The 121,896-nt window shown below is 47.1% G+C and overlaps 2 protein-coding genes across 2 annotated transcripts; one reads left to right on the top strand and one right to left on the bottom strand.

The window, feature by feature from the left end:
• Positions 1 to 23,043: 23,043 nt before the first annotated feature.
• CAPN14 (calpain 14) lies at positions 23,044 to 60,792 on the bottom strand. Its single transcript, XM_070798929.1, has 22 exons — positions 60,692 to 60,792; positions 51,134 to 51,404; positions 49,845 to 49,914; positions 48,864 to 48,982; positions 48,613 to 48,749; positions 48,022 to 48,196; positions 47,327 to 47,392; positions 45,324 to 45,409; positions 41,803 to 41,877; positions 40,463 to 40,626; positions 38,977 to 39,140; positions 38,448 to 38,456; positions 36,385 to 36,590; positions 34,966 to 35,002; positions 34,193 to 34,249; positions 32,803 to 32,860; positions 30,190 to 30,254; positions 28,941 to 29,009; positions 27,702 to 27,780; positions 26,776 to 26,892; positions 26,348 to 26,403; positions 23,044 to 24,476 (listed from the first exon to the last, which is right to left on the bottom strand). The coding sequence occupies exons 2-22, from the start codon at positions 51,356 to 51,358 to the stop codon at positions 24,450 to 24,452; spliced, it is 2,061 nt and encodes a 686-aa protein (XP_070655030.1). The 5' UTR covers positions 51,359 to 51,404; positions 60,692 to 60,792; the 3' UTR covers positions 23,044 to 24,449.
• A 17,190-nt stretch (positions 60,793 to 77,982) lies between these two features.
• Positions 77,983 to 107,430, top strand: EHD3 (EH domain containing 3). The gene is made up of 6 exons (XM_019970474.2): positions 77,983 to 78,854; positions 89,209 to 89,385; positions 93,180 to 93,277; positions 101,065 to 101,477; positions 102,180 to 102,344; positions 105,249 to 107,430. Exons 1-6 carry the CDS (start codon positions 78,628 to 78,630, stop codon positions 105,774 to 105,776), a joined length of 1,608 nt encoding a protein of 535 aa, XP_019826033.1. The 5' UTR covers positions 77,983 to 78,627; the 3' UTR covers positions 105,777 to 107,430.
• Positions 107,431 to 121,896: the final 14,466 nt, after the last annotated feature.

Raw genomic sequence — 121,896 nt, 5'->3', positions numbered from 1 at the left:
AAACACAATGAAAACAATGGGACTGACATTCAGCTTGTTGGAGACATAGTGGGAAGTGGTGGGGTCCATTTAGGACTCACAAGAAAGTAATCCTAATTGATCATTGAGCGTGAAGATGAAGCAGTACCAAAATTTTCCAACATCTCAACAGAAACACAAGTCCAACTTCAGGATATATCTTGGATTTTAACTGTTGTAAACTAATTCAATTCCCATCCTTCCTCCAAAATAAATATTAGGTAGGCTAAACTAAACAGATCTGCAGACTGGATCCAGACTGCTGCTTGCCAGTTTACAATCCGTACTCAGGCAGAAATGTTTCAATAAGCACTGAGATTTCCTGTGTACCATCAGTCCACTAACTTAGAACAGACACACCCAGTGAAGACAAAGGAGAAATAGTGGATCAAACTATGTTAGAACCAGAAGGGATCTTGGAGACCATCTACTTCAATGCTTCTTATTTTGTAATTGAGGAAAGTGGAGCTTAGAGAAGCTACCTGATCTATCTCCAGCAAGACAAGTTCTTCAGTAGAGCCTGCATTATAAAGCCTCTACCCCAAACCCCTAATTCTCCCAAGTGACACCCCTCATTAGGTTCAACAGACCAAGTGAAACAGGGAGCTGAGATGTTTTGGGGACTAATAAACCCAGAAGTTTCAGGTAATCAGCCAAGCAATCAACAAAGATATTGTGGGCCCAGATTCTGGGCAATTTGCTGTAAGGAATACCAATAAATACCAGCCTGTTCTCATCTTCTCAAGAAAGTGTAAGCTGATGATTAGGATGCAGGCTTGAGTGCTGAAAGATCTAGTCCATCCTCTCAGTTTCCACTCAGTTTCCACTGAGTTCCCACTGAGTAATGATAGGAACTCCAGGTAGAGGTGCTTCAGTCTGCCTGAGAATGAGCTAACATTGCAACAGGAAAATCGTTTTTGTAGCCATACTCTGCACCTGTCTTCAGATACCCTTGCTAAGTGCTGTACAAATATTAATTAAACATAGATTATTTGAAAAGTGCTTTTAACATTTGAACTCAACAGGGCTGCCTCAGAGGATGATATTAAAACTAACTCCCTGTTGGCAGGATGCTGTTTATAAAAAAAAATAAAAACTCTTTCCTTTTTGCAGTTTTCCCCAACACAGACAATTTATTTTGCCCATCCTCTGGCTAGTTCACCTTTTGTGTCATCATTTTCATGAGACGAGTGAAAATAATATTTCCCTTGTGCTCCTTAGAGCCAAATCCCTTTTTTTTTTGTTGTTCTGGCTTGATCCAAAGAAGGTGGGTTTGAGCAGTAATAGATGACTGATGTAAAATCCAAGCACAAATCCTCAGGGAGAAATAATGCATCTCTTGGGGAAAAAAAATAGCTTATACTTATGAGGTAGGAGAATTTCAATTTATAATGGCTTTCTATTTCCTTCAATTGCCAGGATAACTGCATAACAGAAAGGTTAGGCTTTCCATATATAAGGCAGATCCGCCTCTTGGATCTGGAAGGTAGATTCAAAAGTGATGAGCGATAAGCATCCCTCTGCCTCCCCCTGGACCACTGTCCCAGGGATTTTGATGCAATGCAGATCAAAGGGTTAAAATCCATTACCCAGAGAGATGGCAAAGTTCCTTTCAGCGACTTCTTCCCCCATCACTGCTCTCAGGCCTGAATTCCAAATTGATTTCCGTAATAACTATTAAAGATCTTTTTAATTAAACCAGGCATCCTCTTCCTTGGCAAACTTTTCTCGATGACATCTCTGGTTAATTAAAGGTTTAAGCTGCAAAGACGTATTACATAAGAACACAGGAAGCTGCTTTGTGGCATGCCTGTGAAAGACCTTGCTGGTTCCTGCTGCAGAAACCAGGGCTGTGGGGAGGTTCCTGGCTTCTTTGAGGGTGGTGTAAGGCGTCCAGGAAGTGTTCATAAGAAAGGTAGCTGGGTGAAGGGGGAGTGTTCTTTCTTTTTTTGGTTTTCCAAAGTTCAATTTCTCCTTCTAGGCTTGCCATGTAAGTGTCCATCAAATGTTTTTCATTAAAAGCATGGTTCATTTGGATCATAGTTCACTGATTCTAACAAGAGATTTTTTTACCTTTTCATCCAAAATTCTTGAGGTAGGAATATACTTGGTAATCAGAGAACAACAAATAAAGCCTCTTTTCTCCCACCAACAAAATGCAGCCACCTCTATGATAGACTGCATCAGGTCCTCATAAGAAGGGGAATAAATTGTGCATGTGTTTACAATAGTACATTGCTCTGATCCATTCCCCTTCTTTGCCCTGTTTCTTTTTTATTTTTCACTTTTTCCCACCAGGACCCCTATTTAAAAAATGATAGAATAGAGTGAGATGTGCAGGATATCATTAAGGAACACAACTTTGCTTCCTGCAAAATTAAATAGCCCTTCAGTTTGGAATCAAACCCATGAACTTGGCTTTAAGATCACTGTAGTCTAAAATATGGCTCTCAAATATAGATGTATCAGAATTACCTCTGATGGCTGTTAAATCAGATGCCTGTGTCTCATCCTAAGCCTGCTGAAATTCTCTGGATAGTGTTCCTCGGCACCTTGGTTTGGGAACCACTGTTCTAATCAGTACCTTCAAGTTGAGTGAGTGTCACCTCTAGGTCTGCCTGGAAATGTTAAAGATGGTTTGTCATTCCAATGCTTTGGTCTTATAGATGACTCAGACAGGAGAAACAAAGCCATGGGAAATAGAACCTCACCAGTATTGCTGAGGAAAAGTGATCCCAATTCTGACAAGACACCAAGCAGGGAATTAAAAAGATTTTTCCACTCACACATTGTCGTTGGTCAGTGGCTCACAGCTCCACATCAGTGGGCTCAAACCATTAGAGAAAATCAGGATCACCTGGAAAACTTGTTTTACTAGTCATTTTATTAAAAATACTCTCAAACATATAGGAAGTTAGACTAAGAATCTACTCAACAGCCAGGCACAGAACACACGTACCACCAAGACTCAAATATTAAGATTTGACCATATGTGTGTATACACACACACGCCTGCATCTATAATTGCTGAACCATTAAAAAGTAAATTACAGACATGATATGTAACACTTAAATAATAACTCAGAAACACTTTGTCACACAGTCCTCCAAATTAATGACATCCTGGCCGTAACTACAACATTGTGATCACACCTAACTGAATTAAAATTGTGGCACTGGAGAAGACTCTTGAGAGTCCCTTGGATGTCAAGGACATCAAACTAGTCAGTCCTAAAGGAAATCAACCCTGAATATTCATTGGAAGGACTGATGCTGAAGCTCCAATACTTTGGCCACCTGATGTGAAGGGCAAACTCTTTGGAAAAGATCCTGATGCTGGAAAAGATTGAGGGCAGGAGGAGCAGGGGGCGACAGAGAATGAGATGGTTGGATGGTATCACCAACTCAATGGACATGAGTTTGAGCAAACTCTGGGAGATAGTGCAAGACAGGGAAGCCTGGTGTGCTGCAGTCCATGGGTTCACAAAGAGTCGGACATGACTTAGGGACTGAACAACAACAACTGAATTAAAAATAATTTCCTAAGGTCATACAACACTCAGTTCATAACCATGTTCCTAGGAAACCTAAAAACACAAAGTAAAACTGAAAAGCAAACCTTTCTGATCAGATTCCCAAAAAAGTTTATTCAGGTAGGTGATGATTTTGGATTGAATGATGAAGAGGCTTGTCTTGCCAATAACCAAAATGCAATTTACTTTTTGTACTTGAAAACTGCTTGGTGATTTGCAAGGCACCTACTCATTATTTCACGATGTTCTTAGCAGTGGTTCTTATCTAAGGTAGATAGGAGTGACGAGGCAACTGGGACCAAGAATTGTCATGACGTGCCCAGGTCCTGCAGGTGGATCTCAGTGACAGCTTGGACTCTGACTCTGGGGCAGTAGACACAGCACTGACCTGAGAGCCTGGAATTGGGAATCCTGGTTCTCCTACTGCTTCTAACCCTGCCTATGGAACTTGGAGTGTTAGGCCAAACTTCCCCGGCCTTCAGTGTCTTCACCTGTAAAGTGAGGCACTAAGTTAATGGTCTCTAAGATTCTTTCCACTTCAACCTCTCTTTGATTCAGTGCCCTTCTGGCCCCTCCTCCTAAACCTTTGGCTTATCTCCATTTGGTTCTGCAGCAAATGTGAAAAGGGGTAAATTGAGTCACAGGGAAATACTCATTAATAAAACGTTGATGAGAAGAGATGTACTTGACGAAAGTCTTCCTGCTTGCCACGGCCAAGTAGGTCCAGATCCTTTAAACTAAAGGAGGGTATGAACCAATACCACAAAACTCCTTCGGTAAGTCAGACGGGACAGAGGATGTGTGAGGAAGATTCTTCTTTTTCTGTCTGAGCCGGGAAGGCAGCCCCCTGGAGAGAAGCCATCAGGCCGAGATGCTGAGCAGTGGCCTCTGATGCCAACTGCCTTAAAGCACCATGTGTTAAAGAAGAGAGTGAATCTCTATACAGGAGCAGGGGCCCACACATCTTCTTCCTCACTCCTTGAAAAGAAAACTGCAAAAACCTAAGAGAATATTCCTGGCAGAGTCCACAGCTTCTAAACAGAAAGGGTAGGTTCAGCTAGAGACCCCCCATTTCATTAACAAGTGACCCCAGCTTCCCCACCCTTCCCTGTATAACAAGGGCTCCATGCTGCTTTAACCCCCTTCCTGGTCCTCCCACATCCCCTGGAACCGGTCCATGGCAGACCTGTGGTCTGACAGGTGAGGACCAGAGCTATTTAAAATTCTTCACTTGAAGGAGATGTTAATTTTATATGTATCATGTGAATTTTTTACAACCAGAACATATTCATGCATTGCTTATGTAATTAAAAATAAATAATTAAAATCTTTGACGGCTGATGGGTTTTTCTCTTGGCCTCTCAAAGACAAAGCAATCCCCAGGGTGCAGCAAATAGCTCTGAGGTTTTCACGGGTGGTGTGTATGTGCGTGTGTGTGAGAGAGAGAGAGAGATGAAAGGGGAGAAGGTGGTATAGACTCACATTTACAGGAACCGAATAGAAATGATCCAGTAATGCTCACACAACAACTACAAACATATTTAAGCACTTGCATACAGACCATGGGTACATTAAGCAGCAAGATGAAAACTAAGGCTACATCACTACGGTGGAAGCTGGACCAGAGATGGGAGGTGGGAGAGAAAGGTGTAAAGAACCCACTCCTCTAATTCGGTCTGTTTTTCCCCCAACCTCTCTCAGACTATCCTCTCCTTTTTGCCCTCAATGCTCTCAGACCTGTCCAGTTGGGAGGCATGTCCTCATAATGTCACTCACAAAACATCTCCCACCAAGGCTCTGAGCATGCTCCTTCTGCAGGAGTCCTTTTTCCTCATTAGGAAATTAATCACCACCAGCAGCCTGTCCTGGCCACCTCAACCTCTGAAGATGCCCTCTCCACCGTGGGAGGCTGATCCGGTCCCATCCCGCTCGAGCATTCTGGCCACTAGCCCCAGATGTTGAATTGCCATCGGTTTGCGATGACTTCTATACTTAAGCTTTACAGTTTGTGTGTATATGTTAATAGTTGGTATGAATACAGCAACTTTTTGTTTTTTAAAGAAAGCAGTCTGTCCCTGTCCTTTATGGAAGGAGCTCACCAGCGGTCAGGGTGACTGCCCTCAGATGACAGCATCCTGCCATCTCACAGAGGGGAGGTAATATCGAGAGCTTCTCTCCTGAAGGAGTCACACAGGCTAGAGTGAGCCCTCCTGATGGAAAGTCAAACGGGAAATGACCTCCATGCTCAGCTGCTCGATGTCCTGCTTGTCACTTAGCCTGTCCTCAGAGGGTCTCTGGTGATCTGGTTTTAATGACACACCGCATCTCCTGAAATCACCTGAGGTGGACAGCATCCCTCAAAAACATGGGACTGGAAAGGACAAGTCCTAAACCTCAAGGCTGAATAAAAGGCCTTCAGAACAACAAATGCAAAGAGGGGGCAGGCAGGCCAGCCTACACCTGGCATGACATGATGTCAAGCCAGTCTGACTTAGCGGCTAAGCACACAGGGACCAGAGTCAGAGCCCTGGGTTCTAATCCCACCTCTGCCATTGGCTGCAGACTTTTGTCAAGCTGCTGAATCCTTCTGGCCCCCACTATCCCCAGGTCAGAGTTGGCCAGACAGACCTCTGCTTGTAGTCTAGGATTTGCTGCTTCTTAATTGTGTAATGTGGGCGTGTTATGGAGCCTTTCTGAGCACCCGTGTCATCATCTGAAAAAAATGGCATTACAAATAGCTCCTTGCAGGGTTGTTGTCAGGATTTAGAGACAACAGATCCAAAGCACCTGGTGCAGAAGGCAATCAATACACTAGTCATCCATCATCACCACTCACCACCATGTGATGACGGCTCGACAAGCTATCACCCTGAGGGCAAGGACCGTGTCTTCTGACCTTGGCACCCCTCCCCCACCACTTAGCGACATGATGAAAATACTCAATACTCCATTTGTTTGATGAATTTTTAAAAGCCAGCATCTCCTTCCATTGTATTGACAGAAAGAAGGACTCTGGAAAGAGATGCCAATTCCCCAGTGGCACCAGACATGATATATTGGCAGCTCTGGAGGGTACGTGACTCTGTTTGGCTGCCTACATTTGAACCCCATTCTATTTAGGGGGAATTCCCTCCCTGATAAGGAACTGAAACAGCCTCTCTCAAAAGAGTTGAAGAATACCAGCACATCCTTTCCTAGCCTCCCTTGCAGCTCTCCTGATCAGATCAGTTGGCCAAATTTTTACATGGGAGCTGATGAGACAAAAGAGAAAGAACAAAGGGGTGTGGGAGTCATGACAGCTGAAGTGCTGAATCTCTGGCACAGAAGAGGCCTGGTACTCACAGCAGCAGCAGAAGCTGAGTACCTGCACAAAAATGTCAGTGGTGCAAATCTGGTATCTACTTGTCTGCTCATCACACCAGAGCAACTGGAGGCAAACCTCTCAAAGCTTAGCCCTGGTTCTCTGTGAGCTTCCCAACTTCCTTTTAGTATTCTGCTTCTATCTGCCAGAGTAATCTTCTGGAGCTTGCAACCCAGAATTTGACTGATGCAGCAACATGCTTAATCTCAGGAGTTGCTTCCCCATCTTTACAATAAGGTTAATTCCTTAGAGATAGGAAAAGATGGCGTATGTTCAGTGCCTGGCATCAGAGAACTCAAGAAATACTGTTTCCCTTAAACACAAGTCCAACAGCAGTCAGAGCCTCAAGCTACAGTGTTTTTTATGTTCCTTTTTGACACTGGGGTATCTGTGGGATCTTGGGGATCCACAAAGTCTAGAGAGATCCCACCTTGTTGGTTGATTCTCTAGCTAGACTGAGATCAAAAGGCCAGGAATGAACTGTACCCCAGGTTTACATGTAGAATCACTCAGAACCATCCAGAGCGATGGGACCAGACTCCAAGACAGGACCAGCTATTGCCCTCAGTTCAAAGAAATCACAACTAATCTCTTTAAGTTCCCTGGAATCCTCCAGATGAAACGGGTGGATCCCAGCATGAATAAATAGCCTTTTAATGCTTTCAAGATTTTAATTCCTTCCATTTTCAAAATTTGCTAAAACTGGGATAAGAAACAGTTGCGTTTATTATCTCTTTTGCTCACAGACTGGTTTCTGTCCCTTTGTTAAGGCTCCTGCACCTCAAGGGAACCGGCACCAGGTGGAGATAGAGAGCCATGTGTTCCGATTAAGACGCCTTGACAGAAATTCTAGGGTGGCTTGTAACTGCTTTAGACTCACCTTGTGGATTTGTAGATGACTTTGAAATCCGATAACTGCCAGAAAATGAAAGCCACTCAAACTGGCTTAAGCAAAAAGGGGTAATTCACTAGATGTACAGCAGAGGATCTCACAGAACCCAAGGACAGTAAGGACAGCCAGATCTCAAAAGAATCCCTCTCTCCTTTTCTGTGGCCAGAGGAAACCTTGTCCCTAATCCTCCCAGCCACCCCCTTCACTCTTTCCTCCTAGGTCGCTACCTTTATTGTTCCCTTGTTTCGCCTTTCCTGTCCTCTTTATCTAAAATAGCAGCTTCTCAATTCCATCTATCTCTCTGGTCCTAGTGACTTTTCTCTTCTTCATAGTGTTTACTACTGCCAGAGCATATAGTGTACGTTTATTTGTTTTATGTTTCCCTTTAGCCCCACTAGAATGTAGACTCTACAAGGAAGTGGACTGTGTTTTAATTATCGTTGCGTTACCTGTGTCCTGAGGAGGGTATAGTGCATAGAAGTAACTCAGTGAATAGCTCTGAATGAGTGAAGAATGAATGGATGGGTGAATGAATGAGTGAATAACCCTTGCCTCCCCTGCTGCCTGAGAGCTGTTCTCTGTGTCTGGGTGTTCGTGCAGACATGGCTGCCTAGCACAGGTGTCCGTGTCCTGCCCTCCCCATTCAGGCTTCTGACTAGCAACTAATTCAGTTTTTTAGTGCAATTCTTGAAGATAGAATCTGATTGGCTGTGCCCAACCTATAAATGAGTTCCTTAGGAGTCCACCCTAATTCCAAAGACCTTTGGTTGCATAATGGGGTTCAGAGCACCAAAAGGCAGCCAGGACTATGGGCAGAAATGTCAAAAACCATTATGGGCATGTGCTAAGTCGTGTCCGACTCTTTGTGACCCCATGGACTGTAGCCTGCCAGGCTCCTCTGTCTAAGGATTCCCCAGGCAAGAATACTGGAGTGGGCTACCATGCCGTCCTCCCCGGGGATCTTCCTGACCCAGGGATCAAACCCCCATCTCTTATGTCTCCTGCATTGCAGGCAGGTTCTTTACCACTAGCGCCCCCTGGGAAGCCCATTATGGGCACAGTCTTTGTTTAATTGTGTGTGTGTGTGTGTGTGTGTGTGTGTGTGTGTGTGATCACAAAAACCAAAGAGTGATTGCCCCAAATAATCCATGAGGAACTTGAACAGTCACTCCTTGCTTTCTGTGATGACATACATACACACAAAATTAAACAAAATCCACATGGGCGTGTCTTTCTTCATGAATTCCCAACTGTTTCTACAAAAGCCCTTCTAAGTGATCTTCTCGGGAGCCCTGATTGGAAGGCTAACCTTTGCATGAAACCTGGACCCCAATTCAACCCCGAAGCAATTAAGCTTTGCCCTTGACAGACCCTTAGTGCTGTGGTTTCCTTCTGTCCTAAGAAACCCTCAACCGTTTCTCTGCTGAACATCCACTTGATTATGAGCTGAACTCCTTTCGTCTGTAACTCTCTGCAACATCAGTTCTCTCCGTGTCTGGTCCCAGCTGGCCTTAAACTGAGACAAAGCCTCTACTGTGAAACTCTTTGTTTCTCTCTCTCCCACCCCTCACAGAGAACGAAAACATCCCAGCCAGTTTCCTCTTCTCTAGAAGCTAGAATAGGGTGCGATCACTGCAATGTTAATTAACTAACAGACTCTTGGTCTGGTTGCCCTGGCAATGCTCGCCGAAGTATCAGAACCCTTCCAGAACAGCACGTCCAGCAGGCAATTAACAGTTTTCTTCACACATATAAGCTAAATGCAAGAGCGCCTGGTACAGAGATGGGCACCCGGGGATTCTCCATAAGCACCTGCTGACCAGGTGACAGTGCCTTGGCCAACGAGGACAGTGCAGGGTCTGCTGGCTCGAACATCTGAAGGTGTTTAGAGCTGGTGGCTGAGACACCATCCAAGGGGACTAGCAGCCAGTGTGATTTTACAAGAGCATCGGCGTGGTGCTAACACCTTAGAAATAACCTAAAGAACAGGGGAAATTCTGTATAAGCCCTTTGCCAGGCCAGGCTGCCCTTGTACTGGAAGAGGGAAGAGCTAGGTCGATTCTTTCTGTGCCTGTCAATTCCACAACCATCTCCCGAGGCAGCAGAAAAGACTTTCCACACTGAACCTCAGTCTCAGCAGTTCCCCCATAGCAGGCTATGAGCCCAAGTCATGCTGGGTCAGATATCCAGTCAGGAAAGTCTCCCTCACCCAGCTGTGAGTAGCAGAGAATGTTGACTTTATACATAAACACAGGAACTGGCTTTCAGCTTAGCTGCAGACAAGCATGATATTTCCAGCCTGCTTCTTCTGAAGCTGTGTTTGGGGCTCTCGTCTTTAAGAAAGGTGAGTACACCCAGGTCCATCTCAAATTCAAATGTAAACTGTTTGCTCCATGACATGCCCAATTGCTTCTCACATTTCTTTTTGAAGATAAAGAATGAATGAGACCCACTCAAGCTAGCCTACTTAAAGGAGAGTTTATTGAAAAGATATAGAACTCACAGTCACCCGACTCAGTCAAAGAAGAAGCTAATGTCATAAACACAAGCAAGATGATGGAGCTGGGACTGAGCCAACTGTGGTCCAGATGGGAAAAGGGGGTGGGTTTGGAAACCACTGAGAGCGTGAGGTTTGCTGAGAGAGACAATGAATATACATAACCTGTGTGAGTTAAATTATCTTACATGATATGCAGAAGCTGGTTGGAGAGAAGGGCAATGTTAATTCTAACCAGAGAGGGAGTCATAGAGAACATGGCTTGGAACTGGGGCTTATGGAAAGGTGGATAGATGTAGACCTGCAGGAATGGAGGGGAATGGGGACTCAAATGTTGCCTAGGATACGTTTCAGGCTTGAGGATGAGTTGTCACACTAGTGTACTTTATGCATAGCCTTCTGATTGCCCAGTGAGGAGTAAAACTTGACAAAATAAATCAGGTAACATGGAAAGTGCATGGAGGTACTCATTTAACTTTGACCAGTGTGCATCGGGTGTCTCTTCTGTGACAGACACTGTGATTCACCACAAACCGACAGCATACAGCACTGCCCCGAGGATGCTCAAGGTGCAGGTCGCCGTCTTTACAGCCCACGGAACAGCCTCTAAAAGTACAGTCTGAAGAACACCTGAGTCGGTGTCACCTGGGCAGCTTTGGGAATCCAGACACAGATTCCTAGGCTTCTCCTGGGACAAACCAAATCGACTCTCTGAACTAGAACCCCAGAATCCTTCTGTAGAGCAAATCCACCAGAGCGCGTGTATGCATCTCAAGCACGAGAATGGAGTGAGGGGGCAGAGGAGACAATAAGTACTTTACAAATGACTGTACGCCAGGAGTGACAAGCATGTCACATAGTAATTCATGTAATCCTCCCAGTGACACTACAGTGTTTATATTACCACCTCCATTGATGAAGGAACCAAGATGGAGAGAGCTTAAATGTTCTACCTACTGATAAAACGTGTATGTTATAAAGTAGAGGTTCCACAGGTAAAATCTCGCCTTTCACAAAAGAAAATTTTTTTAAGTTCAGTATAACAGCTAAAAATCAAGGCAGACCACCATGCTTTAGCTCGCCCACAGAATGCCATCGGTCCTTTTGGTGAAAATGCAAGATGAAGATTTACAGATGATTTTCCCAACAGAGACAAGGAGGCATAGTTCCTACAGGCAGCTCCAGGACAGGGGAAATAGTTGGGAAGAAAAGGAGTAGCAGGAAAAGGGAGAATCAGGAAAGAAGAAAATCGACTTGCAAATTGGAAAACTGAGTCAGGTAAATCCGAAGATCACCACGAAAGGGCCACTGGAGGACTTCACGCGCTATCACTTGGTAAAGTCATTCACCAGCAGATAACACTGCCTCCCTAGCACTGAGACTCTGTGAGAATTCACTGGCCCAGAAGTACAGACCCTGCAGAGTCACTTCTAATAGGGAGAAACAGTGAGCAAAACTATCAACACCCTTTCTTTCCCCTGCACTGCCATTTCAATATAACTTCCTGGGTCAGGCAATCCCTGATCCTTCCTGGATTGCAGACCATACCCACCAAAGCAGACACAAACCCAGAGAACCAAATCTGCAATGAAGCCACTGAGAGTTATAAGGAGAGAATTGCCAGGTAGAATGAGCAGGCTGGAGACTGCAGTAGACAACAGCGGAGGTTTAATTTCATCGTGCAGGGGAAGATTGGCAAGCATGTCCCAACCGGCACGGATTATTGCAGTGGAGGTGAAATATTTCATAGGATATTTTCAGACGGAGATGCATGCAGAGGAAACTGTTCCAAATATATATATTTTAAAATATCTTTGCAGTAACAAGCTAGGTAGGAGCATGTGGGTAATTGATACATATGCATGAGAGCATAATTAAGAACTATAAGACCTGGAAGATTTTCAAGCTCTATGGCAATTATAAACTATGAAAAAAAATACCCTTCCTTGGGGTGTAAGGCTATTATTCAAGCATCTTGCCTCATTATCGTTGCTGAAACTTACATAGCACTGCACAGAAATGGAATAAACAAGAGGTGAGTTGTCATAAACTAATAATGACTCCTGGCTTTGTGTTTTTCTGAGAGTCTTCCCACACAAGATCTTATTGGATCCCTACATGTATTAGTTTTCTATTGCTGCTGTAACAAATTACTACACATAGAGAGGCTTAAAATAACCTTTTTTTCTCTTAAAGCTCTGAAAGTCAGAAATTCAAAATGAGTCTTGCAGGGCTGCATCAAAGTGTCAGAGGGGTTAGGGAGGGTTTTCCTTATGAAGGCTCTGGGATAATGTTTCTTCCCTCTTCCAACTTGTAGTCCTTGGTCTGTGGCCCTTTCTTGCACCTTCAAGGCCAGTCACACAACATCTCCTGGTCTCTCTCTGCTTCTGTGACCACATCACCTTCTGTCCCTCTGATTCTCTGCCTCTTCCTTACAAAGACCCCTGCAATTACACCAGACCCATCTGCATAATCCAAGGTAATCTCCCCATCTCAAGGTTTAATTACATTCAAATTACAAAATTTAATTACATCTGCAAAGTTCCTTTTGCCATATATGGTCACACAGGTACAGGTTCCAAGGGTGTGAAAATCTTGGGGGAGAGGGGGGCATTGCTCAGGTAACCACACTCTAAAAATCCTATGAAGCAGGCACACCTGAATCCCATTTTTCAGAGGAGCAAACTGAGATCCAGAAGGCTTCTTGACTCGCCTTTGTTGGGTAAGTTCATTCATGTGTCCCAACATTTACTGAGTGTCTTCTGTGTGGCAGACAGTTATATACACAGCAGAGGAAAATCTACCTTGAGGAGCTTACAGCTGGTAGGAACAATAAACAGTTATTTAAAGACTCACATAGATACAAATGGGCTTCCTAGGTGGCACCAGTGGTAAAGAAGCTGCCAGTGCAGGAGGTGCCGAAGACATGGGTTTGATCCCTGGGTCAGGAAGATTCCCTGGAAGAGGGCATAGCAACCCACCCCAGTATTCTTGCCTGGAGACTCCCATGGACAGAGGAGCCTGGTGGGCTATAGTCCATAGGGTTGCAAAGAGTCAGACACAACTGAAGCAACTTAGCACACACACAGGCTCATAGATACAGATATATTGTGTTGTAAAGGAATGGGAAGGTAGGAAAGAAAAGCAGCAGAGGAATCATCATTTAGATTTGTGGGGAGTAAGGCCAGGCGAAGCCTCCCTGAGAAAACAGTGTTTATGCGAAGACCTGAAGATGTACGGGAGGAGATAGCCAAAAAGAGGGGGGAACAGCATTTAATTTTGAGGGAACAGAGAATGAAAATTCCCTGGTGTTGGGAGGAATCTGTAACAGCAGGACAGACCTGCATAGTGAGAAAACGTCACCTCTGCCTGGAATCATTTCCTGATCCTGGACTATGGATCCTCCCTGGATTTACATGACCCCTTGCACTGTCCCCTTACCAGAACACCATGCTGACTTCTCTTTAACCAGACTGTGAATGATGGAGAACAAGACTGGGTCTGTTCATCTCTGAATACCTAGCCTGGCAAAGCTCTTGACATGAAGTAAGTGCTCAATAAACACTCCTAGGATAAATGTACAAGTAAGTAATGTATGGCATTTGGATCTGTCTCAGGACCTGCAAACTCAGACCACAGGCCCACAAAGGCAGAGCCCCCCCAGCCCTTCCAGACACACAGGCTCCTGCAGCAGCTGGAGGCCTCCCCCAAATGGAGAAGGTGGTAGGAAAGCTGATTTGCCCATAAGTAAATAACTGTTGTAATTATGGAACATTATTCTCAACAGACCAGCAGACGGAAACCAATTTGCATAACAGACACAGTTATTCATGGAAATGTTTGTGATTTATCTACCAAAGCAGACGAAGACCCTAAAATGAACGTGTATATGCCAGCACCAGGAAGCTAAATGCTCACTTCGTCCTCTTCTCAGAAAGGTACCCACACACTGCCAACAGGTCACATTAGGCATCTTCAGATCTCTTTACACTGGGGAGCTCTGGAGAAAGTGCAGATCTAAGAGGGATAAGAGGAAAGATACAGAAATGTGCACCGCCCAGCATTCTCCTTTATGCCAAGAGGTAAGTGCTACCAGTGCCCAATTTATGGGTACCTTATATGACTCTGGTGTGTTCTGGAAACCTATCTCTGGAGCGCATCTTGGAAAAAAACAGGGAACAAATAAAATCTGGCAAAGCAAAGTCAGTTCTGAATAACATCAGAACTTTGCATACATCAGAATCATTTTAGTGATTTTTTTGTGTGTGTGAAAACTTGGACTTTCATATCTTGACCCCAGAATTTCAGATTTAAGTGGTGAATGAAGGTGCTTCCCTGCATTCCCTGAGAATCAGCATTTCTGAAGTTCAACCAAGAGAAAATCATCTATAAGCTGGGAGAACATGCCATGCCCTAAAAGTGCCACATGTTAAAATGAAGAGGGGGACCTATGGGCCCCTGAAAGCTGTACGATTAAAAGCCCCAGGCAATCTGATACAAGGTCACACTGGTCAGACACACTGAAGAGGTAATCAGGTCCTCTGAAAACAAAAGGGAAACTTGCCCAGTAACATCCAACTCTTTGGGACCCCATGGACTAGAGCCTGCCAGGCTCCTCTGTCCATTGAATTTTCCAGGCAAGAATACTGGAGTGGGTTGCCATTTCCTTCTCCACAGCATGTCAGTTACCCAAAACCCAGAGTCCACTTGTCTAAACCAAGCAAAAAATCAAGAACCTCAGTTCTGAAGCAAAACTGAGCTCCTTTAAAGACCACTTCCCTTATGAATGGGAGTGAATAGTGAGAGCTCTTACAAACCATTAGGAAACCAAGCTGCAGGCGACAAGTAGGTACTCCCCAAATGGAACTTCAAAAATATGGGCGTCTGAGGGAGAAATTCACACATGAAGATAAAGACCTGGGGTTGAACTTTAAGGTCTTTGTTTCTTCTAAAAAATTAATTTCTAAATGCCTATTCACAACATTTAATTGCTTGCCTTATTAAAAAAAAAAAAAAAAAAGAATTATTTTTGAGGAGTGGAAAAGCTTTCTGTTTCAAAATCCCAAACTCTTAACTCAAAGACTGGCCTTCCTTAAGGCCCCTGCACACTTTCTATTGTTTTTGGCTTAAAGGATATTTATGTAAGCTCCCACGGGTTGCCAGCAACATTAAAGGCAGCAGTTATTAGTGAAATAAACCAACACACATGGTGCTTTAAGGGTAGGACAGATCACAGAGAATTTCTTTGATCAAAACTAATGGGAATCTACACTCCTGATGGGGATTAACTGTCCAAAAGGAAATCTTTCCTGGAGTAAGTCGGGCTGGGGCAGTGACTGAGTTTGCCCTGGTGAATTACAGGCCCTCCCCACAGGCTCAGGGAAGCAGCCACTCAAAAACGCAATCAATGTATAATGATCTGTAAACTTAGCGCGGCCTGCGACAGACGCTCCATGTGTTCAGAGGGAGATGATGTCATACAAGCGCCAGCAGATGGATGGAAGTAACTGACAGCTGATGCGGGCGCAGCGGGAAGGCAGAGCCCGCCGCAGTTGTGGAGCGCTGTCCAGGGAGACGATGGGAGTGCGCATCTGGCACCACAAATATTTAATCACTCGGAAGGCCTGTGCAACAGTGGCACAGGCTTGTCTCACTCCCTGGGCTTCAAGTCTGTTTAGCCATTTAATGATCTGTTTGCTTTTCCAGGTTCCCAGAGGTGGTGCTTCTTGGAGGGTGGACATGAGCATTTGGTCACCCTAAAGGAGCCTCCTCTGGGTGGATGCGTTTCCAGAATGCATTACAAGGACATGAGCAGGCACTGGGGACCCAGTTGTCCAGAGACTGGTCACTTCCGGGTGACCTGGGGTTTCTGATCTGCTGCATCTTGAGCTGTGAAAGCCACACTACCGTACAGCCCCTCAGAGGCCCAGACAGGAGCTGATCTCTTCTCTTCCTCAACCTCCCACTGCTTCTTAATAAAGGGACTTCCAATCATGGCTCACACAGTAAAGAAACTTCCTGCCATGAAGGAGACACAGGTTTGATCTCTGGGTTAGGAAGATTCCCTTGGAGAAGGAAATGGCAACCCACTCCAGTATTTTTGCCTGGAGAGTCCCATGGACAGAGGAGGCTAGCAGGCTACAGTCCATGGGGTCGCACAGAGATGGACACAACTGAAGCAACTCAGCAACAGCAGCAGCACAGTAAGTAAAATAAAATAAAGAACTACCTGCCTTGTTTGTACTTGGGGTTATTGAAAAAACATCAGCTGTTATAAGTGCAAGGTCAGGCATCGTTTTACTAATGAGGAAACTGAGGCCCAGAGTTAAGGTGACTCATGTACATCTCACAGCGAGTACGTGACCGAGGCAGGACACTGACCCAGTTTTCTTTGCTCTCTGACACGTAGCCTCTTCAGGATGACGTTCAGAAGAGTCTGCAGGAAGGCGATGGTAAGAAAGTTGGGACACTGGTCAGGCCAATGAGGAGAGCAGGAAATTCTTTCAGGTGGTTGCTGAAGTCACCTGACTTTCTGTCCTTTTAGGACAAGGGGAGAAGGGTGGCAGGATCCCTGGGGTGCTGTCCACAGTGTATTCTTGGGCATCATTCAGCACTCTGCGTGCAAGCTGACCCACCTGACCGGGGGTGCGGGGGAGTCCTGAGGGACCCCTCCACCCACCACACATGCAGACACAGCACCCGCATCTCAGCAGCTGGGCTAGAGAGTTGGAAGCACGCAGTCCTCCCACCCCCAGCGCCCAGTCCCTGCTTCTGGCCCCAGGTGTCGGGGGGGGGACTACCTTGCTGCAAGGATAGCGGCCAACTCCACTGCCAACAGATCACCAAGCCGAAGGGCTCGCAGACCAAAGCAAGAGCCGCAGCTCAAGTGGGTGACTGGATCAGTTTAAAACAGCGGACGCAAGCTGGGGAGAGACACTCAGGATATTGTGAAAAGACCACACCACCGAATCCTGGGTGTCCCGTCCTGGCTGCCACATCAGCCCTTCCTGCTGTTGGTGTGGTCACAAGCAACAGAGCTGAGGCTTTGAGTAAAAGACAGAAGGTTCTGGGCCCAGCCACACAGGTGCTCTATCAGTGAGCCTCAGGCAGGGACAGCGGGGCACAGCTGCAGATCATCAATTTAGTCAGCTGAAAGCCGAGGTGCTTATCTGCGTTTCTAGGGGTTAGAATGGGACCAGATGGGCGTCACCAATGGGCAGCTGATTGAAGATCGAGTGTCTCATGGGTCTCGTGTACGTTTGGTGTAGCCTGAATATTTGATGCTTCACATGTCTCATGTATATTTAGTGTGAATCATGAATATTCAGAGCCCACTCTTCTCCATCCCTTCCTATCTGCATTCACGCTGTGGTTCACTCTATCTACTTCTGATTGGTCTTTCAAGCCATTTGCTTCTATACTAATTTTTATCTATCCTCCTTATTTGTTTGGTTCCCTTATTTTCTAGAGTAGAATCAAATATTCTCAAATAATCCAGCAAACACACATGACTCCAGGTCTATGCACTAGAATAGTAGCCCCCACTTTACAATTTGCAATTCTCTCTTACACTCACAATCTTACGTAATCTTTGCCACCGTCCAGGGAGGCAGGAGTCACCATCCCAAATCAGAAGATGAATATACCGATTCTCAGAGAGGTCAAATACTTTCCTAAGGCTACCAACCTCACCTCCAGTAGCTGGCCGAAGGGACGTAAGCTCACATCATCTGGCTTCTGGTCAGGTGTGTTGCGCTTTTACTAGCCCACTCCTGAGTCATTCTTACTCCCTTAAGGACCCAACTTTCATAGCAGAACTTGAAGGATTCAGAATTCCTTTCACTTCCTGAGCCTCCAGCCCCACATAGCCTGATCTGAAGAAACCATCGATTCTGGGAGCCTGGGCTTTAGACACACACGCACCCGGGCAGCAATGAGCAGCCCTCAGTGACAGTCTTTCAGGCCCCTTTCCGGGTATCACCTACAAACCAAACTGCAAACACACAACCTCCAGAGTCCCCAGGAGGGCTCCCTGTAACTCCCTCCTCCAGGCGCCCTGCCCGCACCCAGAGGCAGGGTCCTTCCAGCATGAAAGTCCTGGCCAAGGCCCTCTAACAATCTCTGACTCCTCTGATTCCTGGCCAAACACCAGGAAAAGAATGTTCTATGTCCGTCAACCATCCAAGCTGTATCCAGAGAACCTGGACCATGCAAAATGGGAGTCAGCCCTGCTGTGGGACCTGAACAAGTCCACTTCCCTGGGTGTGTGTGAAACCGAGGCTGAGAAAGCAGAGGGGCTGGCCCAGGGCTGCAGGCTGGTCTGCTCTCTCTGCCTGAGCAAGGCTGCTGCGGCCACTGTGTGGCCTTGGCTGGGCTGCCTCTCCTGTTACTGCTCAAGAGCAATTTGGCTATTAACTGAGTGAGTGGACAGTCAAGCTCGATGACACTCCCTCTTGGGGGTGATTTGATGTGAAGTCAATAGGAAGTCAAAACAAAGACAAAGATCATTTTGATCCTTTCATTTGGCCAAAAGGAAAATGAATCTGGGGAACATTCTTTGTATCAAAGCTCTGAAAGCCATGTTTTCCAAGCAGAACTGAAGCTTGGGTTTCAGGCATCAGAGCCCTGAGGCCTCTGGTTTGCCCTGGTTCAGAAACCACTTGGCTTCATGCCTGGGGGAATTCTGGGGCCACTGCAGAGTGGAGCGGCCCCTCCTGTGTGTCCACGGTAAACCATAGCAGAGGCCTGGCTTGGTGCTAAGCAGCTCACCATCATAACCCCACATGACACGTGATCCACACCATCCGGCAGACCACAGAAACATTGGCGACTCGCCAAAGGTAACTTACGCTAGTAAATGGTGGAGCCAGACGCAGGCAGGCTTTTTTTGTTGTTGTTCAAGCCCAGCCTGTGCTCTTGGCAAATTTATCTCCAGCCAGAGGCAGATTTAGAAGTTACACAGTCCAACCTCCCCCAACTGCACACATAACTCTTGTAAATAGTTGAATTGAGAAGTTAGGAAATGCGTCTAAGGCCCCATGGAGAGCTTTCCAGGAGAACAAAAAACACGCAGACTCCCCACCTAGGTGAGCCTTGTTCCTTCCACCTCCCCTCCCTGCCTGTATTGGGCTGCGCGACTGCTGGCCTCATATACTTCTGCCAGCAGGGGGAGCTGTTGAGGCTTAGGATGGAGATGTCTCAACAACCAGGACCCGCCCCCTCCCACTGCCCACAGAGCTGCCACTGCCACCCTGAAAGCAAAAGTCTCTGGAACTTTCCCCAATTGGTTAATACCACTGAATTCTGAATGTATAAGAGTAATGACGCCTGAGCCCCCGGAATGTCAAGATGTGGAAAATGTTTTCAGATAGAGCTTGATAACGCTTTTCACAGGTGGTCCGAATTGTCCCCTTGGACGGGAAACTGCGCTCAGCATCAGCATGCAACCAAACCTTATACAACATCTGAGGGGCCTTTCAGAGGAAAGTCGTTTGTCCCTAGGCAACCATTATGTACTAATATTTTCAGCTAGAAACTTGAATAGATGCTGGCTTTTTTTTTTTTTTTTTTTTGATGCTGGCTTTTTAAATGACAGGATTCACCTGAATTGTTTCAAAAGTCATCCATTCATTCAATGAAAACCAAACGTGAGTTAGGCACTAAGGCAGGCCCTGAGGTCCAAGGGTGAGAGAACTAGGTGCATCATCAGAGATGCATTTGAAACAAGGGCTTAGAAGCACAGCCTACTTTTTCCCCCAGAAACGAATAAGCTGTATAAAATGAAGTGCAGTGCAACAATTAGAACCTAAGCAGAAAAAGGAGACAAGAAAAAGGGAGTGAACCCACGTGGGGCTGAAAGTGGTTTTTTGAGCTGAGTCAGGTATCAGGACTCTAAATTAGCCAGGGTTTCCCAGGCTAGGGGCTGAAGATGTTAGTGGCAGTCCAGCTCCCAGGAAGGCGCCCTAGCATGGGAACAGGGCGCCATCTAGTGTCTATACAGCCTCAGTACATGCCACAGATGGCTGAGCCCCACCCCCACCCCCGCCCCCGCCCCCATCTGAGAAATCAGCTTGAGCTCACATCTTTTTTAAAAAACTTTTTATTTTATATTCAGTCAGTTAACAATGTTATGGTTTCAGGTGAACAGCGAAGGGGCCCAGCCATGCATGTGTGTGTGTGTGTGTGTGTGTGTGTGTGTGTGTGTGCAGTTGCTGTCATGCCTGACTCTTTGTGACCCCAAGGACTGTAGCCCCTGCCAGTCTCCTCGGTCCATAGGATTTTTCCAAGGCAAAAATACTGGAGTGAGTTGCCATTTCCTCCTCCAGGGGATTTTCCTGACCCAGGGATCAAACCTGCATCTCCTGCATGGGCAGGTGAATTCTTTAACCCTGAGCCACCTGGGAAGCCAGCCATACATATACATGTATCCATTCTCCCCCAAACTCCCCTCTCATCTAGGCTGCCACATAGCATTGAGCAGAGTTCCATGTGCTGTACAGTAGGTCCTTGTTGGTTATCCGTTTTAAATATAGCAGTGTGTACATTTCCATTCCAAACTGCCTACCTTCCCCCTCATCCTTCCCCTCGGCAACCATAAGTCCGTTCCCTAAGTCTGTGAGCTTGTATTTTTCAAGTGCTGAAACAACTGCTGGTCAGCATGGTCTCCAGAAATTGCTTGGTCTGTGGTCCAGAAAACCCCTCGCTGACAACCTGGGGTTCTGATGAGTAAACCTTCTCTTGCTTCTGAAGTTCAAGGGGAGCAGAAGGCAGCACCTGCGTCTGTTTGACTTGAGAGGAGCTTTCATTACAAGAGGGCCCCTTTCTCAGAGGTGCCTGGAGTTGGACCCCTGGCATTGGAGACTGGGCTGGACCTCCTGGGACCACACTTCAAGGAAGGAGTAACACATTCAGGAGACCCGGGTTTGATCTCTGGGTTGAGAAGCTCCCCTGGAGAAGGGAATGGCAACCCACTCCAGTATTCTTGCCTGGAGAATTCCATGAACAGAGGAGCCTGGCAGCCTACAAGCAGTCCATGGGATGGCAAAGAGTCGGACACTACTGGGCGACTAACAGTCAAAATCCTAATCACAATCAACACATTCAGAGAGGAGATGTAGAGGAAGAGGAAAGTAAAGGTGGAGGGTGAGACCTTGGGCGTTTCAGCGGAGTGGTTGTTATAAGTGACCATGTCTTAAAAACATAAGACATGTTTTTTTTGTTTTATATATTTTTTATATTTAATAAATACATTAGTTGTAAGAAAAAATCTGCACTGCCTAAGAAAAAAAGAGGAGCTTCATTTACTGAGTGCGTATAGCATACCGGCATTATTTAGTCTTCATAATCACCCAGTAATGTAGACATTTTGGGCTCCATTTTACAAATGGTAACCTGAGGTCCAAGGTCGTAGAGCTAGACTCTTCCTGCCCAACCCCTCCCCGTTTTCATTGCTGTTGGACTTTGTAGCCCTCAATCTTCAGAACCCTGGGAGACAGGGTAACTCACGCACTATGGCCAGCAACATGACCCCAAAGGGCCGTCTTACCAGAACTCCCCAAGAGCTGGACACACAGCCTGCTCACCCACAAGCCAGGCAGAGCTGGCCTCCTCTTACCTACCTAGGGCCCACGGAACTCATTTTTGCCTTTTTTTCCTAAATATAAAAACATATATTCCATTGGGAAAACATCAGCTTGGAAATCCTAGAGGCTAAAATCATTTCTCTAATCCAGAGTACCAACAGTAGGAAAGCAGTGCTCTGTACAGTTGGCAACTGACTGCCCTGCCCTGGGCCTTAACTGGAATCTGGAAGGTTCTCTGTGGTGACTGAATTTCTTTTTAATTTGTCATTAGAGGATAATTGCTTTATAATATTATGCTGATTTCTGCCATGCATCAACATGAATCAGCCACAAGTATATATATATCTCCTCCCTCCCGTCTCCCACCCCATCCCATCCCTCTAGGCTGTCACAGAGCATTGGGTTGAGCTCCCAGTCAGCAACTGAACCTTTATACAAACCATGAGAGAAAGGAGAAAAGAAAAGCCAGAATAAAGAAATAAACAGGGCAGATACTTTAGTCCCTTTTCTTTTATCAATAAGAATCCTTTTTTCCCCCTGAGATATGAAAGCTTAGGACAGGCTCCCTTGGCATGCTCTGCCTACTTGGGCTGGTCTTCTAGACAATCCAACCCTTTGGACTCCTGCCCTCACCTAACACCTCAGGACTGGCTCCTTGCTCCTTCGTCGCTGGACTTCTGGATTGCACACTTTCCACCTCATGACTAGCTTGGGCTTTTGACTTCTGGAAATCACTGACGTCCAGCACTCAGATCTTCAGCGTGACTTCATCCTGACCTTCAATAGTCTATCCTGCCCTGGAGCTTTACTTGCTCTCACGCCCTGGGTAACAGCAGATGGGAGGGGGTTATGTGGGAAGGAACATGGCTTTGCCCCTCATTTCCAGTACTCAGCTTTGGGGGGCACAGAGGGAATCATCGGGGGTGGAGGTCAGCAGGGCCCAGGGCATCTGTGAGTCACCACAGCACACAGTGATATATAAATTCAGGGGAGTGGAGGTTATACATGAGTGACAGGAGGCCATCTCTGACCACCACCAAGGAGCAGAAAGAAGGACTCTATCAGAATTCATTTCAGCATTGATTCCATCCACACCAGCAAAACCATCACTCTGCAATCCACATGTCATGAAACCTTCCCCCAAAATCTGCAAAATTGCCTTCATGGTGCAAAGCAATAACAATTTAATTAAACCAAATATTTACAATGGCAGAATCCAAAGATAGAGATATTGATAAACAGACATAAAACTCTTTAAAAGAATATAAATACAGGATCAGTATTTATAAAATCAGTAATACCTCAAGTAGTAGTATACATGGCACTTTCTGACAAACCGTTGTATTTTTCATCATTTGGAATAAATAAAGGTTTTTCTAAATAAAATGCTTTTCTACTCCCTGAGCCATGCTTTGAAAGTGCTCCCTCCTTCTCCCATACTGCCCATCTACCAGGCTGTCAAATTTCCTTTAGTTCTGCCAAAAGACACCCTTTGATCCCCCGCTTTCAGCCTCCTCCTCTAGTCTGCTATGGGCCCAGAAACCAGGCAGTCACATTAGTTAGAACAGTTTGTAAATGAATAATAAATAGAATTTTAACAAATGGCTGTAGGTTTCTAACTTATAAATAGAATGTATGGCCTTGGAAAATGGCCAGTGCTCTGGTTTTCCATCTGGGTTCTGGGTTGGTAGGGATCCCAGGAAAATGAGGTATGAACATAGTTTAAAAAAAAAAAAAAAGATATACTGACCATTTACTGATTAACTGTATGATGTAGCATGGATTTGTTATTTTTCTTTGAAGTAGACCTGATAGCCCATAGTTCAGGTAAACAGACTGACACCCATCATATGCAGGAAGCCCTTTAAGAAGCAGGGTGTTTCAAATCTACTGCTGCTGCTGCTGCTAAGTCGCTTCAGTCGTGTCCGACTCTGTGCGACCCGAGACGGCAGCCCATCAAATCTACTGGTACACACCAAATCCAACTATCTGGAGATATTGTTAGCAGAAGATCACTCAGTGACCTCAGAGGCCAGAGCCAGCCCATCCCCCCCAAACCCTGCCAATTCTATTATTTCTGCACTCTTGAAAGTGCAATATGGGTCTACTCCACCCCCAGATAGTTAAAACTTAGCCTATGCTGCTACCAGTTTATAGATGCCAATTTACATATGTCTATAAACATATCATTCCCTCTTCAGATCTTGAAACCTAGACTCTTACCCCAAATATGATGACATAGCATGTCTAAGGTCATTTAAGTTGGACACCCATGGAGGCAGTATCATACAAAGATAAGCACACCAACCCAGAGTCAACTCAGGCCACGTCTCTGCTTGTGGTTGTGGTCACTGTGGAGAAGAGCTGGTCTTGACAACCCCAAGGCAATCTTTACTCCCTCACTTCTCTTTTTGTATGCTGCCCATCCTCCCAGATGAGAAGGTGATGGCTGGAGACACAGTCCTGAAGAATTGTAGGTGGGTTGAACGTGGGTTGGTCTCACCTAAAGGCCACCCTTGGTCCATATGCAGAGTCCTCAGTGAGGATCAGTGAGCTTCCAGCCTTCTCAGCAGTACAGAGCCATCATTAGCCACTGGAATAATGAGGAAGCAGGTTACAGTCCATTCAGACCCATCTCTGACATTCAGTTAAGGATGTTTCATCTCTCAGTCACCTGGTGACTGGACTTGGGGCCTCCTCCCCCTCACTCCTGGGAAGCCATGGAGACAGGACATTAATAGATGGCTTAGCCAGAGGGACCACACCATCCAGTGGTAAGTATAAATCAACCTGAAATATAATCAACCTTGACTTCTCCTGGTGCCTGTGAATGATGATAGCCAGAGATGCTGGTTGATTCTACATTCAATTCGCAATGCAATTTTCCCCCACGAATTCAATTTGGCACGTTCTTGATAGCAGTGCGCAGGTGTGTGGACCGACTGGGCAGCAGAGATCCATTAGAGCATATTCTACATGTTTACATTTATGAACCCATTGGTCTGACAGCTTTATGTGTGTGTGATGAATGGTCCCTCTAACTCACACAGTGGGGATCTCTGGAGAGGCCACACCCCAGGCCAATTACATAAAAAGGGTCATGCTGATGCTGGTGATGATGAAGGTGATAATGGTGACATTACCAAAGGGATCAGAGAAAACCCCAGAGTGAAATCCCGACAAGTTTGCTGCTCCCTTCAAACCTCCTTGAATGACCTTGAGGATCTCCTTAAGGAACCAGAGATGATGAGGGCTGCAGAGACTCTTAGAGACCACCTCACTCACCCAGCTCATCTCACATATTAGGACGTTGAGGCCCAGAAGTGTAGCATGATTTGCCCACAGATGGTTACAAGGGGTGCTGTGGCTTGTAACAGTCCATTCTCTTGTTGTGATAGCACATTGCTTTTTAGAAGCCTCCTCAAGCTGTGGGCTATCCTGTGTCGATTGCCACACTGACACTGTCCTGCTCTCTCAGTGCTGAGTCTGCGGCTATGGAGGGACTGCTTGAGATCAGGAGGTGGTCTTGGGGACCTTTGCTTGGGGATGGGCTCAGGAGTTCTAAAACCATTGCCTCTCTAGCTGAATCCCACCTTCACACTCAAACATGGGAGTGATTGAGGGTAGACACACTGTGGGTCCCTATATCTTAGAAAGTGAAAGTCACTCATTCGTATTCAACTCTTTGCAACCCCATGGAATTCTCCAGGCCAGAACATTGGAGTGGGGAGTAGCCTTTCCCTTCTCCAGGGGATCTTCCCAACCCAGGGATCAAACCCAGGTCTCCCACCTTGCAGGCAGATTCTTTACCATCTGAGCCACCAGGGAAGCCCACCAGGGAACCTTCTATATCTTAGAAGGTTATTCCATAAAATGGACATCTGGGGTCAAGAGAGAAACCCCAGCTTTTATCAGTCCCTTCCTAAGCAGCTCAAACAGAGAATGTGTTTTATTTTTTTGGCCACCCTGCATGTGGTATCATAGTTCTCTGACCAGGGATTGAACCTGTGCCCCCTGTAGTGGAAGCACAGAGTCTTACCCACTGGCCTGCCAGGGAAGTCCCAGAGAATGTTTGAGAGAGAAAGGGCAGATGATTCAACTCCAGACTCCAATGTCTATGCAGCAAACACCATCTACCACCACATCTGGCCCATAGAAGGTGCTCAGTAAATCCATGCAACCTGAGTCGTTGGGGAAGATAATCAGTGATCAGTGTCAGACACAGTGTTGTTTTCCCCTCAGCATATCACTTCAATCATTCAACAAACACTTGTACCTTCCCCCGTGCCTGGCACACAGCAGGTGCCCCATCAAAACAATGCCTGAATGCATGAATGAAGTGCTGTCCCCTGAACTCAGCAGAATGCAGGGTCCCCAGCACCCTTCTCCTTCACAAGACCCTGGACCCGCACTGGCCACCACTCCCTAAGATGATGAGACTCAATCCCGTGGAGAAGGTCTTACCTCTGGCTTCTGGAGGTATATCCCTTTGCCATCTTGGGTCAAGTTTTGGAAGACATCTGTGAAAATGCAGGAGAAAGGAACATAGTTAATGTGTGTGTGAGTGTGTGTGTGTGTGTGTGTGTGTGTGTGTTGGAAACATAAGGGACTAGCTCCTCCCATACATCCCCTCACCCGGGAACCCAATTTTGGCCTTGGTGCAACCACACGTGCCACACTTGTTCTAAGCAGGCCGCCCCACATCTCTGCCCTGGAACAGGCAAGGCATCCGTGAGTTTGGGGAGATGCAGCCAGGTTTCGCAGAAACAGAGCCAGCGTTCCCCAGAGTTCCCTGCACTGGCAGCGTCCTCTTTGTGCTTGAACTGGGGACAGGTGGGCAATCCACGAGGAGAGCAGAGGAAGCCCTGGTCCACTCTCATTCCCCAGCTTACCCTCCATGTTCTCCACACGCAGCATCAAGCGGACAAACCTGACGAAGTTCATCTGGAGGTCGGGGCCGCCGTAGCGGATAAGCATCAGCTGGCAGACGTCATCACTGAGCATGATTCCTGCGTGGAACACAGGCTCCTGCCGTGGGCACTGGGACCTCACACCTAGCTCCCCTCCCACCTGACGCCCCTAAATTGTCCCTCTATCTCCAGGACCTGAATTCTAATAGCCCAGGGTCTTCTTTGACAGGGTTCATTGTGAATTAATTACTTATCTTACTAATCTTATTTTCTCTCCATTCTCTGTCCCTGTCCCCTAGGCAACCAGGAGGATCTCTTGATCAAGCGGGTTACTGGCCTTCCAGGCAGGACGCAGTCTGCTTAGTGGTCAAGACAATCTGTTTTGGAGTCTGGGAGTCCCGGAGGTAAGCCCCAGGTGACTTAACTTATCTGAGCTGCTATTTCTTCCTCTGTAAAGTGGGGATTATGACAGGGTGTTGGCAAAGACTAAATAAAGTGTGGGTGTGCCAGCCCTCAGTAAATGTTAGCTGTGAACATACTGATAATAATCCATGTTTTAGTTAATCACGGATCCACATCTTTGGGCCTCTGAACTCAGGGAGTAACTCTGCTCTTTAGAACGACTGTAGGCTTCCCTAGTGGTTCAGTCGGTAAAGAATCTACCTGCAATGCAGATAGACCTGGGTTTGATTCCTGGGTCAGGAAGATGCCGTGGGGAAGGAAACGGCAACCTACTCCAGTACGCTTGTCTGGAAAATCCCATGGACAGAGGAGCCTGGCAGGCTGCAGTCCATGGGGTCACAAGAGTTGGACACGACTTTGTGACTAAACCACCAGCAGGACGTCACGCACCCCTACCCCACCCCTGCCCCACCCCCAGCCCCACTCCGGGCCTGCTGTGTGCCTACCTGCCTCCCTCATGGCAGCCCGCAGTTGGGCCCAATTCAGGGATCCTGACCGGTTAGTGTCTTGCTTGTGGAAAACCTCCTGGGAAGAACACAAAGCAAAGGCTGAGGAAGCCAGCCATCTCCAAGCACCCCCTGACCTTGCACCCCAGTGTCAAGCCTGCAAGACTGCTAGTGAGCGTAGGCCTAGCTGCCCAGACAAGAACAGGCTGTGGTCTCCTGGCCGGGATCCCACCCCCGTCCCAGTTGTCCTTTAGGCTGTAAGAGGGGGCAGTGTTTCTGTCATGAGGGATGGAGAGTCAGGATACAGATAAACATGCTTAATCTAAGCGAATCATCCAAATTTTGAAGGGCTTCCGACCTGATGACTCAGGAGACAGGAGGATGGTTGTGAACAACGACTGGAAAAGTAGGCAGGAGCCAATTTATGAAGGACTCTAAATGCCATGCTAAGGGGTGTGAACTTGATCTGAAGGCCACGGGGAGTCTCTTCCTTTTAGTTAGGTAAGGAAGGAGGCAACATGATCAGATGTCACTTTCAAAATCCAGAAGACTATTGCAACAGGCTCTCTGGGTTTGGAAGAGAAAGTAAGAAACACTAGAAGGACACTTGGGAAGACTGGGTGAGTGGTTGGGTAGTGTCCGGCAAGGGTATTCTCCTCGGTTCTGTCTCATCTCAGCAAAAATTGGAAGCGATGGACGTGAGAGCCCTGGGCGTGTCATAGCTCTCGGACAGACCGTGCTATAGCTCTCGGGTCTTGGACAGACCATGTTATAGCTCTCAGGTCTTGAACAGACTGTGTTATAGCCCTTAGACAGATCAGTGTTACAGCTCCGTGTTACAGCTCAATTTTATTTAGAAAAAAGCAGGAAAATACATCCTTGAGGTGTGAGGGCATGCCAACCCAAAGACGTAAAGAAAAGAGAGGGGGAGACCTGATCCTTTGGCTCCTCTTTTTATATGTTTTTTCCTCCCCCCGGGCCTGCCCTACATAAATTGGGCTAGCCAGGAGTGCTGTTTGTTCTACCTGAAGTCCTCACTCCAGTCCTCAGACCTCTCTTTGTTCTATTTTCGCCGGCTTTTCCCTTCATTGTCTTTTAGCCACACCATTCTGGACTCGTGTTTCCTATTCTAACTACCTAACAGTAGAACGGGCTGAAAGGGAGAGGTCTTTTACAAGTTTTGCAGAATTGCCATTTCTGCGCCGTCCTGCGGGAGGCCGGCTAAACACTTGTTCTCACCTGATAGAACATCAGCTGCTTCCACAGGTCCCTGAATTCCTGGATACTCACAGTGCCGGATGCGTTAAGCTGATAGCAGGGTTAAGGTCAAAGCCACCATAGGAGTTTCATGCCCACCTCTGGAAGCAGTGATGGGCCCTTCACAGAGTCGTGGGCAACTTGGGACACCACAGTCAGTGTTGGACATGCCTAGTTGGCCTCCCCTGACTGGTCTGTCCAGCCCAGGGCTCCCTGGCCCTTGCTAGGAAAGGACAGAATGAGCTGGAACACAGCAACGCTGGGAAGAGAGGTGGGGATGATGGTGGTGACAACAGCTTCCACTAGTGAAACAGGGTATTCTGATGTGGCCAATTTGATACAGTTTAAATAAAACATAGTAAATATTTTATCACTGTTGTTAAAACTAACTTATGGATGGATTCAGGCACAAGGGTGGATGAGGAGGCCTTTTCTATTTAGTCATTTTGTGACAAGTTAACAGCTGAATGGTTGGCTCTGTAGACCATGTCCAAGTCCCCCCACGTCAGAGAGACTGGGTCAAAAATACCACCACACGCCAGCTCTATTGGAGCCCTGGCGGTGGGCCTAGTGCTGAGCTACACACTTGACCTTCATTTTCACCTAGCAGTTGGGGTAGTTACTAACTGCCCCCTGCTCTGGATGATGAAATGAGAGCTCAGCGAGTATGATCTCGTCTCTGGTGACAAGGCTGGGACCTGCCCCAAAGCCTGCACACCTGACCACCATCCCCCATCGCCCCTGGCCTCTGCAAAGTTGCTAACAAGATTCTTTGTATTTGCAACCCTCTTCACACTATCCATTCTATGTGCCTCTCTGTAGTGTGGGTAATTAAACTCCAGTTAACTTGTCCACTTCCCTGGTGGCTCAGATGGTAAAGCGTCTGCCTGCAATGCGGGAGACCTGGGTTCAATCCCTGGGTTGGGAAGATCTCCTGGAGAAGGAAACAGCAACCCACCCCAATACTCTTGCCTGGAGAATCCCACGGACGGAGGAGGAGCCTGGTAGGCTACAGTCCATGGGGTCGCAAAGAGTCGGACGCGACTGAGCAACTTCACTTCCCTTTCTACAGAATAGGCTTTAACACCACCCTTAGGCTACACATGAGGACTTTGTCACTCCTCAGAGCCCTAGTTAAGTGCTAGGGCTGGGTCTCAACCCCAGGAAGTCTGGCTCCAGGCCAAAGCTCTCCAACAGCAGAATGCATCCACCCACAAACCTGAAAGGATACATCCAGCAGGGCCAGGATTCCCTGACAGGCCTCAAGGCTGAAGAGAGGCTGTTTGCTTCCTAGACCTGTGAAGGAACAGAAAGAGTCTGCATGGGAGTGGCCCTGGGACTGCAGGGAGAGGCAGTGCTGTCTAGACCCTCCAGAGGTTCCAAGGAGCATCATTTATGTTGGGGGTGGGGAGAGTAAGAGCAGTGGAGACTGAGAGAGAAGGCTTGGCGGGTGGGGGCGCAGGAGGTGATTCCTACCCCCAAGGAAAACAGTAAAACCCTGCAGAAAACATTCTGGCTTACACAGTGGGACAGATGAACATGGCCCTTTGTACCTGGTGGACTGGCAGAGAGGTGACATTTTGTAACTGGGGGAGTGGCAGAGGCAGGTAGCCAGCTGGTCACAGACTACCCAGCCTGAAAGAGCAACTTGTCCAAGCTCCCACCCAAACTGGGAGACAGCCTCAGACATCTTGACAGTCCTCCTGTCAGTGATGGAACCTCTCTTTTTCATGTGAATCCATAGCTCCAGGTCAGGAGAAATTTCTCATTTAATTCCAAAAGAACCTCTTTTCTCATTCATTCACTAGCCCTAGTTTTACCTCCAGAAAAACATAAATAACTATCTGTCCCCTCCTTGACATCTCCCCTCCATTCTAAATATCTAAACATTTCTCCAACGCTTCCCCAGATGACATGGTTTCTAAACCCACACCTCCCTGTTCCATGAGCTATGCTTTGCCAGCATCTCCCTAAAATGTGATACCAAGACTGGAACACACGCCTGCAGCTGCAATTGGATTAAGCAGAGTACAGTGGGTCTATCATTTCCAAAATTTTCAGTCTGCATTTCCCAAATTACGTTCCAAGGGAGATGTTTTGCAGAGAAAGGGTTTTGAGTTCAAATACATTCGAAATGTTTTGTATTTACAAGCCTTTTCTCCATCATCATGTACCTTAGCACGTGATTGGTATAGAGGAGTCAACATTGAAATTTTGTTTAACGCAGAATTACCTAAGCTCAATTGACCATAGAACCTAACCCTTTTTATTTCATGGAACACTCACTAAAACCTTTTGGTTTCTAACATTTCTTGGAACACGATTTCAAAAACACACATCTAAAGCTTCCATTAAATACTGTCTGAATTTGGATTAGCTTATTTAGCAGCAACTTAAAACTATTAGCACATGTTAAGCTCAAGGTCAACTAAATTAACCAGATATCTTTCAAATAAACTGCCACAAAGATGAGGTCTCTTCTGTTATGAACTTGTGTGACCGATTTTTTAAAAATTACAAAATGGCAGTTTTTAATTATCACCCTGACTGCATTTCATCTTTTTGGCTTGGGCACAGCTTGTGGTGAACATTCTGAATTTCAATTCTGTTGTCTATTAATGATTCCTCCCAGCTCTGTGCCATCTGCAGATCTCATAAGCCTTCGTGTCTTGTCTTCTTCCAAGCCATTGATAAAAGCTGAGGACGTGTAGGGGGACCAAGGGCAGAATACAGAGATTCATCTAAGTGTCTAAACATGTAGACTCTGATCCATAACATAGAATTATTCCTCTGGTTTCATTTTTATAAAACTCTTGGGATTGATGCTAAAATTTTGAATCATATTGCTACTTTCCAACCCCCACTTCATCACTTGTTATGAGAGACTTTACCAACTATTTTGCCAAAATCTATAGTGGCTCTTTGATCTGTCCACCAGAAATCCTCTCATAGGAATAAATGAAAGCAATGTGTCCATCCATTCTTTTAAAAATTTAAATGTGCAGAAGCCATCTCTTTTAGATAATTTCCATAGAATTTTTTTTTTTTTTTTTTCGGATGAGGGGTAGGGAGGGGGCACATCTCATATTCTATCATTTCTAGAGCTTCGCCTTCTGGCTCTTTTATAATATTCGAGTGTGGCTTTGAGAAACCATCTGGAAATTATGCAATTTCTGAGTTTGTTTGGGTTTGAAGTCTTGGCTTCATATAAAAGAGAAGCAATCAAATACCCTTCAATTGTTTGGTTTACTTTTTTCATTTTGAGGTTCGTTCTCTTGCCTGGAGAAATTATGTTCTTCTCATTCAAAATCTACATATAAAATACTTTTAGATGGGCTTTAAGCTTTCCTGATGATTTATGCCAGGCTTCACACAAAGGCATCCACATCGAAGTTCTCCTATGTGATGAGCTCCCTTCTATCCGATTTTTGTAGGTTAATCAATTTAAATATGCGCTCATCAGAGATCTCCCTGGTAAGCTACTCAATACTTAATTATGTATTTGCTGAGTTGAAGAAATGAGTGCTATTCTTCCACAAGGACTTTCTAAGCCAAGAAAGGAATACTCAACTATTCTTCACAAACTAGCAGAAATCGTTATTTTCTCTACCATGTATCTCTACACACCCAACTAAGCAAAAAAAAAAAAAAAAAAAAGAGCTATTTTCCCAAGCTGCATAAATTCCTCTACCTCTATCAGACCACACGACCCACCCTGGTGTAGGACACGGCTGCTGGGGAGACCAGTGGGCATTCACATGGCCCATCAGGAGAAAGAGAAGCAGACCCAGAGTTCAGAAAAGTCGTGTCCCCTGAGTCCAACAGGAATGACTGAAATACTCACCTGACCAGGGCATGTGGTTCAGGATATTCTGCAGTTGGATTGCGTTTATTTCTGGATACTGAAGTGGAAGCAGAGGGTCAGGAGAAAATCATCATTCCTGAAGTCTCATTGGATGTAGAACCCACAGATAAACAGGGCTGGGAAAGGCCTCTCCCACATCTGCTTAGCACAGCATATATGCCATTTCTGGGCAGAATAAGTTACACCATTTTCTTATACATAAGGACGTGACTAGACATATGATTAAATCCAAAATTTCATAAGAACTTCAACAACAGTTTAATTGGGTGTCAAATTCAGAGTGCCCCAGCGGGGCAGGACTCTTAAGAAGTAGACTAATAGAGGTGTTTCTCAAACTGGGTTCTATAGAGATGCTGCAAAAGTTTAGCAATTGAGTTTTAATGTTATTCTTATTTAACTATCCTTAGCCAAGAGTCCAGATTTCCATTCTAGACTTCATCAGAAGCCACTCTTTACATGGGCATTTGACTTTAAAACATGTTAATGAAATGTAAGTACCATAAATTTGAACTTATAAAATGGATATGATACCTTTATATTTATCTGTTCTATATATCTTTATATATCTGGATTCTCTATGTGATTCCATTTGATAAAAGGACTGCAGCAGAAAATGTTTGGAAACCCCTGGCATGGAGGAAAATTCTTAAAAACAACACACAGAAGATTTTGATGTAGCCTCTCTGACTATACTAAGCAAATGCCAGTGTGAAAATGAGAAAAGATGGGAAAGCAGGCAACTTGTAAGTTAAATCAGGAGTGTTACTAATGCAGGAAGTGCATGTTCTTCCAGTTTTAATGACATCTCTCAGATGTCAGACCCAGATTTCTTGCCCTGTTCCTAACTGGGTTTACTGTCCTACAAGTTAAGAATGGGGTGGCTTTTGCTGGTGCTCAGACCTGGGTCAGTCCAATGAAAGACCTTGAAAGGCTACCAGGTGGATAGCCTTCCTCTTCCTCAGTGCCTCTTACCAGTCCCATCGTCCACAGGGGCCCACCCACGGGGTCTTTCTCCCTGGGTTTCCCTCCTCCAGACACCCCAGGGCTCGCTCCACCCTCCCCTCCCAACACAGAGTCTCACCCCTGCCATATTCCATTTTTTCAGGGATTAAAAATTGAAGTTGTTTCTCCCACAGCAAATCAAGGTAGCTTCCAAGAGCAGATATGCATTTTATAAGAGATTTCTGAAAACAACAGCTCTACCCATTTGTCTAAAAACTTGAGGGCTCTCCTGGAAAGTGGCAATCGGGACTAGGAAGCCTTAAATCACAACTTATACCCAGGATCAAGCAGAGACAAACCCATGCTTCATGAAATTAGGGGCTCTGCAGTATCCCTTGCTCCTCCTTATCTCCCCTGGTCAACTTACCTTTTCAAAGAGTTTGGTGAAGAATTCATCCTTCCCTTCACTTTGGTCTACAATTTCCTATAGAAACAGACATACGGAAGGACAAGGTCATTCCCTGGACAGATGGACTCTCATGCATACACTAATGGGTCATGGCCCCCAGGCCTCTGAAATCTACAAACCTGACCTTGAGCACCGCTTTAAATTTTCTGCCATAGCCTTCACATACATCCCTTGTTTCTCTAACCCTCAGTGGCTTGGGGAAGTAGCAAACCATGAAAGGGGCAGAAGAAACACCAGGTAGAGAGAAATAAGAGCATGGATGTGTGACTCGTACACAAGGGCTCTGGGCCTTCAAGACCAAGGACCTGATCAGAAGGGCAATTCTCCTGGTACAAAAACAGCAGAATCTGAGGACTTTTAGGGCATGATAGGTAACACAATATATGTGCCATCGAGGGCTTCCCCAGTGGCTCAGCGGTAAAGAATCTGCCTGCAATGCAGGAGACAAGGAGACTCCAGTTCAATCCCTGGGTTGGGAAGATCCCTGGAGGAGGAAATGGCAACCCGCTACAGTATTCCTGCCTGGAGAATTCCATGGACAGAGGCTGCAGTCCATAGGGTCGCAAAGAGTCGGACACAACTGAGGAACTGAGCACGCACACGTGTGCCATAGAGTAGGGCCTGCAGGACCTGTGGACCTCTTCCCCCTAAACCCTAAAGGTGAGGGGAGAAGCCTACCCCCTGGCTTTGTGAACAGATCCAGTCACGTGCAAATCTACCTGAAAACTCACCTTAGAGAAGATGACTCTGGAATTGCTGCCGATTTCACTGAGAGGGGAGAAAAGACAGATTTACTTCTTGGGGATAGCCTTGGGAGCCTTTTGGCCAATACCCTCCCTCATCTTCCCAGCTCCTTAGCTACTGCACCATGCGGGCCTTGCCCGGCTCCACCTCATGCCCCACTGGCCCTTGAAGTGTGCAGTCTGGCACACAGCTCAGCACTCGGCTGTACTTCTCCACCTGCCCTGCGCTCTCACCCCCTGCATTTGCTCAGGATGAGCCCTCTACCCTGACCCCATGTGCCCTTTCCTCCCCCCACGCCCTCATCTAACTGCTTCCACTCACACATTAACACTCAGAAGTCTCACAAGGCGGTGAGACCCAGGACCAAGTTAAACTACCTTCGCCCAAAACATGAATGAGAAAGAACTGGGTCCTAAGTACTGAAGGGCAGTCATGTCAAAACAATCCTTGGCAAAATACAGGCCTACCTCATTTCACTGTGCTTCCCTTTATTGTATTTTTCACAGATTAAAGGTTGGTGGCAACCCTGTGTTGAGCAAGTCTATGGACGCCATTTTTCCAACCGTATTTGCTCACTGCGTTTCTCTGTCACATTTTGGTAATTCTCACAATATTTCAAGCTTTTCATTATTGTTTTATTTGTTATGGTGATCTGTGATCAGTGTTGTTATTATTGCAAAAAGATTCTAACTCCTTGAATGCTCAGACAATAGTTGCCATTTTTTAGCAATCAAGTATTTTTTACTTAAGGTATTCACATTGGGGTTTTTTGACACAATGCTATTGCACAATACTACAATACAGTATAAACATAATTTTTATATGCACTGGAAAACCAAAAACCCCTGTGACTCTCTTTAATGAAGTATTTGCTTTATTGCCGTGGTCTGGAACTAAACCTAAGATAGGCCTGTTATAAGTTTGGCTGGGGTGTGTGTATATTGAATTGTCTGAGCCCGATAGTTGATGACAGCCTCCCTCATCTGAACAATCCCAGTGCCTCCTATAGGAATCACCACCTCCATGAAGCCACCCCTGCTTCCCCTAGGACCATGGGAAGTTGGCTCAGATGCTCCTCCTGATGTTCTCCTAACACCCCGGGCAAATGAACACTTGCCCCAGACAAAGTGTAACATAAATAACTGCTCACATACCTATGTCCTTTCCAGACTGAGCTCCTGGGGGGCAGGACCCAGGCCTGTTCTAGCTTTTTCTCTAGCAGAGTGCTCATTTGTTAGGAGAGTAGGGAGGAAAAAGTGAAGGTGTCTCCATGCAGAGGCTGTCCTGCTCTCGGGCTCGCCCTGTCTCTCTTCTGTGTGGTCACAGAGACCCTCCACCATTTTCCCCTTACTCTCCCTCCCTTGGCCCAAGTGGACCCCAATGTCCAGGAGAGGCCTGGCCCTTACTAAAAGACGTGCTTCCTGGAGAAGACTCTGAGGACGAACTCAGACTCCTGGCAGGCCTCAGATGTGCAGGGCACAATCACGTATGTCCCTGGCTCCAGCCACAGTTCCCGGCTCACTTCCTTCTCTGTGAGAAACGTCGCACGGCAACTCAGGGAAGCATTTTTCCAGAAGAACTCAGACGGCAGTTTCTTCTGGGCATCAAAGATCTATAAATTGAGGACAGAGGGCAACAGATGAGGTGATCATCCATGGCTTGTGGTCAGGCCTGGGCACCTTGTCCAGGAGCCAGGACGAAAGTGGCCTCTGATTTGCCAAATGCCACCTCCCCCAGTGGAGGGGTGAGGAGTGGAGAGAAAACACGAGGACATGTCCTGAGTAGGCACCTCTGCTGGGACCTTACATGAGGCTGAATACATAGGTCGTTTGATTTGACTTTGTGTTAAAACAACATCATGCATAGAATGAGGTGAGGAAGGTCACTATGTCTACACGTCCACGTTACAGTTGAGGGGCTGAGGCTCAGATAAGTTAGGTCATCTGCACAGAGTTACCCAGCAGGTAAGAGTCTCTGCCAGGACAGGAATCCAGGGCAGCTAAGCCCCAGTGCCCATGTTCTAGATCCTTCCTGATGCTGCCTCTGGGTATGCGCTATAGTTTCAAGGTTGATTATGACATGATTATGGTCACAGGTACACACATACCACCAGCCATCTGCCTCCACACTGATCACCTGGACATTCCACACCACCTCAGGGAATATAGCCTCGTAAAAGGGAAAGAGGACTGGCCAAAATCCAGAAGACCCAATCAGAGGTCTGGTTTGTGTTTTGTTTTTACAACATATTTTTTTCTCTCTCTCCCTCCCTCTTTTATTTCCCCCTCTGGCCTTATTTTTCTCTCTTACTTCCTCTTCCCTTGGCTCTCATGCAGGGCTATGGAGGGAGGGGTGGTCCACATGGGGCTGCATGCATTTGCAGATAAAGACACTACCTACCACATAAAGACATTGCCCAGATTCCACTCACGGCTGGGGAAACAAAATGTATCTCCTGGTCATGCTTGCTTTCTTATTGAGACAATGAGAACTAGAGAATCGGTCCATTGCTATCTTTGCCCTGGTTTCCTGGAATCTCAGAACTCACTTTTACAATCAGCTGCAGTAGCTATCCTCTGTGTAGTGTTCCTGGTAGAATCAATTGCTTCCTTCTCCCTTGTCCATTTATAACTTTTTTCTCGCCAGATGAATTCTATAACTGGTTCATGGTTTTGCTCTGTTTACACTTTTTATTGTAGGTTGACCTAAATTCTATTTAGGAATAGGCTTGATATAAATAAATTTTTCTTTTTAAATTAATAGGTAACTTTGGGAGCACTCAGTATTCCCTTGGGAGTGAAGGGAAAAAAAAAAGCCCAAACCGAACTAAGACACCCAATGCAAAATGGTTTCTTTATAAAAACCCTTTTACTCTAATGCGTCTACTCTGAGAAAATTAAGTTTTTCACTCCTGTTTTCTTTGGGAAACAAAATAATAGCTGCCACCCTTCAGAGGCCAGGAGAGCTCAGGCCTTCTTAACTGATCCCTCTAAGCTGCCACTGCAGCTGAAACAGAGCTATCCTTGTCCTCTGCCTGCGTTTTCTGTTTTGTTTTCCCAAGCTTTCATCCCCGATTCCTAGGCGGTGGGTTGCATGGTCTCCTGTTGTCCCCTCTGTTATAGATCTATTTTATGATGGGCTTCATAACTCAGGCAAGATTGTGATTTATCATTCTTCCTCTACTGTGACAGTCTGAAATATTTGCCCTAGGTATTTATGTAGAGATTTAATAAATTCTAAAATTTATTGGTTCTGCATCAGGCTCAGACCTCTCTGCAGAGGCATAGGGACTTTAGGGGGGACCTTGGATTAAAAAGAACAGCAGATGTTCTGTGCTTGCACACACAGGCAGTTGGCATTATTGCCAGCCCTTTCCAGAGCTCCTTACGTAAGGCTCCTGCAGTCACAGTGACCCCGGCCATGGGGACATCACTCCCAACCAGGGCCAGCGGGCAAGTGTGCGACTCACCTGGTTCACCTGAAAAACAACAAAAAAAGAGGCCTCGTGAGGTGCTAAATCCAGCTCTTTCACAAGCACAAATTCTAATAGAGGCTGATTTACAGGAAGGCTCTACCCAGAGGCCACCGCCCCTCCCAGCAGACTTGTAGTTCTAGTCAGTGACATTTTAATCCATCATTAGAAATTCTGGAAAACGGTGAGGCAAGGTAAGCTTGGCCTGGGGAGAGGGACAAAGGGAACTAGAATTAACTGTATCAACTGTATCAACATTGTACTGTGCCATGTACATTGCTAAGCTTTATCCACAGGATCTTCTTCTGCTCCACCCTTTGCATAATTATCACTGTCCCCGTTTTACAGATGGAGAAACTGATGTTCAAATGCAAGGAGGTGGCTTGTTCTAGATCACGTATTCCCAAGGGACAGAGACAGGATTTGCACCCATGGTGGTCAAAGGAGGTGGGCAGACAGAGAGACAGATGGTAAAGAGGACAGGGAACAGGAAGAAAGGATAAGACCCCACGAGAGGCCTACTGACCCTGAAGAGGTAGAAGCCAATGGCGAGGTGAGGCTTCCAGTTGCGGTGCCTGTGTCTGGGCTTCTGGAGCAGGGATACCAGCACGCTGCAGAGCAACTGGGACCTCTTGCCCTCCTGGGGCCTCCAGACTGACAGCAGGAACTGTGGGTTCTTCCAAAATGTGTCTGGGGCAAAACACAGCAAGGTGAGACAAGTTTCCCTAGCATCCTGCTTGCCAAACCACAGGGAGGGGCACAGATACAGGGCGCCTCCCTGGGATTCCCACTCCAGGGCCACCTGGACAGAGCTGGGGCCTCTTCCACCATAGCTCTGCCCCTTTCCCACCCACCTCCTCCACCTCGGGTTCTTTTGTGGACACACAGACCAAAGGTTGCTGCTGCTGCTAAGTCACTTCAGTCGTGTCCGACTCTGTGCGACCCCATAGACGACAGCCCACCAGGCTCCCCCGTCCCTGGGATTCTCCAGGCAAGAACACTGGAGTGGGTTGCCATTTTCTTCTCCAATGCATGAAAGTGAAGTCGCTCAGTTGTGTCCAACTCTTAGCGACCCCATGGACTGCAGCCCACCGGGCTCCTCTGTCCATGGGATTTTCCAGGCAAGAGTACTGGAGGGGGTTGGCATTGCCTTCTCTGAGACCAAAGGTTACTCTCCCTGTATTAATAGCTTTGGCCCAGCACACTGCCTGGCACAGACTTTGTGTCCTGTATGTTCACTGCCTGGGTTGGTGACTGTGTTAACTAACTGGAGAGAAGATGCCCGTGGTGCCAGGGCAGCTGCATTTTAACGGGGACCAAGCCTTAGCTTATGAGGAGCTTCAGCCTTTGGGGGGACACTAAAGGGGAGAGAAAGTCAGGGCTGAGGGGGAGAGAAAGTCAGAGCTAAGACCACTGTGACCTTGCTGAGATCCTACCCCTCTAATCTTTCCTACCATGGAGATGGCTCAGTACCTCCACTGTGGAGAAAGGGATGCAGTCCCCAAACCACTCCACTTGGAGAATGTATATATGTTCATCTCTTGTACTTGATGACCTGGGAATCCTCGACTTTGTTTCTCTATCAAACTCTAAGTAAAGAGGGCCTGATACATACAATATAAATATTAATTCCAATCCTGCCTGTTACCGGGTTGTTACTTCAGCACATCTAAGGCCTTGTCCAAAAACCACAGAAAGATGTAACTTTTCTATTATGCATGTGCACCTATGGCCTCCTGGTGCTGGGGGAAAGAGAACCCACCCTCTAGAAAGCTGCAACCGCAACAGATGGGCAGCTTGACAGAGTTCTATGCCTCTGTGCAAATTAGGACAAAGGTGTCCCATCTTCCCACTGGGCACAGCCCAGGGCCAGCACACACAGCTCGGCCAGCAAAGCCCCCTACCTCCTCAGCTAGGTGCCTCGGGGAACGGCTCTGCCCACAGCCCCGTCTTTGCCTGGAGAAGCTGCCACTTTAGCCGCGAAAGCCTCTGGCTTCCATATACACACTCACCTTGGGGCGACTTCATCTGGCCACCAGCAGTCCTCCCATTCTCCCATCTCCCCTCCAGCATGGTGTACGACCACTTCTGGCCCACCTCCTGAGTCAGCAGGCCTGGGCTCAGTTTACAGATGACCAGAAGCATGAAATGTGCTTTAAAGTCCTGCAGTGACATCCTGTGCAGACAATAAAAGAAAGAAAAGAAAGTGTAGTCGCTCAGTTGCATCCGACTCTTTACGACCCTATGGACTGTAGCCCACCAGTCTCCTCTGTCCATGGGATTCTCTAGGCAACAATACTGGAGTGGGTTGCCATTTCCTTCTCCAGGGGATCTTCCCGACCCAGGGATCAAACCTGGGTCTCCCGTATCACAGGCAGATGCGTTACCCTTTGAGCCACCAGGGAAGCCCATGGAGATGACATTCAGTCATTAGGACCAGAGGGAAGCTGCAACTAAGGATCAGGCACCTAGCCCTCTCCAGACCCAGGGCCCCATCCTCCATGCCCTCATGCAGACCCAGGTGAGTGGGGCTGGCTGGAGCAGCGTGAGGGTCCATCACCAGCAAGTGGTGCTACGGAGAAACCCTACTCTGTGGCTGAAAGCAGCCTCCAACAACGGCTGCCTGAGGGCAATGATCCTGTGCCACTGATGGTGGTGATAAAGCAGAATTGGGGTATTAGACATGTTCAGTGAGAATCACACAGATCTGTTCCTAGTCATCTATTGATTAAAAAAATCTTTGCCCCTACAGGCTAATGTTATGGCCCGAGGCATGCCACCTGAACCAGCAAATGCTCAGTTTACTCTCTGTAACAGGAAAGTAGTAGTATTTCCAGGGCTCTTGAGTTCAATGACCTCTTTAAGAATAAGTCTGAAAAGGATTGGTAAGGGGAGAAGAGGGGCCCGTGGGACAGGTTGGAAAGGGTGAAATGCGGAGGAAATGAAGAACAGGTGGGTCTCGTGTCAGACACCCAAAAGCAGCATCAGCTCAGGGCATTGGCCATTCATAAAAAGAGGTTAGAGGCTTTGGGGTGGGTAGGGTAGTACCGCTTTGCTCTGGAGGGTACAGGTGGAGTAGCTTATAGTTTGGCAAGAAACAGCAGTCATAGAGGAGGTGGTGGCCACCCACACTCTCTGCTCTGAGCACCCACTGAGCTCCATGCCACAGGTCTCTGCTCTTAGAACAGAGACTGTGGATGTTGGATTGCTCTGCTAGGCTGTGAGCCCCTAAAGGGTCTTCTTGATCTCCTAAAAGAAATGCCTGGCATATATGAGGCATCCTATAAATGTCTACTGAATGGATGTCCTAATGTAAGCCAGGGCGTCTGTCCTGAGTCCCTGTGTCAAATACCAGAATTCTCCATCATCATCTTTTCTCAGCAGCAGAATCTTCTCCTTGGGGCTCAGTAGGTCCCACATACTCGAGCTGAAAACAGAAAAGAAATGTTTTCATGGGGGAGGAATGGATTACAAAGGACATGCAAGAAACTCTTCAGTAAATGCTCTGTAATGGGCTTAGTTGCTCAGTCTAGGCACATCACTTACTCTGAGTCAAGCTCTGGACTAGGCTCTTGACATGTTTTATTTAAGGATAACAACAACTTTACAAACTAGGGATTTTTATTGTCATTTTTGTGTGCGTGCGTGCTAAGTCATTTCAGTTGTGAACAATTCTTTTGTGTCTCTATGAGCTGTACCCCTCCAGGCTCCTCTGTCCATGGGATTCTCCAGGCAAGAATACTGGAGTGGGTTGCCATGCCCTCCTCCAGGGGATCTTCCCGACCCAGAATCGAACCCGTGTTTCTTATGCCTCCTGCACTGACCAGTAGGTTCTTTAGCACCAGCGCCACCTGAGAAGCCCCACTGTCATTTTTAGAGGTAAGGAAATTGAGGTTAAAAGCGATCAGGTCACTTGCTTGAAGCCACAAAGTTATTAAATGTCAGAACTACCACTGGAATCTATATTGCTATTTCTTTTTTTCACAACCTGTCATTTTGGACTTTATTTCTGGCCATAAAAGAGTAAGGCTTTCATGTATCACTTCCCCACTATCAACAGCTAAAAATCGGACAAAATACATGAAATAACCATTTTTGGACACAGCAGGCAGCACAGAACTGTGACCTCAAGAGGAGGGAGACAAATGAAGTGAGCCCTAACACTGACTAGACTCCTGCCTGAAACTAATTCCCCAGAGAGTGATGCAGGGACATGGACCCTGAAAGAGCCCGGCAGTCTTGCTAAGTGGAGGAGACAGAGTCTGAAGTTCAGGGAGGACCAGGCGCAGCTAGAATTTGCTGGAGACAGTGCCACTTAAGGAAGGAGCTCCAGAGAACTTCATAGGGGGTCCCTTGAGTCTTTGGCTAAAATAGAATCTGTGCATACATGAAATGAAACCCCACAAGACTGGATTATAGTGAGAACAATTCCCAGAGTTGACACCAGGTTGGAAATCATTTGAATTCCCACCAGCCAGGGTTAAAAGCCCTTACAGAATACATGGGGTCTTCCGTAAAGAACCCAAAGAGCCTACACCTTAGTAGTGAGGTCAAATTATCCCCCCAATACACTTTTTCCTAGATCTGTCCTAAAAGAAAACTTCAAAGTATCATTTTAATCCCTAAGCAACTAAATTTACAATGTCCAGCATCTAATAAAAAATAACTAGGTGTATGAAGAAGCAGAAAATGTGATCTGTGACCAGGAATAAAAACTGACCTAGAAATAAGAGAAATATGATTGAACTAGTCAATAAGGACATTAAAACACCTATTATAAATATGCTCCATGTTCCCAAAGATGTAAAGGGAACTATGGACATAATGAAAAGCAAAGTGAAAGATATTCTCAAATGGTATCTCTAGATTTAAAAAATATTTATTCAAAATGAAAACTACTTTGGATGAGACTAACTGCAGATTAGACACTATGGAATAAAGCCCATCATTTTATTTAATCCTTATCACACTTCTGGCTCAAAAAAGGTTGCTTAAGATCACACAGCTGACAAAGTTAATTTAACTCATCATTTTTTCTCAAAACAAGCACTTGTTTTCCTAAACAAACTACTAGCAACATTATGACACTATATTTCTGTAACACTTTAAAATTTATATATATCTTTGGATGCCATTTTTCTACATAGATCCAGTCCCTCTGACAATTCTCTTTATTAAAATATAATAAATAGAGTGCAGTACAACCTATCAGGAGTAAAATTCTACTTATTTTTCTGAGCCTTCAATTTTTCACACATAAAAATGATTCAGTGATAATGAACATGTGAAAATGTTTCTGTACTCTTAAGTGATATGTGAAAGTGAAAGTCACTCAGTTGTGTCTGACTCTTTGCTACACCATGGACTATACAGTCCATGGAATTCTCCAGGCAAGAATACTGGAGTGGGTAGCCTTTCCCTTCTCCAGGGGATCTTCCCAACCCAGGGATCCAATCCAGGTCTCCTGCATTGCAGGCAGATTCTTAAGCAGCTGAGCCACAACAAAAGCCCAAGAATACTGGAATGGGTAGCCTATCCCTTCTCGAGTGGATTTTCCCAACCCAGGAATTGAACCAGGGTCTCCTACAGGCAGATTCTTTACCAATTGAGCTATCAAGAAAGCCCCCAAGTGATACGCAGAGTTAAGTATTATGAATCTTCATTGCCAGAGGGGGAAGGACTACAACACTTGGTCTGCCTTTCTGCCTGTGCCCTATGCCAGCCTGTAGCCTGTAAAGCCCCAGGGTTGATTTTAGGCAGAAACAATCAAAAAGTAGGCATCTAATCAGAATGCCCAGAGATCATTAAGTGTAATTAGAGTACAGGGGCCAAGCCTGATCTGTCTGACGCTGACTCGACAAGTCCAAGTGTACACTGACTAGAAAGAGCACTGGACTAGACGCCAAAGACCTTGCTTGAGTCATGCTGTGAGACCTTAAAGAATTCACTTAATCAAACCAGTCAATCCTAAAGGAAATCATTCCTAAATATTCACTGGAAGGACTGATGCTGAAGCTGTAGCTCCAATACTTTGGCCACCTGATGCGAAAAACTGACTCATTGGAAAAGACCCTGATGCTGGGAAAGACTGAAGGCAAGAGGAGAAGGGGACGACAGAGGATGAGATGGTTGGATGGCATCACCGACTCGATGGACATGAGTTTGATCAAGCTCCAAGAGTTGGTGATGGACAGGGAAGCCTGGCGTGCTGCAGTCCACGGGGTCACAAAGAGTCAGACACAACTGAGTGACTGAACTGAACTGAAGCATCAGTTTCTTCATAATGGAGATGAAACCACCTACCTTATAATAGTGTTGTTTGGAGGACTCAATGAAATGATCAAAATTCAAAAGGTTTAGCACAATGCTGGCAAGTTCTCAATAAATATTAACTTTAATTATTATAATGAATGAAATGAAAGTGTTAGTCGTTAAGTTGTGTCTGACTCGTTGCAACCCTATGGACTATAGCCTTCTGGCTCCTTTGTCCATGGGATTCTCCAGGCAAGAATACTGGAGCGGGTAGACATGCCCTTCTTCAGGGGATCTTCTCCACCCAGAGATCAAACCTGGGTCTCCTGCATTACAAGCAGATTGGTCTGTATATTTAAGCATTGTATATGTATGTGTGTGTGTGTCTGTGTAAATCACTTTGCTATACACCTGAAACTAATACAACATTGTAAATCAACGATTATTCAATTTAAAATAATAATAATTTAAACATGAGGGATTGATCCACACAGTCTAAAAGCTTTCCTGATTCAACCTGAGACCAAAAACATGCACTGGAATTTGTGTCCCAACAACAAACTTCTTTGCAGCCTTCACCTACCCCGTCCTCACCCCTCCCAGCCAGCCTCAGACATTCACCTGTCACTCCAGTCTCCTTTCCACTCTATCTTCCCCCAGGGGTTCCGGAGCCTGACGAGATACTCAGGTCCATGTCTGGTGGTCACCTGCACGAAATGAGAACCAGTTCAGGTGGCTGGGCTGAGGGCCAACAGCAAATGCTGCGGATATCTGGGTGATTTCATGCCTGGAGCTGAGACCTTGACATGAACCTCAAAGGCCCTAGGAGTTGGCAGAGGAGAAAATGGCTCTGCTGTTTTACTCTCTGTGAGACCTAAGGCAAGTTACTTAACCTCTTTGGGTCTGTTTCCTGATCTGTGAAAAGAAGTTAATGATCACGTCTATTGCATGAGTTGAACATTCGAAGATATGTCTACTGAGAATCTGTCAATTTGATCTAATCTGTAAAAAGGGTCTTTTCAGGTATAATTAAGTTAAGGATTTTGAGACGAAATCACCCTGGATTAGTGTGGGTCCTAAATTCAATGACAAATGTCCTTACAGAAGAGAAAGAGAAAGACAGAGGAGACGGGCGTGTAAAGATGGAGGCAAAAACTGGAGCTATGCGTGTGAAGCTAGGAAAAGCTGGAGACACCCTGCGTGGGAGGAGGTACAGAAGGATTCTCCCCAAGCCATCAGAGGGAAGATGGCACTAAGGTCCCCTGGATTTCAGACATCTGGCTTAAGAAAACACTGTGAAAAAGACATTTCTCTTGCTTTACATCTCCCAATTTCTTACTAATGTACCTACTCATAGGACTGTCGTGAGCACTGAGTTAACACTGGTAAAGCAGTTAAGACGGTATCACATACTAAGTGCTAAATTTTGTTAAATAAATATAAAATCATAAAAATAAATATTTTAAAGTATAAATTTTGTTATCTAAATATGAAAAAGTTCTTAACACACCAAATATGATTGATGGAGATCTAGGAGATAGAAGTCAGGTGTGAATGGAGTTGAAAAAATCTGAACCAGAGTTTAAGGGAATTGGAGGACTTTGGGGAAGTCACATCCTCTACAGAATAGCAGAAGTTCTCGAAGATTCAACCTGCTGATTCCTTATCTCCATGCTCCACTCCTGCTGCTCCCTCCATTAGGAAGGCCCTTCTCCCCTGACACAAATCTACCCATCTTTTAGGGCCAACTCAAGGCCACCTACCCTACAAAGCCTTTTCTGATTTCCCTCCAACCAAACCAGATAAATATTCTCTCCTACCTCTAAACCCGAGAAGACTTTCATTATTGCTTCCTTCTTTCAGCTTCTACTTTGCTTCCCTATAGATTTCAAATATGATTTGTCTCCATACTTGATGGTAAGCTCTTTGTAGATAGGGTCCCTGTCTGGTTCATCTTCCTCTCAATGTTTAATAAAGCTCAAGAGGTAGAGAGCAATGGAAGGAAACTGGAAGACTGTTGAAAAGGAGCATGTGGGAAAGAAGCAGGAATTTGAAGGGAAACCCCAGATAGAAAAGTTATCATTTAGCAGCCCAGGGCAAAGCAAAGCTCAAGAAATGGTTACGAGACACAAGAGGGCTGTGTGTATGCTTGGTCACTCACTCATATCCGACTCTTTGCAGCCCCATGGACAGAGGAGCCTCATGGGCTACAGTCCATGGGATTTTCCAGACAAGAGTACTGGAGTGGGTTGCCATTTCCTTCTCCAGGGGATCTTCCCAACCCAGGGATTGAACCCACGGCTCCTGTGTCTTCTGCATTGCAGGCAGATTCTTTTACCCGCTGAGCCATCGGGGCTAGATGGCCGATTGGCCAGGGCTGCCCCATGGCAAGAGAGGCTGGGATGATACTTGGAGGCGGCAAAGCCTGAACCTACCATTTCACCCGGGAAAAGTGGCACAGAGGTCTGGGGAGCCCACCGCCTGCTTTGGCAGGCCCACCAGAGAACTGACCCCTAGACTGGGCATAGATAGTAACATTCACCAAGATGAGGTAAGGCATTGGGAAGAAGCCCTGGAGAGAAGGGAGAGGCGGAAGAGAGACAGAGGGGCCAGGTTCCACTCACCTTCCTGAGGCCTGTGAGTGTATAGGCATGGCCGTCCACCAACCCATTCTCCAGCACCCGCTCCTTCTGCAGAGATAGAGAACTCCTGTCAGTACTCCTGTCAGAACTCCTGTTGGCTGTGGGATACAGCCAACCTGGAAGTCAGAGGGACCTGCTGGCTGGAGCAAGGGTTTATGGGAAGGGTTGGGAGAGACCTATGTGGTCTCTCCCTACAGTTTTCAAAGCTCTTCAGCACCCACAGTCTCATTTGAGCCTTTGAAGAAGTCAGGGTGCCATTCTTCAGTGATTGGCACCCTGCTTTCCAGAGGGCAGCTCAACTCAGAGCTGCTAAGTCATGTGAGGCGACACGATGGTCATTAGTGGAGGCAGGGCTAAACTGAGGACTTCCTACTACAGTTTCCGGGTTCTTGTTTGTTATGAAATCAGACAGTGATAGCTAGCAGAGCCGGTAAACTGCCTTGCATGTAGTTGACACTCAAGAAATGTTAGCTCCCTTCTCTGCACACCATCTGTATTCTATGGGGTTCTTGCCTGCCCCGGGGGCTCAGCTCTGCTCGTTTAGTTTGAACATCAGGACTCTGGGTGAGGGAGTTGGGGGAGTCCGGGGCATACACTGAGGCAAGAGCAGCAGCTGGTGGGCGAAGGGAAGGGGAGTGGGGAGGACGCTGTCCTGCCAGGGCACAGCCCAGTCTCACCCCACAGTGGGTCTGGCAGCCAATCAGGGTTCTGCTGTACATGGCTCGGGTTAGGACATCCCAGAGGCTGTCAGGGGCTTCTGACAGCTTGATGGTCATTGTCACCCCTCCAGTGAAGTCCACAAGGGCTTCAGACACCTGTCCACGCTGCAAGTCTTCATAGGAGCCAGAGAGCCTGCCCAGGAAAGGAACAGATGTGAGAGAAGAAAGAGTGTTTCTACTGTACACAGGACAGTCCAAACAAGTCTAAAGAACCCCCTGCTTGGTTATTCCCAGGGCATGTGTCTGCTATCCCTTCCTCCCATCCCAGGGGTAAAAAAGAAATATATACTCAGTTTCTATTCCTACTGCACAAGTCCATCCATCAGGGAAAGGTAAGACTCCAGAAAGGTTGTTCCAGTGGGGTGACCCTTACATAAGAGACCCTGGATGTGTCACTTCTGTATTTGCTGAGCTAGGCCTCAGTATCTCACTTGATAAACTTCCCCTGCCTCCTCTTGCCCTCCTTCAATGTTGATGAGAGAGAGACAGAGACAGAGGAGGAGGGAAGGGCCAGGAAGGAAAGGGGAAAGGTTTGTGCGGTTGTCTTACTTAGCATAGGCCTTTTCCAGAAGAGCTCCCCAGAACAAGTTCTTGTAGGTAGAAGAGACAAAGACCAGCTGGCCAGCTTCATTCACAGGTAGTCGGTCATCTACCACAATCGGAACCCACTTTCCAAAGTGCCAGAACTGGAAGGACAGAAGGCCATGGAGGATGGTTAGCCCAGGGAGCAGAGATATGACTCTTCCAGAACCTTCTTTCCTATGGCCTCCCCCAGGCTGGGGCACCCAGAGGACACTCACCCAGAACTGGAAGATGCCAGCATACTTCTTCGTGAAACTCTGATTTAGGGGAACAACGCGACTCAGAATGTCCTGGTGCAAACTCAGAGCTTGCAAAGCCGCCAAGAACCAGCAGTCACCTAAGCCAGAGAGCACATGGAATCCACATGAATCTGCTGGACATACATGCGAAGACCGCAAGTGTCTCCGTGGATGTGCTGTACAGGCCTGCACAAGCTACCGGTGTCCACGTGCATCTAGAGGACTAACTGCAGGCAAGAAATGCCTGGTCCCAGTTCCTATCCTCTCTGGACTTGTGGGCTAATTTAAGAGAAGGGAATTCTGTATCAGAGAGAAAGATGGTGAGTGAGCAGAGCAAGGGGTAGGGAACATTGTCTGGAAATCAGACTTGACACCAAGAACTGAACCATATTCCCAGACTAGTTTTTAGTTTCCCATATGCCCCAACATCAGGAACTGGGACCCAAACCCAACCAAACCTTTCTAAATCCTGCTTCTGTAACTGATTTATGCACTTCTGAGAAAAGTTCAACCCTTCTGGACTCCATTTCTCTGTCTGTGAAATGGGTATGACTACACATGTGCTTTCCCTCATGGCCAAGGGTTTTTCCTCTTCCTCTAAAAAGGAAGTTGGGTTGAAGATAGGTCTGCTCGGCTCCTAAAGCATCTAGTGACTGGTGTGCCAAGAAGGACTCATTACAGGAACTATGGTAGAGTGAGTCCATTTTCCCAAGATGAAACCCAGACCTGGAGACTGGTTAGGGAGGAGGATCGTTAGGCAAGGTGTGGGGTTCCCATGCATCCTCAGAGAACCGACGGGTTGTGATCATTCTCCCAGAAAATGACAGCATGTCAAGATGGAGCTCAGGGTGGCCATTTCCTCTCTTGGGATCTCTCAAACCCCCTCCTCCCCACCCCACTCTGCCTTGGCTGGGCTGGGCTGGCAGGTACCAGGTGTGTCTCGGGGCTGTGCAGACTTACCTACCAATCCCTGGCACAGATCCAGCCGTTTGGCCTTGGCAGAGTAGAAAAGGGGGTTGCTGTGCAGCTCCTGCAGGAACAGACAGAAATATCCTTCTGATGGAGAACAAAGAAGCCCCTGGAGCTACAGTGACCATAGTTTCCCATGTCCCCGAACTAGACTTCTGGGCACACAGATACAGAACATGTGTGAAATCAGGGCTATTTCAGGATTCTCCCCACTGTATTTCTCATTCCTTCTTGCTGCTTGTGTTAAGTCAGAGTGCTAGAGAACCCGGGGTAGATAGTGAGAAGTAGCACTTGTCCCTAGAAGGCCTTTTCTTGGAGTACCTGTGACAAATGGAAGCATCTGTTTTCTGGGGTGTTCTCATTTTTCCTAGAGATCTTCTCATTCCCATTATTCTCCTTGCTACTCTTCCTTCCCACCCCCAACCCCCAGTCTAACCTGTCTCTTTGGCTTCCATGCTGAGATGGAGGCAGGGGTGGGGTCAAGGGGAGAGTGGGGGATGGTCTCTGCTCCACGGCACACCCTAAATCCCTCTGTCTTTTCCTGGGCACCCTTCCACAAGGTCTCCCAGCAAACGGGAGACCTGGGCACCACATCACAAAGTCAGGTACATAACAGACTCGCTACCTCAGCAATTCCCTAGATTCTCTAGGAGAAGGAGAGTTTTTGCTATCATCTAGTGTAGGAGGTTTACTGGGGAATTTACACACAGAGGGACTTGGTAAGTCTGGGGTTGTAGGCTTTGATGGGGTTGGCTGATAGGGGACAGAAAAGGGGAGGATTTGGAGCCCAGAGTAACTTCGTTCCTTTCACCAGCCATCTTCAACTTGTTAACCAATTTTGGGGGAGCTGGTTGCCTTTCAACACATTAAGAAGTTGCCTTTTAAAGGAACTGTTGATGCATTTCACAAAGAGAAGACTTTTGTAAAGTGATTAGTAGCTTCTTCACCTAGGTGTTTCATCAGCCAGATTTGGGGAGGGGAGTATTAAACTTCCTCTCTGACAGATGGTATTGGTCAGTCAGATGGACCCAAGCAGTACATTGAGATATATTTCTGGTACACTTCTGGTAAAGTACACGACTGTTCCGTGTACTTCAGGGCAGGGGGTAAGGGAGTGCTTAGACCCCTTTCAGGATCACCCTGGATTTTCTCTGGAAAATGGGAATGTGGGGACTTCTCTGGAGCCCTTCACATGGGGATCAACGACACTGAGTAAGCCCTGAGCCCTGGGAAGACGGTCTGGGCGCACACTGCGCACGTGGGGTCCCGAGGCCCCTTACCGGAGGCCGCCTCCACTGCAGGCGGCTCGGCAGCTTCCGCAGCAGGGGCCCGCTGCCGATGGAGCTCAGGGCGGCCGGGAAGCTCTTGTCCTCAAAGAGACAGCCGTCCCTCAGGCACCTTTCCTTCAGGGCCTCGTAGTCCTGTCTGGGGAGCTGCGAAAAGTCGCCCATTGAGTCCTTACGCCCCAGCTTCCAGTATCTGCAGACAGGAAAACACATGGCCATGGCCGGGACCACACAGACCCCAGGGCCCTCTGGACGGTCTCCGCACCTGAAACAGAGAACAGAGGGTGCCCAGTGTCCTCACATTCTGTTGAGGTTTTGCCAGGCCTCCTGGGAGGAAGAGGAAGGTGGAGGGAATGTGCTGGTGGTGCAGGTGAGTTGGGGGTGGGGGTGGGGGGAGTGCAGGCTATGAGAACAGGACTGAAGCGCCTGGTTTATCCTCATCCCAGGTAGTGGGGGACCTGGAGCACTGCTTGTTTAAGTGTGGGGGCTCCTGGCGGGAGGTCCAGGCTCCCACAGGGAGTCCTGTCGGAAAGGAGGGTCTCCCCAGTCTCAGGGCTGAGTCCTGGGCCCCTGACTGTGCCAGCGTCACAGGGATACTCCCGCTTAGTGGGGACACGGGGAGGAGAGGAACAGGAGTGAAAGCTCTGTTCATGGACTTGGGGTCCATGTGCTACACCTGGAGGCGGCAGTGGCTGCCCCTTCTCTGCCCCTCCAGGGAGTCAGAGCGCTCTCACTCAGCCCTCTGCCTGCTCCCGTGTCCTCCTCCATCTTCCCTGAAAAACCATGTCTCTTGCTTTCCTCTCTTGATACTCTCTTCAAAACTACTTCCTTGAAGATATTTTTGGCAATGTGAAAAAAAAGGTCACACATGTGTAGTGGCAAAGGCCAAGAGTTGCCTGAACCTAGCCTTTCGCTCTTTTTTCTTATTGGTAGAATTCCAGTTTGGCTGTCCAGCTGCAAAACTTGATTTCCCTGGGCTTCTTGACGGATAAGATGGCCACCAGAGCACCTGGTTCACAAGGTGGCAGTGAGTGTCTATTAGGTGGAGCTTTCGGAAAAGCTGTAACTTCACTGATAAAAAAAGATAGTCTCGGGACTTCCCTGGTGGTCCAGTGGTTAAGAGTCTGCCTTCCAATACAGGGTTTGATTCCTGGTCTTGGAACTAGGATCCCATATGCTACAATTGAGCTCACGCACTACAGCTGCTGAGCCCAGGCTCTCTGGAGCCCATGGGTAATGAGGAGCCCATGCACCACAATGAAAGATTCCACATGCTGCAACTAAGACCCAATGCAGCCAAAAATAAACAATTATTTTTTAAAGCCTCAATGGGCACTATTTTTTATTTCCTCCCGCTCCCTTTCCTGGAAAGTGGATGTGATGCCTAGAGATGCAGCAGCTGTCTTGAAATCATTAGGGAACAGCTGCACGCTAGAAGCGGTCTGGATCTCAGTGACTGTTTTGAACAAAGCACCAGCTTTGGGTGGTTTTCCTGTAGATGTCTTCTTACATGAGAAGGATAAAACGTTGGCTTACTTAAGCCATGGTAGTATCCAGACTCTGTAAGGTTCTTTATGTCAGCCACTGTCCAAATGCCTGCTTCATGCATTTGGTTGAATGCTATGCTTCAACCATAGCATTCTCAACTAGTACTCGATTGCATATTAAATTTTACATGTATTTTTTAGGGGGTCAGTGGGTCCCTCCTTTGAAGCTAATCCATGAGTTTCATATTAAAAGCTCTGCAAGCCATAGGCCCTACCAATCTAAATATTCTAGCATATCCTTGGATCTCCTGCATCTATTTTTGTGCAGTTGTGATTGGTTAAGTGAGTGATTTCATGGCCTCTATTATTTGCATTCTTATCCACTTAGAAAAAGAAAATGTCAAAACCAGAATATTGTGCCTTGAAAAACATGTTGTCTAGTGTTTCCCAAAATTACTTTAGCAGTGGGGTTCTTTCTTCATATGAAAGAAACCCCACAGAAACTCAAGGGTGGAGACTTGAAGTTGCAGCTTCGACCCCAGTACATATTTGCAAAGTTTCTCATTGTATGGTTTGAAAATCACCAGCCTTTTCTAGTCTGCCTCATTTTTCAGGTGTTAAAACTGAAATCTGTTCACCCATTTACTCATCAAAAATTTTGTTGGAAACTTGTCATCTGCCAGTCTTGAGCCAGGCACCATTCTCCAGAGATGGTCCCCATCTTCATGGCTCTGACAGTCTGCTGCTGCTGCTGCTAAGTCGCTTCAGTCGTGTCCGACTCTGTGCAACCCCATAGATGGCAGCCTACCAGGCTCCCTCGTCCCTGGGATTCTCCAGGCAAGAACACTGGAGTGGGTTGCCATTTCCTTCTCCAATGCATTAAAGTGAAAAGTGAAAAGTGACAGTGAAGTTGCTCAGTCGTGTCTGACTCTTAGTGACCCCATGGACTGCAGCCTACCAGGCTCCTCCACCCATGGGATTTTCCAGGCAAGAGTACTGGAGTGGGGTGCCATTGACTTCTCAGTCTAGTGGGGGGTTAAATGACCTTTCCAGTTGCAAGAGGAAATTGAATCAAAGCCCAACCCAGAACTCAGGACCCAGGACTCTGATTCCCATTACAGTGCTCAGCCCTCGATACCAGAAACTCACATTTGTGTGAAGTATAGCCCTTGGGACAGAATATATTTGTACTAAAAGCCACATACACACAGTCAAATGAAGTTTGAGCATTCCCCCACAGCTATAGAAGCGACCCGAGGGCCCTCTTCATTTGTCAAGATCTTACCCATCCTCCAAAATCCAACTTGATCCCTCCTCCAGGAAGCCTTCTCTGAATGTCTAACCATCACTGAGCTTCCCTCATCCTGACTACCTTCTGACCCCCTACTGTAGAGGAATCCCTACTGCCCTCTACTTGGTGCTTCTCAAATTATCATTCATGAAAGACCTGTATTCTTTTATTTCCAATTTGTCACAGAAATCTAATCAAAATAAATAGAAACAGAAAGTTTTAAAGAATAATACAAAATGCAAGCCCTCCTTTTAAAAAGAAAATTCAGATTCAACAGAAATAATGTTTTTTTGGTCAATTGCTATGAAAGTTTCTAAACACTGACCTTTGTTTTACACTTAGCTCGTCATGCGTTGATAGTGACCTGTTTGCAGAATGGCCTTGTCCTTAGACCCCACTGTGGGCTCTGCACTGAGTGATTCATGCACTGAAATCTCTCCTGCCTGATACCAGTCTTTTATCCCCCGAGGGGTTAAAGCTGGTGCAATTCTGTTAGCCTCACACCCTCACCTCCCTCTGAGGTTAGGACACTCTGATTCCTGAAAATTCTTATTTGTCACAGTTTCTGGCACACCTCCTGGGGGAAGACTCAATCCTCTCCTGAACCTGGGTTAGAGGGATCCAAAAGCAGTTAGTCTGGTCTTGTGTTTCCCCGCGCTTTTTCCTTCCTGGTATGGACTATCAGGCAAAGCTTCCTCCAGCCCACTTCCTTCCCAACAAGTTTCTTCCACCATTTACATTTGTAAACATCAGGCACCTAAAAGCAAGTTCTTACTTTTTTGTCCTTCACGGACGAACAGCCATTCTTCACTGATTGTGACATGACAAATGGTAGTGGGTCCCTTGGCTTTAGAACCCAGCCCAGGGTCATGATCTCCTCACCAAGTGCTGACTCACACTCAGTTTCCTCTCTGGGCCTGAAAACATTGCATCTCAACACAAGCCTCCGTGTCTTGCAGGGCTCAGAGAACAACATGCCCTTCACAAGATAACCCTGCTCTAAATTTCAGGATAAGGCAATATATATATATATATATATATATATATATATATATATATATCTTTAAAGAAGTATTCCTAAGTCACCTTCAGGAGAGTCTAGACCCACATGCGGCTTGTTGGAAATTCTTGTGTGTCTTCCATGTATAGCAAGCTGTTCAAGAAATTGGCTTATTCCCAGATTGCCATAGCTCTCCACAAAGGGATAAATGGGTCTCAGTCATATTTGGAAATGCACTTCGACCATTGTGAGTGAGCAGTGTTGGAGCAGACCAGTAAAACAAGATCATGAAAATGAACAGAGGCTTGCTAACCAGGGCACAGGTATTAGCCAGCAAAGCCTAAAGACATGCTGTCTGGCCTGAGCGCTTCCTTGGCTCCCCAGAGAGAGTTGAACCTCTCTGTCACATTCTTCAGGTCAGGATCCATTTGAACTCAGCAAATCAATAGTCAGAACATCAATCCTCACCTTGCCTTATTGGCTATACCTGCCTTCTCTGTAGATGTTGGGGGTAAAAGAGAGCTTTATGATGGGGAGGAGGATCCCTGGTGCCCATGATCCCAAAGAGGCCTTACAACAGTAACTGGAGCAGCAGTACCAGGTGAGACTCTGGTCTCTTCCATGCCTCGGGTCCCTGCCCTGATGTTCATTCAGATGTTTACTGAGGACCTACTGTGTGCAGGCACAGCACCAGGTCACATACATACATGTGGTTGTTGACCCACCAGTAAGGGTAGAGTCAGGGCTCTGAAAAGGAAATGAAATAAGTACATCCCTGCTCACAGGTACTATGGACCTGTAGAATCCTCCTACGGGATGACTGATTGCCGGAGAGCTCTGGCATCTCACCACAGCCCACTGAGTTATCTGAGTAAAACTGGAATAGAAACCTAAGCTCCTTGCACAATGGCTCTGTCTACATGATAAAAAGCATCGGATTGAAAAAATGATCAATTCCATTCTCTTGACAGTTGGAACAAAAGAACAAGACTAAGAATCAGCCCTGGCTGATTTATCTTGGGCAAAGCTATCTTTCTTTTGTGTAACAGTCATTGTACAGTGTTCATGGTGTGCCAGATTTGGAATTAGAAAACCCAGAGGTGGCTGGCTTTGCTACCTCTTACCGTGTGGCCATGGGCAGACACTTTACCATCTCCCAGCTGTCTGGCTTACTTGTAAAATGGAGATGACATATCCTGTGCCCACTCTCAGGACTCAAAGAGACAACGATGTAAAGTGACTTGAAAAAACTCTAAAGCAGGGGATGGCATTCTGTGATCCATGGGTCAAATGTGGCCCACCATTGGCTTTTGTAAACAAAGTTTTATTGAAACACAGCCATGCTTACCCATTTATGTATTCATGGCTGCTTTTGTAACATACAACAGCACAGTTGAATAGTTGGAACAGAGATCATATGACCAGCAAGTAAAAGGTCTAGCCCTTTGCCTCGTAGCTCAGTCGGTAAATAATCTACCTGCAATGCAGGAGACCCGGGTTTGATTCCTGGGTCAGGAAGATCCCCTGGAGAAGGAAATGACAACCCACTCCAGTATTCTTGCCTGGAGAATTCCATGGACAGAGGAGCCTGCCAGGCTACAGTCCATGGGGTCACAAGAGTCAGACACGACTTAGTGACTAAACCACCACAGCCTTTTACAGGGAAGTCTGCTTTAAAGCACTATCTAACCCAGATGGATTGTTGCTACATGGCGCTAGGAACAGGGATAAGCTCCAAGGAGGAATTCACAGAATAAAATGTGGTTAATTGAATTCATCACTGAGAAATTATCTTAATGCAACAGAATTTTATCTCTAATTGATTCATTGTTGGTTTTTTTTTTAACAGACTCTTAACATTTTGAGTTACATTTGTGCCTCAAAAAGACTTAAAGATATGGCCATTTCTCTCTGCTAAAGTCTGGTCTCTAATACATTTTTTACAGGTGATGACATCAGGCATTCCTGAGCAGATTTCAGGTGGCTTTGTGGCTTTGTGGGTACTGATGACGAATAGGAAAACCCATATCTCTATGAACAGATCATGACCGGTTCATGAAAGGGGAAATGATTTTACAAAATTAATGGTTGGAAAGGATCTTGAAAGTTTTTACCATTTAGACACCTGTCTGCATTTAGATTGCATTTTTAACAGAAAATCCCAAGACTTTGTCTTTCAGGAAACAATAAAGAACACAGTCCAACTATGAACTATTTTGAAGGCAAGAATAAGATTTGTTTCCTGGATTTGCAGAGCCCAGTCATGAATAAAGAAATGGTTGATATGTGTTTCCTGACCAGCTGACTGACTGAATGAATCGATGTTTCATTTGTAAAATGTAAGGAATCATAAAACCTGCCCTCCCCACCCCTCCTAGTATGAAGCTGAAGGAGAAAAGGACGGAAAAACTTTTTGTGAGATATCAACCATGTGACTGCTCTTCTGTTTTTCTGATCACATCCCTGGGACTGGTTTAGGCTGAGACTTGGTTTCAGTGGCCTCCCTAACAACACCTCTTCTCATCCAGGTTGGCTGTAGGGGGTGGTATGCGGGATCTAAAGCAAAATGCCCTGAGGCATAAAGTAAAATCAAGGGCAGCTTCAAAAAGCAAAGGAGTCTCCATAGCAACCAGGCACCTGGAGAGGATTCTGGGTTTGGGGTTGGTGGGGAGAAAAGGCCGGAAGCTCCCTGCCTTCACTGGTAATGCTGGGGTGATTACATGCCTATGTGAAGATGTAAGAACTTGGCTGATGGAGTTCCCTGCCCACTCTCAGCTGCCTCATCTTCCATCTGACTCCGTGAGACACTACACTGCCACAGATCTTTGTAGAAGTGTAGACACCCCCAGAACGGGAGTGTACACCCTAAGTTGCCATGTAACTTCCCATGGGCTTAAGAACCTTCACTTGGCCCCTGCAGAAGGCAGACCCTGATATTAGTAACTCTTTGCAGCTGAACTGAACATCAGGCTAGAAGAAACTTGGTGTCCTGAGCAGCAGTTCCAACGGCTCTAGCTGCCCAGACTCACTAGGGTGAGCCCTGGGGCATCTTTTTCACAAATCTTTTTTTCACTTCCTTACAGGCTCTTAGACTGGAACCTCAGTGGGGTCACACTCTTGCCCTCTCGCCTGCTTCTGCTCTTAGAGTTCCCACCCCAGGAAACAGCAGCAGCCTGGTCTTAGAGCCATTCCCTACTCTGATTTCTCCACCATCTCCCACACTTTTGAAGAACCAACCTTTTTGATCTTTCTCCCTCTGGACATTTCAAAACACATCTCAATAGGAAGGAGTTTTAAAACAGATGTAAATGAGTTCCTTTTTATTTTCAGAAGTATTTGCATCTGAAGAGACTCACAGGCTTTGAACTGCATTATTTGATTAAATAAAAATAGATTTCCTTCCCCTCCTCCATACAGAGGGTGGCCTCAAACCCACATGGTCAGGCTCTCGGGGTTTGGACCTCTTTCTGGGTAAACAACCCACAGCACACACCCTCTGCTCTATCCCAACACACCTTTCAGTCGCACACAAACACAAGATGTGTCTTGCCCTCTTTGGTTCAAATTGCATCCATTCTTCAAAGCTCAGCTCATTTCCCCTCATCCACAAAAGCCTTCTCTGGCCCTCTGGCACATTTTTGCTTCTCCTCACAGCTGAGTTAACTGACAGATGCACAGATTTTTTTACACCTCAGGAAAGGTATTCTCAGGACCTCTGAGCTCGTGTGACTGTATGAGAAGAAGACTGTTGTAAAAGGAGCAGCCATGAAAGAACAACCCTGAATCTGTTATGACCTGGGAGGGGAGATGATGCTGGGTAACAGCACTTCCTGCCCCAAAAAACCTTGGTCCTGGACTCGAGAAATGGATGGCCTCCCATCTCAGGCTATGATGAGCATTACTCCAGAAAACCGAGCTATGCAGTTAGACACCCAGGCAACACTTTGGAAAAAGGAAGCCAATCAAAAACATCTTTGGGGGGGACTCCCCTGGCTGTCCAGTGGCTAAAAATCTGCACTGCCATTGCAGGGGACACGGGTTTAATCCCTGGTTAGGGAACTAAGATCCCACATGCTGCATGGTATAGCCAAAAATAAACAAATAAAAATAATTTTAAAATAACAATCCTTTGGGAAAAAAATCTTTTTGGGAAAACTATCTGGCAGTCAGTACTAAAAGTAAACATGTATACATCCTCTGACACAGCAATCCCTGGGTATTACCTAATAGAAACACTTGGACTTGTATACCACGAAACATGTACAAGGAAATTCATAACAGCATTATTCAAAATAGTCCTGAACTGAGAACTCCCCACAAGGCCATGAACCTGGATAAATAATACTGCGGAACATTCACACAATAGAATGGTACAGAGCATGAGAGTGAACAGCCATGAACTACACCCAACCCTACAGATGAAAGTTACAAACTCAGTACAGAGCGAAAACATCCAGACACGGAAACTCTATGATTCCATTTACATAACTTCCCAAAAAAGGCAAAACCAGTCTATGTATTGGAAATCAACTTAGGGGTTACCCTCGAGGTGGAGAGATTTGTCCCCAAAACAGTTGTGCAGCTAATAGTTATATCAATTCTGTTCCTTCCTACTGATTGTTGCGATGGTCAGTAGAGAGATTTACAGTGGAAATTAAAAAGCAATAGATTCAACTTGTTAACCAAGTCTTTATATTAGACTCCTCTCCATGGGCCCTCAATGGGTGCAGGATGAATCAGAATTTCCTCTCTCAACTACATCACAGGCCCAGAGAGAGGGCTGTCTTCTCTTCCCGGTGATGCTCACTCTGAGTAATGGTCAGTACCCAGCCCACCCAAGAATCCTCTCTCTCCAAAGTTAGAGATACCCTCCCACCCTGCCAGGTCCAGGAGATCACCCCAGACTGAGACACTTAGGTCCACTTCACTAGCTCAAAGTTAGAATCACAGTTCTAGGCCTGAGCTCCTATAGATTGGATCTGGCATGTCTGGAACAAAAATGTTTAACCAGTATTCAGTCTGTGTCTCGCAGTATCTCCCTCTGCCTTCACGGGACAGACTTACACGCTGAGCTGAGAGCTAACCACCTCCCTCCACAGCCACCACCAGCCTCCAATGCCTAGAAGCCAGCAAAATGCATCAGCATTGTGATTTCTAGATTTCTCGTCTAAGCCAAGGCCACCCTTTAGCACCACACTGACACCTATCACGTGAGGGACCATTTCACTCTCGCAGAAGGTGAGCATCATCAGTGTTTCTTCACATCTGATTTCACAGAGGATATCAAGCCAACCTCGCTTCCTATTAGCACTCAGAGAGCAGCCTGCCTCCCAGAACATCGGACCCCACAAGGCCCCAAGCCCCTTCCAGCCCCCTCCTCAAATCGAGCAGGCTCAGAAGATCCCTGGAAGGGCCTCAGCCCTGGGAAATGACAGCAATTCGCAGCACTGCTAACTCTACCAAATCACCATGGATGGAAATCAGCTGCAGGGATCCCAGGAATCACCCAGGTCCAAAGACCCCCTGATCTGAATGAGGAGACGGAGCCCAAAGGGCTTAAGTCTACTGTTCTTGGTTACACGGGTGAGCAGACGCAAAGCTGAGAACACAATTCAGATCTCCAGATGCCAGGGCTCTGCCTATATAGACACTCTGACCTGCAAAGTTCATATCAGGAAAAGCCACTACCTCTCCTTTTCTGAATCCAGACCTCACAGAGGACCTGAGGGGCTCTAGGCTAAAGTGGACCCACCCTTGAAGCCACAGAAATTTACCTGCACAGGAGATCTTGTTTCTTAAAGCAACTGGACAGGCTCTAATCCCAATGCAGATAGAACCCAGCTGCCAGAGATAGCTCCTTATATAACCGGTCCTTTCTAGGCACAGGTGTTGGGCTGAGTCTGAGTTCCCACCTCCCGGAGCCTTGGCTCCTCCCCACCCTGCTCCTTCCCCCTCCTCCCCAACTTCTCTGAAAGGGCGGGGAATGCCCCAGGCCTTGTGATGTTATCATACAAATTCAATCATTTTCTTGAGCTAACGTAGGAACAGAACGTGTTCCAGTAAGGCCTTGAGAAGGGTTAGTCATCTTCTCACTGCTGTGACGATATGGCTTAGAGCATTATTTCATTGCAGGAAATAACACAATTCTTATTTTCTTTTTCGGTCTTCAGAGTTTGATGCCGCAACCAGGGATATTTCCCGCTGAGGAGGAACTTTGTGACTCCTTTTTGCTATTGAAAGAGCCCCCTTCCCTTCCCTTCCCAAATCTACTCCCAAGTCCCACTAGTCCGCCAATTTGTTTCTTCATGGTTTTGATTACTCAAAGCTAGAAACAGTGACCCCTACTGACTGTTTCCTTCCATTTCATAGGGGCTATTCCTCCAAACAATTCCTGTCACTCATGTGGCTGCTCCTTTATGAAGACATCTCCTGGGTTCCCACCATGACTTGCACAGATTTTCATCATAGTGTTTAAGTCAGTTCTAGCTCGTCTGACTCCATGCTTGTACATCTTGGGTCGCTAGGCCCCAGAGCAATGGCTGGCACCCAGTGGGTACTCAATACATGTCAATGGAATTAAAGAGCCCCTTACCTCTAGAACTCCTCCCACCTCTCCCTTCCTACCTGCTTCTCTGCAATGGCCTTTTGCCCTGACTCTAATCTCTCACACCTTGCTCTTTCTGTACAACTACCACCGCACTCACTTTAGTAATGTTTGTTGTTGTTTTTAGCCACTCAGTTGTGTCTAACTCTTTCATAACCCCATGGACTGGAGTCTGCCAGGTTCCTTCTGTCCATGGGATTTCCCAGGCATGAATTCTGGAGTGGGTTGCAGTCTTCCTGATTCAGGGATTGAACTCATATCTTCTGCACTGGCAAGTGGGTTCTTTACCACTGAGCCACCAGGGAAGCCCCATTTCAGTAATACTGATAAAGAAAAGAATACTGATAATATTAGCTGTTATGGGCTCGATATTTGTATATTCCTCAAAATTCATATATGGAAACCTTATAACCCCACATGCATGCATGTGAAGTCACTTCAGTCATGTCTGACTCTTTGCAATCCTATGGACTGTAGCCCTACAGGCTCCTCTGTCCATGGGATTCTCCAGGTTAGAATACTGGAGTATTTGGAATAAGGAAAGAAATGAGTCTGTTGTGATGTGGCCCTAATTTGATAGGATTAGTGTCCCTATAAGAAGAGACACGAGAGGGCCCACACTCACTCAGTCACATGCGCTCTCTCTCTTTGTGCCCTGAAGAAAGGCCATCTGAGGATGCACTGAGAAAGCAGCCATCTATGAGCCAAGAAGAGCATTCTCATCAGAAGCTGACCCTGCCAGACTTCATCTGGGTTCTCTATCTTCCAGAACCACAAGAAAACATATTTCTGTTGTCTAAGTTACCAAGTCTACAGTATATTAGTATGGCAGTCTGAGCACATTAAAACAATAACCAACATTTACGGGCACATCTGACATCCCAGATACAATGCTAGGCACACTGCATGCAGAATCTCTGAATCTTCACAACTTTTTACCATACTCCTTTTACAAAGGGGAAACTGAGGCCCAGAGCAGTAACTTGATCAAGATAACTATAACTAGTACGCAGCAGAGAGGTGACGAAGTCCCAGGGATATCATGTTCCACTAACTTTCCATCATGTTGATAAAGAAAGTGTATCTCCATTTCTCCTGAGTCAAATCCAAAGCTTCGAAACTTTGGCCAGAACTCATGTTTACAGAGCCATCCCATCCTCATGATATTTGGTCTGAAAGTGGTGTGGGGTTCATGGGAGCGATGGTTTGGGAGAGTCAAAAGACTAGGGAGTAAAATTCTGCTGGTTTAGTTAAGGAAAATTCAATTTTCTTTTCTGAAAAATCAGTTCGTCACCAATTTAAGGCTCCCATCAAGGCATGAATTCAAACACGTTTTATAAAATATACAGAGTTCATTATTAGAGAAAAGCAAATCAAAATTACAATGAGGTACCACCTCACACTGGTCAAAATGGCCCCTGTCAAAAAATCTACAAACAATAAATTTTGGAGAGGGTGTGGAGAAAAGGGAACCCTCTTGCACTATTGGTGGGAATATAAATTGTACAGCCACTATGGAGAACAGTATGGAGATAGATTCCTTAAAAAACTAAGACTAAAACTACCATATGATCCAATAGTTCCATTCCTGGGCATGTACCCTGAGAAAACCATAATTCTAAAAAGCACATGTGCTCCATGTTCAAGGCATCACTATTTACAATAGCCAGGGCATGGAAGCAACCTAGATGACAATTGACACATAAACAGATTAAGAAGTTGTGGTAAGTATTTACAATGGAATATTACTCAGTCATAAAAAGGAATGAATCTGAGTTAGTTCTAGTGAGGTAGCTGAACCTAGAGCCTGTTATACAGAGTGAAGTAAGTCAGAAAGAGAAAAACAAATATCATATATTAATGCATATATATGGACTCAAGAAAAATGCTACTGATGAACCTATTCACAGCAATCTAACCATTCTCTGCATTGATTCCTTTTTTGTGGTTCTAAGAGTAAAACAAGAAAATCAGGAACTGTTATACTAAGTGTTACTTCTGGCAGCACTATAGATAGGGATTTAAAGTCCTGGTGTTTATGGCAACGCCAAAGCTTCATAAGATAAATTGACAAGTTCTCCAATGTTTCTTCCTGCTTGATCACTATTCAGTTGGTTGCAGGTCTTTAAAACTAGGATCCAACAAAGAAAAGAGAAGGGGTTTGATTTGTGAGTGGAAGAAAGGAAAAGGAAAAATTGGTGGTTCCATGTATAAGTTTTAAGCATTAGAAATTTTCCCAAAAACCAAGATAATAAAAAGAGGCTTTGTGGACTAGCTCATAAATTAAAAGTCATCTCCAAGGTTCCAAAGTAAATTCTAAGACCTAAGTTATTAATTTCTTCACACTGAAAATATATTCAGAATGTCATAGGAAAATATTCTTTAAGAAACTCACTGGGAAGTTTGGAAATAAAAACAGACAAGGTACTTTTTCAGCAGGAGGGTGTTTCCCTAAGTTGTCAGAGACTTAATTAGAATTTGAAGGACATTGATTTCTAACCTGAGTGAACTTGAATTGTTAAGATGTGCTGTATCTGGGAAGGGCTTGGGGAAGCCCCAGGAGTCATTCAGATCGGGGAGGCAGGGCAGGCATCAGGGCAGAATGGTCTGGAATGGGTGAGGGTAAAAGATGCAGAAATATACTGAGATCCAGCTCTAGGCAGGCAGCATCAGAGAGGGTCAAAAACAGCATGGCAACCTGACCACAGGGCACAGCTGGATTCCTAGAAAAGTAACGGATGTGTGGCTGACCTCTGTCTCTTAGGGCAGAGGGTTTAGTGTGTGAGTTAATCGCTCAGTCATGTCCAACTCTTTGCGACCCCAAGGACTGTAGCTGCCAGGCTTCTCTGTCCATGGGATTCTCCAGGCAAGTTTACTGGAGTGGATTGCCATTCCCTTCTCCAGAGGATCTTTCTGACCCAGGGATCCAATCCTGGTCTCCCGCACTGCAGGCAGATTCTTTAGCATTTGAGCTACAGGGAAGTCATGGTCTAGGATGTAAGGCAATTGCTTATCAGAAAACCAAATAAGAAAAGAGCAGAATTATTGACCAGATGTCAAGAGCCCATAAAATACCCAGATTAGGCCCTGGTTATTTCCCCAGCCTTGGGGCAGAATTGGTCGATAAATGATGGGTGGATGGAGGTAAAACGGGAGCAGACCCAAGAGAACCCTCTATCACCCTCCATTCGGGTTACTGTCTTCCCCACCTTACCTTCTCTGACCTAATATTGGTCCAGGGGAGCAGGTCTGTGTAGCATGTGGGATCATACTGGGCAATGCCTGGGGCACATGTATTTATGACATATATACCATATATGGTACATAACATTTCAGTTAGACAGGAAGTGCATTTTGGCATTTCTCTAGCAAGTTCACAAAACATCCATTAATCTAGCATGCTGACCTCTTTTTTTTTTTTTTTTAACATGCTTTCCCCCATGACCTTTGGAAAGAATTTGATAACCTTACTTATGAAAAGATAGGCATGATTGATGACAGTTAAATTGTCAAATGCCAATGATTCAATGACAAAACATAAGCCTTGAAACCTAGAACTTCTTCTATTAACAATAAGCCTGGGGGAGAACTTCTTCACATGATGGGCCCTCCTGGTATCCCCCTCAGATCATATAATTATGAAGTTATGAATTATTCTTCCAAACAAAGACTGATCAAAGAGAGAAAATAAGCAAACAAAAAAGTCTACTTTATGATTTGTTTTTTTCATTTCTTTTTTAGCTTCTAGTCTGATTCCCGGACAAATAAAAATGTTGTCTAGACTTTTTTGTTTCAGTGCCTCACAGGGTACATTTCTTGTTTTCTGCTTCTATTCTTAATTGTGTTAGGAATTATTAAACTTGTCCAAATTGATACACAACTACAGAACATATTACCATTCTTCTTCTCTACCTTTATTTAGTTCCTGACATCACTTTCCTGTGAGCGTCTCACAATTTTACCTCTACTTTTCTATCGGTGTGGGTTTGTTTATTTTCCATTTGACTTGTAACCTCAACTATAGCTACTGGCAGTACATTTGTCTGCCATTATGATGCTCATTGCAAGGAAAATTAATTGCTAAGGAGAACAGTGTGGTTTTTATATTTCCTTCCAAGAGGTAGTGGCAAGGTTTCTGTCAAGACAGAAGCTCTGATGGTAAATAAACCATGACTAATCTCAGGGGTACAAAATGAGTAAGACATAGTGCCTAATGCCCAGAAAATCCAAGAAGGAAAGGGGAAAGAGCCCCAGGGCCAGTAGCATCCCACCCAGGGTGATGACTCCATAGAACTGCCGATACAGCAGCTCTTATTCTTGAGAGTTCTGCCGTACAAGACCCTCTAAAAGTGGTGTCTCTAGCTTGAAGGCTTCCAGGTCACCAATCAAAGGAAACCCTCACCTTAACAATTGTGTCTACTAGCTATCCTCAATCTTGTATTTTCTTAAAATAAGGGTTTTTCTCTACATCAAAAAAAACAGCAGGCTTTTATGGAATATGTGGACTCAGGTTTTCAACAGGACATTGGCAGAGGTTTATATTGAAATATATTTTTCTCCTATGGGCTTCTTAGGGCTTCCCTGTTGGCTCAGACAGTAAAGAATCCACCTACAATGAGGGAGACCTGGGTTTGATCCTTGGGTTGAGAAGATCCTCTGGCGGAGGATGTGACAACCTACTCCAGTATTCTTGCCTGGAGAATCTCCCTGAACAGAAGAGCCTCAGGGCTACAGTCTATGGGGTTGCAAAGAGTCGGACATGACTAAGCACTCACACACCTTGCACCACAGTTCCATGGAAAGGTTTGTACATGCCTTTCAAAATATAGAAAATCAAATATCCTTTTAATCCAAGAACCTGATCTCTGAAGACTGAGTGTCTGGACTTTCAGAGATGAGGCAGCAGCTCAGAAAACATTAGTCACTTAGTCACCCTCAGGTCTGAGCCTCCTGAGTACCTGGCGTGTTTTACCTTGATCTGTCCTTTCTAGGATTTTGGAGTCTGTGTCCTAGAGAGAGCTTGCGCTTAGAGCCAGAGAAACCTGAGGTTTGAACCCAGCTCCAACCACTTACTGGCTCAGCTTTAACATCTCAGTTTTATCTACAAAATAGGGATAATATATACCTTGTAACATAAGTGGGAAAATTCAACTCTATTCATTTCATAATAAATACAAAACATTTAGTCCAGTGGCCAGTCCATAATAATAAGTAAATTGTGTTAAAATAATAATTATAATTGTTCTTTAATGATTGGATTTAATGGTTATAGAGAGCTTTAGGAAACTCTTAACCCCTGGGCCTGAGTGTGAGCTGCCTACAGCATATCCAGGGAAAGCTCAGACAGGAGACAGGAATGTTTAAGATTACTGGCATACAGACGGTAACCCAAATCTTGCAACTGGGTAATATCACAGTAGTAGATTAATTCTTTCTGGCTCGTCCTATATTCATATTTTTTGCCCTCGCAGGGAATAGTCCTCTAAATACAACTTTTAAAATCTCAGTTCCTAAAATTATTCATAAAGCTACATAGTGATTGGTTCCCTTACTATTAACCATACCACATCAAACCACATCTGGGTATATCAATTGGTTTACCTACACTTATAAAAACTGTGGCACATGCCCTGCTCTGCGTCGTTCTAGGTACTAAGTTTCTGCTCATTCTCTGGGAGAATCATGAGGTTGAATTGTCATGAAAATGAAGTAAGCCATCTGTCTAAGAACAACTAGCATAGTGCCCACCGTTATAGCAGGCTTTCAGGCAGCATTGATAGTTCTCATCTCCTGTGTTTGTGTTCATGCAGCTCAATCTTATAATTATTTTTGGCAGCTACATTTTAGTGTTGACTCACACTGAGTTTGCTGTCAATGTAATCTCATGTCACATGTTAAGACATGTGAGTTCTGTCTCATCCTACGAAAAGAAAACCCACTGAGAAGATCCTAGACTGAGCTTCAGTATCCTTATGGCTATCGTAGATTTCACTCCCCAAACCTACTGCTCCTCCTGTGCTCTCAGTTTCTATTCACAGCATCACCATCTACCCAGGCTTCTAAGAAAGAACACCCAGAGTACATAACACAAATATGTAATTATGTATATAAAGTCCTCTATATACAAAACACATGTATCTGTCAAATCTAAGAGGATGCTACGTGCCTGGTGCCAAGAATATTTTTTATCTGACCAAGAAAAAAAAAGCATAAGTGTTGAAAGAGTTCACAATTCCAAAGCTAAGGAGATGAAAGAAAGAAGAATCCAGATAGTTATAAGAATAGCACTGACATCAGGAACAAAACAAGAAGTCTCTTTTTAAAATTCCCAACATTGTTTTAAAATTTCTGGCAAAATATGAAATATAATTATAAGCCTAAATGGTATTAATAACGAAGAAAAACACTAGTTGATCCTCACTTAACTTGAAAACAGAATAAACTAAAAAGTACTGTATAAATGAGCATTTAGTAAAAAAAAAAAAAAATACATAAGACACTTTTTAAAGTAATGGCATTCCTATATATAGCAGTAAGTGTGTGTGTAAGTTGGTCAGTCATGTCCAACTCTTTGCAACGCCATGGACCGTAGCCAGTTAGATTCCTTTGTCCACGAAATTCTCCAGGCAAGACTACTGGAGTGGGTTGCCATTCCCTTCTCCAGGGGATCTTCCTGATCCAGAGATTGAACCCAGGTCTCCTACATTGCAAGTGGACTCTACCATCTAAGCCACCAAGGAAGCTCATACAGCAATAAGCATTTTGAAATTATCATAATAGAGATAACTTTCATAGTGACAATAAAAATATAAAATAACTGAGAATAATCTTAAGGGAAACATTTTTACTTATTTGAGGGCAACTACAAAAAATTTACACAGATGTAAAACAGTAAGTGGAAACTTGTATCATATTCTTGGATTGAAAATTCAAATATTAAGATGTTAATTCTCCAAAAATTAATTTATAGTTTTATTGAGACTCTGATTAAAAAAAAAAATACCCCAATGATCTTGTTTTGTCGGGGAGGGCAGAGACGAGGAGAAGGTAATTGACAAAACATCTTTAAATTTAGTCTGGAGGGATAAACACAGAGACAGAAGATGAATGTCCTTATTGTGAAAACAAGGAACAATTTTCAAAACAACGAGAAAAACACTAAATATTTTTAGAAAAATGAAGGACAAACAAAAATAGACAATCACAGAAGAAATATAAATGGCTTATAAACAAATAAAAATTTCAAACTTTTTTATAATAATATATACACTCCTTTTTTAAAATGAACTATGTTCTACTTTGAGATTGGTGAATTCATTTAAATGATAACATACAGTGTTAGAGGGGGGAAAAATCATAGGAACTCTAACATCATTGCAATAGAGATACAAATTGTTGTGCCTCTTCTGAAAAGCAATTTGGTCTAAGTATCAAAAGAATTAATAATGTTCCCAATGGTTCCATTTATAAAATATATTTTAAGTAAATTAAACTGTAGATGAAGAACTATGTACAAAGGTGTACATCTTTCAGTAAAACACAATAGATAACTCTGAAATAGAGGTTTCATTAATGCTGGCAATTATTTCTGCCAATGACTTACATGCTCACAATTGAAGTATGGTTAATTAAATTATGGAATCTCCATAGTGTTGATTATAAGCCTTCATCCCAATTTAATTATTCGAGTAGTTTCCCGGGATATGTGAAACATGCATGGTATAATGTTGACTGGGGAAAAAGTAGAGGATAAGTAAATATCTATCAACATAAATGAGATGGAAACTAAGTTACCCCAAATTTCATAATTACTTTTCAATTAGAAGGAACAAAAGAATGAGAGAAAGAGGAGGGGGAAGACAGCAAAGACAAGAAGAAAGTGAAACTCAGAAATTGTTAAAACGATTTAGTAAGGGAGAGTGCATAATCATACCAGACATTAAGATGTATCATATGATCACAGTAATTTAGGTGGCATGTTACTAAAAATAGACACATAGCTCACTGAAACAGGATAACTCTGAAATAAGGCTTTAATTATCCAATAATTTATAATGATGTATCTTTATGAAGACTTGGCAAACCAAAAGAGAACAGAAGACTATTTAACAGAGAACTGTAAAGAATCTGGAAATAATTTTGAATACATCACCATCCCACAACTTTATACCAAAACAAAACATCTGATAATGAATTTTAAAGTTACATATAAAATTTTCAAACTACAGAATACTTTTGAGAAAAATTCAAATTCCTAAGCAGGAGAACTCTAAGTTTAATGTAGTAATAGAAGAAATCATAAAGAATAAAACCAATAGCTTTTCCTAGAAAACAATTTTCAACTTCAATAAGTAAAAAAAATAATTTTATAAGCAAAACACAAACTAACTAAAATAAAAATAGACACAATTTTTAAATAGAGAAAAATTGAGACAGCAGTTGCTGAGTAGCAGATTTTTAAAGACTGGAGCAGGCTCTAACGTCCACTACTGTCTGTTTTTGTATTTTTAAATAATGCACACTCCTATCTACTGCCTTTATCAGGTTCCTTCTGCTGGTTCTTTCTGTGATGGTCATAGCCTTATTGTTTTACATTCATGGGCCAACTGCAGGCAACTCCCATTTCCAGCCTCTCTGTTCATCAAGCGCCACTTCCACAATGAGTCAAATTTGGAGCCCCTGATTTAGAGTTTAAGAGAGATGAGAACTCAGCCTTCCTCAAGGAGCTTCCTCTTCCTCCCCTCATAGGGAGACAGGCAAAATTTACCACCTAGGAAAGCTGCTCGGGACTTGTACTGGTTCCAGGGTCCCTCTGAATTCCTGTACTTTTGTCATTTCACTGCTTTGTCACTTTTATGACCCAAGAGGGGTTGTTTGGTGGGATGGTGCAATCAAGATACTACCTGCAGGGACAGATTAATGTCTCTGGGCTTGGAACCGAGAACTGGTTTCTGGTTTTGCTTTCATCAAGAAGCTCAGAGCTGCACATGCTGCTCACCTCTAAGGAGCACTGGATGAGTTCACCTCCACCCAACATGATCCCTGCACCCTCTACTTGCCCCCTTCCCCTTCCATCTAATGCCTCAAATGTTGGATTACTTTTCAGGATTCAGGAGACTTGGGTAGGCTGCCCCACATCTTTTGTGGGTCAAGGAGAAAGGAAGTAGGATGTTAGATAGCTCCACAGAGGATGCCTGCATGGGCAACACTTTCAACCTCTCTGTGCATGAGCGTGCCTCTCTAGGAAACATTCCTATCTTCACTTTCAGCATTGCTGTGAGGGCCAGATGCTACGAGGGCAATGCCCACCCTCTAGAAACACAAGTGTTATGAAAACAGAGACGGATGATGAAGGTGATGAGGTTTTCTAATTACAGCTCATACCTTGTAAGTTACAAATGTCTTGCCTTTGGGAGATGAGGTTCTCAGAGAGAAAACTGAGCTGTAGGGGCTCATCAAGCAGACATTTTAATAAAGCCAGACATCCGCGGCCTCCCACAGTGTGGGCTTTCCTCCTTGTGATGTTGGACTTTTCAGGTGAGCTCCTGCCTGGTATACCTAGGAATGAAACTATCTTTCCGCCCATGAGAGCTGCTGTATATGACTGTCTTAGCAATTAACTACATGTGGCAATAAAGGTACGAATGGGGCAAGCTGCTGAGGGACAACTGAACAACTGAACTCAGCCTGTTACTTCATCTCCTTTTCTGTTTATAAATTTCTTGAGTACAATTCCTCATCTCCTTATTTTTATTCTAGACTTCCCTTTCTTTGTATGCAGCCAGTTTTCATTCATTCAAGGGGAAAGTGAACTACTGTTCACTGAGCATAAACTACTGTTTATACATACTTATATATGTATTTATATATAATTGTGCCATATATGTCTATATATAGATATTTGTACAGAGATTATAAAACTGTATTAGGTCCGTAACCTACATTGTGTCAATTTTTCCCCACAACAGCATTCTGCAGTCATTCTTAGACCTGGTTTCACACATGAGGATACTGTCATAAAAAGAAGTTAAACAGCTTAGCCTAATTCCCAATAAGAGGAATTGTCTGAGCTGATGCACTTTCCTCTTCAACAGAGCACAACAAAATGAGTAAACTAAGGTGTACACCCCTGGGAGGGGCCAGGCTGGTAGAGGCTCAGGTTCTAGGGTTGTGGACACTGGTCTGCACTTGGACTGTCACTCTGATTTCTCTAACATCCCCAAGTTAGAGCCAGGGACATTTTTTTTTAATTCCAGGTTCCCAATGTAGTTTCCATACTCTCATCCCTCTACTTCTAACGCGACTTTGGTGGTCTTGGTGAGAAAGGAAAGAAAAAGGAAAAAAAGGCAAAAGCCCAGTTGAATAGTGCCACCCTCAGGGGCCTGTAGCAAATGCCACAGATTCCACTATCAGCAATTGTATTTCTTGGACCCCATGAGTCACCCTCAGTTACAATACAAATGAACCAAAAAAAGTGACTCACTGATATCGAAATTAAATTGGCTTATTAAATAGGTCTAGAACACAAGGCAGTACCCACAAAATGAATAAAAATAACAGATTATTATATTAAGAGCCAACAATATACCCTGAGCACTGTCAATGGATCAGGCAGTCAACTGAGCAGTAGACATGCATTGTCTCCATTCACCTTAAATATACACTCTTACTCATAGTGGAGCTGAAACGGGAAGAGTGAAGCCGCTTTCTTGAGATCAGTGAGGATGCTGGGGGACAGGGACTGCGGGCTGACTGCCTGGAACCTCGGGGTAACAGAATATAGGAGCCAGGTGGGGTGTTTATGAGCAGCACATGGTAGGAGGGAGGCAGCTAGGAGCCAGATGGGGCTGAGAGCAAATGCTGACAAAATGTTGAGTAGGAAAATAATAAACTTTCAGGGGACTATGTGCTGCAGGATATGTTTTTTACAAAATTCTAAAGCATGAAACCTCAACAATATGCTATTATTAATGATAATATTAATTTAAAAACCAAGGGAATAAATTCCATAGTGTCTAGCTCTGGGGGTAGCTAGGAGACAGGCACAGAATAATGGAGGAACACATAGATACATGCAAATTACTGCTAATTTTTCCAGTTCTTAGACTGGATGATGGGTACACCAGGGGTTTATTATGTTATTTAAAAGTGTGTTCACCAAAAAAAGAAAAAATGTAACCAAAAAGCCAGGTATAAGGAGTTTGTCTTCAATCAAAATTATGGAAAAAATCTAATTTTGTGTACCCAAGGAATTTTTTTTAAAAGAATAGGGGGAATGATAAATACACAGCCAAATACTGATTTTCAAATTTAAGAAATAAAACACGGCAAATAGAGTAGAAGACACCTGTGTACCCATCTCCAATTTCTCTTCCTTTCTTGGTACATGGATTCTTTACCACTTGTACTGCCTGGAAAGCCACATACATATTCCCTTACATTTTAAAAAACTTCTGAGCATCATGAACAACAAGAAATGCTTTTTGCATGATTTAAAATTTAAGAGACATGGTATTTCATATGCTTCACATCATAGACTACCTCGGGTTTTCTTTACTCAGTGCTATGTTTTGGCATCAGACCCAGTCCCCGCATTTTCTCATTTGTATACTATTTATTTTATTATGGGCTTCCCTGGTGACTCAGATGGTAAAGAATCTGTATGAAATTAATTTTATCATATAAACATGGCACAATTTGTCCACTTTCTTGGTGAAGAAAATTTCATTGCTTATAATATTTTGCTGTTAAAAACAATGCTGCCCTCAACATAATTCTCTCCCCATGCACCTGCACATGGACAAGAGTCTCTCTAGATAAAGTGTAGGTGTGGGATTGCAGAGCGAACGGAGGACACATACACCCTGAGCTTCGCCAGGCAATGCCAAATCATTTCCTAAGGCATTTATGCCAGTCTACACATCCACCAGTGATGAGCGAGAGTTCCCATCGCTCCACATTCTCATCACCACTCAGTATCATCCAGTGTGTGGTTTTTGTCCATTTTGGTGTGTTGAAGTGCTGTCCAATTGTGGTTTGGCATTTTTCTAACTACTAATAAGGTTCAACATCTTTTCTTACTTTTATAGGGTAGGAGTCACATAGTCTTTTTTGTAAAAGAAATCTTTGTGTCTTTTGTTAATATATTTTTTTCTGTTGGAATGTTTGTCTTTTTCTTATAATGCACAAGCATTAATTGTATATTTTGAATGTTCTTTGGTTGACTTCATGTATTGCAAATACCTTCACATTCTGTTTTGTATCGTCAGTTGAATAATAGTGACTTAAGTTTACTACAACCAAATGTATTAATCTCATTTGCAATATGCACTTTGATGTCTTCAGTTCAGTTCAGTCGCTCAGTCATGTCTGACTCTTTGCAACCCCATGGACTGCAGCACGTCAGGCCTCTCTGTCCATCACCAACTCCCGGAGCTTGCTCAAACTCATGTCTGCCGGGGACCAGCCCCGGCTGATCCAGGGTATTCGAAGGAGAGGAAGAAAGCCTGGCTTGCTGCCTGACCATGTCCATCAAGTCGATGATGCCATCCAACCATCTCATCCTCTGTCATCCCCTTCTCCTCCTGCCTTCAATCTTTCCCAGCATCAGGGTCTTTCAAATGAGTCAGTTCTTCACGTTAGGTAGCCAAAGTATTGGAGGTCTAGTTATAGCATCGGTCCCTTCAATGAATATTCAGGACTGATTTCCTTTAGGATTGACTGGTTGGATCTCCTTGCAGTCCAAGGGACTCTCAAGAGTCTTCTCCAACACCACAAATCAAAAGCATCAATTCTTCTGAGCTCAGCTTTCTTTATGGTCCAACTCTCACATCCATACATGACTACTGGAAAAACCATAGCTTTGACTAGACGGACCTTTGTCGGCAAAGTAATGTCTCCGCTTTTTAATGCTGTCTAGGTTGGTCATAGCTTTTCTTCCAAGGTGCACCTTAATTTCTTGGCTGCAATCACCATGTGCGGTGATTTTGGTGTCTTATTGAAGGAATTCTTCTTGACTTTATAAATGCATTCTCTACTGCAACTTCTGTGTATATCAGGTTTCCATTTGCCGGCTATTTTACTGGGTCAGTCTTCTCTTGGTCTATCTCTATGCTAAAACCTCAGCACCTTAACCACTGCAACTTGATAATGACACCTACTAGGGCAAGTTCCCTCCTCTAACTGTTGCTATTGCCGTTGTTGCTGTGTTCCTCCTTTTTCTCCCCTCCTCCTCCTTCTACCCTTATACTTGCCTCTCTTCTTCATTCTTCTTCTGGAATACCTTATTCTTGGACTATTTACTGTCTTATATACATTTTAGAATCACCTTGTTAATTTCCATGAAAAACCCTGTTCAGATTTTAGTTTAAATTCTATCAATTATTGAATCTAGCAGTTATGCTGTAAGGAATTCACATCTTTCTTACACGAAATCTTTTCATAATTGAACACAGTACATCTCTCCCATTTATTTAGAACTTCTTTCATGTCTTCCCATTGATTTTTATCATTTTTCATTTAACAGTCTTGCACATCTTTTGTCAGATTTATCCCTAGGGTATTTTTTTTTTTCGTAGCTTTTTAAAAAGCTCTCCTTTGTAACTCTTTATTGCTAGTATATAGACATGCTGCATTATTACTTGGTTCTTTTTTTAAAAGATATATTTCCCAACTCTTAGGGCTTCCCAGGAGTGCTAGTGGTAAAGAGCCCACCAATGCAAGAGACATAAGAGATGCAGGTTCAATCCCTGGGTCAGGAAGATCACCTGGAGGTGGGCACAGCAATCCACTCCAATATTCTTGCCTGGAGAATGCTATGGACATAGGACCCTGGCGGGCTAAAGTCCGTAGTGTCCCAAAGACCTTCACCAACTCTTTACCACCAAGAGCTAGAGTAACATGTATCCATGTATACTGAGTAAATTAGGTATTCAGGCTGATATTGAGTTGTACACAATATCATGGTTGTACTAGTTACTAAAATATTGAAATATTTCCAATAAAGGAACCCCCTGACTTCCCTGCTGGCACCCTGGCCATCCTGGCCTCTCTCCATGGACAGACCCAGACCTTCCCCATCACCCAAACACTACTAATGTGGTTTAACATATTTATAGGACAGTCTTGTAGTCTCTTTTTATAAAAGGAATTTTTGAGTCTTCCACTAATTCTTTCTATTGGAATTTTTTCTTATTAAGACAGGCATTAATTGTATATTTTGAATGCTCTTTGTGGGTCTTATTATTGTAATATGCTTTCACTCTTTTTTGTATCTCTACCCAAAAGGGGCAGGGGGCCTTAGGCCCTGCTTCACTGGAAAGATAGACGAGTGTTCTGATTGCTCCATTCCTATGCCATGTGAGTTGTTAAAAATTTTGAAAGTTGCCTTGTACGCTCACATGCCAGTTACTTTAGCAACACCAAGGGTGAAATATTCATCTGAGTGGTTTCTCAATCAAGGTGCAGAAAGCTCAGAAAGAGGAGATCAGCTCTGGGGATCAAGAAGAGGGTCAAGAGATCTGAACTGTAACCAAGGAGACGCAAGCCAGCACCCACCTCTGAGGATCCCCACCCGAATCTCTGTACCTTGCCTCGCTCCTGCCCTTGGAGTTCCCACAGGCACCTTGAGCACATTTCAGACTTTAAATGCCAAGTCTGCTCTCTTCCTGACTCCAAACTGGTGGAATAGTGTCTCCAACCACCTTGCCCCCACCACCGCTGCCGCCGCCACCAAGTCACTTCAGTCGTGTCCGTCTCTGTGCGACCCCATAGACAGCAGCCCACCAGACTTCCCCGCCCCTGGGATTTTCCAGGCAAGAACACTGGAGTGGGTTGCCATAACCTCGCCCCCAACAGTAGGAAATTCAGAATTATCCTAGACTCTGCCTTACCCATAGTACTGCTTACCAAGATCTGTCAATTCTATGCCATTAAAAAAAAAAAATCTCCTAAATATAATCTTTTCTCTATCCCAATTACTCCAACTCCTGAATTTCTGAATAGTTTCCGAGTCAGTCTTTTGGCCTCCAGCCTCTCTTGTTTCTCCAGTCCCTCCCCTGCACCGCTACCCACATTACCAGTCCCACCTGGCCCCTGAGCCTACTCTGTTTCCTCATCGGTGGAGAGGAGTATGTGGAAGCCATCTGCCCTGGCAGCAGGGGGTGTTTTGTCACTGGTGCAAAAATAAAGCAGATCGACTTTGAGTTGGTTTTATTATTGTGTTTAAATTCCCTGCAGACAATGCACCCCTTTTTGCCTACACCTGCCTGGCCAGCTGTTCTCATCCGCTTCTCCTTGGCATGAAACTGGGGACATGATCTGCCCTATAGAGCTGCTGTGTGCTACGCTTAGACATTCAGTCATGTCAGCTCCTTTGTCCATGGGGATTCTCCAGGCAAGAATACTGGAGTGGGTCGCCATGCCCTCCTCCAGGGGATCTTCCCAACCCAGGGATCGAACCCAGGTCTCCTGCATTGCAGGCAGATTCTTTACCATCTGAGCCACCAGGGAGGCTACGAAGGTTAAATGAAACAATACTTGCTGGGAACTTAGCCCAGGCCCCTGCACATGGTGAGCATTTGGTCCATGTTAACCATGATTAATAATAACATTATTATTGATTCCTTATTCCCTCTGTTGATTCCTGTTTCTGTAAAACCTTTTCTGCCTGGCCTCAGTCACTCCCCCCCATCCTCCTGAATTCCATACTCTTGGCAGCAAACTGTTGACTCTGCCTTCACCCCACCAAGTTCTTCCATGTTCCCCTACCTTTGCAAGTGCCCTTTACTCAGCCTGGAATGTCCCCCTTCTTCTCTTTGGGTTCATCATTTAAGATCCAGCTCACAGTCAAGCTTTCTGTGATGCCTTCCTCAGATTATCCAGACAAAAACGATGCCTCCTCCCGCTATGCACCCAGGCCTTCTGTTCCTATCTCCTCTTAAAACCCGGCCTGGCTGGAGTTCCTGGAAGACAGAGACTCTATGTGCTTATTTTGGTGATCAAATTTGTAACCACAGTCACCAAAATCGTGCCGTAATACTGGCTTAATACTTGTGGACGTTTTGCTTATTTTGTTCGATTTTATTGGAAGGAATGAACAAATGAATGAATGAGAATAGTTTAACTTCACCTAGATCTAGCGAAAAGTTTGTGTAGTGATAGGGTTGGTCATTTGGGGCAAGCTAATATTGGACTCTTCTTTCCATGAGCCAAGAAAAATACTAACAATAGAGAACCTGTCATCCTAAGGAACTGAACTCAGTAACTAAAGGAAAGCCTATATTTAAAGAGCAGGGAGAGTGTGAAGCAGGTCAACTCTGTCTTCGCAGCTATCCCTGAGAGGGCGCTGTTCCCAAATCAAACCTCCAGAGGCCAGGAATGAAATACTAGAGCGTTCCCACAGAGCTCAGCATCCCTTCCTTCCCAGGCAGCGAGCGGTCGCGGGTCCCCAGTGGGGCCACTGCCCACAAACATGGCGGCGCCCTGCTCAGCTTCTCCCCGCCGGGGCCGCAGGGCAGCGCCAGTCTTGCCAGTACTCGGGGACTTCCTCCGCGAGCCGGCTTCCTGCACGGCTGGCATTTAAACCCGAGCCTGGGGCTGCGGGCTGCGGCTGCAGATGCTGAGCTGTCCGCGGGCTGGGCAGCGCCGCCGCCTCCTCTGAGCCTCCGGGGCGGGCGGGAGCAGATTCGAAGCATCCCTTAACTGCACCCGAGCCAAAGTGGGAGAGAGCTGGGGGAGACCGGGGGACCGGGCATCTGACATTTTAATTGCAGGTTTGACTTTTTTCCCAAAATCGCAGCTCTCCCGCCCAACCCAGATATTTTTCCTCTCTCCGGCCTTGGTTGCTGGATGAAGCCGGGGCTGAGCTTGGTCCTGGGAGGAGGGGAAGAGCGCGTTCGCGGTCCCACGCCGTCGACCCGGGGACCCCCGAGCCCTGAGTCCTGGCCATGGTGCGGCTGAGCCCGGCGCTCCGGTGAGGCGGCGGCGCGGTTGGGAACCCGGTGGGCCCTCCCTGCGGGACACCTTCCCCAAGGACCCGGGGTCGCCGACTCCACGCCCTCCTGCTGGGACTGCGCACCGGGGGCGAGCAGGCGAGCGGTGGCCGCGATGTTCAGCTGGCTGCGCTCCGACGACCGCCGGAGGAAGGACCCCGAGGTCTTCCAGACCGTGAGCGATGGGCTCAAGAAACTGTACAGGACCAAGCTGCTGCCGCTGGAAGAGCACTATCGCTTCCACGAGTTTCACTCTCCTGCCCTGGAGGATGCCGATTTCGACAACAAGCCCATGGTGCTGCTGGTGGGCCAGTACTCCACCGGGAAGACCACCTTCATAAGGTGAGCCAGCCAGGGTCCCCCAGCAGCCCACCCAGCTGCCCAGCGTTAGACCCTCTGCTCACTCCCGATGTCCCTCCTGGGGACAAGAGATAAGTCTTCACTTGAAATCTCTGAAGAAATCCTTGTGTGGGGGTTGTCCAAAGCTTACCCTGTAATTTCATTGGATGGTCCCTTGCTCCATCCTACCTAGCACCTCTCCTCTGCACTCAGCCCATGAAGTGTAAAGTTCAGAGCCATCCCTATGCTACCCATTTTATGGATGGTGAAACTGAAACCCAGGAGGCACAAGTGAGACGTATCCTGGTCACAAATTAGGCTGGTGGGGGTGTCTGACACCCTCTCTTTGTATGGACATGCGCTTGATGGTCAGGACCACTTCCCTTGCCTTATAAAAGCTTCAGCCACTCACACGGGGGCTTTACAGTTGCAGCCAAGGAGGTGGGCCAGGGAGCCCGCTTGTCGTTCTTTCATCAGTTTCCTTTTCCAATCAGAGCTCTTTACAAATATCTCTTGGCGACTGGAGACAAGCAGTGTCTAGAGGCAGAATGCTGTTTTGTTTCCTGTTGATCTTCATGGCTCCGTAATCATATTAAAGTCTTTTGGAGGTGGACAGAATATTGGCCACGGTCTCATCCAGCTCCTTGACTTGGCAGGCAAGATAACTGAGGCGTAGAGAGGTTAAATGAGTTGTCCAAAGCCATATAACAGGATGGGAGGCTGACCTGGGAATGCGGTCCTAGATGCATGGGAGGAGATGGTTGGCTCAATGCCTATAACTTTGAGGGTGAGTCATCCATCCCCTTGAATTACAGAATCCTCGGGCTGTAGGGATCCTCAGGAAGTCAGCTGTCGTCCTGGCCTTCAAGAGAAGTCCACTTATTGTCCACCAGAGGGATAAGGACCTTTCATATCTTTAGAAGACAGGCTTCTCTCCAGCCCTCAGGCCACATAGCCTTCAAGGCCAGGCCATCTTCCTTGGCCTCATTCACACATTCACAGGCCTGAAAGCTGTTGAGGGTGCTCTGTGTTGAGTGGCCCTCTGTGTTGAGAGTCAGGCTCATAGAAAGTGGTGATGGGTTCAGTTCCCCTCTGCCCCCGCAGTCAATGGTGCTCATCTCCTGTGGAAAGTTTCAAAGCAGGGATGCTTTTGTTTCCATTCATTGACCTGTAACATGCAAAGCACTGTGCTTTGTTTGGTGAGGAAAGCAGAAAAGTTCACAGTCTAGTTCCTGATTTTCTAGATTCAAATTTTAGTGCTAAGCTTTTAACACAAGCCGGGAGCAGGGCACACACCATATTAACATGACATGTCTGAACATCAGCTGAGTTTTTCCTTGTGGGGTGGACAGCCTTGGAGTCACTCAGCTTGAGAGGCTGAGTGATTTCTGAAGTTGGGTACCCAGGGGGATTGTTGGCTTTTGGAGGTCTTATATTGTTAGAACTGCAAGGACCCTTGCAAACAATCTAATTCATTGCTTCTTAACTTTTCATAAAGTCTGTGAACTCATCTTTACAAAAAAGTACCTACATCTCATACTCATACAAAATTATATTACCTATAATTTTGGGAGTCCAAGCCTTGGACCTTAGGGCAAAAACCCCTGATCTAATCCATCTCCCTTTTTTTGTTAAACACCCATTGCAGCCAAAGACACCTCAGAGCCTCCTGGTTCTGTGCAAGGTTTCCTTTGTAACATACATCTTCCACCTGGCTCCATGGGAAGCACAGGCCATTTACAAATGGCTCCTGCCCATCACATGGCCTTCCCCAGCCCTCTGGCCACAACTTGGTTATAATTCTTAGTAGGTTGTTTAGAACTTCTCCTTCCTGTGGCACCAGCACTTACTGCCTGGCTCCCTGGGGCCTTGTGCGGGGGGTCTCTGCTACAGGAGCTCCCAGTAGACATTGCAGAATGGGAGGGGAGGTGGGGAGAAGCCAACATCCCCGAGGGCAAGATCCCAGAACAGCAGACGTGTTTAAGTGCCTCTTGTCTGAGACACTCTCCTGGCTTTGCCTGAGTCATGCTGGCTGTTAACTGGGTCTAAAAAGGTGGCAGAGCCGAATTGCTATAGATTACTCCTTATCTGAGGGAGACAGGAAGGCCGGGAGAGGCAGAGCCCTCCTTTTTCTTATCCGCTGAGTACAAGCATTCGCCCTCCCCACTCATGTCAGTAACCGAATTTAGCTAGTGCATCAAAAGCTGTCTCTCTTTTAGAGAGAAGATCCCAGCAGGGGAGGAGGGGTGGCAGCACAGGGAAGGCCTCCAAAACCAAATTACATATTTTCCTTTCTTCTCATTAAATCCACTGAACAGTAATTTTTTAAAAAAATTGGAAAATGCAGACAAGAGTAAATTTGAGGAAGACGAAAAAATGCCCCATCATCATCCTACAACTCAGGGGAAACCATTTTAAATATTTTATATGTAGTTCAGTTCAGTTCAGTCGCTCAGTCGTGTCCAACTCTTTGTGACCCCATGGACTGCAGCACGCCTGGCTTCTCTGTCCATCACCAACTCCTGGAGCTTACTCAAACTCATGTCCATTGCCCTGCCAATGCAGGAGACATAAGAGTCTCGGGTTCGATCCCTGGGTGGGGAAGATCCCCTGGAGGAGGACATAGCAACCCATTCCACTATTCTTGACTGGGAAATTCCCATGGACAGAGAAGCCTGGTGGGCTACAGTCTATGGGGTGGCAAAGAGTTGGATACAATTGAAGTGACTTAGCGCATATATATGATGTATGTATATAATATATGTATATGTGTATATATACATATTATATAACACATATAATACATATTTCCAGTATTTTTAGCTATTTTATAATAGCTAAAATGTAGCCATAATGTAATTTTGTATGTGGATTTATTTCACTTATAGCATGAACATTTCTCGAGTAAAATTTTAAATCTCTGTAAGCATTATTTTTAAGAGCTGCATGATATTTCACTGTATGTATATGCAGTTATTCATTTAACCAATCTACTTCTTTTGAATATTTGAAGTTGTTTCTAATTTTATTTTGTGCTATTATTGTAGGATCAATCTATCTCTATGTATAATACTTTTCCACGTATTAGGCTGTTTTTTCAGAGATTCCCAGAAGTGAAATCACTAGGCCAAAGGTTGTACAGAGTTTTGGTTTGTTTGTTTGTTTAATTTTTTCTGATTTTTTAATCTTGGTAGTAAGAATCACATTTTTAAGTTGCTTTTCAAAAGGGTCAGTTGATACCACACGCCTTCCCCAAAGCAGAGAAAGTTCCACTTGGGGTGGCTAGGAGCGCCTGGGTGCAGAATCCAGCCTGCCTTCACAGCTGCAGCCTCTCCCCTCCCCGCTTCTTGCCTTGAGTGCGGCCATTCACATCTTGTATTCCAGCCTGAACCTGAGAGAGACCCTTCCCTTGGAAATAAAGACTTGCCTCTTCATCTGCCCTGGCCCTTGGCCTTCTGTCTCCTAGCGTCCATCTCCTTTCAGTTACATTTCCTTGCCTCAGGGTCTATTTCTTGTCTCAGGAAGAACATGCAGAAAAGGACATTCTTCTAATAACTAATTAATGTGCTATGATCTCTGCCTGAAACAACTTCACTGGCCTAAGGCCCAGCAACCCAGAGTAATAAAATAAACAATAAATTGGCCAGGTGGCTGTTTCCTCCAACACAGGCTGCCTCTTCCTAGTACAGTAGCTCTGTGTCCTTCTGGCCTGGCAGCCTCTCCTCCCACCTCTGCTGTTTTTCTCTCTTCATTCTTCCTCACTCTGGCCTGCAATCTCAAGTCCCTCCTCCTTTGCACCGTTTGGCCCTCTGGTCACAGAGATGAATGGCTGGCTGCCCCAGGGGCTATAAGGCCCGGGATCCCAAGGCCTCAAAGAGGACCTCGCTGGCCTGTGGCCATGCTGTAGTAGAGGGCCTGGGGCTTTGGGTGTGGGGCTTGGGGCTGCTGGAGCTGAGTGGGCTGTGTCTCCATAGGGAGAGCTCAGCTGGTCTTGAGCATCTCCCAGCCCTTCTGTAGCATGACTGAGCCTCTACAGTATGAATGGGCACATGGTGGGGAGGGGGCTGGGTGGCTACTCAGCTGGTCCTTTCGCTCCCCCTTTTTCAGGGGGCTCTTTGCATCCTCCTGTAAAGGTGACTCAGCATTTACCTGTGGTTGTACCCTCTCTCGTCACCTCTCTGGCATCTCTGCTGCCCAGGGCTCATAGCAGCATCACCCCAAGAAAGGATGATTCTCTAATAAGCTGAAGGGCTAGTGAAGGGCCCCTTTCCATTCCAGTAGACCCACTGTCCTCTGCCAGGCTCCTGCTAGCCACAGCCTCGGCAGCTCCTCACTCCTGTCACCCATCCGAGGTCCATGGACATCCTTTTCCTGTCAGGGATCTGATCTGCTAGTCCATAAGTGTGACTAGGTGGACATCTGCCTGCCTCTTACAAAGGCCTGAGTGTTACTCAAGGGAGAGAGGACAGAGCATTGGTCTACCTCCTGATGTCTGGCTTAAGATTTGTCTTGAGAGTCAGGCACAAGCTGGAACCAAGATTGCCGGGAGAAATATCAATAACCTCAGATATGCAGATGACACCACCCTTATGGCAAAAAGTGACGAGGAACTAAAGAGCCTCTTGATGAAAGTCATAGAGGAAAGTGAAAAAGTTGGCTTAAAACTCAACATTCAAAAAACGAAGATCATGGCATCCGGTCCCGTCACTTAATGGCAAATAGATGGGGAAACAATGGAAATAGTGACAGGCTTTTTTTTCTGGGTTCCAAAATCACTGCAGGTGGTGACTGCAGGCATGAAATTAACAGATGCTTGCTCCTTGGAAGAAAAGCTATGACCAACCTAGACAGCATATTAAAAAGCAGAGACATCACTTTGCCAACAAAGATCCATCTAGTCAAAGCTATGGTTTTTCCAGTAGTCATGTATGGATGCTAGAGTTGGACTATAAAGAAAGCTGAGCACTGAAGAACTGATGCTTTTGAACTATGGTGTTGGAGAAGACTCTTGAGAGTCCATTGGACTGCAAGGAGGTCAAACCAGTCCATCCTAAAGGAAATCAGTCCTGAATATTCATTGGAAGGACTGATGCTGAAGCTGAAGCTCCAATACTTTGGCCACCTGATGTGAAGAATGGACTCATTGGAAAAGACCCTGATACTGGGAAAGATTGAAGCAGGAGAAGAAGGGGACGACAGAGGATGAGATGGTTGGATGGCATCACCAACTCGATGGACGTGAGTTCAAGTGAGCTCCAGGAGTTGGTGATGGACAGGGAAGCCTGGCATGCTGCAGTCCATGAAGTTACAAAGAGTCGGACATGACTGACTGAACGGGACTGAACTGAGAGTCAGGTATGGAGGTCATCAGGAGAAACAGGACTGGGAGAAGGACCTCTGGGGAAGAGCTCATCCCATTCCACTGACAGGACAATGCAGCCACAGGAAGAACATGGGAAGCTCAGCAGAACCCAGGCTTCACCCATTCCAGCCAGGAGACTTTGTTAAGAAGGATCTAAGCTTTCTGAACCTCAGTGTCCTTATCACTAACATGCGAATAATGTCAGCTACCTCCTAGGGTTATTTAGGCCAGCCTGTGTCAGGGGTGGTTAGGCAAGGCAAGGCTAGTAGGAGGTCTGGCTACTGGTCTGGCTACTGGTCTCCTTTGCGCTTGGGTCACTTTGTCCCCTGGTAGACATTTCTGTGAACCAGGGACAGTGGTGACCACTCCATAAAGCAAAGAGCTGACTCAGACCTCAACTCGGCCATTGAGTCACCCATCTGTTACCTCGCTTTGTGTCTCTGGAGTGATTTACAGTCTCCCTGAAACCCTGTGAGGCCAACCGGACAAGTAGTATTGTCTTGACCCCATTTTAAAGCTGAAGTACACAACGTTTAGAGAGACCAAAGATACAGATATATAATGCAAATAGGGTTCCCTGATGGCTCAGACAATAAAGAATCTGCCTGTAATGCAGGAGACCTGGGTTTGATCCCTGGGTCAGGAAGATCCCCTGGAGAAGAGAATGGCAACCCACTCCGATATTCTTGCCTGGAGAATTCCATAGAAAGAGGAGCCTGGTGGACTACAGTCCATGGGGTCAAAAAGAGTTGGACACAACTGAGCAACTAACACTAACTAACCTAACACAAATACCTGTGACACAAGGCAGAAAGTGATGTGTGCCTTTAGTGTCCACCTCAAGATATGCAAATTAAGACCTATGTGGATTTTCACGGAGGTGCGAGGACCCTGGGTTTGGAGTCCGTCCAGGTAGAAATGCACTGGGTACTTACAGACATGTGTTTTCTCTAATTATTATCTGTGCCAATGTGAGCCCATGTCTGGTGTAGCCATTGCTTTTCCAAAACTCATGTGTGTCTTTGCAAAACCTTCACTCTGCCCCCCTGAGCTAGTAAGAAACCCAGGATTAGCCCCATTTTATAAAAACTGGGGAAACTGAGGCAGTGGGCTCTGGAGGGACTTGTCCAAGGTCACATCTGCAGGGAAGCAGCCACCCATCAAGGCGCATTCCCTAACTGAGCTGAGGCATCGGGTCCAGCACAGCCACGGCCTCGGGCAACATTCCTGGTGGCCCCGGTCCCTCTGTTCCCCGCCCTGGGTGCTGTCCCAACAGCAGGGAGGGTTGGCCCCACCGTTGCAGAGGCAGGGGCCCCAGAAGCAGACTAGGTTGATTCTTGGCTACGCCTCACCCTGAGTGCTCAGGTGCCAGTAAAACAAGCCACATACTTAGATTGCCAGCCAAGAAGGACACTGGAAAATGAGGGAGATGATCTTAGGAAACAGTTTGCTTAGGAAAAATAGTCCTCATGGGGAAAACCGGAATTGCATTTGTCTTCCTTATATCCATTTTATTTCTTTTACATTGGATGGCAGGTCAGGGAGACACCCAAACCTTCTCTGCTCTTTGGGCCTCTAAATATTTGTATTTGGCCCTGAATGGGGGCAGTCTCCATCTCCATTTGCTCACCTGCAAAACTGAAATAACTCAGCCATCCTGCAGCACTTCTAGGACTGACTGAGTGGAATAATTCAGGGAAGGGGCACAGAAGAGCACCTGGCTCACAGTGGGTGCTCTGCCCGCCAGCCCCTCCTTGTTCTCATGCTTCCCCATCTCCGCTGCTACTACCCGGGCCTGAATTAACTTTTCTTTTTTCACCCTGCCGTGGGAATGTCTTTGCCTGGCAACAGAGGCGATCTGTATCTCTCCCCACAGAGAAAGCAGCCACGAGAGCCCTCAATAGGTTTTCCTTTCTGGACACAGTGCTGGCTTTGTTAAGGGGGCCCTCGGGGCTGCAGGTCATACCCAGATGTCCCTGAGAATTTACCCAGCCCCGGGTTCTCTGCTTGGCTTGACTGCGTCCCTGGATTTGCTTTGGGACTCACTGAACTCTGTGTTTCTCCAGACCCATGTGTGGTCAGCAAATCCAGGGTCATGTGGTTTTAGCCAAAGGGCTCTTGCTGGGCCGCTTGAGGCTCTGGAAACTTCCCAGGAAGTGGCCCTGGCTATGCTGGGGAGCATCACCCTTTGTTCCTCCCCATGGAGCTTACCAGGCTCCTCTGTCCATGGGATTCTCTAGACAAGAATACTGGAGTGGGTTCCCATTCCCTTCTCCAGGGGATCTTCCTGACCCAGGAATCAAACCTGGGTTCTCCTGCATTGCAGACAGATTGTTTACTGTCTGATCCTGCAACAAATACTTTGATCTTTGGGATGGTGATCTAGGTGCTAGGTACTGGTTTATGCGCTTATGGTCTATAACTAATTTAACCCTCAGAAGACCCAGTGAGATGGATTTACCTATGAGGCCCATTTGATGGTAAGGGTTATAGTGCTCACATCAGAGGAAACGTGAGATGAAACGAGATAATTCATGGACAGTCTGGAACACTGTCTGGCACAAGTGCTTAATAAATCAGGACAATGACCTCCCATTTTATAGAGGAAAGTGCCGAGGTTTGCAGAGGTCGAGAACCTTCTGAAGGTTAGAGAAACCAGGTCTGCTGGCCCCAGGCCCTGAGGCTCCCTGCCTCTCCCCTGAGGCTCTGAAGGAGAAGGTGTGCTTGAGAAAGAGGAAGCTCTGCCCATGGGCCGCTGGGGTGATACATTCTCATCACAACCCAGCTTTCAGAATGGGCCTCTCATGGGAGGGAATCCTGTCTTCACACCCAGATGTTGGAGGGAGATGAGGGGCTTCACCAACCTAAAACTGCCGGTATAGGTGGGTGGCCCCCAGCAGCATCTCCTCCATGGCAGCTCACCTGCTAACTCCTTGGGGAGCGAGCCCTGTGGCAACTGAACTGCCCTGGAAGCACGGAGTAACCTAACAGCTCAGAACACAATGAGATGCCCATGAGCTGGAAGAAACCCCGGCCAGTCTCCCTGGCTGCCGCCTGCTGGGCAGAGGGTGGGCACGGGGCTGGGGGCGGGTGGTGGTGGCAAAGAGCATTTCCTTAGGGTAGAGACAGTTGAAGAGCGAAGGATTTGGTGTTAGACTGATAAGGGTTTGGGTTCCTGCTCCATTATTAGCTCTTTAACGTGGAGGAAGCCCCATAACCCTTCAAAGCCTTGGGCTCCTCCATACAGCTGTCCCTCGTTCCTTGGTGTCCACGGAGCGCTGTTTCCAGGACCCCACCTGCCTTGCAGATGCTCAAGCCCCTGCAAGTATAAAATGGCACAGCACAGCAGACCCTCCAGATCCATAGGGCCCACATTCAACAGTTGGTTGCGTTCTCAGATATGCAGGGCTCAGATACAGAGACCCCAGCTGCACCTACTAGGGCTGCCAGAGGAGCTACGTTCTTGAAGTGATGAGGGTGATGTCTGCCTGGACATGCTATTGTCAGTGGAGCTATCGGCATAATGACAGTGTCCAGAGCAGGTTGTCAACCCGGGCTGCAATTTGAATCAACCAGGGAGTTCCTGAAAAAGACCAGTGGTCAGGGCCCCATCCTGGACCAGCGGGTCAGAACCCCTGGGCTGGACCCAGCACTGTTAGCTGGAGCTCCACGGGCTCCACGTGCAGTGGGCTGAGGCCCACTGGCCCAGGAGTTCCCAGGCTCCCTTCCTGGCCAGCAGTCTCTGATTTGCCATCTTTTCTCCTAAGGGCTCCTTGACTTTTCCCTCCGGGCATGAACATGGCCCCTTAAGGTTTAGGGGGAGGGTCTTGGCACACACTGAGGGCTCACCCAAGGGTCTCTGTTTGTTGGGCAACCCACCCCTTAGCTTCTTGTCCGTCGTGGCCCCTGGGACTCTCCTCCGGCCAGTCCCAGCCCAGGGCAGCACTGCACTCTTCTGCCCGCAGTCCAGCCTTAAGCACTTTGGGCTCAAAGCTGTTCTGCTGCTGTTGCTGCTAAGTCACTTCAGTTGTGTCCGACTCTGTGCGACCCCATAGATGGCAGCCCACCAGGCTCCCCCGTCCCTGGGATTCTCCAGGCAAGAACACTGGAGTGGGTTGCCATTTCCTTCTCCAGTGCATGAAAGTGAAAATTGAAAGTGAAGTTGCTCAGTCGTGTCTGACTCTTAGCGACCCCATGGCCTGCAGGCTACCAGGCTCCTCCATCCATGGGATTTTCCAGGCAAGAGTACTGGAGTGGGGTGCCATTGCCTTCTCCGAAGCTGTTCTGAGCTCCTGCCAAAGAGTCTGATTTTCCTTCCAGTTTGTTCTCTTCATTCTCTGGCTCACCGTGGGCTCCAAAGGGGGCTGTGGAGAGGGGCGGTGGCCTCAGGCTGTCTATGCTCAGGCCTGGAGGAGAGCAAAGAAAAACACATATGCCCTGGGGCCACAGCCTGGTGGCTGTCCTAGAGGGTGGGACTGAAAGTCTAGGGTGGGATGGGGATCCTCTTCCTAGTGAACCCCTCACACGCTTTCTATCATGTATGAGCTCTCTTTACATTAAATGACTGGCTAAACAGATCAATAACCACCTATGGCCAGCCGCCAGAGCCTCGGGGTAGTCTAATTCTAACCACATCTGTGTACAGGTACTTTGGCAGACTCCCATTAGCTGTAAAGTCCACAATATTCTGTGTAGGAATCAGTTTCAAGCCATGCTTTATTTCTGAGCCCAAACCTTGCTTGTCCCACCCACCCCTCTGCATCATGGAGGTGAAAAGAAAAGGACCAAGGGCAGATTTGATATTTTAAGCTCAACTGAAATCCCACTTCCTCCCAAAGGTCTTCGGATTCCGCATCCATGAAAATCTCTCCCTTCCATGAAATTTCCCTGATTGCCCCTCCACCATGACTCACCCCAGCATCTGCCTTGTTGTGGGCAGGCGGTGTTGATCTGCCCACAGCATCCCTCCATTATGACTGTGCTCCCTTCCACCAGGTATCTCCTGGAACAGGATTTCCCAGGCATGAGGATTGGGCCTGAGCCGACCACTGACTCCTTCATTGCGGTGATGCAAGGCGAGATGGAGGGCATCATCCCCGGGAATGCCCTGGTGGTGGATCCTAAGAAACCTTTCAGGAAACTGAACGCCTTTGGCAATGCCTTCTTGAACAGGTGGGTACAGAGGGAACGCAGGCATCCTGGGTGCTCTCTTTTCTCCTTGGAGTATGAAAGGGTAGAGCAGGATCTTGGGAGACCCTGTATCTTTTCTAGACCTGGAATCTCTCTTGATTGTCCCTTTCTTAGTGGGAATGAAACCACCATTGATTAGGGATATGGAAGCTGCTAACACTGGCCTGATTTCTCCTGATCAAGTTGGGGGAGGGATCCAACTAGTTAAATCCCATCTCTAATCCACACGTCCCTCCAGGAAAAGCAGAGAGGGCTGCCCTCTGTAGTTCCCAGCTTTTGCCTATCCTTTGGAAGGGCTCTTCAGCCAGCTAGAAGGAGGCAGAGGAAGGTTCCTCCTGTTTTGGACATTGTTTTTATCTGGTGGCAGGGACCCTGGACTTAAGGTAGAAGCCCTGGCTTTGATCACTGTCCCTCCTACTAAACCCACTATGTGACCTTGGACAAGTCCCCTCCCCTGAGACAAGTCAGCCTGTAAACACTAGGGTCACTGGGTCAGTTTGAGTGGAAGAAGCTCTAGTGGCTGCTCCGCAAGCTGACCCAGGCCTTCCCATTACTCTGCTTACCTAGAGTGCAGGCTGATCCCCTGATCAGGCTTATAATGTAGGCCCACACCACAATTTTGCATGCATATTGCATTAAAAAAAATGTAAGCTACTTTCTATAATTGAAGGCATTTAGAGTAAAGGTAAAGACTATGGGCTTTGGGTTAAGAACCCATCCAACAGCACCATGCTCTTAGATAGATTACCTAACTGGTCTGTGTCTCACTTTTCCCATCTGTAAAATAGGATGAGAGTAAATCTCCTCCTCCAAGGCAAGAGGACTTTGTGAGAAAGTTGGCATTTGACACAGATATTCAATGATGAGTGAAGTCACATGCAAAGGGTTAAAAAAGGACATTTCAGGAAGAGAAAACTAAAAAAATATGTGTATATATATATGTGTGTGTGTATATATATAAGCAGAGAGGATTCAAGAACGTGGCTTAATGCAGGAACCCTGTGACTTCTCTGCTAGAGCTGCCACAGCTGAGTGACAGATGTATATATGAACTGTTCACTGACCGGCCAGGCACGTCCCCTGGGAGGAAAAACAAGGAGCAGGGCAGGGCAGGGAGTCGGGGAGGCCCTTCCATGTACCACCGGCTTCACTGCAGCCATGTACAGGATGGCTACACCCCAGGTGCCTGCTTCCTGTCCTTGTACTGCCCAGGGACCCTATTCCGCCCTGACATCTCCCTTCCCCTCCTCTGAGGGGTGTCCCAAGCCTTTTCCTCAGCCTCCTCTTGCACTGGATGACCTTGCTTCCCATTCTAGAGAAGATGGAATCCCATATCCCTGGGTTCCCTGCAGTTGGTTTGGTTCCAGTCTGTCCACAAGTGGAGCCTGTTTGCGTTGGTCCTCCCCCGCCATGCAGCCCAGAGAGCTGCATCCTCTTTTACCCTCAGGTCTGCCGCTTCCCCACCCCCAACCAAGAACCCCCAACACCCAGCCATCTTCCCAGGGACGGCTCTGTCGGTTACTCCTCTTCCTGACAGCTCCACCCTCCCTTGGCTCCTTTACCACAGGGAACTATCTTCTTGAGAACCCTGCAGCAGGCCCTACTAGCTCTTACCCCCTCGCTTTCCTTCCACAGCCAAGCTTCTGGGCTTCACCTCCTCTCTCCTTCCTGCCCCCACCCTGTGGAACACGGCTTCCCCATCACAGCTGCCCATGTGAACATTGTCAGTGACCTCTCTGTGATAAGCTGTCAGCACTTTCGGCCCCCACCCCAGCCCATCTCTCAACCACCATCCCCTCTCAAGCTCCTTGGCCTCCTCCTGTCTCCCTGGCAGACCCTCTCCAGTCTTCCCCGGCCCCCTCTTGCTCTGGCCTCTGTGACCTGGTGTTCCCCTCAGCTTCCTGCCCTTCTCACTCCATGCACCTGGCCTGGGTGATGCTCAACCAGAGCCCTGGCCCCAAACACCAGCCCCATGTACATGACCTCCTGGTCACCAAGTGACAGCAACCCTGCTCAAACTGGTTTCAGCAGAACGTGGAATTTATTGAGGAATGCTGGGGTGTGCCTTAGAACCTATGGACAAGAATCTGGCTGGGCCCAAGGCATAGAGGAAACCATGGGCTTTAATAGGACAGGGGCCGCGCCATGGACTATCGAGCACAGTGCCAGAAACGCAGCATGTGCTTCGTAAGTACTTACCAAACTGATCTGGAGAAGCTGACAACCACCAAATCAGATTGTATCACTCTTTTGCTTAGAACGTTCCAATGGATTTTTACCACCCTCAGTATAAAATCTGCATTTCTTAATGTGGTTTTCAAGGCCCTCATAATCTGGCCCCAACCTCCCTGTCTGGCCACGTGTCTAGCTGCTCCAGCCTTCTGGTTCTCATCTCAATGATAGTGTCCCCTGGCCTGGTGCCTACACACACACACACGCACACACACACACATGCTCCCCTCCCCCTCTCATTTCCGTGTGGCATCTCCCCCTGCTTCTGTTAGTTTCCTAGGACTGCCAGAACAAATTACTATGAACTAGGTGGCTTGAAAGTAAATATTGACTCATAGTTCTGGAGGCTAGAAGTTCAAAATCAAGGTGTTGGCAGGGTCATGCCCCCTTTGAAGCCCATAGGGGAAATCTTTCCTTGCTTCTTCCAGCTTCTGGTTACTCCAGGCATTTTGTTTGTATCAGAATAATTCCAGTCTCTGACTCCATCTTTACATGGCCATCTCCACTCTGTGCGTCTCTGTATCTTCACCTGGCTACACACACACACACACACACACGCACCCTGGCTTCCTGCCTGCACCCCTGTCCTCCCAGCAAACCTGGTCACCTTTTGAGGTCTTACTTCAGGTTCTGTCTCCCCTGTGTGGCTTCCTGGACTCTCTTTCCCATGCATCCCTGGCCTCCTCACCTGACCTGCATTTCTGCAGCCACCTTACTGGAGAGCAGAGGCTCCCTTCCCTGTCTGTTCCCAAGACAGTGGGACCATGAACTGTGATGGTCAGACACCTTGTTGGCTTCCACCAAAAACGGCGTTTAAGAGAGAAGGCTTGAAGTAAGAAGGATCCAGCTTAGGTTTACCAGTTTGTATTTGGAGACTTTGGTATGTAACACTGGAAATGTTTCCTTGATTAAGGCTTGAGAAGGAAATGGCAACCTACCCCAGTATTCTTGCCTGGAAAATCCCATGGAGAGAGGAACCTGACTGACTACAGTCCATAGGGCCACAGAGAGTCGGACATGACTGAAGCAACTTAGCGTGCATGCACGCTATCCTAATAGCAACGTTTGGTATTTGGACAGCCTCTTAAAAGCCCACATAAGCATTCCTGCGTGGTGTGGCCCATTCTTCAAGTCCAGTTGTAGTGTCTCCTCCTCCAGGAAGCCTTCCTTCCACCTTGGATCTCCTGAGTCCTTCACTTGACCTCGTGGGGGTGCTGGTCCCATGGTACCCATATCCTTGTGCACACCTCCACTATTCTACCAGACTGTGCTCCTGGGGGGGCAGGGATCGAGTGCCGGACATCCTGGTGGCCCTGCCAGCAGGGGCTCACAGACATAGTCCCACAGCTGCCTTAGGATGCCCCCGAGAGCTTCCTCCAAGTACAGATCCTGGGTCCACTATGGGGGTTGGTCTAACTTGGGCTGGGAGTCTGCATTGGAACCTCTGCCCAGGGCAGGAGAGGTTGGTATGGGGCCAAAAGGAGGGTGCCTGAGAGGCAAGGGCAGAATGGCGGCTCACCACGCATCTCTTCCCACGAATGCAGGTTTGTGTGTGCCCAGCTGCCCAATCCCGTGCTGGAGAGCATCAGCGTCATCGACACACCAGGCATCCTCTCTGGAGAGAAGCAGAGGATCAGCAGAGGTAAGCGAGGCCCCTAGTAGGCTTGGCCCTGGCTCTGTGTTGTGTTCTTTCCAGAATGTTCTCCAGCTTCTATACCAGGATAGAGGTTCCTGGGGCCTTGCTGCCTCCTAATGAGTCAGTGCTGCCTCGTGTGCTGTGTGGGGTGGTCCTAGGCAGGGGCTAGCACCAGAGTTTAGGTCCATTGTCACTCAGGAGCAGCTGGCCTCAGGCTTCTCATCTGTGAAATGGACATATCAGCGTCTGCCTTACTCACCTCATTGGGTTTCTTCCTGGGCCAGACCCTGGCTTGTTCTGAAGGTCCTGCTGTCCCTGCCCCAGGAGCTGGCAGCTCTGCAGGGGAGGCAAGTGCTGGCATAGGACTTCATCCAACAGCGTGAGGATGACAGTGTGCTTTGGGGTGTGAGAGCAGGGAGCTGGATCCTTGAAAATGCTCATTCCAGCAGATGTGGGTGACTGCTCATTGAGGGAGGTCCCTGGCATGGGGGATCAGGAGCCTGAACTCAGGAGCCAGACCACCAGCGTTCTGAGCCTGCCTCTAACACCTCCTGGTAGAGTGACCTGGAGGGTTTCTTTCCTTCAGCCGCCTCACCTGTAGAGTAGGGGACATAAGTCTATCTACCTTCTAGGGTTGTTTGAGGATTAAAAGAAATAACACAAGTGAAAAATCTCCTGTCTGGCACATAGCAAGTGCCCAGTAAAAATGAGTTCTTACCAGTCATCACCACCACCAGCATCATTGGGTTTTTCCTAGCTCTAAAATACTAGATGGATACTGCAAAAGTCTTAAAGCTACGGCTCATGACTATGCTCCCCCAGCCTCTCCAGCCACACCAGGCTGTGTGCCCCAGGCAGCCCCCTACCCTTTCTGTGCTGATGCTGTATTTCTGGTAAGAAAAGCTGATGAAGCCATGCCCACCCCAGTCCTGGAGCTGGCAGCTGGGCAGGAGCCAAACCAGCACTCAGACGGCAGCTTCTGGGAAGGGAAGACTTTGCACAGGCAAGAGTTCTCTGGGCGACCTTTGGTGACGACCCACCTTCCTCCCACACATGCCTGGGGTGAGGTGCATGTATGGTGGTGCAGGGGTGAGGCGGGCATAGAACCGATGGCCTGGGGGGGAGGGGCATCTCACGCCCTCCCTCTGGTCTACCTGCCCTTTGGAAGCACTCTGTTCAGGGCCCCATAGTGGGGTGCAGGGGGCAGCTTGGACAGCTGCCTGCTTCTATTTGTTTCCCTAATTATTCCCTTCCTCCTGACCAGTCCCTACCATCACCCCTTAAGTCTTTCTCTAGGTCCTCCTGAGTTTAGGCCTAAAGGGGATTTATACAGACAGCCTGTGTCTCCTCGTGGAAGAGAGAAGACAAAGTTCTCCCCTTGAACTCCCCAAGCATTGGGTGGCTACGTTCCTACAAGTACAGCCTGACCGGGGGTCCAGAGAAGATTCCAGCCTTTGGGTTTCCAAGGGCACTGGACTGGGAGTTTAGGGCACTGGGGTTTAGAACCTGTGGGTCTGAGTAGGTCACATTTTCCCCTGCGTCTTAATGTCCCTGTGAGTAACAAAGGGTAATCACTTGACCTCGTGTTGTCCACAGACAGTAATGGAAACTTGGACATCAGCTCTGGAACTGGATCACAGTGAGCTCCCTTTTTTTGTTTTTATGACACCCAGGGCCTCCCTGTTAAACAGCACCAGGGCAATCTATCAATACAATGGCCTTCCTTGCAGTTGTGCAGTGCACTGCCTGCGCAACTGTACATGGCAACCCTGCTTCTAGAGATGGCTGCCTTCCTCAGCTTCTGTTCCATTCTGTTCTTTTCCTATTCCTCTTTCTCCTGACTTTATCTTTGGACCTCAGTGGCTTCTCTACAGTAAACTGGGGGCTCAGTTTTCCTGCCTGCCCTTCCTATTTCCTTCCCACCCCATGACAACTGCCACCAGGTCTCTCCCCACTTCTGGGAGAAGTGATAGCCTAGTGTGTGTCTCTGCAGACCTGTTTGATCTCTGCCCTCCTGAGCCTAGACTATAAATGCAGCTGCCGGCAAAGTAGCCTGGGACAAAAACAAGAGCTGAGAGCTGAGCTGCCAGTCCTGCATCATCAGGCTGGGGCAGGGCTGACCTCAGCACTCCACAGAGACCAGGAAAATAGAGGGTGGGGATTGGATACCCTCAGATATCAGGGACACCCTAGATAAGGAAAGTTTCTAGTATGAAGACCACCCCCCATCCTTCACAATCAGCCATAGAATTCGGTAGTTCAGTGTTTACCTATATACATATAACCCTCTGTCTATATACATCACGCCTCCCTTCACACATCCCCCCATGCACGCACACAGGCTATGTGCACAGAACCAAACACTCTTCCTGTGGCCTTTAGCCTAGGCTCTCAGAACTCTGGGTTTGGCCACAGCACAGATTTGGTGCTTCTTGCCTTCCTGCAGCCCAGGGCCAGGATAGTCCTTGGATAGCCCAGCAGGCACACACCAGACCGAGGTGGTGAGTCAAGCCTGAAATCCAGCCATGTTCTGCTCACTGAGCCTCATGCCAGGGTCAAGGCTGTGTCTCACCAGGGAAACAAGGCATCGTTATCACATTTCCACTGAGCCTCTTCTGGGCCAAGGCCTGGTGCGCCACTTCTCCCAGAGGCCCCTCCCAGGCCTCAGACTTCACAGGTGGAGCACTCAGGCGCCAGGCCAGAGCTGGGCCAAGTGTGGTCCTTGATCAGGGCGTGGCCCCTCTGCCAAGATCTGGGGGTGTCTCGTGTGTCTTGTGGGAGAGTGGAAGCAGGGACGTCCGGGAACCTGAACCTGGGAAGTCCCAGCCCACACTGTCTCTGGATGCAGATGCTTTGGGGTGGGCGAGAGAGGGGCAGGGAGGCAGTTGCTGGAAGTGACAGGATGTGTCCAGCCCGGGACTCATTACTGGAAAGAAGCAAGGATGCAGCGGAAAAGGAAGGCTCCGGAAGCCTGAGTGTCCTCACACTTGGGAACCACATTTCCTGTCCGCCTCCCAGCTAGAAACCCCAACAGGCCCCACCTTAGAAAAGCAACCCCACGGTGCACTGCACACATCACTCCAGCGGACCCCACCCTGTGCAGGTGAGCTCAGCAGGGCCAGAGCAGGAGAACACTTGCCCAGGTCACACAGCCGGGATGGGAACTCTGGTCTCCTGCTTCCCTGTCCAGTAGCTTTTCAGCACATTAGCATAGCCTGCCTGCCCACGAGGAGCTCAGAGAAGAGGAATGGGGGCACGCTCTCATCTGCAGATCAGGGGGCACTCTCTCCTCTGCAGCTTTCCCCTGGAGAACCCGGAGGGTCAGGGCCAATCCTCAGTCTCCCGTCCCTGGTCTGTTCCTGGCGCCCTCACTTAGGGACCTCCAGGCCCCCGGACCACAGGCTATACATACACATGTAGGGTTGTCACATGCCAGGGCGGAGTAGCAGAGTCCCGAGTCCCTTCAAAAGGGTGCACGGACACCTTGTGGCCGCCTGGGAGGCCTGGGACAAGGCTGTTGGGCCGCTTTTCAAGGTGACTTCTGGGAGGCATGTAGTGTGGTCTTTGTCATCTTAACTGGTCCCACACTTTGCAAGCTGATACCTTCTAATTTCTCTTTCTCTAAGATGTCTTTAAATCTTGACAAATTCTGGAACAGGACCTTTTATGTACCCACCTCAAATAAGCTCAGCGCCCAGAGCTCCAGCCTTGCGGGGCTCTGAGCCGAGAAGGGAACACAGAGGGGAGTCAGGATCTGGGTCCTAGCCCCAAGTTTACCACCACCTGGCTGTGTGAGCTGGGGCGAGCCCCTTCACCTCTCTGTTCCCTCTCCCTTCCCTGTTAGATGTTTCTGCCTGTTTACCTCCTGGCACATGGAGAGTTATGAGAGTCAGATGAGACTGTGTGGCTGAAAATACCAAGAAATGTGCTGCCTTGTCAGCACCCTTGCACTGCTTCTCAGGCTGTGAAGGAAGCTGGTTGATGACTAAGGAGTTGCTGCACTTATTGTTGTTTGTCTCATTGATTTCCTCCTGCCTGGAATTACTTAGAAATGCTTTCTTCCTTCCAGTGCCCTGGAGCCTGCCTGGGGTGGGGGGCAGGCCTGTAGGCTGCCCAGGTTCTGCTCCAGGGGCCTGCTCACCCGCTCTCCCAGAGGAGGCAGACTTGCTACCTGTAATTCCAGGATGGCCAGCTTCACCATCAGTCTTCCAGAGCTTGAATCTCCCACCACCCACTAGTCCACATTTCATGAGCCTTTGGGCTACTGCAGGGAATTGAGAGCTCTGTTGTGGGGCTCTGAGCCGTTCCCAGGACCAGTGAGGGAAAGGGGGCTCACCACCCCAGATGTCCCGACAGAGCCTCCAGACTGAGTCTGGGCCCTCCCCATGGCTCTCTTGTAACCAAGGTTCTACCATTGATCCCTCACCAGTCAGTCATTTGTATCCCCATTTTACAGCTGAAAAACTGAGGTTCAGACTTGCCTAAATCCACACAGCAACTAAATGGGAGAGCAGCCCATTTCCCTTTCCTGAATAGGTCTACTCCGTGCTTTTCTGATGCTCCCATTCCTGGATCTGCATAATCTCAGTCTACAAAACCAATTAGATACCCAGCCTGGAGCCCGCAAGGCTCTATAGCCAGGAGCAGGGAGGCTGAGCTTCAGAGAGCTGACAGAGTCATTGCTTGACTCTCATTTCCTCATAGCCACACCTGGGGAGGAAGCTTTCTCAGCATCCCCCCCACTGGTAATTTGATAGCCAGCCCTGCCAGAGCAAGCAGAATTTGCAAAAGTGGAAGGATGAAGAGGAGGCCTCGGTGCTTCTGAAATCCTAGAAAGGGTTCCCAGAAGCCATCTGCCTGCCCTCAGGCAGGAGCAGCCTTCATATGGGCACCCAGGACATCGAAGACAGCAGCCCCCAGCGTTCCTTCCCCCGGATTAACAAGCAAAGAGACCAAGGACCAGAGAAGGAAGGCTTCTTGCCCCAAGACACACAGCAAGTTGATAGCTGAGCAGAAACTAGAGGTGGGCGTGTCCAGACCAGTGCTCTTCAGATGACCCCTTGAGAGCACACCCAAGTCATAGAAACTCGGGCTTGAAAGAAGCCTCATAGAGGGGCAGAGCCATAGGAGCAGCCAGGGTCACAGGCAGTCTCACCTGCATCCTTGTTGTTGATTGGATCCTCACAGCCAGCCTCTGGCAGGGCATGGTGGGTTCTGTAACTAGAGAAAGCAAGGTTCGGAAAAAGGAGACCGGCACTTGATAGGAACAGATCACCTTTAATGAGGCGAGAAGGGGCAGCAGTCAGATTAGTGAGCTGCTGTGCTAAGTCAAAAAGAGAGTAGGTATATATAGAAAACATAGATGCAGAGATACATCGTTTTGAGGGGGTCTGTTTTTCCTCATGATTATTTTTGATTAGTTAGCTTTCAGCAACCGGCGCAAGGAATTCCTGAGACCGGCCGGAGACTGGGATTAGCTGGGAACTGAATGTAATCAATCTCAATGTCCATTCCTTTCTTCGGGGGAGAAAGTTCTTTATCTGTATAGAATGATGGGGAGGATCTGGAGGGGAGTTTTAACTCCAGGCTATTTTGAGCCGTGTAGCTTTCCTTCAGGTCCAATTCAGAGACCAGGAAACCGAGGCCCAGGGATGGCTTATTCACTGTCCCTGGGATGTAAAAGGCAGACCAGGTCTCACATTTCAGTTCTGAGCAGCACGTGCTGATAGAGCACCTACTGTGTGCCGGGGACCATGCTGAGAGCAGGGAAGCAGAGGAGGATGCGCAGGCCCTGCCCCGCCAGCTCCCGATGCAGCAGGAGGACAATGCATCCTGATGGTTCTCTGGGTCAGCCGAGAGGCCGGCACCTGCCTGAGGGGCACCTGACCCAGCCGTAGGGACGGGCACGGCCCTGTTCTGGCAGCATGACCCGGTGTCATCCCTCTCTTGCCCCTCCCCACGCGGGGTCCCATCAGGCTTCCGGGATTTGCCCCACTCCCTCCAGGTCTTTGCAGCGGAGGCTCCTTGTGCAAGGCTACCATCACTGTGGACTGGCGAGGGCTCAGAGGCCGGGAGCCTCTTCTCTGTAGCTTCGCTGGCCCCTTCGATCTCCCTAGCCCATGGAGGGGTGATTGGAGAGCTGGGCTTAGAGCCCGAAGACCTGCGTTCTGGTCCTAAGCCCTGGGCAGTCTCAGCGGCTTGCTTTGAGCCGTGTCAAGTGTCCAGGACTAGTGGCTCTGACTGCCCAGCTGACGGTGAGCAGTTGCCACCAGCGGCCACATGAGGTGTGCTGAGCAGTGAGGGCTGAAATCTACCACACAGGAGGGAGGGACATAGGGAAGGGGCAGCCTGCTCTTTGCAGTCGTCCTCCCCATAGCCGGCACCACCACAGCCAAAACCTTGTCCGGCTAGATTTGGGAGCAGGCCTCAGCAGAAGGGCAGAGGCCGCTGAGCCCCACTGCCCTCCCCAGCCACGGCAGAGGGCAAGCTTGCTGGTTCCAGGCACCGCAGCAGCAAGGTCGCAACCTGTTTCCCAGGTTGTTGGGGCACTGGGGCCCGGAAGTCAGTTTGCCTTGATTTTTTGAGCCCTCTGCCCCCTTTCCTGCCTATGGCTCTGAGGGGCTGCCTTCTGGAGGTGAGGTGAGAGCCGCCCTCCACCTGGCTGTGCTGAGGAAGATTAAATCTAGCCAGAGCCAGCCCTTGGAAGGGACGGTGGAGGGAGTGGGTGCAGGCTGCAGGCCCCCCCGAGCAGGCGGGCAGGGACCTTGGGGCTCAGTGGAACTGCGAGTCCGGCCTGGGCACAAGGAGGGGAGCGGGAGGCAGGGGCTCACAGGTGCAGGACCACTGCCTGCAGGACTGTGTAGGGTGCCCAGGGCCCTGTAGCCAGGTCTAGTCCTGAACACCCCCTCCCCAACACACACACACATACACACACACCAGCAATTGACTCTCCTCTCATCTCTGAGTCTCTCCTCTGGAAAGTGGGACTGTGCCTGCCTCAGAGGGTGGTGTGGGGGTGAATTGAGGTCGTGATGTGAACTGAATCGAAGTCTGAGGCTCTAACAGTCTCTCCAGGGGATTCTGCTGTACTCATGCTGAGGACCTTGTTACGGGCGAGCAGGGCTGCTTGCCTCTCTCTCAATGGCAAGGCAGTTGCCGGATGACCCTCCCTGGTCTCTAATCTTCCTCTGTGAGACAGGGCGGGAACTTATGGCTTTTTCCTTTTGGCTCAGTCTCCCACTCAATGGTGGCAGAGAGCTGTGGGACCCCAAGGTCTCTGCCTGTAAAACCCTGTGGTGTTGGGAGCCAGGGTCTTTGAGCCCACCCAGAACCTAAGGAAGGGCTCCTACCGCCCTGCCAGCGATGTGGCAGTGGGAAGCGACAGAAGGCCCAACACTTCCATCCTTATCCCGGCGCTGCTGCTCCTGGGCTGTGTGCCCTCGAGCAAGGCACTTTACCTCTGTAAGCCTCACATTCCCATCTATTGCCCTTTATATGGAAGAGGAGACTGAGAGGTGAATCTGCTTCCTCTCTAGCTGCTAGGTGAGCTGAGCATCTCTGGTCCTTAAAAATCTATTAACTAGATACTATTCGTATGCCCATTTATAGATGGAGAAACTGACTCAGAGACAGTCAGTAACTGGCTCAAGGCCAAATAGTGAAAAGATGGAGGAGCCAGAGTTGAACCCAGATCTGACTCCTGAGACCATGTTATTTCCACTGCACTGCCGCCTCACCCCAAATCCCTACCCTTCACCCCAAAGGCCCCACCCCCTGACTCTGCTCTGCCACAGGGTACGACTTCGCTGCTGTCCTCGAGTGGTTCGCCGAGCGGGTGGACCGCATCATCCTGCTCTTTGACGCCCACAAGCTGGACATCTCCGATGAGTTCTCGGAAGTCATCAAAGCCCTCAAGAACCACGAGGACAAGATGCGAGTGGTGCTGAACAAGGCTGACCAGATAGAGACGCAGCAGCTGATGCGGGTGTACGGGGCCCTCATGTGGTCCCTGGGGAAGATTGTCAACACGCCCGAGGTGATCCGGGTCTACATCGGCTCCTTCTGGTCCCACCCGCTTCTCATCCCAGACAACCGGAAGCTCTTTGAGGCCGAGGAGCAGGACCTGTTCAGAGACATCCAGAGCCTGCCCCGAAACGCTGCCCTGCGCAAGCTGAATGACCTCATCAAGAGAGCCAGACTGGCCAAGGTGAGGCTGCCTCCAGGAGAGGGCCAGCATGGGCGGGGCCGGTGGTTTGGGGATGGGGTCAGCTGCAAGGTGAGAGGGCCACTGCCTGCAGCCCTGAGCTATTGTCTGCCCATGTGAAGATGTCCGGTAGTCACTGCCTTGTGAGCATCAGCCATGCGCACTCGGAGTGGGTGAGGCAGGGTAGTATGGTGGTTACAATGACATGCCCTGGTGTCAGATGGCCAGATCGGAGTCAACTCCATAGTTTACAGTGTGATCCCAACCTCAGCAAGGCCCTTAGTTGCTCTGTGCCTGCTTCCACATCTGTGAAATTAAAGGGTTAGAAGACAACATAGAATAAAGATGGGAAAGCCCTCATCACAGTGCCTGGCATCCTCACAAGTGCTTTGTTCGTGTTAGCTGTTGTTACAGTCTTCCTCATCAACATCATCATCAGAATTACCATCCCTGTTACTGCTTTGACCTCAACCTCCTCACAAGCTCCTCTTTCCCCAAGATCTAGTGAAACAGCTCAGTGCTGTAAGCAATGGAAGAGAAAGAGGATGGAGACAACTTATTTCAGAAGTAGGAGCAGGAGTGGAGATTTGTGGGAAAAGATGGGATGAGAGGTGCCCTGGAGGGAAGGAAAGAACTTGATCTTGATGGTAAAGGAAAGAACTAGAGGTCTTAATCTGAAGGCTTCTCCCTGCCCCTGTTATTCAGGTTCACGCCTATATTATCAGCTCTCTGAAGAAGGAGATGCCCTCCATGTTCGGAAAGGACAACAAGAAGAAGGAGCTGGTGAACAATCTGGCTGAGATTTATGGCCAGATTGAGCGGGAGCACCAGATCTCACCTGGGGACTTCCCTGCCCTGAAGAGGATGCAGGTAACCAGGGTCTGGGGGCTCCAGGAAAGGGACAAGCTGACTGAGCAGCTCAAGCTTGGAGTAGACCACCCTAGGATGTCCTGGGGATACTCAGCCCAGAATCAACAGGCAGGCAGGTAGCCCTGGGCCTGCCCTTCCTGCTTGGCTGACACTGGCCCAACAGGTGCCAGACCTGGGCCCTGGGAGAAACATGGAGACCCGGTGCTCCCAGTGAGCAGCGGTGTTAGAGGGGGCTCTGATACCTCCAGCTTATGACCTTCCCTTGTCCTGGTCACCACCAGTTTGGAATCCTCACCACATCATGTGAAACATTACGAGTCACCTGACATCTCTTGGCCCTTCATTGCCTAAGTTTACTGCTGAGATCTGCCTTGGCAGTGATTTGAACATACGCCACCGAGAAGCAGAAGTCTGCACAGGAGTTTGTCATCTTTGGGTTGCACCATGGGTGCCTCTCTTGGGCCAGGGTCGGTCACACATAGTTTCTTATGTCCCCCAAAACAACCCTCTGGGGGAGGCATTTCATCCCCCTTTCACAGGTGAGCAAACTGAGGTTTACAAATGTAATTAACCTGCCTGTGGTTTTAGTAATGTTTATGTAGGCTGCAAATAGAAACCCCAGGAGCTGTCCAAGGTCTAAGCAAAAACCTACCACACCCTGCTAACTGGATCCTCTCTAACCTTCTGTCTCTTGTCTACATGTTGAGGCTACAAAAGCACCACCTTATATGGATATTGTGAGCAGAAATCAGATTAATGTTTGTAAGGTAGTTAGCATGGCCTGGCACAGACTATGCTGTTTAAATGCAGTAGCAAGTTAGGTGAGATTTCTCCAGTAGAGGAGGCAGGGAGATGACCACAAGGAACCTACCCCTGCATGATTTTTGCAACTTTCCATGATTCTGTAATTATTTAAAAAGGAAAAGTTTTCAAGAATTAGGGAATTAGGAAAAATAGCAGATGTAGTAGTAATATTGTTTTTGCCCTTGTTGCTCAGAGGGTTTCAGAACATCAGTGTAGTCCCAAATGTATGCATTTTTGCTTTCCTATCTAGTAAAAGAAAAAGAAAGAAAAACATAGATGTCCAGAGTATGCATTTGTTTGTGTATCCATTCGTTCCTGTAACTATCCACATCGAGCCAGTCACTTGTTTCAGAATTGTTTTCACATAATTTGGGCTTCAACTTTCAGTTTCTCTTTCTGTTAAGAATTTAATGATCTGTAAGCAAACTTTGGGGAAGATGACATTTGAAAGGGATCATATGACTTTTTAACGTGAGGAATTCTTTTGCAACACAGATGGTTTCACCTTCTCGCTTGTTTGCCCACCTGATGTCAGGTTCTGTTAAGGATACTGGTTCAGTACGTAAAGAACTGTACTGTGGGGACATGTGTGTGGGCTGATGGGAGTACTCATTGTGGAAGACACTGGGACCCCTAGTTGGGAGCCCACAAAACACACCTCGACATGGACAGGCTGGGAGAGGCAGGGACCAGGGAGGTTGTGCCCAAGGGCAGGAGAAAGGGCTTGTCTGCTCCACCCTCCACATCGCTCCCAGCCCCACCCTGGAATGGAGGTAAGGATGCCCAGGCTCACACTTGGTCTTGAAATATAGCCATGAGTGTTTTCTAAATTTTTCTGTTGTGTGCTTGTCCTGAGACTGTCCCTGTAAACTGGCCTCCTCCCAGTGTCCCGAGATTGCTGTGGCCAGAGCCAGGGTGGAAGCCAGAAGCTCTCATCTTGTCATTATAGCGGCCAAGGAGAATTTGGGGATATTTGAGACCTGGGACCTTTAAAAATGGCAAAGACATGCAAAGCAGAACACATTTCTTTTACCATGGAGTGTGGTGGTCATGGGAAGACAAGGAGGGGAGCTTTTATTAAAGCTGCCAACCTGCTCCTGCCTCCTGAGTCAGAACCCTCAGGGAGAAGCTGATCATTGAAAAATCCCTCAAGCATCCTGATTAAGAACCATTGGCTTGGGAATAACCTTTGGCTTCTACTGTGATTTATTTCTCATTGCCTGTACCTCCCTTTTTCCTTCCTGAATGGTGATAGAATGTGATTTCCCACTCTCAGAAGGTCACAAGGAAGAGAATGAGCTCATGTAGTGGAGTGTGTTTTCAAGTGTAACCCTTATTGAAGTACAGACCCACATGACTCAGTCTCAGAGGGGTGGTGCATTCAAGAGCCACTCACTGTTCAATCAATAGCCAAAAGGAACTGAGAAATTTAATGACTGTTGTCCCTTGGAATGCACCTGGGATTGGTTCCAGGACCCTCCACAGATACCAAAATCCATGGATGCTCAAGTTCATTATAATATAAAATGATGTAGTATCCACAAAAGCAGAGCCCTCAGATATGGAGGCCTGACTGTATTTGCTTCCTAGAACACTAAAGGAATCCAAACAGATCAAAATGAAGTGAAAGTGAAAGTCGCTCAGTCGTGTCCGACTCTTTGCAACCCCATGGACTATACAGTCCATGGAATTCTCTAGGCCAGAATACTGGAGTTGGTAGCCTTTCCCTTCTCTAGGGGATCTTCCCAACCCAGGGATCGAACCCAGGTCTTCAATTGCCGCCAGATTCTTTACCAACTGAGCCACCAGGGAAGCCCAAGAATACTGGAGTGGGTAGCCTATCCCTTCTCCAGCGGATCCTCCCAACCCAGGAATCAAACTGGGGTCTCCTGCATTGTAGGCAGATTCTTTACCAACTGAGCTATCAGGAAAGCCCCAAACAGATCAAACCAGTTGTTAAATCTTTCTTCTCCAACCCCTGCAATTAGCCTCTCTCCTGAAAAATCCACCAAGAGTCAATATATCTTTTGTCTCTTTCTCTCATATCTTTTCTGGGCCCACTGTCTTCTGTCCTCACCTTTTTTCTCTCTCTCTTCCCAGGACCAGCTACAAGCCCAGGACTTTAGCAAATTCCAGCCCCTGAAAAGCAAGCTGCTGGAGGTGGTGGATGACATGCTGGCTCATGACATTGCCCAGCTCATGGTGCTAGTGCGCCAGGAGGAGACCCAGCGGCCCGCCCAGATAGTGAAGGGTGGAGCATTCGAGGGCACCCTCCATGGCCCCTTCGGGCACGGCTACGGGGAGGGGGCCGGGGAGGGCATCGATGATGCCGAGTGGGTGGTGGCCAGGGATAAGCCCATGTACGATGAGATCTTCTACACCCTGTCACCAGTGGATGGCAAGATCACGGGCGCCAACGCCAAGAAGGAGATGGTGCGCTCCAAGCTGCCCAATAGCGTGCTGGGCAAGATCTGGAAGCTTGCCGACATTGACAAGGATGGCATGCTGGATGATGAGGAGTTCGCACTGGCCAACCACCTCATCAAGGTCAAGCTGGAGGGGCATGAGCTGCCCAACGAGCTGCCCGCCCACCTTGTACCCCCCTCCAAAAGGAAGGCCACCGAGTGATGGGAGGCGGGGAGGTCCAGAGCAGGCAGGTGTTAGAAGAGATGGGAGAGGCAATCACACACACACGCACACACACACACACACACACACACACACACAGATGTTGAGACTGGCACTGCAGATTAAGAGGGAACAAGGATCCCCAGGTTTCCAGGATACATCTCCAAGTGCCCAGTATTGGCTGAAACAGAAGCACCCAGAGTCCCAGGAATCATGTCTCAGTCTCCATCCCTCTTTCACTCCCTGGTCCCACTGCCCGGAGACCCACCTTCTCCTGTGGAGGCCGTTCACTCGGCCACAGATGGCCCACCCACCTCCAGATTCCCTGGACCCAGAGCAGACGGAAAAGGCTTTTCACTTAATAGACAATCCACTTTTTTCTATGCTTTATCCCCACCTCTTTGACTTGCTAACATGAAATCTGCTCTGGGGCCAAGAGATGGGAGGGGAGGGGGCTTCAGCAGGGAGAGGAGTGAAGGGGGAAGTGTCCTCAGGGAACCAGACCCCAGACTTGAAGAGACGTAGCCATAGCCGTGAGCCCTCTTCTTTCCCATGCTGAGGCTCTGACTGCCTCGGCAGACCTGGCTTTAAACTTGCTTGCATTTCCTTTCAAAGAATCCCGGAACCAGAGAGAGAAGGGAAAAACTTGGCAGGAAAGAAAGCAAAGAAACTGCCCTGTTATCTGTTGCTCTCGTAGCCAGTCAATGGTGGTTTTATTCCACAGATTTTGTGAGATCCCTGTTTTTCCCACCTGGCCTCTGTGTGGATGCTTGTACTTGGCACATTTATCCACCCCTTCTGAGTGCCAGGAGCTGCATCAGGCGCTTCATATACCTTATTCCAAGTTGTCCTTAACCACTCTCCAAGGAAGTCTGTGTTAGCCCCTCCCATTTGAGCCTGAGACTCAGTAGAGTTCGGGTGACCCTCCCGGGTCACACAGCTCACATGTGATGGGGCTAGGGCCACAGACTCTGCCCTCTGCTGTGATGATGGACAGGATCCCTGTGTTTCTGGCTAATGACAAACTGTGAAGAGTTAGCTGAGCACGCAGGCCCCTCACGGGCTCCCAGAGAAGGCTGGCAAGGGAGAGGGGCCAGCCAGCACTTGGTGGGCCATCAGTCTGGCCATCTGTCACAGCACAGAAGCAAACCGTGCCTTCTGGCGATTCGCCCCATGTTCCCAACCTCACAGAAGCCCAACAGCAGCAGCAGGAATGTGAGCTGGCCTGTTGGGTGCCGTTTGCCTCTGACTCTGCTCCGCCTCCCACCCCGCAGCCTGAATCATCCCGGCTCAAATGCAGCCTCCAACTCTTCTCAAGTGGGACCTCCTGCTAACTGTTGAGAAGGCCAGTTCAAGAGGTCTGAGGCCATGTTCTCTGCAGGACCCACGACTCTGCAGTGTCTGGCAAATCCCCACCATTCCTGATGCCCTACAGCCACCCTTACAGTCTCTCCCTTGGCTTGCTTTGTGGCCACTGAACCAATCACTTTGTATGCTATGCTCCTACTGTGATGGAAAACAAAAACAAGTATAAGTTATTTTGTATCTATGTTCAGACTATATAGAAAATATTCTACGTATCTACAATGTGCTTACTACTGCAGTGCATTTGTCATTAGTATTCATGTCAATACAGCACATTTATCCTTTGGTATCTGCTTGGCCATGGAGCATGATTACGTGGGAGGCTGACGGAGAGGAGTTTGGTTCTTAACTCGGGCATCTCTGGCAGAGGATCGGGGCCACCCATAGCCAGCATCCACAGGTAGCGTCCCGTTGGCCTGGTGCTTCTCCAGGCCCACTGACTACCCAGGCTGCCTGGTGGAACCACCCTGCCACTCTGGAGGGAAGATGGTCCCCAAATCCTGGGCTTCCTTCTGCATCCACACATTTCTCTTTCTCATGAAATGAAGACCAAAGGAAAACCAAGGCACAGAGGTCCAGCCTCCTCTAATTCAGGTGCCAAGCCCGCAGAGGACCATTTCTCAGCTCTATGCCTTTATTTCAACTGAAGAGGAATGGGAAGGACAGCAGAGTGAGGGGAGGTTTCTGTCCTTCTTTTAGATGGAGAGGGCTGTCTGTCGGTCCCCTCACCCCGCCTTTGCACACACATGTGCCACTTTCCTGCCCTTCCTTTCCCCGTGTCTCTGCCCTCCCTTCTTCAAGGCTCCACCCCGGAGAGATCTGGGAGGCATGGGAATTCCGTGTTGACACTTCTCCCATCTCCTGAGAAAGAGGAAATGGTGTTTGAACCTTCTCCTCACAGATGACGGGACAGATGGGGAGCACTTTCTCTGGGGCTGTCCCTCTCCCCCGCTGCCTGGACCTACTGACCTCTCACAGTCTCTGGGGGCTTGGGGAACTCTCCTGCCTCAGCCTGGAGAACATTTAAAGTGGAGGGCAGAGCCTTGTCATGGCAGTCTTGCTGGCAGGAAGCCCTAGAGGCCCCACCGGCCTGGCTTGCCGTTCCCCACACTCAGTCTGGACCACAGAAATGCTCAGATGGGAAGAGCCACACCCTATGCCCCGTCCCCAGAAAACCTGCCCCTGGCACCTGAGCGCTCAGTCTTGTACGGGGAACACTACTGCCATAGCAGGGCCTGGCCTCAGTTTGCAGAATGGTGAGAGGTTGCCCTGCATCACCCCATTCCCATTGGTCTCTTCTGTTCCAGGAGCAGATGTTTGTTTACATGTTAGCTTATTAGCAGAGCCACATTAGGGGAACAGACTTATTTTCCCCGTGAGATGCTAACTAGCCTCCGTACAGATTCAGTCTTATTCTCTAATTTGTCCATCCATCCATGCCTCTATCCATCCATTTTTCTGTTCAGAAGACACTGAGAATCTCCTGCAGAAAAGACCCCAAGATGAGATTCAGACATCCATTGAGCTGTTCAAAAATACTGAATATGTGCCATCTGTGCAGGGGGGCACAATTCTAGGTGGATCAAATCAAATCAAGTTCCAGCTCTCAAAGAGCTCACAGCCTAGATGGGGAAGTGAGACATTTATATAAACATCGATAATACAATGAGGAACTATGACAGGTGCTGGATGAGGGTGGGCAGGCAAAGCGGGGGCTCATGAGAGTAAAAAATGGCCTCCAGTAGTGGGGGAGGGTGGGAGACGGGCAGAGAAAGCTGGGGGTGAGGGTGGGGCTCGAGCTGAACCGCAAACCTCCTGGGGTCTGCCTCTCGGGCCCATCGTCTCCCCTCTCTAATCCAAGGAAGACAGGGTTTTTCTACAAAAATAAACACATAGCATTCCCAGCCCACAAAATCATGACAGACTCAGAAAAACTGATGTATCTGAGGAAAAGCATGATGAGAATTTTGCCCCTGGGGACTGTGCTGGTTTCCCACAGGCCATTTCAAGTAAAAATTTTATCAGTATCTTTCAAGTTGAAATTTTCAGTGCTTGGAGGGACAAAAAAATGGTAATAGGAAATGTCAGTAATCCTATTTGGAGCCATGAGGGAAACGGGAGGAAGTAAGGACGCTGCTCTCCCCACCTCCCTGTGGAGGTAATTAGTGTTCCCCACACTGTGGTTCTTGGGTTCTCTAGGCACAGGAAGGACCAAACTTTCCACCCCTTTAAAGTTAGGCTTAGGCTGCCAACTTATGGTGGTTAGCAACATGACCCTTCTGGGCAGAAACAAGCATGCAGTTTGCCACATTCTGCTTCTCTTGCCTGGCCAGGATTGCATGTGGGAGCCTTGGTGAGCCCAGGTCCCTGGGTCTCTCTCAAATCCCTTACCAATCTGTACTGGACAGGTGGCATGAGCAAGATACAAACTCTAGTCATTTTAATTTTTTTTTAATTTTATTTTATTTAACTTTACAATATTGTATTGGTTTTGCCATATATCAAAATGAATCTGCCACAGGTATACATGTGTTCCCCATCCTGAACCCTCCTCCCTCCTCCCTCCCCATACCATCCCTCTGGGTCATCCCAGTACACCAGCCCTAAGCATCCAGTATCGTGCATCGAATCTGGACTGGCGACTCATTTCATACATGATATTATACATATTTCAATGCCATTCTCCCAAATGGCATCATCCCACTCTCCCTCTCCCACAGAGTCCAAAAGACTTTTCTATACATCAGTGTCTCTTTTGCTGTCTCGTATACAGGGTTATCGTTACCATCTTTCTAAATTCCATATATATGCGTTAGTATACTGTATTGGTGTTTTTCTTTCTGGCTTACTTCACTCTATATAATAGGCTCCAGTTTCATCCACCTCATTAGAACTGATTCAAATGTATTCTTTTTAACGGCTCCATTGTGTATATGTACCACAGCTTTCTTATCCATTCATCTGCTGATGGACATCTAGGTTGCTTCCGATGGCTAACAAACACATGAAAAGATGCTCAACATCACTCATTATCAGAGAAATGCAAATCAAAACCACTATGAGGTACCATTTCACGCCAGTCAGAATGGCTGCAATCCAAAAGTCTACAAGCAATAAATGCTGGAGAGGGTGTGGAGAAAAGGGAACTCTCTTACACTGTTGGTGGAATGCAAACTAGTACAGCCACTATGGAGAACAGTGTGGAGATTCCTTAAAAAACTGGAAATAGAACTGCCTTATGATCCAGCAATCCCACTGCTGGGCATACACACTGAGGAAACCAGAAGGGAAAGAGACATGTGTACCCCAGTGTTCATCACAGCACTGTTTATAACAATCATTTTAATTTTAAGCCACTGACAGTCATGGGCTATTTCTCCTCCAGCATTACCTAAACTATCACAGCCAAAATACCTGCTAAGTTCTTTCCATAGTTCAGTCCATTGAGTAAGTGTACAGGTAAGTCTTCTAGGAGACTGAGCTTCTGCTTTCTCAAGAACCAAGGTCACCTGAAGCTGAGGGCATAGGTGATTGGCACAAAGTCCTTAGTGCCTGAGGCATCTGCTGTAATGTTCCAGACCCGGTCCTTCAATGCCACTTTTTAAGCTGAAGAACTTTGCACTAATGGAGGCAAATACTTAGGACATGTCTTCTTTCTGTGATTATATAGACACTGAGGATTGACCAAGTGTTTGTCTGCCTTGAGTTAGACAGAGAGTGCACAGGTTGGAAAGAGAAGAACTACAATTCCCAGACTCCCTGGCAACCAGGTTCACATCCTTCAAGTCACATCCTTGTGATTTTAAGTCCTGCCAACCAGATATACTCAAGGGAGAGTTTGCTGAAGTGGATCATGCCAGAGGTGAACCCAGCAGCTAACACAGAAGCTTCCTGACTTTACAGCTTCCTTTTTGTGCTCAAGAAGCTAGAAGACTTGCTTGTGACGTCAGATGAAACAGGGGTCTGCAATAGTGACAGGAATGTACATGATCATACGCCACCTAACTAGGGCGCCTGAGCACCGCTGAGATGTGCAGAGAGGACCAGGCTGCAGCAGGGGAGGCTTCCTGGAGGAGGGGTGGGGTGTGTCACCCAACTTGAAAGGGTTAGAAATTTCGGTCCTTCCATACCTAGCATACCCAAGAACCACAGTGTGTGTGTGTGTGTGTGTGTGTGTGTGTGTGTGTGTGTTGGGAGGATACACTGAAGTGGTTCTTGCTGGATAAATGAGCAAGAGAGGAGATGACAGGGCTTTCTAGAAAGAATAATGACTGGGGAATTTTCAAAGTAATAATCTCTTTCTAAGAATCTAGGGGGTATGAATGTATGCACTCAGAACACTTAAGACTATAAAATGAGGAAATGTTTGGAAAAAAAAATAGCAGTTCTAGCTCCTCCCGTAGAATTTTCATGGGTAGAGTTTCCCCTCCCTAGGCAAGTGTACATGCACGTCAGCATGTACGCACATCACTACCCAAAGAAGACAGAGGAAGTGCAGGGCCTGGGGCCACCTAAGTCCAGCATCAAAATTAACCATGTGGCCTCTCTGTGCCCCCATTCATTTTCCCCCTAAGTAGGCATCATTTTAATTATTTGGAGATATCATGAGAACACAAAGAAAGTTCAGCAGTAACACGCACATTGTATATGTAAGCTTTGTTGTTATGTGCTGGAAGAGGCACAGTTCATGTCTCACAGAAGAGGCGAGACTCCTATGCACAGGGGGAAGGAAAGCAACCAAGCCTGAAAAGGCAGAGAGAGAAAGGAGAATGGACAGGAGGTGTGGAGGAGCTGGGAAGCGCAAGGCTTGCAGTGCTTGAATACCTGAAAGGTGCCCTGGGCCCGGAGACTACCTGTAGGGACCCATAGGCCCTAGACCACTGGGGCCCCTGCCACTGGCATAAATGCAGTCCATCCCTGCCTGGACTCCTGGCCACCACAATCTGTTGAGGGCTGTGAACAGTCAAGGTGTACGCACTGGTGGGCTGCAAGGGCAGCACGACAGCCTGGCTCCAGCACAGACCACCTATGGATGTCATAGGTCAGAGAGGTCAGAGCAGATCCTCCAGGGGATTGAACACACCACCCAAATGTCAAAGGTTTATCCTCATTCACAAAGTCCCAGAATCACAGCATTGGGTAAGGTGAAGTCTCCTTTCCTGCCAGCCAGTGTTTTTTCAAATAGCATCTCTTGATGTTGGTTTGAGACAAGGAGCTGAGAGGGTAGGAAACACCAGGTTAGAGTAAAGAGGAGATGACCCTCATTGTTTCCCAACCCCATTGTGGAATGGGCACAGGATTTGGTTCACCTTCGAGAGAATCTCAGACATACTGGTGTAATGATGCTGCTGGTGAAATCTGACTTTAGTCCAGGGCTCCTTTTTCACAGCCCACTTCCTCTCTTCTTTTTCTCCTGCTCTCCTTTCCACTCCATCCAGGTTGCCAGAGGACCACTGCTTCCCAGCTGGGCATTCTGCCCTCTCCAGCACATACACACACACCCTCACTCCCAACAGCCGTGTCTGTTCCCTCTCTCAGGACTGGGGCCATGGGGACCACTGGCTGACTGGAGGAACCAACAGTCTGCAACTGTGACCATGGGGCCAGATGCTGTGGCTGTGACTCTGGTCGCAGGCACGAATCTAGCAGCATGGCCCCGTGGGAGAGGGCCTGTCAATCCAGCAAAGAAGGCAGGAGATTCAGGATTGGGTGGGTATTGGGACACACCACCATGCAGGCACCTGCTCCTATGGAGGCTTCCCCTCTGGATCTTATCTGCTTCCTAAAGGCCTCTACAGCTTTCTCAACAGCACACAGTAATTCCCCTCATTCCAGAAAGTTCCCTCAGTAAGTCCCCTCAGGAACAGACCATGGCATGAAAATAGATAACTGCAAAGAAGTCAGAGGGTGCTTCTTGCCCCAAGAAGAGTAACTGTCCAGGCCCCAGAGCAGATGTAGCTTGTCCTCTTGATCTCCTGGCACATCCAGGGGCCACGGGAAGTGAGGCCTGAGATAATAGCAGCCCTGACCTCTGCAGTGACATTTCCTGGAACTTCTTGAGATGAAGAGAAAACAAGCAAACTGACTCCAAGCTGCTGCACTTGGTCAGACGTCACTCCCAGCCCTGGGGATTGACCGAACATCTGGTTTGGAATCCAGGTCTCATGGTCTGTGTACAAGCAAGCCCACTTCATGCACCAAGGATTTCAATCAAGCTGTCTTGACTGGATAAGAACAAAAATCTGCAAGCCAGGCTTTTCTAAGACCCAGTTCAAACACTCCCCCTAAGCAAGTGACTCTTCTACCTCCACCAGCAGCCCCACCACCTGCAGATCCCTAGGGCATCTCTGTCTGCAGCTGCCCCCTCACAAGACTGTCATTTGTATCCTTGTTGATTCTTACCATCCAGGTAATGAACTCCTCCCCAGGGCCTGGAAGGCTTAAGCTAAGCACAGGGCAGGGGTTGCCTTGCTGTGTCACCTGGATTGTCTCAAGTGCTTATGTCCCCAGCTGCAGGGCTGCCAGCTGCCAGCCCTTAACTTCAAGACATCTCCAGAAATTGTCCTTGGTGGCAGTGATCTGCCTCCCACGATGCCACCCCCTCTTCCCATGGACAGCTGCACCAGTGAAGGTCAGTGAGGGGCTATAAGAGCCTGGCCCCACCTGGAACAGTTCTGAAGGGCCCTCTCACTTTAGAGCTCCACACGGGCTCAGCCCACCCCTCATTACTACACTGCAGCCCAACACCTCCCTCAGCCTCCTCCTGTATCTTTCCATTCCCCTTTCCAAGAGCATCCTCCAATAAACCTGCTGCATACTAAACTTGAGCTTCCCTCGTGGCTCAGTGGTAGAGAATCTGCCTGCCAATGCAGGAGATGGGGGTTTGATCCCCACATCGGAAAGATCCCCTGGAGAAAGAAATGGCAACCCACTCCAGTATTCTTGCCTGGGAAATCTCATGAACAAAGAAGCCTGACGAGCTACAGTCCATGGGGTTGTAGAGTCAGACACAACTTAGCAACAAACCAATAACGACAATGCTAAACTCCATCCCAGGGATGGATGCTTCCCAGGGAAGCCAACCTGCAATAAAAGAAAGGATCTAGCAGAGAGAAGTTGCTCAATAAATACTGGTTGGCACAATTGAACAGTCAATGGTTCAGTGATAAATCCAACCAGAGATTGGTCTCATGGGGACTAGTGAGTTGACCATGCAAATAGAAGAGTCAGCCTTCCCAGAAAATAAGTGCCATGTGGCACCAAAGCTACTTGGCACACCGCAGTGAATTACTGGGAGAAGCTGGCACCATGGAATGCAGGGGAAAAGGTGAAATGGTTCCAGAGTTACACCTCAGGCAGCTCCAGCCAAAGGGTTGTTTATTAGTGATGAGGAGAAGGGCCATAGGACTCTCCTTTGTATAATGAAATTATTTTTTCCAAATCACGCTCAATCTATAATTTTGTCTTTTCTTACTAAAAGCATGTCTCTCCTGTTCTTGGATGTGCTTCAGCTCAGAGAGAGATGGGGGTTCATAGATGATGGAGAGAGCATACTTTGCAAAAGGAAGCATTAGAGGGAAGGACACTTCCTTAGGAGTTGAATTGGTGAAGATGCTGTCCTTAAGCCAAAGTCTAGAACCACTGCATAGACACTTTTCCACATTAGCTGTGAAAGCCCTAGTGATAAGGATGAGATTGCAATTTTTAATTGCAGACTTGTAGGGTATAATAGAAGATCAGTGGATGAAAAAGAACTGGGGCAACAAAAGAATATCTGATGGGGATCAGCATCTGCAGAGCTGGTTTCCACATCCCAGCGGCCATGGACAAGTAGCAGCTGCCGGGAACACTGATGGGAGGACCCAAGGTACCTTCCGTGACCAATCTACTATGGCTTTGTGGTCACAGAAAGGGGGACAGTAGGACATCCCTCCTAAACTAAAATGTCACCAGTGCTTCAGTGAAGAGGCATCAAATTTAGCACCAGAGCCACACTATATATTATGTGTAGTTTTTTAAATAAATAACATTCCCAGGTGGCGCTAGTGGTAAAGAACCTGCCTGCCAATGCAGGAGATGTGAGAGATGTAGCTTCAATCCCTGGGTCGGGAAGATTCCCCTGGAGGAGGGCATGGCAACCCACTCCAGTGTTCTTGCCTGGAGAATCCCATGGACAGAGGAGCCTGGCAGGCCATAGTCCATAGGGCCACACAGAGTCAGACACGACCAAAGCAACTTAGCACACACGCATAAGCTAGACATAGTTAATAGTTTAATGAATTATGTTGATCTTATTCCATAGTCTCAATCATTTTATCATCTTGGAAAAGTCTTGAGAAAAAAGGAAACTTTTCAGGTACTTTCAAGCAACAGGGTGACCTCCAGTGAATTGCTGTGTGAAGACCATGTTGGTCAGAGAGGACAGCACCCCTTGTAGGACATGCCTTCATAAGGCCAGTTCCTGGCTGTGTCTGGCCTAGGCCACAGAAGCACGGGTCCTGGAGCTGAATGGGACCTTGGAAATCATCGTGTCCAACCAGCCTCAGACAGGCACCTATGGAGCTCTGGATCTCTACAACTATCCACCAACAACCGCATGTCTGGACCAAACCTTTCTGGATGTGGTATCTTTCACAGTCACGATATCGTTTTCATAACACTTGCCCAATCGACATATACCCAGAACTGCATCTGTGGGATAATGTGGGAGCAAAATATGGTTGTGGGATATACGGGAGCAAAATATGCTTGTCAGAACCCATAGAAGATTCAACACCGAGAGTGAGCCCTAAGGCTAACTGTGGGCTTTGAGTGATGTGATGCGTCAGTGTGTGTTCATACATTGTCGCAAGCACACCACTCTGGTGGGGGTGTTGAGAGTTGGGGAGGTTGTGTGTATGTGGGGCCAGGGGGTGTATGGAAACTCTCTATATCTTCTGCTCAGTTCTGCCATGAACCTAAAACTGCTCTAAAAATAAAGCCAGTTAATGAAAAAGAAAGAAAGAAATCAGATCCCTCTCTGCCCACATGGCCCTCAGTAGCTGTATGTCACAGTGAAGGAAGTGCTGCCTGGCATGAACTCTGGGGTCTGGGTTACCTGGCTCCCTTCCCATCTCACTGAGACAATACAGTCAACGATTGCTAGGTGTTAAGAGGGGTTGAGTTTTGAGTTGAGGGATCCGGGGTCTAGAGAAGAAAGATTTAAATAGATGCTTATTTTATGTACACACTGCTATGTTTTAAATGGATAACCATCAAAGAACTACTGTAAAGCACTTGGAACTCTGCTTAATGTTATGTGGAGTCCTAGACAGGAGGGAAGTTTAGGGGAAAATGAATACATGTATATGTATGGCTGAGTCCCTTTGCTGTGCACCTAAAACTATTATAACATTGTTAATCTGCTATACTCCAATACAAAATAAGAAGTTTTTAAAAAAAGAAAATAGGTGCTCATTTAATTAGCTGTCTGCAAAGCTGCAGCTTATCTTGGGAGCACTTGTCCCCTGGTTCTCATACCTCCTTCTCAGCCCCTCCCATTTCAGTTCTACCATTCAGGGCCTGCCTTTCCAGCATGACCAAGTTTTGAAACCATCATGTCCCATCATTTCTCTCCATGTTGGTCTCATTTAATCCAGGCATGGAAAAAAAAGACCCAAGATGACTTATTGTTGAGAGAAAAGGAGATAAGTCACGAGAAGGGAAAGAATTTTTTTTTTCCTTACAGCTCAGGAAATGCAACTCTCTAGATAAGTTTCTAAAAATGCACTCTTTCATTTTCTTCTAATACAAAAGCAAAATTTCCCTTGAAAACTAAATGTATCATTCATATATCTCAAACCAGAGTCATTTTTTTAAATAAAAAAGGCAGATTGAGGGGTGTGGGGAATATGATCGATTTCAACCCACACCCTCTCTCTGTGAGTATTAATCAAACAAGGATGAAGAGTAAGGCAATCCTTCCAATGCTCTTCCCCTGACTTCTTCCCTCTGCCCGAAAAGATTTCATACAAAGTTATTTCAGTTATTGTAGGTTTTGGCCCTAATTCAACAATTTTTCCAAATGTTAGGAGTATCACTGTGTCTACAGGGCTTCAGCATTTGTGTGTGTGTGTGTGTGTGTGTGTGTGTAAGAGAGCAGCTGAGAGTCTTTGTGTGTGTGTATGTATGTGTGTTGATGTTTGTGTTTGTCCTGTTTCTTCAGTGATACAACAGTTTTGAAGGGTACCTGAGAACAACTTTGCAAAACAGAATCTTCCTATCCTGTCTCTTTTAAGAAATTCCAGTTTTGGAAAGGCACTACTGAAAAGTGCTTCCAGCTGAGCCATTTGCAGATGCAGGACAATGTGAACCTATTACGAACCAGTCAGCTCACCCAGCCACCAAGGCCATTACCAGCAACTCTGCAGCCCATCACCTGGGCAGGCTATTCTTTGAGCCACATCCTTCAGATGTAAGGCTCTGCACCCTTTCCTCCCCGTGCCACCTGCCAAGACCCTCCCATAGAAGGCAACTCGGCAATATATCCACCCTGCTTTGTTACTGCCTTCCTCTCTTTTCAGCCCTGGTCACAAGTCCTTGACCATCTCTCCCTTTCCTGCACTTGATGCACCCACAAATTCAGCACCTAATAACTTAAGTCAGAGCTATTTGTTAAGGGTCTCAAGTGTCTTTATTTTGTCTGTCGAGCAGCTCTAAGCTACCATGAGCAGGTTTGCATTTCCTATTCTTGTTGCTTTCTCCCAAACGGCCTGGACTACTCAGGGACAACAAGCTGGTATTTGGAGCTGGACAGAGTGGCAGAGGCCCAGTGAGTGGATCCCTTGAGGGCTGCCCTCCGAGAAGCCTCCAGCCTTGCGTGGACTCAGATGAGACTTGACTGTTACTTGCCCCAGGTTGATATCCATGAAGTGTCAGGGCTGGGATTAGCCATGGGAAGGGTGGCTGTTCTTAGGTATATTCTTGTTTTCTTCCCCTCTTTAACTGGAGAATTTTCAAGAAGAGAGATACAACTTTGTCTACTTTTTATATCCCAAAAAAATGCTTTCTAAAGAAATGAAGGAATATTTTTCATGAAAGGAGCCAAGGGCTCAAACTCCTTAGGGAAACATTCAGAATATAGAAAATTTGAGATTATCTACATACAGCTCCAGTAGGGACCAGAAGAATAGACAAATTATTCTCCAAAGTCCTTTCAGGACTTGTGACACTGGTCACTAAAACAGCTTAGTTGGGCTGCTGACCTTGTTCATGTCTGAAATGTCTCGTGACCCATCTGATCCATAGTTGCTGACATTGTACTGTCACGGTATTGCTCCATTCTACACCTTAATTGCACTGGAAAGAATAATAAGTCTCTGATGAGTGAAAAGCCTTTCATCATGTAGCAGCATTTTTTCCCACATTAACAATGCTCTTAGGACTTGACAAGCTAGTCCTTGTCTGTCCCCATCAAGGTTCTGACTGGTGACTAGGAACTTGATTCCCTGCTTGAGAGGAAGAAGGGCACAAGGTCAGGTGGGGAGAGAGCCTTCTCACCCCAAAGTAAGGACAAGAATTCTTCTCCCAAGACAAGGATGGGATGTTTCCCTCAAATGCTTGAATTCTTGCCTAAGGCATATCCAGATTTACTTTCGTGCCTTTGGGTAGAAATATCCCATTCCCACGTTGGACTTCAGGTAACAGCTGTCTCCAAAAACACGCAAACCAAGGGTAACCAGCTCTTATGAAAATCTACTAAAGAGAGTACCTCTCTATCTGGAGCACAGACTCTCTGGTCCATGCCATCCCTATTCAGTTGGCCGAATAGATCAACTAACTCTTTCAGGCATCTTGCAGATCAGTGAGAGCACAGGACCAAGACCTGAACCTGGAGGGACATCCCAGGCAGCAGAGGGTACAGTTGTTCCCTAGACCTGAGGCAGGGCAGCAGCAGCTTCAGAACTGGGAGGAGAAGACAGGATCTCAGAACCCAGCGGCACTAAATGCAACAGAAAAGCTACCAAAAACAAAGACTGGTGAAGTTTGATAGGGGAGGTTCAGGAGTCACCCAGAAGGGCCTGGGGACATAGGGAGATGAAGGACGTGTTGGGGAGGTTTAGCAACCTATAAACAAAGAAGAATGGAATAAGAGCTCAAAAGGAAGCAGAGGACTTCCCTGGTGGTACAATGGATAGGAATCTGCCTGCCAAAGCAGGGGACAGGGGTTTGAGCCACATGCGCAGGTCAACTAAGCCCATGTACCACAACTTCTGAAGCCCGTGTGCCCTGGAGCCTGTGCTCCACAGCAAGAGAAGCCACTGCAACGAGAAGCCTGCACACTGCAGTGAAGAATAGCCCCCGCTTGCAGCAGCTAGAGAAAGCCCTCGCACAGCAAAGAAGACCCAGTGCAACCACAAATTACAAAATAAAAGTTTAAATATATATATATAAAGGAAGTTGAATTGTTTCGCAAAGAGGATGCATGTGCACAGGTTAGGAAGGAGTCAATGGTTGGGGGGGAAATCTTTGGTGACCTACCATCCTGATTAGCCCTTAACTTGACAATTTCCTGCGATATGAGACTTTCAGCATTAAAACTAGCGAAGTCCCAAGCAAACCAGAAAGAGATGGTTATCCTACAAAATTCAAATGGATCAGTATGGGGAAGTAGAGAGAATTACAGGATCCTGGGAGAGGTCGAAAGACTAACCTGGAAAGGAAGGCTTTCTCTACATCCATGTTTATTCCACTGGGAGTATCTTGGTACACAAAGAACACTTGGGTACATTCTCAGTTTCTCAGTTAGCCTGGCTCAGGGCTGAAGGCTTAGTGTCTTCTGCTATTCCCCATTGAAGCTCTCGGTTAACTTGTTCCAGCTATCTTGAACCTTTTGGTCACTGACCTTTTAGCTTTCTGCCCTTCAACTCAAGGTCAAGCTTTCACTGTTAGTCTTCGGCCCCTGACATATAAAGCTCCTTACAGCCGAGGTCCCAGGCCCGGCCTCGGCTTTGGACCACATTTTTACAAAGTTCTACCCGGGCAGCAAGATCTCAGACCTGTCCCATGTGGTAGGGGTGAACTTGCCAGAACTTCCACCGACATTCTCTCACTCCCTTCTGGCCACATCCCTGCACAGCTGCATTCTCACCTCCCCCCGGCTCCCCCAGCCTGCGTCCAATTCTTTTAACAGTGGTTTCACAGGAGCAGGATTTAGGCACACAATTCCTTATTAGTGCATCTTTTCTTAGAATTTAGGAAATTCTCCAAGGCTGACAAATCTCTCCCCTTTATATTTGTCAGGAGTTAGACACAAACAAGGTATCCTGGAAAAAACCAGAACTAGAATAGCTTCTGGCTCTGCTATTACCCAAGGGACTCTGGGTAAGGAATTTCAGCTCTCCACGCCTCTATTTCTTCATCTGTAAAATGGGTCTATAATGCCTATAACTTAGAAATCTAATTCACTTCAGTTCAGTTCAGTTGCTCAGTCGTGTCTGACTCTTTGTGACCCCATGGACTGCAGCACGCCAGTCTTCCCTGTCCATCACCAACTCCCAGAGCCTACTCAAACTCATGTCTATTGAATCAGTGCTGCCATCCAACCATCTCGTCCTCTGTCATCTCCTTCTCCTCCTGCCTTCAATCCTTTCCAGCATCAGGGTCTTTTCCAATGAGTCAGTCCTTTGCATCAGGTGGCCAAAGTATTGGAGTTTCAGCTTCAGCATCAGACCTTCCAATGAACATTGAGGACTGATTTCCTTCAGGACTGACTGGTTTGATCTCCTTGCAATCCAAGGGACTCTCAATTCACTTAGAAGGGATAAACAAAAACAGTTTGCCAATTCTTGTTCCAGCTATTTACACTGTAAATAAGCTAGCAGCTCCAGAGGTAACAATGAGCTGGAAAGACATTTGGAAAGCCAGCAATAACTAACTGTTGAGTGAACGAATAAATGAATGGGTGAGTATGGGATTTTGATGTGGTCAGGCCTGGGGAGAACCTAAAACTTGGTCAGTGCTAACCAAGTATGAAACTGGAGGGGGAGTCCCAAGTTCACAGAGTGGAATTTGAAGAGACATGAAGACAGACAAGCTGGCCGGACAGCAGACGCAAACACAAGCCACAGAGGAGGCCTCGCAGCAGAGGGAACTGCCTTTGCTGTGAGAAGCCTCCTTAATCTGGGGCCCAGCCCCGGCTCAGCTGCATGATCCACTATCCCAGCATCACATACACAGAGGCTGCTGGAGACAGAAGAGGTTTTAGCTCAAATGCACACCAGTAAAGCATACAGGTGCACAGTGACAGAGTGCCGGTCGATGGTGAACTGGTAAACATGCCACTTTCAACAGAGGCCATTTAAAAATTGGTTAAAAACAAAACCTTCACCAGCCTGACAAATACAGATAAAGAAACCGGCTCAGAGAGAGGAAAAGCCAGCCTATTTGTGACAGCCCAGCAACCGGGACCTAGATCTTCCAGATGCAAGCATTACACCGTCTAGACCACAGCGGGAGAAGAGAGTCTGTGGACAAGGCCAGTTCAAGCACAAATCTTCTGCCTGTGACCCTTAGCTTGAGCTGAGCTTCAGACTACTTCCAGCACTGGCCTTGTCCTGATGCAGATTCCCAAATCAAAGTGCAATCAGGAACATGCAAGGAGACAACATGAGGCTGTATTGGCCACTGAAAATGACACACAGAGAGACTAGCTGTCTTAGTCCGCTTGGGCTGCCAGAATAGAGTGCTACAGACTGTGTGATCTAACCAACAGAAA

Source organism: Bos indicus, chromosome 11 (assembly GCF_029378745.1).
Source record: "Bos indicus isolate NIAB-ARS_2022 breed Sahiwal x Tharparkar chromosome 11, NIAB-ARS_B.indTharparkar_mat_pri_1.0, whole genome shotgun sequence".
NCBI classification, from domain to species: Eukaryota; Metazoa; Chordata; class Mammalia; order Artiodactyla; family Bovidae; genus Bos; species Bos indicus.
The sequence above is the reverse complement of the archived record's forward strand: the minus strand, read 5'-3'. Positions and strand labels throughout refer to the sequence as shown.

Excerpts from the sequence above, each read along its gene's own strand:
- CAPN14 (XM_070798929.1), bottom strand. The coding sequence starts at position 51,358 with ATGGCCATGTGTTTTCCTGTCTGCAGATACTGGAAGCTGGGGCGTAAG. Across the intron at positions 26,893-27,701 it reads GGCTGCCATGAGGGAGGCAG|GAATCATGCTCAGTGATGAC; the intron begins GTAGGCACACAG and ends TGTTCCACGCAG. Across the intron at positions 24,477-26,347 it reads TATACCTCCAGAAGCCAGAG|TGGCTAATGATGGCTCTGTA; the intron begins GTAAGACCTTCT and ends TCATTATTCCAG.
- EHD3 (XM_019970474.2), top strand. The coding sequence starts at position 78,628 with ATGTTCAGCTGGCTGCGCTCCGACGACCGCCGGAGGAAGGACCCCGAG. Across the intron at positions 101,478-102,179 it reads AGAGAGCCAGACTGGCCAAG|GTTCACGCCTATATTATCAG; the intron begins GTGAGGCTGCCT and ends CCTGTTATTCAG. Across the intron at positions 102,345-105,248 it reads CTGCCCTGAAGAGGATGCAG|GACCAGCTACAAGCCCAGGA; the intron begins GTAACCAGGGTC and ends CTCTCTTCCCAG.